This window comes from Necator americanus, chromosome V (genome assembly GCF_031761385.1).
Source record: "Necator americanus strain Aroian chromosome V, whole genome shotgun sequence".
In the NCBI taxonomy this organism is placed as follows: domain Eukaryota; kingdom Metazoa; phylum Nematoda; class Chromadorea; order Rhabditida; family Ancylostomatidae; genus Necator; species Necator americanus.
In genome coordinates, this window is record NC_087375.1 from 37,229,483 (window position 1) to 37,373,661 (window position 144,179).

Genomic DNA, 144,179 nt, shown 5'->3' on the forward strand with positions numbered 1-144,179 from the left:
TACGAAAATTCAACTTTAAGTATAAATATTTGATTTGAATATTTATCCTCCGTGCTTAGCTTTCAAGAAACAAATGAAATATAATAGTTTTGAATGTCTCTTCAGCATTATTGGAAATATTGGATGTCTTGCTGGGTTTTATTATCTGGAAATTCTGTTCTCTGCACTCACCTTCATGCAGAGGAGGACAATTTTTTTTCTTTTTCAATTAGGGAAAGAGTGCCTGGTGCGCTCATCCTCCTCTCCGAACTTTTACAACAGTCCTTTGTTTTTGTTCCGAGATTGAGAATTTTGTGTTTTTCAACGGTTGCTCCTTGTCTAACTTTCTCTCTCTCTTTATTTTCTACGCTTCAAATTTACTGCAGGAGGGTTGCTGTCGACTGCACAACGCATTTATAACCAATTTACACATGCAGATAGGTATATGTTTACTTAGACATTTAGATGGTCCTTTTTAGTTATCTATAATTTCAAAAATTTCCAGGAAGCTGAGCGATTTTACATGCATTTGTTATAAGGAAACAGTAGCTACACATGCAAATAGGTATATGTTTACTTAGACATTTAGATGGTCCTTTTTAGCCCTTGTCCCCTGTATCTATAATTTCAAAAATTTCTAGAAAGCTGAGAGATTTTACATGGATTAGTTATAAGGAAACAACAGCTACACATGCAGATAGGTATATGTTTACTTAGACATTTAGATGGTCCTTTTTAGCCCTTGTCCCCTGTATCTATAATTTCAAAAATTTCTAGAAAGCTGAGAGATTTTACATGGATTAGTTATAAGGAAACAACAGCTACACATGCAGATAGGTATATGTTTACTTAGACATTTAGATGGTCCTTTTTAGTCATCTATAATTTCAAAAATTTCTAGAAAGTTGAGAGATTTTACATGGATTTGTTATGAGGAAACAGCAGCTACAGATACAACAGAAACTTGGTAATTCTTGAAACGACAATTTTCTACTAGTTCTTTCAAGTAAACTTCGAGTGAAGACTATCATCATTCATCGCGTGCGTCAATTGCCAATTGCGTCAATCAATTGATGTAATTGCTTGCTCTCACATTCCTTCAAAAATTTATTCATATTTACCTTACTTTAACTAACGCTTCTTCTCCTTGTTTATCCATTTTATTACATCGTGTGTATCTGATGTTCTTTTTTTACTATCAGCACTCTTTCTTTAAAATTCTAACCTTTCTCACTCCGCAGTTTAATTAATTCACTTACTCCTATCTTTTCAAACTATTTTTTGCATTTCCAACCATATTTCTAACTTTTGCCAACTTCAACCCTTTTATCATGCTGTTGAGTTTCTTCTCAGTCTTTTAACACTCTAATTAGTCTTCTTTTACAATTTCTTTTTTGCTGGTGTCATTGATTGGTGGTATCGACATCCGTCTAGTATGTCAAATATAGATGGAATCATGCCGCCTAACTCCTGCTGCAGAAAGACAAACTGTCACATTTCTCGCGACAAGCCACCTCTTATATTCAGACGCGAACGGTAGAATGTTTTCAATCAAAAGAACGAACTGTAATGGATTGTTCGCATCAGACCTCGTTAGCTCTGTTGCTGTACGGAACAAAGACCCTGTTATAGGCAGAACGCTGGCAGTACTTGCTAAGAAAAGAATAAAATTGATTTTGCAGAACAGTTATAAGCTGACCAGCTGACGCAAAGCCAAGCAATTAGTAGCTTACATGAGTCTGGGAACTCCTCGTCCTCCTCAGAGAGGCTGGATGACCTTGAGGACAAAGCCAACGAGATTTTGCTTGCGCTAAACGTGAGCTGCCGGCTGGTTGACCTTTATCGGATGGGAAACCTAATCTCTCTCGACCGAGGCTAATAAAAATCGTCCTCCCATCTCAGTTTTACTTTACATGCGCTTCTATTTCGAAGTGCTGGTTTTCCAAATGTCAAATTCGCAGAAGCACAACGCCCGATAAATGGAAGCGTAACTATGAGCTGAGGCAAGAGACACGCCAGCGCGGTAAAGGCAAAAGTCAGCGAGAGTGGGCGGTCTAGCGTGGTGAGCTTTGGTGCATCTCTGACATTAAGCGAGGCCCACTGGGAAATAAGTGAAGGTGCACGATGTCCCTTCAACACTAAAGTCATATTTGTTCAACGCACGTAGTCTTGCTTCCGTTACATAATGTGATTAATCTGAAATAATTATATTGTTTTTTTTTGCCTCTTTTTCTTTGCACCATGCATTTACCATCTGCATAGACCTCTCCCATATTGTGCTCTTTATTAAAGAAATAACAAAGATATCAGACTTAGTACGAAGAAATAACAGGCTTTTCTTCAAAAACAACTCGATACGGGCTAAAAGTTTGAAAGGTGAGTCGCTTAAATTAGGGCTGGCTCGTGTGTGTATGTGCGATGAGAACTGGTCTCATTATGGCGACTCTTCCACTCACTTGCGAGTCAATTAGATGTTTTCGATCACTAGAGGCGCTCTGCAAACCAGCCTGAAGTCTGCTCCATGGTGAGTGAACTTTGAGCCATGCTTTATGTGGAGTTCAGCACTATGCTACTTGTCGTGACAAGGTCATCGGAGCGTTTCGTATGCACTTGATATATATTATATATACTAAATAATATCTTCTGAATGTCTCGCCCCATTCTTAGCTATGCTAAAGATCAATGACCAGGATCAAGCGTGCGTTAAGAATTTCTCAACAGGGGTTCGTATAAGAGGTCGGAAGAGGAGGAGGAAATGAAGAGACCAAGGAGAAAAGGAAGAAAGGGTAGTCTATGTTCAATAGCATATATTAAGGGGTGCAAGATGCTATAAAGATAGGTGTTTTTTTTTTTTAAAAGTATAATTCAAGAATCAGGCCAAATGAAACATCATTCGAGGATAATCAGGAAGAATAAGAAAAATAGTATAAGTTACACATAGCGTTCTGAACTAAGATGTACATCCTCGCTTTAGAGTGAGCTGTTTAAATATCATGAGTTTTTTCGTCCTACTGTCAAAACGAGTAACATCGACTACTTGAATAATTGAGATTATTACAAATAATCATAATCAACAATAATAATTGATACAAACTACGTGATAAAAGTTGCGAAGGCAGTGAAAGGGAAAAAAAATTTTCTCAATACACATGGCTGCCTAAAATTTTGATCCATTCAAAAATCAATTTGCTGCCAAAATCACTGGATTCAAAAATTACAGATTTTTATGTTATTATTTTATATGAAAGATAAGAATTTTATACAAATATAAGAAGATCATTTATTAGTAAGCTCTGTCCTGTTTTTTAATTTTGAGTGACGTACCGCGTTGGGGTGGTTTTTTAAAACTAGGAAAAAAATGAGAAAAGGGGAGTTAGTTGATCAATCACATCGGTAAATAACAATCTGCCAGTGAATTAGGGATTACTGAAAATAGGTTCAAGGGTTCGAATATCGACACAATTTTTTGATTGCTGTTGTAGGCTTTGTCATTGGCAGTACCTGTAGTATTTTTAACTAGTTAGCATCCAAATGTTCCATTCACATGACCCGATGTTTTCAACTACCTTTTGAAAAACCTACAGAGATCGAATCGCAGTAGGTTTAATTCAAAATATTGTCTGATTTTTTTAACTTTATTTTAATCTCAAAAAATTGTGAAACTTGTTTTTGCTGCGCATCGAAATTAGTGGGTTGGAAATTCTGTTTCTTTTTAAAAATTTTGAATGTGTTTTGTTGAAAATTAAACAGATATACCTCTATGCCGCATTAATAGGAAGAATTGGGTGTAGCGCTCTGCTTCTTTTTCTGATGAAGCTCCAACTTCTATTTTGAGTGAATAGAAGCAAGTTGACAACACATCCGAAATAACTACCTTCTGTAATAACTTCTCCTAACTTTTTTGCAAATTTTCGATTCAAAGACAGTGACTCTAGGCAAAAACCGAATAGGATGGCAAATCAATAATAATATTGTTGAACAAAGAGGGTAAAAAACCTCTTTGTTCAAACTTACCCAATATTTATCGTCAGTAAATAGTATTGTAGTAGTAAAGTAAATAGTCGTGCTTTTTGTGAGTACGTGTTTTTTTTATGAAGCAGAGTCACCTTAACGGACTAATCATGATAACCTAATTGCTCGCCCTAACATCTTTTCCTTTACCGCGTAACTGTTGCTCGAACCTCGAAAAGAACAGCTTTTCTGGTCCAAAGAGTTTAAAGAAAAGAAAGATTACATCCGTAAGAGACCTCTCGGGAAACAGTATCCACTCCTTACTTCATAAATCTCCGGAATATTTGGCGTCCTGTTTCTAACTTGTTCTGTCTATTCTAAAATCAAGCGCTTATGTCACGGCTTGTATCTATGAATTTCCTATTTTTTGTAGTAACCTAATACAAGAAAAGAAAATATGCTTACTTTTTCATCTCGTTCATCTTCACATTTCTTGTTTATGCACTACTCTAGCACAAGTTCTGGGTTCCCTGAACACTCTCTAACTTCATTACCAACGATTACCAACGTATGTTGCAAATGTGAGCGCGTATTTATGTTTTGTTGCATCGCTCATTCAGTTTTTCGTGCCTCCGGATTGATTCGCTTTGCAAAAAGTGCTTTGGATAATTAGGTTTTGCAGAGCTTTTTCCACAAAAGTACTCTACTCCTCCAACTCAGCCTAATCAACGACAACCTATATCCCGTAACGTCTAAATTCGTCGTTTGTCCAACAGATGTCATTATTTTTTTTTTTACAAAATGTGGCAGCTTTCGTTTTTCCCATTTCACTGTTCCTGTTGGTTAATCGCAAATTACTCGCCGATTTTCGTACGCACCAATACCATTAACACCGTGAAATTGCGCCCGAACCCGGTATTTGGCAGTGAATCACAGCAACTACAGTCGGATGATCCTGATTGTATGCCGTTTGTAGTTGCAGAGTTTTGGGTGCCCATAACGGCTGTCAGAAATTCTTTTCTCGCATTATTTTTCCTCATTGCTTCTTCTTTTTTCGCTGTGTTTCTTACTTTCATTTTTTTTCATCATTTTTAGCCCACCTGTCTTCTTGGTGCTTTCTTTCATGTTTCTTTCCTTGACGTGCTAGTTGTTATTTCACTCCCTTTGTTTTCTTTTCTTTCTAATCTTCTGCCACATAATATCATAATTGACCGTAGTCGACCACGATTTATACTCGTGAGAGTAATTATGTAATAAATTAATTAAAAATGCAGATATGTCCACATTTCTGAGCATTCTATATAAATGTACTTAGGTTTAAGGCTGCCGATTATTCCACATAGGGAACGAAGGAGTGATTTGGGAGAATCTCCATGCCATGTTCATTCTAAAGTTAGATTTTCTATTTAAATGACAATTTTTAAATAGTCAGGTCCACTTCAAGACTGAGATCGCTAATTTTTGATCACAATTGTTCTGTTTATTATGATATCGCTTCTCCGGGGTTTTAATATACGTAAAAAGAGATTTATTATAAAAAAAGTTTTTGTCTCCCATTTTTGAGGTTTACAGATGAGTAAGGTCTAATGTTGGAATAATTTTTCCTTCTTTACGTGCTGCTGACCAGTTATCGCGTCAACGTTTGCTACCAACTTACCCTCGGTTGTTTATTTCTCCACAATTTTTTAAACATATTCCTTGTTTTTGCACGCGATTTAATAGGACCAGAAAGTGGAGAAAGGAATCCGGCAGGAGCAATACAGGAGATGGTGCGCCGAAGTTACGAATGGCTACAGTGAGCATCAGAACTGCTCTTAGAGTTCTCCTTTACTTTTCAAAAAATGTTTCGTGCATTGTCGATTGTCAAATTGAAGCAAAAGCCAAGATTGTTAACAAATTTTATTACGGCTAACGTTTCGGCGGCATCGCCTTCGTCAGAGCCCGGAGAGTCAGATCATTTGTAATGTATCCTCTCAAACGCCTCATCCAGAACCAGTCATCATTATGTATGATTTTTGCAATTCGACTCTACTCAGTGGTTGCTTTTGTCTTCGCATGCCAATTATCCGTTTGTTGATTTTTATTATTCACCCTTCAAACCGTTTATTTCATGAAGTGGCTTCCGTTTCTGTTCACATTTCCTTCAAAAGTTTCCTTTTCTTCACCTCACTTCTCTTCTATTCTTTCATTTATTATATAAACCATTCATAAATTATCGATTTGCATCTTCAGTATTTCTGTGATTTTTTTGATTGAGGAATACAAGGAAAGATAAGAAGCATTTCAAATGTTACATTTCTTGTAACAGAACTCCTCACTCCACAAGATAGCCTACTTCTGACTCCTTAATTTTGTTAACTCTTATTTTTTAAGGATTAATAAAGCAGAATGTCAATTAGACGAATGTCAATGTCAATTTGATCGTGCATTTTCTACACCACTTGTTTTTTTTTCATTTGATTGAGACGATAGGGTCGCTGAAGCACAGAGTCGTGCACTATATAGAGAAACAGCAAACTCAAAAGGAGCCCTCTTTTTGTTATTTGACATTCTGTTGTGACCCCTGTCGACTCAGTTTTTGCGGGGTGAGTGAAACCCATTTCCTCTTTTCTGGAAAGATAGAACTACATCGAATTAATCAACAGCACGCGGCATTGTTGTTCTTCCCATCGTTTACAGCAACTTCCACCATCGACCAACTGCATTTCGATGCTTCTTATTGATTTCTATGTTTTGGTTTTTTGAATCCTTCTTTCCTCTTTTAAATTCTTCGTGGCTCATTCGATGTTCTTCTTGCACAACACAAGTCTTACAAAGAGCCTCAATACCCTTACGACCTTGAAATAATTGCAAATAATTGAACTTTTCAAAAATGTTTCGTTTTGCCGACCTGACTCGCTCAACTTCAATGATCTGTAGAAAAAAGAATGAGGAGAATTTTAAAAAAAAGCCTCTTGTAAGGTGAGAAATTCTCTATTGAGTAGTGTAAAAAATCTCAGAAATAGTTTTTGTTTCTATGCATAGTCTTCACTAATAGAAAACGCTCACACTTGAACACAATGCGATACGCTATGTATAATAGATGTGCAGTTGTTTCCGTGTGGCAGCAAACCACCTTTACTTTCAGTTTCACTTTACTTGAGCAGCTCTTGCTTTTGAGTCCATTTAATCTGTTCAAATTTAAATCCAGATTTTGCTTGGTTTAGCGATTTTCTTCCAAGACAAACGAAGCAAACTTGGATTTACAAGCTGTAACTGTAAGTGCATAGCAAAAATAAGTGAGAACGGAGGAACACTAACATCATGGCCGAAACATCGATCTCCATTGATCCCGTAGATGTTAATATCCATCATATCAAGAAATATGGCTAATCTCCCCAAATTCACGCAATCCTGGCTTTAGGCAGTCGTTTTTTTGGTTTGGCGTCTGACAGTAGACTAATCACTTTTCATATTTATTCATTTATTAATTAATTTATTTACTTATTTATAACGCTCATATCGCGAATTAAATAAGATTTTGTACTCTGTTAGCGTCAGTACTGTCATTAATCTTCTGTCTCTGGATATTTCTGTTGCACCCTCTGTCAGAATCGATTACAGCACATATCAGCAATTACAGTAATTCTAGCACCTAATGTAATTAACGGAATTTTTACTTATTTTACATGTTTCTTCGGAAGACAAAAGAAGCTGATCTTACCTTTCATATCACTTTTATTTCTTTTTATTCTTCTCCATGATTTAAAGGATCACTCCACGAATTAGGTAGTACGGTTTCAGGTGGAGTATTCGTATACATATGGGAGAATTTGGGGGGGTTCGTCATTTCTTCTAATTGCCGTAAAAAACGGGCCGGAAGAGGCTTCAGGCGTTTTGGCGCATTTTCTACAGGGAGTTGTCTGGAGCGCACCAGCCTTGTGCGGCGCCGCACTTCCGGGCCGTTTTACGGCAATTAGGAAGAAATCGCGGAATCACCCCTCTCCATAGTCCCCCTCTCCCCTATCTGATTGTGGTGATGCCTTTAAGGGAATTTAGGAAAAAAGTGATAGCGCTAAATTAATTGAACATTTCGTCGAAAGATTACAAAGAAAATCTGTTTATTTTGGAAGTCTTTTTCTTTGAAAAGTATGTCGTCACTTCGTGAAGCGTTTCATCTACTTGCTGCAGCTTTTTTCCTTTTTTTCCTCGCGTCAACAGGACCTTTAGAGTAGTGTGCCAACCGCAAAGCATTGCAAAAGTAATCTGTTGCGCTGTTTGGTTTCGCACGTGTGAAGGGGAGGTAGGGACCTTCGAAGATAGTTTGTGCGTTTTATTTGATAAAACTCATCAATTTTTTCAATTTGGATATCACGCCATCCCTTTCCAGCCATTTATTAGCCCCATAACCTTATCAGATATTGAATAACTTCAATATGAAATGGTGAAATATGGGACACTCGGTGATATGTTTGTGACGTAAGCGAGTTGATGTAGCATTCCCCATTACTTTCATTCTTTTACTCCTATACATCGTAAAGACCAAGATATTGAGTCTGCGTGGATGCGGTCGTAAAAAGTCGCCGTCACCCTCGTGATATAACTTCACTGCACAAATCGCCACGATTTCACTACTTTTCCAGACTTCGAACAGCTATGATCCGTTGATGGATAGTGCTATGTTGGCTGGTATTCTACTTGCTCTGATTCCTGTTTACACGGTCGTTGCTAATTCTGAGGATGTAAGTCGTATCGAGAAAAAACTCACAACCGATCGAGAATTTTATGATCTGTGGATGGATCTGATATCATTACAGGTAAAGCGTTCTCAACTCGACTCTTTTGCAGAGGTGAAAACCGTCCTACGTATTTGGGAATATACCTTATAATGTTTAGATCTAAACAATTGGTGAGACTACACATTTGAAGTGAAATAAAATAACGTAGCGTTGACTTTCTAATTGATAGTGGGATGGTGATTTGATAGCAGCTAATTATTGTAACTTGATCATTTTCAAATAGTCTTCGAAGGGGTTTACATTCCGGAAAAGGTGTGTTGCAGCTAGAAAACAAGAAGCGCAAAAGAGATCTTTATTCGAATCCGTAAATCATCGCCTTTCAATTTTAATGTTCTGGTCATATTTTTTGCTAGAAAATCCTTTATTCTACATTACCGTTCTTCTCTATTTTTCTCTATTTTCTTCTCTGCATTTCCGAACAAAAGTCACAACGAAGACTTTGTTCAATCGTGTCTTCGTGATGAAAAAATGGCTTTAGAGCGAATCGGCGAGAACCAACGTTGATTGAAGCAAGATAGACACCAATATTAATATATATATACATTAAAATTAAATCAATAAGAATCAAAAGCGATAGCATTTTCTTGAGCATCCACGAAATGATGGGGAATTTTGACGCTCTTTCTAAAGGAGTCGGTACTACATTTGGAGAGTTGTCAAACTTCTTTTCGTACCTCCGTACATTCATTCGATACCGCAACAATTTGGAAACTCAATCCAAACATGAATTTTTCTTCTTTTTCTCCTCAACAATTAGCGCAGAATAATGTGCTGACTTGAAATCATCAAGCAAACTGTTATCTACTATTTGAACATTATTTAAGTTTGAATTCGTGTTCCTATTTCTTAAGAAAGGATGTTATTAATGTGATGAGGCAATCGTACGGTGGAGCCACATAGGGCAACACAGCAGCTTTCACGGACTTAAGATGTTTCAAAACGTTTCCTTTACTTCTTGACAAATCCATTTCGAGTTATTACGATTGCATCGCGGCGTATCAACAATTCGACGCAGTGAGACTCGTCTCCCCGCATACAACACCGCTACTAACTTGTGTCCCAAATTCCGTCACCGACGGATTAATCCGTCGGAAACCGTCGGAATTCCTGGAATTGGGCAAAATTAAATTTTGAAAATACCATTCGAAACTAAATGAGCTGCTGACTTCAAATATACTTATATTACTTTAAATATACTTACTTTACTAATTTAGTTTTGACAAGTATGTGGTCTGAAAACGGGCAAAGTTTCTGTTTGTGTTTTCCGGCAAACCGTCACCACCTTCTTCCAGGCAGATCAACTTGAGGAGCAATCAACCGACTTTCCGCTTTCCTACGTATCTCTAAACTCCTGCACTCATGTACCTCCATCAGAAGCAGAGGACTTCTCTGACACACTAAGACCATCTTCCATATCTATCTATTCAGACATTGGACACCTTACAACTTATTGCAAATCCAATAACTCGATACTACAAGCGGGTACTATCTTCTTACATGTTAATATTTAGTTGCCATAGCTGAACTAATTTCATTTAGGTATTCTGGATTCTTGCGCTCACCGATCGTCGTCGATGGTGTTACCATCGTTGGACAAAATGCTACGTGTATTCAATCCTGGTCTTGCGGTGGTGCAAAACAACGATCGAGACGACAACCTTGTGGATCAGGCAAAGTGAATCTGCCCTTGTTCCAGATATCGATTATTTGCAGCGAAACTATGCCCAGATTGTAAACTTCGTCATTACTATTGAATTCCGCGACCTCCTGTAATACGTAAAATGATGTCATGTGAGGGCTGCGTATACAATTCTGATTGTTACCTGCAAGTGACGGCCCTGTTCCTAATAACTCAATCAGGCACCTGAGTATACGCATTGGTAACGTAAGAGCTATATAACCTGCACTCTTATATGACAAAAACTTCCCATACTTTGCAGAAAAGTTCTGTCGTCTAAGACTGTCTCAGAGCCCATGCCCTGGTGGAAAAATGCATGCAATGGTCTAATGCCCTGGGGGAAACACGGAATTTTTGGCAGCAAACATCCGTCTCGAAAAACTGAACTGCGGGTCGCTGTCAAGTGAGCTCTAGCAAGCCGCTCTATCCAGACTTCTGCGATGTCTGCATGCGCCGTTTGTTGCATAGCAGGAAACATCAGAGATCCTCAGTATCGACAATTACACCATCCATTGAAGCGATCCTGACAAAAGGAAAGTAGGAGGCTGAGCAATAGCTGTTAGGAACGACTACAACAAGCTGGCAGAGGAATTTGGCCTTTGTACGAACCGCAGGAACCTAAATCCTGGATCGTAAGTGCTCACGCCACGGATCTCCCTCACTAGGGGGATCACACACGGTTTGTCGCGAGGCTTCGTGGCGCATCCTCAGGTGGCGGATAAAGGGCTAACCACGAACCAAAAGCGGCCTTGTACCCGCCCAGAGACGCGAGTGGATTCAAGGGATGGACTGCTTGTTTCTGCCGAACCAGGACAGACTCATGACATCCTTGTATCCCACATGTCGGTCCGACCAAAAGACTGCAAATTCATATTTCGTTTGTTTGCCATCTTTTTAAACTTCTTTATAGTGGATAGGTAATTGGAAAGATCACTTTTTCACGAACTTGATGCCACCATTTTTCGGACCAACCTAGTTTTGCATTACTCTCAGACATCTAAAATAGAAATTCCATTTGACGAGGAAATTCTTTTGGGATTTCCTTTATTTCAACTTCTGTCGCAGCCAAGAAGCAGTCGAAAAGCAGCTTGGATTATTTGTACCGTCTACGGAGAGGGTGTCATAACTACAAGGACTGAGTGGGATTGGTTTGTCAAGTTCATAGATGGGAACTAAAAAGTGATATTGAAGTAAAAGAAAAATATCAAGTTCTGATATATAAATCCATAAATGACCATATTCACCGTGCCAGATTTCAAAAAGATGGAACGAGAGCAAGCGGAATATAAAAATGGCAGGAACATGTCGATTTCCGATCAGACCTATTCCAGTCTCCGAAATTTTATGAGGCTGTTAAATTCTTTATATTGCTTCATTTTTTTTTGGCTCCAGTTTTAGCAAACTTGACTTTCAAAACTTATTTTACTCATTTCATTTCACTGTTACAGGGCCATTGTTCAGTCCATACAACGAATCAAAGGCTACGAGAGTTCTTGGAAGTTGATAGTGATCGCAGCTACTATCCAAGTATGTGTTCAGGATATTTCTAAGCCCCAGTATCGTATTTTTGGAAAGATTTCCTACTTATTTGAGTTAAAAGCAGCATAAAACGAATCTGAGGTGAGGAGCTCACGGGAAATGCTAGTCATGGGGTTGTAGATTGCGGATCCGGGATGGTTCCGCTCATCTCTCCCTAATCGTCGATTTCAGTTGCAGCGCGCCACCTTTGTGCAGGCGTTGCATCCAAGTGCGAGCGGTCGAAGATCACAGATGTCTTCACGCCGCCTACTCAAGTGAAACCAATGGATATAGCGCTGGGAGGATAAGAGCGTATACATAGTAAGGGATTCTAACGCACCCTGTAGGAACTAAAGCGATTTCCAAGCCGCGTCTGTTACGACGGGTAGGGAGAGGTGAGGAGAACCGCCCCGGATCCTGCAATCTACAACTCCATCTCTAGCTTTTTCCTTCCTTCAGCTTTTCCCTTTCCTTCAACGGATTCCTTCAACATGTCAGATTCGTGGAATGCCCCGTTTAAGCACCGTTACATTTCCTGACCATAGGACGGTGAGGCCTCGGAAACCCGCCAAACAGCGATCGAAGTGCTTGGAGCCGTCGAAGAGCTGCACAAACTCCTTCCAGTACGGACTTTTCTAGTGATCCTCAGGAGTTCCGGCAGTGGGATTTGGACGGATGCAAGTCACGCCCACAAGGTATGGGTTCACATTATTTCACAGACATTTTGGAAGCACATGGATTCAAGGCTTGTCAAGACATGCTATCGATGTGGAAATCTCACAGCCAGTACAATTCAAATTCTGTGTGGGACCAGGTGAAGAGAACTATAACGTGTTCTACATGACAGTATTAGATCCGATCTTTTCAGGTAGAAATAATTGTCCAGAAGAACTTCAGGAAGCCGAATTTCACTGTAGAAGTACTACCACTGCTCCGCGAGTCGGCTCTCACAAATCTTCCAGAACAGTAAGAAATACAGGAACGTCCTTTCGAATGCTTAGGCAACGCACTTTTCGACCTAGGATGGATCTTAGCGTGCTCGGCTACGACTGCTCGCACTTTTCTGAACGAGGCTTGTCCATTCTCCACATGGCAATCTGGAATTCACTTTTCACAAAGAGCAGTGACAGGTCTGCAGTTCTTAATGTTTCAGCAAAGAAGCAACTCTGAGTACTCCAGGGTGCGACAGTACCGTCCAACACCACCACAGCTTCTTTGCCCAGATTTCCGCTGCCCGTTCTTTCGCACTGTTAGTAACAGTGGTTACTGTATATACAATAGTACTCAGGTTTGTAACTCTGCCAAGTTTGATACATGCCATTCGCTACGGAAACACAACGTGGAGCGTTGTACCGAGAGAGTAAATAGTATGGAAACTGCTGTTGGTTGTTATCTCACTGCGCCACGACTGGCACTCTTCTCCAAGCGTTAAGTCCCAGCATTCGTTGTCCCTTACCTGAGCGGAGAGCGAAGTGGGATGTAAAACGCCAACCTTCCCGGTACAACGTTTCGCATAAACAGATGTGGTGCTTGACGTCCTGAGAACTTCGTACAGAAAAGCGCCTGTGCTTCAGGACATAGAACCGTCGATCTACCCGAAGCTGATCACCGTATGCGTCCTGTTTTTATGTCTGGCTCTTATTGCAATAGTGCTGTTCTTTATGTGCCGTAAACCGCAACGAACAGAAGACATTAAAAAACCGATGAAAGCATTCGGTGCAAGCTTCAGTTCCATCAAATTCATCGACGAAGACGTAGCCTAACTCCAATTTATTTCACAGTAAAGATTTTTTCACTAAACGTTCCCACATCTGAAGTCGTTGAGTATATACAGTCCATGTAAAATATGTGTATTTCGCAGTTTTATTCCCTTGTGTCAAGTACTTCTGTATCTGAGCCGTTATGCTGCATGTTCATAAGTACGGGAGTTTTTTTTTGTTCACCGCAAATACATATTCTAGTTCGAAGATGTTTCTTTTGCTGCCGTTATTGACATGGTTTCCTTGTACCTGTGATTTTTGTTTGTCTGAAATAAAACTTCTATTTTATACTCTCTAATTTAGTAACAGCCTGAGCGTTCGGCTAACGCCGGACTTCGTATGGGTTCGAGATGGTTGTAGAGATGACAAGAATTTTCGGATTAATTATATTTCACAGAGAAGAAAAGAGAAAAATAGCAATTAGACAAAATCGAAAATTGTCCAAGAGAAATATAAGAAAAACCCACCCGTCATAACAAAAACAAAACAGCGGAATAACTCAACCAAGGAAATTTTGTTTAGATCAACATGATTGAACAAATTCCAAAAAAAAACCTTCGCAAAAGCCAGCCTTTATTCGAAAATCTCAACTAGTTCGCAAATACGTTTGAAATTTACACATACAAAATGAAACATGCAGGCACTGGTGGGGCAAGAACTTTATCAAAAATGAAATGGATGAAATCTAACTATGGAGAGATGCTAATCAAGTCAGATTTTTGCAGGTAGAACGGTTAGATGCTCACAAACTCACAGCAATTTCATGGTCCTTCAGATCAATTTTTACACGGATGTTCGTATATTCTTTGCTGAGGAGCCCAGTATCTGCGTTCAACATGAAGTCATTAGTAAAGTGCAATTTATTTAACAGCAAATCGCTAGCAACCTGCTACCTTTCTCAAGACTCGAGCGAACAACTATCAGGTGCTAGAGAGACATGAAACGTCGAAATCGTAACATTGAGGGACTGGAGAAATTCCAGAACAGAAACAGATTCAGAGAATTGTGCATCGCCTTTTCGTCTCGCCGTTGCCTCGCGTAGAACGCAGCGTATCGGTCTTTTTCTGCTCGCGTGAAGATGATGTCTCCTGAAACCGTCTCTATTATAGTGAGATTTGTGATTTGAATTAGGATGAGGCGCACGATCCACCTGTGTAGTGACCTCCTCCGCCGTTTCAGCGGCTTTCGATCGAACATTCGCCTGAAATAGTGGTATTTCTTTTCAACTCTTAACCAGCCATTTTCTAATCTTAAAGTGTCACGGCAGGCAACCAAGCCACCAGCTATCACGGCGAACTACTGGATATGGTAACATGGTGAGATTAAGAGTTTACTGTAATACATTGGGTTGTGGATTAAAAACAGCTAGTAAAGCACGAAATTTTCGATCTTGGGATCTCCCCACAAACAGCTTTGCCTTCCACATTGCTCCCGTCACAATTCATGGGAACGTGCGAAAAATGCTCTTTTTATAGACATGGACACTTCTATTTTAATCATCTGAAAGAAGAATAATTAGTAAATCAACACTAAAATGCAAAAATACTAATGGGTAGAGGAAGATTCATTCGCTTTCGGACGAAATAGAATGATTGCCAGAACGTTGTTTTTGGCAGCAATTTTGAAATCTAAAATAAATGGAGATTTATTCCTCAACCGAATACTAAGACTAATGTCGCCCTTGGCAAACAGGATGCATTTTGCAAGTCACTTTTCATAATTTGCGTTGTTTTTTGAACATAATTACAATAGGCTTGGCGCAAAGAGATGCTAAACCACAACAATTGATAATTATGACAAGGAACACTACTGCTTTCTAATTATAAACCTTTAAATCAATAATGTGATGTAATTATCAAATAATAATCTATTTTTCTTCTACCTTTCAAAGTAAAAAAAAGAGAAAAATCTAAATTCAGCCTATGTAGTGGTGCTCTACACCAACAATACCTCACGGATAGCATCATCACAGAGTTGCTGACGGAAGTGCCAGTCCACCTGGCTGCCTGCCCTTAGAAGCCATGCATGCATGTATGCTATATTGGTAAAATTCACAACATATATGGATATTTATATATATAATGCATATATTATGCAAAAAATACAAAAGTATAGAATATATTCTATACATATTCACCTTTTTTATAGTCTGTTTGTTTTCACTTTATCTTTTTGAATTTTGGCAAAGCTAATATGTCCATTTTTGAATGTGAATATAACGAAACAAAATTTTCTATTTCGGCAGCACCTTTGATTTTTTAAAAATTTAAATAACACTTTTCTAATTTCCATTTTAAAATTAGCACCTCTCGGTCAGTCTTGGTTACTGTACAAATATCCCGAGCTTTTGACTACGGCAAAACATGAATTAAAGGAAATCTCGAGAATGGTCTTCACGCCCCCCGAAATTTCCATTTCAGATTCGTAAAAAAAAAGTGTTATTAGGTTATTCGGAGAAATGGTAGCAATAAGTAAGTAGAAGAAGGAATGGACTTTTGAATAACCACATGCACTTTGTTGAAGTTCAAACATATAAAGTGGAAACAAGCGAAACATAAAAACGGCAAGAATTTATATTATCACACAATATTGCATATGAGATGCGTAAAAAGTTTGTCCTAAAATCTGTAAAATAACAAGTAATCATTTGAACAAATTAACATTTCAACAAAACCCTCCATATGCTTCAATACATCTGTGATGGTCTTCTAAGGCCGCCCGCTATCGCCATGCACCCACACACCTATCCGCCATTATTTCGTCCTAAATCCGCCTCAACCTCACTTTCAAACTTTCAGCACTCCTGTGGACTGCTCTTGAGGTTTTTTTTTTCAGTTTTTCACTACGGATCACACTGAAAACCTTATTGAATTCATATCGAAGAAGATCAGAGGTTCTTTTTTAAACTTTCCTCTGCACACTCACATAATCAGCACTACTATACGCAAAATCCAAGGATTTCGAAAAGAAAACACTTGTTAAATAAAACTAACTAAGATTTTCCCGTAAGCCATTAACATTTAGGGCAGAACTTTCTACGCATCCTGTATATATGTTACATATAAATAAATAAATGTATAAATAAACAAATAAATAAATATATATATATATATATATAAACGCGGACGAGATAATGTTGGAAGACCTCCTTCGCGGCTTCTGCTACGGCTTCGTCGGTGACTGTCCTGGCGATACCATCGGCGATAGGCTGTGCGTTTCAAACAATTAATGTAAAACGAAGTATTAGTAGAATAAAAACAAATATAGAGGAGAAACCAAAGAAGTCAAGTTTGAAGGAGTAACATTTTACAAATTAATACAGGGCACAAGGAAGCTAAAGCAACGACACTGCCCGCTGTGGAACTCTTGCTGAATTCCTTCCATTTCTTCCCAGATGTCATATATCATGTGCTCTATTTCATATCCACTCAATCCAAGGAAGCACCCTACGTTTGTTACCAGACTACTACGACAGAACCTTCGAGGGTGGCAAAAACAAACTTTAAAAACACTGTATTAGTCATTCGGAGCAGATAAATTCGTCTAAATTTTCATTTGCTTAAGTTCCTTTAAGTTTAAGCAGCAACGGTAATGCCTCCGCAGAAAACAAAAAGGGATGCATCGTTTTTTCACATAAGTTTTCATTGGAAAGCTCGACTTCGAATGTTTCGAATGAGACGTTCGAACCATTCGCTTTCGTGATCGATTAGTCAGATAACAATAATATGGCTGGATCCAAGTGTATTTTTTGTTTAGTATTTTGCGTTGGTCACTTCAACTTAATGAAAAACATTCTGTTAGTTAGTTAGGAAAGAGAAGCATTATTCCTCACCAATTATGTAATCCAGCACCAAGAAGCTGAGTGACAGATATTATCACTGGTTAGCTCGTCATACTAGATTACGAGTCTTCGTTTAAAAAAAACAAGAAAAAAGCTTGCTGAAAAGCACTGCCTGTGCTCCAGTTTAACAAGTCGTCATCAGCTGTTATTTGCGGTGCAGAAGAATTAATAAGCTTCGCCGAAAATGACTGAAAGACAAGCTCAAGGCAGCAAATCATTAATTTGATGTAGTGTGGAGCCCACAGCGAAAACGTAGTGTTCGGATAGTGTTGTGAAGTTGTCGATGCGGCGCCTGCACGAGGGTAGCGCGCTGCGACAGAAGTCGCCGTAAAAACGGCGTGGCGTATTCCGTTTTTTTTTACGATTAGGGCAAAAAGAGCGGAATCACGCTCTGTTCTGAACCTAATATCCGAATCCTACGCTTCCGTTGCGGCTCCGCACCAAAATTAAAATTAAATTGAATTATTAATTATTAATTATTATTTATAAATCAAACCATTAATTATTAATAATAATTATTGATTAATAATATTAAATTAAACTAAGAAGAGGATAAAAGTGCTTGGCATTAATCAATCTGCTTGGGATGCGCCACGGCGTTCACTTCAATTCAGAATCATTTGAGTCTTACGAGCGCGTAGCCACCTTGTACAGTGATTTGCGAGGGGCTAGCAGATGAATTTAACCAATGTTTTTTTTATCGTCCTAGGCAAGTCTGATACCAATTCATCGACCCCGGAGAGACAAAAGGCTTGGTTGACAGTAGGGCGGTTTCAAACCATCGATAGTGCGGTCACAGCGAAACCTCTCACCAACGGCACTTTACCGTTCATAAGCTGCTTTGAAGGGAAGCATACCACGTAGCTGACGATACTGGGACCAGCGATTATCGGCGCGATTGCGCTCAACTCCCTCTATTGTCTTGAAAATGGCGGGGTAATCGGCCTGTCGGATGGATTTCTCTAAGAAGCAGCTAATAACGTTACACGTACGCGAGCGCAGGCATACGCGCCTCGTCTGCTAGCGAACGGGAGAAGCAGCTGCGTGTTGTCGGGTAGCTGCGCTTTGTCGCGTCGCTCCCCGAGCGGAACAAAGAAGCGAATAGAGGTCAGTTTAAGTCCTCTGCTCGTGGATTGCGCAACTGATAGACTCAAACTTTGGAAACTCTGACAACTTCTTCCCCGATTTCGTCTCACAGCCTCACATCCCGCGACTAAGTCAACCTGAAAGAAGCTGCCGTAAAAACACAGGGTAGCACAAGATAGGATAAAAAGGATGCAGTCTTTGGCATTAATCAATCCGCTTGTTATGCGTAACTGCTGCGTAACCACCACCCGTGACCGTTCACTTAGATTCAGGATATTTTTGGAGTTTACTATTGGTTAACTAGCCTATACAGCGACTTGAGGGGACTAGCTGATGTCTCATGTCAGTGTTTTTATTCTCCCAGACATGGCTGGCACCAATTTATCGACCTCGGAGGGATGAAAGGCTTGGTTACCACTAGGGCAGAACCGACTATTCGGGAACCTCCGGTCGATCGCAGCAAGCAGAGCCCTTTACCGGCTGCTCTTCGCTGGCCCAGCGATTCTAATGAAGAAGGATTTATGGACTATGGAGCGATAATTACAAGCACAGCAGTACGAAAAAGGTTGAAAATCGCTTGAAAAAGGGCTCCGATGAGCTTATAAGGACCACCGCCCTATCGACCATCGTCCAATCGATCTGCAGTGGCGAACCAGTACTTGAACACACAATCTCGCGATCTGACCGCAACACTTTCAACAACAACTGTGTACTGACACGTAACTCCACGGCCGCAGTGGCCTATCTACGGTAAGCATGCAACTGACGAGAAAAAACAACAAAATTTTTTGCTAGTAATTTACCGCTGAAACACTCTCCTTATCGGAAGACGTGGTATCTTTGATGTCTTCCACCTTCTGTTCAACGGCTCGTGAGATCTCCGAGGATGCTGCCTTCTCATCGGCGTGCTCCGTTGATGTTATTTCTTCGGCAGATTTCTAAATGTTAGCACACATCAACTAGTTTAGGGCGTCTAGTACGAAGTCAGACGGAACAATTCCTAAGTTAAGTAAAGAGGCACACACACGTTATTTTTAGAAGTATTTTATAAAACTTTAAACTAGTTAGTCTTCTGTATCATAATATCAGGTATTGGTGAACGAAAACTCGTCCCGCATGCGTCAAAATGCAAATAACAATCATTCTGAGACCTTGTCTAGAATACAAAACGAGTACCAAGCCGGGTTTGGCACAGCCGAGGACTTCTCAAGTCCGCCTTAACATCATTTATACACTAACATGTTACGCTTTCGGTTAGTTGTAGCACTTCATTCCCACACTACATGGATCTGATCTTGGGTTCCGAGAAGGTCGAGAAGGAAAGGCCTACCTCTAATTCATTGACTTTCTTTACGGCATCAGAAGCAGCTCCTTTGAGGGACGTCTGAAATGTATCCTTATACTAATAACTCAACATTAGGAACATAGGACAATTCAACATTCATTCTTTTGTCCTTTTCAAAAGGAGTAACTCTTAACCTGAACACTCCGCGCCTTCTCGGATGCAACAGTGGGAAATTCGGAGGCTTTCTGCGAAGCAGCCGTAGAGAGCTCACCAACTTTCTCCTTGGCCTCCTCGTAAGCTTTCGAGGCACTTCCTTCAGCAGAACGAGGCTGGAATCAATCTTTTGAAAAACGGCTACTGGGATTCCTACTTATCGAATGATTACAGAACGTGAAGTCAAAGCATTTCACAGTTCGACAGTTGCTTTCAGATTGAATCTCTTCAGGACTGTAGTTGTGCACAAATAACAAGAATGTCAAGAAAATAGAGTCAGCATCTTTTATACAGAGAAGAAAGTCTGTATAACTAGGAGCTCATGTGCGTATGTCTGTTGTGAATACGAATCTTAGCGGACCAGTCTCGACCAAACTGCTCGATTGGACTGATTTCGTCAGTGCGCTTTAAGCGTACTTCTGATTTAGATGCAGCAAAACTTTGCCAAAAAATATATTAATCACAGAAATGATAATCACTTTACTCGCAATATCTACTATGGATCGCTTCTCAAATACACGCTTGACCTTGGGGTAAATGTCTTGTTTTCATAGTGAAAATAATTTCCAGTTCACAAATCCTAACGAGAGCTAACAAAACGCGTCCTTTAGGAAAAAAGACGCAAACCGTATCACACACCTTTCCAGCATCTTCACATGGCTTGCTTGCACTATCCTGAATACGTTCAAATGCATTCTTGATAGAATCAGATGCCGAGCCTGCCGCCTACAATCACGAAGTGATCACCAATGAATCGCAAAACTGTTAAGACTTAGAGAGGAAACACAACTGGTTCTTAGTAGAAGAGACTACCTTCTTTGCTTCATCCGTCTTCTCTTCCGCCTTATCTTTGGCTTTTGAAAATGTGTCTCTAATGAAAGCACTTGCTCCAGAAGTTACCTGTGAAGAAAATTGTTCTCTGCTTAGAGCTACCTTCAGATTTACTGGATGCAAACCTCTTCAACTTGATTTTTAAGCTCTCCCGTTTTTTCTTTTCCTTGAGAAAATGCGTCGTGGATGAAGTCACCCGTCGATGAGGTGGTCTGTAAGGGAACAAACTGGAATAGACGTGGTACTTATTTTAAAGGCATCACCTCACGAATCTGGGGTGGTTCAGGTTTCAGGTGGGGTATGCCTATACTCGATTGTAGATTATAGAGAGGAGGGTGATTCCGTCCATTTCTTCCTAATTGCCGTAAAAAAGAGTCCCGGAAGATGCGGCGCGTGCACAAGAATGGCGCGCTCCAGTCGAACTCGCTCGAGTCGAAGAGATGGATGGGATCACCCTCCTCCCCGATCAATTAAAAAGAACTACGCCAAGAATTCCTCCCACCGCTTACCGAAAAAAAAACAGATTGATAAAACCAATTAACCTATATTAACCTATTTCGGGATCAAGATCTCCTTTCCCGCAAAATTTCAAGACACAGGAATGAAAAGTCGTGCTGCGCCGTTGTATCCGTCGCCGAGACGCAAGAAAAATGCGAGTTAACGATACAGCGAAGCGTGCCTAATCGCTAGCTGCGCACAATACATTTCAACTGGACCAGAAGAATAAGATGTTTGATATGTTTCCTTAGAAAAAAAGAACATACAGTCTGAAGGTCACTCTTCACATCATTTGTTTTTTCTCGCACTTTGTCGGCAGCATCGCTAGCAGCCTAAAGGAGGGGAACTCAGTCAGAAATTTGCAAACTCGGGCCTCTTCTACTGGAAGTCTATTATAGAGATCACCTTCTGTACATCTTCATTCCATTCCGATGCTTTCTTCTGGGCCTCATCGAACGTATTGGAGATGGATTCCTTGGCATGAGCAGCCGCCTAAGAATTTGAACAAAATCTGAATCTATTTACAGTTATACTAGCGGTGGTACACAATCATACCTTCTCTGCGTTATTCTTCCAATCTGATACCTCTTTCTGGGCCTCATCAAAAGATTGTGAAGCCAAATTTTCGACACCGGAGGTTGTCTAAGATTGAACTTCTAAGATGTTAATAACGATCTGACCAGAACCACACGATGATACCTTCTCAGCTTCATTCTTCCATGCTGACACTTTCTGAGCCGCCTCGTCCTTCCAATCTGATGTTTGTTTCTGAACATCACTGAGAACACCTCCAGCTGATTCCTTAGTATCCGCGACGACCTACAGAGCAAAACTTTGCAATTACCGCAGTCATTCAGTGAAGGAAAATCTATTTTAAAAAAACCTAAATTCTTGCTACCACAAAAACTGCTAGTAAACAAAAAAAACACACACACATGCAAAAATAGTACAGATCACTCAAGAACAAGATGGAGAGACTCCTTCGTATCACAGTTAGAAGAAACATGGATGCGAATCGTCTCTAGTGATCTGAGAAGATGAATAAGCATGCAATATTATTACACTGTGATATCGTTCGACAAATAAATAAATTCGCAAGCACAGAAAATGGAAAAACACTCGCAATAAGATCCTTCAAAAAAAAAAAAAACAAATGTGCTAAGGAAAGTGACCTCTTCGGCTTCCTTCTTCCATTCAGATGCTTTCTTCTGTGTATCATCTAAAACTTGTGACGCACCTTCTTTCACATTTTCGGCGGCCTAAAATTTAAAAACATAATTGTCGAAGTTTGAAATTCTTCTTCAGGACCCAAATGCTCATTTAAAACATAAAGGACCTTCGTAGTCTCATCTTTCCAAGCAGACAACGTTTTTCCTGCCTCATCCTTCCATTCGGAGACTTTTTTCTGTGCGTCACCAAGAGCACCCTCAGCTGCCTTCGTGGTGTTAGACGCTACCTTCAATAAATGATTATATTACGAATCCTGACAACAAAGGATAAAAGGATAAGGTGTCTGGCGTTAATCAATCCGCTTGGGATGCGCCACCACGTTCAATTCAATTCTAGTGGCAATTTTTCGACCCCTGGGGTGAAAAGCTTGATGAGCACTCGTGCGGATTGGCACCTCCTATCGGTCGTGTAGATAGCGGAATCTCTTACGACTGCACTACAGCCCCGAAATGGTAACAATGTTGCAACAGAAACTCGAACGTATGAAACAGTAGTGAATATGAGAGTTTATGAGAGCAAGTGTTTCTTGGAACTAGTAGCATTATAGTTGGCGAAAATTTATGAAAAGCTGTTCAAAAAAGTCAAATATCTCGAAGTTTTTTTTTTTTTGGCAAAGTGACTGCCTTCACTTAAACTGTCCAGTCACCACGAGAATAACGAGAAAAAATAAAAAGGATAGAACAGTGGAGGTGTTAGAAGATGTACTGCAATAGTGCAAAATAAGGAAACAATATTCTGAAGGAGTCATCTACCAACAGAGCTAAGATTTGAAAGTTAGGGCCTGCTTGCGGAAATCCGTGGAATTTAACACATATCCAGTCGAGAGAAAATTTCCAATAAGTGAAAGATGTCTGCAAATACATCATCCGCTAAGAAATTGGAACATTATGTTGGGCGAAAAAAACAGACAGTACAGAGAATACAATGGGGATAGAGAAGAAAATTTGCTACAATACTCTATGAAAGGTGTCTTCTTACGTTGTTCTCTAAGGTGAAATAAGTGGACCTCGAAGTGGAGACGGAAACGTCGAGACTTGCGAATTTTTTGCTTCGTTTCCTATCTATTCAAAACGAACATGGAAGTCCAGTATATCAAGGAAATCTTTGGTTCACGCGCTATCAGATGGTATATACGCCCGTAACACTACTGCTAGTTGGCACTAACTTCTCCGACAAAGTCCTTCGCTTGTTCGAATGCCTTGGCAGTTTTCTCTTGAAGTGCATGTGCAGTATCTTTGACGTTCTCTCCAACGTCGCAGACTTTTTCTTGTGCAGTGGCTGACCAGTCTGACGCACCTTCTTTTGCCTGAAATGTAGCAGTTGTAAAAAAGAGTACAAAATAAAAATAGTTAGAAGAAAATACAACAGCATTAGTCAACTAGCGAAGCTTAGATAATTCGCGTCATCTTTCTATTTAAGTAAATACAACTAGTGTAACATCAGATGCAGTGAAGATGGAGAAGATACCTTGTCATATACTGATGCAGAAGCATTTTTAGTGCCTTCGAATACACCACTGACAGAGCTGGACTGAAAAATTCCAGTTAAAAAATAAATCGAAATAAGATTCAGAAACAACTACTAGCTGAGCATGAAACGTCAACAAGGGGAATAAAACAAAAACGTACTCCTGACTCGGCTGCGTGTTCAAGTTTGTCGCCAAGATCAGAGACGGCACCCTTTATGGAGCCGAAAAATCCGGAAGGATCGGACTAAAAAAATTATCAACATTTGAAACCTCAGATGATGGAACATTTCTATTTTGTACGAGGTCATGTATACGAGTTTGGTTATATCCTGTAATGCCTGTTCTTACTGAATGATATCAAGCATCTGAGCCTGTTCTTGCTGAATGCCATCGAGCATCTGAGTAAGCGCCAGGGAAGGCAAAATCTACACGATATGAACTGTTATACACGTTCGCCATATATTGCAGAAGCGTTCTGTCTGACCGAAAGACGCTTAGTTTCCTTCGCATAATTGTCACAAATGACTTGAAATTTGGATCGTACCCATGTACCTATAGAAATCGCTTAAAGCTACAGTAAATAAGACTTCTACGACATGAGCTCAACGCGACGTTATGAAAAATACCCAGCCAGCTGAAGGTCATCGGCGCGAATATGAGGATAGCTCTCCCAGCGGTGGGGTGGAAGAGGTCACATAGCGCAGGGGCGACTATCTCCACAAACAGTCGTGAAACATGGACGAAGAGAAAATGCTCTTCGCTGGTTTGACTATCTTCTTTGACCCTTCTCCGCCATATTTTCTAACAATGCTGTCGTTTTCTTCGATTTTCGTAATACTTTGTCGCAAGCGCGCATGAACTTCCAATCAGTTTGGTGGGAACGTTGTGATCCAATGTTTAACTCCGGCACAGAGCATGATCCAGAGAATGTGCACTGTGACATCCGCCTAGAAGCGACATAGTTATCCGTGCAAAGCATAGCTCCTGCGCGCAAGACTAAACCCATTCTACGAGAGGTCCGTGTTATGAAACAAAGATGTTGCTACGTTAAATGCGCTGTCGCACTTTTATTTCCAAGGTTCCAGATGATCCAACTGAAGCAGCTGCCGTAGAGCATAGCTCTGTGATATAAATCTTTTCCTTTAGTCAGTATTACATTCCACATTCACGTAAAATGAAAGGTTTTGTTATTGTTATTGTTACTATACGAGTTACTAGAAGAAAGAAATGGAAACAATAACAAATCCACTTACCTTCGCTTCTCCGCTAGCTTTATCAGCCTCATTGTCACCATGTTGCTTGGTTTCCGAAGGGACACTCTAAATAAGCAACGCTTGCGCAAATGTTATAATACTTCAGCACCCCGTGAAACCGGAGGACCATGTTATTTCCTACAAAATGCAAGAAAAAAGTATCAAAGACATGTGTAAGAGATTAATATTGGACAAGCAATCTTGGAAGTCAAGCATATTTTTAACGCTGTGCTTGGCTATCAGTCAGCGAATGAATCTCACCTCGAGTTTCTCGATCTTCTCTTCAGATTCTTTTTCTGGATCTGTCGCATCCTTTTTTGCACCGAATATGAAATCACTAACAGCTTGCACAGCTGCACCAGTGTGTTCTTTTGTCGCTTCTAACTAAAAGATCGGCAATGAATCAAGAAACAAAACCTCAAAAGAGTAGGAAATTACGATCCCCTCACAGCATCGCCAGTTGCATGTTTGGTATCGCTTAGCACTTCTCCGACGGAATGAGCTGCATCAGACGTCATCTCTCCAACGGCATGGGTTACCTAGAAAAGAGATCAATGCATACATATAGAACAGAAAGAGAAATCGGACGAAATCCCAAAACTGTGTACATTGAGTGTGCTGCTACTTAATCTTCTCCACTAGCTCATATCTTTAACATCTCAATGTTATTAAGTGAAGTTCCGGAGGTGCAGAAAAACCTCACTGTCACAGCCAAAATCCCCAGATACTAATTTGCTAAGCTGTTATCTTCTTATTACCGTAATACCAGGGCAGGGGTGAAAGTTATGGGAAAAACAATCAGGAATAAACTGTCATCTTAGCTTTAAAAAAGTTTCATCTGGTTCTCACTCAACAGCTCGGGTTTATCCCAAGAGATTCGACTTCTATTAACCTTACTGATAGTATCTATGACTGGACTCTAGCTCTTAACCAAGGTGAATCGATAGATATAAAATACGAAGACCTGTCAAAGCCTTTGATACAGCATATCACTCAAAAATAATTGCAAAACTCCAGTGCCTTGGAATGCGGTTCCATATTTCACACTAGATGATCCCTTTTCTTGACGTGAGAAGTATGACTGTCAAAGTTGACCACAAATACCCAGCCAAATTCCTCTACATAAGTGGAGTTCCACAAGGTGGAGCCCTTTTCCCTCTTCTGTTTCTTATCTACGCTATCAACCTACCAAATGTGCTCATAACTTCTTCGCACGTGAGGGTCTAGATGTACGCTGATGGCATTATGATTTACGGCATCTGTGATAATGAAAATCACAACAAAACTACGTAATGTATTTCAGACATCACTAGCAAAGACGTTTGATTGGGCTTCCAAATGGGATTTGCAAATTAACTAGGACAAGTCTCTGCTTATGCGTGTGGGTAAAGGGGATGTGGGTGAGTATGGTGTGAATGGAGTAGCTCTTTAATCTTGTAAATGTGTCAGAAACTTGACAATTTTTGTCAGTGATAATCTCAATTCCTCGGAACATATTGATAATATAATATATCATATAATATCTGTACGAAAAGCTTACTCTTCCCTTTTTCGCCTATTCCGGACTCCCCACCATTATCCCAACTACTGTCACTAGAGGATAAAGTGTCTGCCGTTGATCAGTACACTTGGGATGCGCCACCACGTTCACTTCAATCCAGAATCCTTTGAGGTGTACGAACGTGTAACTGGCCTATACAATCACTTGCGGGGGCTAGTCGGTGTGTCAAGTCAGTGTTTCTATCCTCCCAGACAAGTCTGGTACCAATTCATCGACTTGGTGAGCACTAGGGCGATTCGAACCCCCGATCGATCGTGCAGTAAGCGAAACTTCTAACCGCTACACTACACCCGCATATATATATATATTCTATATATATACATATATATATATATATATATATATATATATATATATATATATATACCGTGTGTGCTGTCCGCAAAAAACGGATGATGTTCTTGGTTTGATCTTGTCGAGATTGTGGTGGTTAGTCGTTTGAGATTCACGAAAATAGGTGAACCCTCTTGCTCAAGGTCTCCCGCCAGATTCGCTGAAGATCTTCGCAACGTGCTCCTGCCCTTGGCTAAGGCTCATGTCGACAAGGTCGACCACTAAGTAGTTTGTAGTATTTCTTTTCATGTATTGTTTGTTTGTATCATTGTTAATTATTTACATCGCTCAAGTATTGACTTCTCTTGTATCTTGTATGCAATCGGTGGTCAGCAAGTGCTCCATGTCATGCACAGAATGTTGCGGTTGCGCGGCTTATCAGATCTTCACCGCTATAAAACAATGAGGCAAATTCAAACAGACACATCGTATCGAGCATCTACACGCGCCCCATACCGTCTCCAATCTGCACTCACCAGGGATTGCTAGCAAGTTCGATCAAAGTTCAAGCTAGACGGCCCAGCGGTTCCGTTCAAGTGCAACCCAACTTCGAGTAAGCGCCACTTGTAATTGAAGTCCCGCGTGGCAATCAAATTAGGCGTCTCATATCTCACGAATCACTTCAGCTCATCCCCCGAGAAAAACAATGCGCCAGGTTCTACTGACAATACGGTTGCCGATTTCTTTTAAATGTTCTATTCAGACAAGTGTGTTTTCTTCTTTTTCTTTCTTTTAGTGCACCGTTGGGGTCTGAATGAATAAATTTAAAGAAATAAATAAAAGAAGTGCCTCTGATGCCTTCTCAGCAGTAGTATCGTATGCAGCTTTTGTGCTATCAGCAACCCAGGAAATACCCTGAAAACGCAGATTTCCCGAAAAAAAAACTCAGATAATCAATAAAAGTTTACCCACTTCTGATGTCTTCCCGGTCGTGGTATCATAAGCGCTTTTAGCGGAATCGGCAACCCAAGAAACTCCCTGAATTTGCGCGAATATTCCCGAGTATTCAATAAATCTGTCATATAACTTACTTCTGAAGTCTTCTCAGCAGCAGAATCGATGGTACCTTTAGCGCTGTCCGCGACCTTCTTAGCGCTCTGAAAAGTACAAAAATGTATCTCTCTGACCGACCGCATGTTCTCTGATTCCATTACGCAACTTTCAGATGTCTGATGCCTTTGCACAGTATATAGACTGATCATAGATTCCCACCACTGATACCTCTTAGTTCTTTCTCTCATTTCTCTTTTTCTTAGACTATTTCTCTTATACTTATCTTTTTTCAGCTACTTGCGAGGCCACTCCTCCTTCCTTTCGACCCATGAAGCCTAAGTCACCGAAACTCATTCACTAACACCTAATGATACTAATATATTTCAGTTAATCTTTTCAACTTCATGCGTCATGTTACCTTCTCTCTCAACTATTTCTGAATAACCTCGTCTTATTGGTTTACGCATCTTCTAGCTAGTTTGATCTTGTGGAGGTTGTGGTGGTTATCTTGTGGAGATTGTGGTGGTGGTAGTCGTTTGAGAATCACGAAAATAGGTGAACCCTCTTGCTCAAGGTCTCCTGCCAGATTCGCTCAAGATCTTCCCAACGTGCTAATGCCCTTGGCTAAGGCTCCCTCAAGAAAAACAGTGCGCCAGGTTCTACCGATAACAGGGTTGCCGATTTTTTAAATGTTCTACTCAGACTACTCAGGTGTGTTTTCTTGTTTTTCTCCCTTTTAGTGCACCATTGGGGTCTGAATGAATAAATTTAAATAAATAAATAAAAGAAGTGCCTCTGATGCCTTCTCAGTAGTAGTATCGTAGGCAGCTTTTGCGCTATCAGCAACCCAGGAAATACCCTGAAAACGCAGATTTCCCAAAAAAAAAACTCAGATAATCAATAAAAGTTTACCCACTTCTGATGTCTTCCCGGTCGTGGTGTCATAGGCGCTTTTAGCGGAATCTGCAACCCAAGAAACTCCCTGAAATTGCGCGAATATTCCCGAGTATTCAATAAATTTGTCATATAACTTACTTCTGAAGTCTTCTCAGCAGCAAAATCGATGGTACCTTTAGCGCTGTCTGCGACCTTCTTAGCGCTCTGAAAAGTACAAAAATGTATCTCTCTGACCGACCGCATGTTCTCCGATTCTATTACGCAACTTTCAGATGTCTGATGCCTTAGCACAGTATATAGACTGATCATAGATTCCCACCACTGATATCTCTTAGTTCTTTTTCTCATTTCTCTTTTTCTTAGGCTTTTTCTCTTATACTTATCTTTTTTCAGCTACTTGCGAGGCCACTCCTCCTTCCTTTCGACCCATGAAGCCTAAGTCACCGAAACTCCTTCACTAACAACTAACGACACTAATATCTTTCGGTTAAATCATTTCAACTTCATGCGTCATGTTACCTCCTATCTCAACTATGTCTGAATAACCTCGTCTTATTGGCTTGCGCATCTTCTAGCTGATTTGATCTTGTGGAGGTTGTGGTGGTTATCTTGTGGAGATTGTGGTGGTGGTAGTCGTTCGAGAATCACGAAAATAGGTGAACCCTCTTGCTCAAGGTCTCCCGCCAGATTCGCTCAAAATCTTCCCAATGTGCTCCTGCCCTTGGCTAAGGTTCCCTCAAGAAGCGCCAGGTTCTACTGTCAATAGAGTGGCCGATTTTTTAAATGTTCTACTCAGACAAGTGTGTTTTCTTCTTCTTCTTTCTTTTAGTGCACCGTTGGGGTCTGAATTAATAAATTTAAAGAAATAAATAAAAGAAGTGCCTCTGATGCCTTCTCAGCAGTAGTATCGTATGCAGCTTTTGTGCTATCAGCAACCCAGGAAATACCCTGAAAACGCAGATTTCCCGAAAAAAAAAACTCAGATAATCAATAAAAGTTTACCCACTTCTGATGTCTTCCCGGTCGTGGTATCATAAGCGCTTTTAGCGGAATCTGCAACCCAAGAAGCTCCCTGAAATTGCGCGAATATTCCCGAGTATTCACATAAATCTGTCATATAACTTACTTCTGAAGTCTTCTCAGCAGCAGAATCGATGGCACCTTTAGCGCTGTCCGCGATCCTCTTAGCGCTCTGAAAAGCACAAAAATGTCAACCCCACAACAATATTGTGTAAAAACGAAACTTGATGCCTACATATTCAACAATTTTCAAAATAAACACTTGCAACACATCGCAGTATGAAACCTACTTCTCTACTACAACAAATGAAAGAAAAACGCAGTTTTTTAAGCAACTATAATTAAGCAGGATTTGTAAATCATGGTCGTGATAACTCAAAAATTGGAGTCATTTCGAAGAAATGACAAATCGAACAACTGAACAAATCAAGGCTTTAATCCTCTAAGGATTGTTAAATTGGTAAAAATTGGTAATTAAAATTAAACTAGACTTGTCTGGCAAGGTAAAAACAGTGACTTGATGACGCCTAGTCCCCACAACTCATCGTACAGGCTTCGTGTGCGTCGATCAAACTTGGATTCTGAGATTCTGAATTCATGTCGAACGCATTGATGCATCCCAAAGAGATTGCCCACTGCCGTGAACTTAACCCTTTTTTCTTTGACATCCAAATGTTATAGTCAATTTTGTGAAAAAAGCTCAGAATTCCTAAAAACAAAAATACCGCTATTTCGCCAGACGAAAGACGTGTGTTGTTCCCGTTTTTGTAAAGTAGCATACTAATTTGGCCACACGCGCTGAATTTCACATTTAACAGCACTCCGCAGTGCTGCTGAATACACTAAAGGCAGCATACCACGAATCTGAGGTGGTGCAGATTTCGGGTGGAGTATCCATATACGGGGTCGTTGATTATGGAGACGGGGTAGTTCCGCTCATCTCTCACTGCATCACTGCAAACAGCCGCCTCCAGAATGCTGTTTTGTACTATGCCATCTATTGCAACGCTCCACCCCTAGCGCCGCCTCCACCCTGCGATTCGTCGAAAATCAATTCGGCCTGCCCCCATAGGCAGCAAAGGACGCTATGCGTGCAAGGGTGACGCGCTGCAATAGAAGGCATCCTACAAAACAGCATTGAGGCACTGCTTGCAGTGATTCCGGGAAAGATGAGTGGAACCACCCCGGTCTCCATAATCTACGAACCCGTATATACGGATACTCCACCTGAAATCCGTAGCGCCCCAGATTCGTGGTATGCTGCCTTTAAATAGATGAGCAACTGTTGAGTCAACATCAACATCATGCTGCCAATAGTGAATTGGAGGACAGTAACGACATAAAACTTCTGATAGGGGCTACAGACAGCTCCAAGAAAAATTGCGACAAGAGTGTTCTCAAGAACTTTGACGAAAGAAATCAGAAATCTCTTTACCAGAATTCTGAAAGCAGAAAAAGCACTTCACCTCTTCAGCCTTGTGTTCAGCTTGTTCGAGGGCGTCGCCAAGCTGCGCTGCGGTCGAGGCTACACTGTCTTTGATGCCTTTCTGAAAACACACTTATTTACCCTATCCAAAGTTCTAAAAAAAAACAAATAAATGAAACAACACTTATTCACCATAAAACTCATGGCTGCTGAATCCTCGGATATGTTAGTTAACGAGTTCTAAAATCATCCACTTTTAATAACGAAATTTAACGTGAAAATTGAGCGAATCACTGCAGCTAATAAAACGAAGGATGGAGAAAAGTAATGAGCGATAAAAAAAGACATTAATGCGATCAAGGGAAGGCAGATGGAATATGGACCAAGAAGAATAAAGTGAAGAAACGATGCTGAAAAAATAGCGCAGAAAACCAATGAAGGCGAAGTTCGGGCACAACATATTGGCTGGAGTTTGAAAAACTGCAGTCAAAAAAAGTGTTGAGTGTGGTTCCCGAAAGATTCAATGAAAGCTTCCACACTGGCACTGAAATAACCGCAATAAAATGCAGGCGTCCATAAATAAACAAGTAGGTAGCGCATGGTACGTGCTCTTGTTCGCCGTCATTGATCAATAGATGCACTCCATGACTGTTCAAAAAATTTCTATTCTGCGTTTCTTCTGCAACGGTGGCTTTGGTAGGTTCAAATGTGTACAGAAATGCAGAAATTTCCAGCAAAAAAACAGCATATTGTAAAAAAACATGGGTTTCAGATAGGATGATTCTTACTATCTCTCCAACAGTAATAGTAGTAGTAGTTTAGTCTGTTGCCAGGTTTCGGCTTGCAAAATTCGAATCCATTTTTCATTTTGCGCGAAAATTGCTCACAACAAGCGATAGAGCAAGAAGCGGAAAAGTAGCTGAGAAATGTTCAGTGTTTCAAAATAACCAACTGTTTCAGATGAGAACGCATACACTGGTAGACTGTGGGCGTACAACGCCACGAAGTCGTCTCAAGAACCTGACTACAACAAACTATGTTTGTACAGAAACCGGAGAACACGTCACATGGCGAACAAATTGTCTGACCCAAAGACAATGTCCCACAGCTCTGAAGAAATTCATGCGGCTTGTATTGTGATGCCAGTAAGAGGTTCGGCAACGACTGCACGTTCGATGTTTCGAAATCGAGGGAATCGGTAGCCAAATCACACTCCAACGTCCATAAATTAGTCACGGACTCATCCGGGAGGATAAAACACTGACTTGATACAACGGCCTGCCATGCAACTTTTTCTATGGGCTGCACACACCTACATAAACCTCAGACGATTCAGCGGAAGTGATGCTTGATTGGTGATAAATGATGTAAAGCAATTCCGTGAAGCTGAGCTCGAACACATGGGCGCATCTCAGAGGGATTGATTAACGCTGTGCACTTTATCATCCCTCATCAAAAAGAAGTAAACATGCAAAAATTCTGATTTCGGCTCGAAAGTGAAAACGTGTATGATCTTAGGTCAGGTTTAATAACTCAGGTCATACTTGATTGGTGATAACTGATGTAAGAAATATTTAGGAAATGTTTTGAAGTGTAAGTGTCCTTTAACTAGTTTACAGGCATTTTCCTTGGCTATTACGGAAGAAAATCTGGGAGCTTCGAAAATATGAACACAACAGAACAGATACTGCACTGCAGCTATGTTACTATTCAAATGTTAGATGAAAACAAATGTACTGAAGAAAATTAAGAGAAGAATACAAGTAAACCGTGCATAGAAACTGTAGTGAAGAAAAAATAATCAACCCTTCCGCGGCTAGGAACTGCTACCGGAAAATAGAAGCAGGAATTTTCCGAAAAGCACCAACAGCACGTAAAATTCACAACTTTTACAACGAATCCTCGCATTATAGTAGCTCACAGCGATTACTGTTCACAAATTCTAAGGGATAATTCCGAAACTTACTACCCTACGGTCTCTACTCTCTGAGGGATAATTAGCTGCAAAAGAACCTTTTTGCTGCCTGTTACAACGAAACCGCCCCCTAGCCTGCACTTATGCTCGCGTTCGCATACTTTGAATTAATGTACTTTCGAGTTTTCCCACACAGAGAGGACGTAGCATAGGATGACTTATAAACACAAATCTGAGTTGTTGGAAAATTTCACGCGCTGATTCGATGAATCATTGAAGGCGTTTCCAGGAATCTAACTCGAAATCACACGAAGTTTCCTAACCGTTGGTCGAGGCTTTATCAGTGTATTATGCAGTATCCAGAGCGAAGGGGCGGTGTACCGCATTCGCTTAGAGGCCCGTTGTGGCTTTGTGATCGATCGATTGACCGGAAGATCGGATCCGCCCTAGTGCCTAGCAACCCTTTCTTCCGTCCGGGGATAAATTGGTACCAGACTTGTTTGGGAGGAGAAAAACATTGACGTGAAACGTATTCCAAGCGGATTGATTAACGCAAAACACTTTATCTTTTCCAATTTTTATCTAGAGCAAGGTTGAAGACAGGTTTTCCAACCTAAATCTGTCAGTTTTTTTGGACAATGTTTAACAGAAAATAGCCTGAACAGCTACTAGATGTAGCTCGAAGATTGAGAAATGCGAATATTGCGAATGGATCTGAAAATTGCTTTGCTTACAGCTAACACGAGCGTGTACTGATTTGAACCGTTAAATTATTCCCCAATCTTGCAAGTATTTAGTTTCCCCGAACCAAATTTCGTACGATTACTATTATAATTGTTAAAGTTACTTGCTAGGCAATCATGATTCCTTAACATTCTTAATGAACCAATAGACAAAACGTGCTCTTGAATGAATGGAGTCCATTTAAAAAAAAAATTACTCTGAATTGAAAGAAAACTTCATGTCACAGAGCATACGTTTTCGCGTAGAAAAGAAAGTAAAAGATATCATCATGAGGTTTCGAATCAATATTTAAAGGAAATTTGACAAGAAAACTGAAGAAATATCGGGATCTGCATCGAAGGAAAGTATGGTGACTAATCGAAAGAAGTGCAGGTGGGTAGCACACTCGAGTACCGCTAACGGATCAATAGAAAACGCACAGAAAAGCAGGATTGCACCGTAAGTCGTGGAGGCGGAGGTGCTTCCAGCAATCGTACTTCAACAACAAGAACAGAGGCACCAAACAGATTCACTTGTGACTGGTCGGCCAGCTGTCCCGACTCGCCCCAACTAATCTGCCCCTCTGTCGCCCCTCTATCGCTCGATTTCACAATTCATGCACTTGCGACGAACAGAACACCGATCAAGTCTCATATTCTTTTAGAACTGTAGGAAATAAGGATTAAATACAGTTAAAGGCAGCGTTAGAGGAAATTTTTGGAAAATTCAAAATCTTTCTGGTAATAGACAGGGTTCTGATTGCATTTGCAAACACTAAGAAGCGAAACACTCAACAAATCCGGGTGGCATCAAGGATACCCAACGAATCAGTTCACCCAACAAATTACTCTTCACATTCATATGATTGGAGAAATGGAAGGTACGAGGTAAATTGGAACGCGCACGCGGCGCGTCCAAGGTCGACATGTCGAAGATCAACGATACCTCTTCACCACCACAGCTGCGATAGGGTGAAGCCGGACCCTCCTCAGGTGAAGGGGGTTTAGCTCATGGGGTGCAGGTCAAGTGAACGGGGTCCTTTCGCCAACCGTCCAAAAGTGAAAGGGGTAGTTTTGCCAACCGTTTAAAAGTGATGGAGGTACCTTCCCCGACCGTTCAGAAGTGAAGGGGGTCAGAACACCGGCTCCGACTATCGCGTCTATCTTCACCACCCTATTCAAGTAAAACCAGTGAATAGGCGGCTCCTAAGGGACCGTAATATGTACAAGGGAACGTGTTCTGAGATAGTTCGTAGGAAAGAACGCCGTCCTTTTTTAGAAGATTAGGGAAAGTTGAGCGCAGGCATGCTGAGTTCCGTAATCTACAATCCGAACTCTACGAGTTCCCAGAAGCGTCAATTTCGTGGTACACTGCCTTTAACGATGGATTTATAAGGATACAAATTGTAATTTAATTGAATTTATAATTCTTCAAAATATTTTCTCAGGTACGTAAGATTATCCAGTCAAATTATAAAGAACCAACTAACGAAGATGAAAAAAGATTCGACTGCTGTCAAGTTGTACAGCAGCGTAGTAGTGGAAAACAGACTGAAAGACAATTATCGGGATGGAAATGGAAGGAGAAAACATGACCAGTAAGTGAAGTAGCTCGTCAATGCTGACATTGACCGACTAGAATACATGCGTAAGCAAACTGGACTACTTGAAATAACGATGGAAACACATGCTCGAGAAGAACAAACGACGGCTTTAAAAAATGCAGCTTTAAAAAAGTTTTTGAATCACGCCACGTAATTCTACAATCAGTTGCTGAGCAGTAAATCAGATAGTAGTTACCTATTCTTATCAGAACCGAATGAGACCAGAGAGCTTCAACATAAACTGAAGCTCTTCAGAGAATTCCCTACACCTGGAGACAAAAAAAAAACTCGTTCCTAATAACAAAAACAGTAGCCAGAGCAATAGCACTATCGCTTAACTATGTCCCATGCAAATTCGAAACACCCGTTATGAAATCTTGCAATCGAATGGAGAAAAATCATAAAAGAGTCGTAGAAAGAGCAGGTCCTTCCGTAACCGAAAATCCTGTTTGAAATAGAAAAAACTTTCACCAATAAAATGCATGGAATCATCAAAACTCATCGGATCACTCCTGAAGTAATGAAATGTATTATAAGGAAGCAAAGAGATCTCGATAATTGTCTGCATCTAATCGATGATGATACGTGAGCGGCTCGGGTTCTACTGTTGCTCTTCCGCCTACGATCATTTTTTTCAATGGAAGATCAACAAGATCAACAATTAACTATGTTAAACCAGAAACATTTGTTAGTAATAATCGTGTATGAAGGCCATGTAAGATTCTGCAATAACCTGCAAGTTAACAGCCATGGAGAAACTAACTGTTAAACCAGCTGTCGATAAGAAAAATAGCGGACGAGCTCTCCAGTGAAGAAATGATCTATAAAAAAAGAGCAGCATCTGTTTGCAAAAAAGTCAGAATCCAAAACCTCGAAAAACTTGCAGAAACAAAAACATGGATTCAAGCTCTAACCGAATCTACATACGGTGGCTGTGACAACAAGAGGCCAATAACCGTCAAACTAGATCAATAACGATATTGCTGACATTCTTCTATTATGTGCAGATAGAGCGTGGCTCAAAACACAAACAAAACAACAAAACACAGCTTTGCCTAAAACATTGCAGCAAAAACAAAACAATGCCACTCAGAACTTGAACTAATGTTATGGTGGATAGATAAACGGTGAAATAGGTTTGCGGTTCATCGTAGACACCAATGTCCACCAATCTGTCTTGATCTATCACATCTTTGGCGATTCTTGATCTCGTTTAAACTATTATTCAAAGTGAAACGAATGAATGATGAACAATCATCCCGTTCGATATGCGTAGAAAACCTTGGCTATCAATGGTGAGGAACGAGTGTAACGAATTTTAACTGGAATGAATAAATCCGTTTGCTCTTCCAGACAATGTTATCGTTTTTCCTTTATTTCAACACTGCTTCGAAAATACTTTGGTGGACAGCTGATCCACCAATGTTTTGTGATTATTTTTCACTCTTGAATAGAAGGCGAGTGTAGTGTAGCGAATAGATGTTCCGCTCCCTGCACGATCGATCGAAGGTTCGAACTGAGCTCACCAAGCCTTTCATCCCTCCGTGGTCGATAAATTGCTACCAGATTGGTCTGGGAGGATGAAAACACTGACTTGACACATCGGCTAGGAAATGCAAGTCATTGTATAGGCCAGTTACACGTTCGTCAAACGATTCTGAATTGAAGTGAGCGTAGCGTGACGTAGGGAGCGCGTCCCAAGCGGATTAATTAACGCAGCAAGACACTTTATCCTTTATCTTTTATCCTAAATAGGAGAAGAATAGAGACGGTAGAAGCTTTAGAGCTAAAGTTGTTTCGAAGATTCTGGGTAACAAACATGTTTTTATTTTCACATTGGACAGCAGACGCTCTTTCATCAACCCTTGGATACTATGAAAACATCGTAAATTCGACTACGGGAACAATCAAAAATAATCGATATCGGCAATAAGCAGCGAAGAAATAGCTAACTTGGTGGCGGACTTTTTTTTTGGCCCGGGGGGGAAAGGGGCCCCCCCTGTAAAAAAACAAAAAAAAAAAAAAAAAAGGTTTTAAAAATAAAAAAAAAAATTAAAAAAAAAAAAAAAAAAAAAAAAAAAAAAAAAAAAAATTTCGTTAGACCTTTTGTGCTATCACAGGATCATGGTGATTACACGGACAACGTTAGAAAGTTTTCGAATAATTGAAGACTACAGTAAGAAAGGAACAATCTGCAAAGGCACGAAGTGCAGCAAAGTCCTGACTGAAATCTTTCTCACCCATGAGGATGCAGCGCAAAGAAAAACCTTGCTCAACACAGTTCTTGGAACAAAGTATTCAGCAGTTCAACTCGAGTGAACTAACGTCGGAACTTCTGCAGAATCTCAGAAGTCTTCGATCCTTCCAAACTATCTGAGGAAGGGAGAAATTCGACATTAATCTTTTCTCTTCCTCAATATAAAAACTCTGGATCCTCAGTGTGGGAGGGATCCTAGGAACCGATGATATCAGGACGTCAACGCGATACAATGCTATTACGAAAAGTGAGGAACAGATGCGTAGGTGGATGTAGATGGCTGCACCGGTGGAACAGATGATCATACGGGTACCTCATGACCGTTCTCCTGGGACTACCCAAAGAACCACAACGGCGAAATAAGAACTGCAAGATCAAGGAAAAAGGAAAGGAGGAAGAAAAGGCGGTATAATAAATGTCAAACCTTCTCAGGTATTTTTATAGCTACTGCTAGAATTCTGAATTCGCATGTGAATGTGAAATTATAAGACGCGATATGACCGATGCGGTTCTGCGTTGTTCCTGGCGCACATGCTAAATTGACCATGATCCACAAGTATCAGAAATTGGCATGCTGGAAAATCGGCCTACATAGTAAAGTATGAAAATTCCTTTATACTCTCAAAACTGAAGACATATCTAATTAATTAAATCCAAGCATTGTTGTTGTGGAGGACAAACCACGTTGATTCACTAATCGGATTTCTCCTTCTCTCGATCGCTTGAGACAAAAAGCTAAGTTCAACTACGAGATTATTCGTGGTTACTAGCGGCAGATATATAATAGATGGATAAAACCAGACCAAGCACACATGGATACCAATGCATTAACAGAAATACCTCTGGTACGACCGAAATGAAGGGGAGAGATGTGCTTGGAGGGTAAATCAGTGAAATGATATTTAGATCCGGAACGGGGATTTTCTTAAACCATTCTAGTTCTGATAACTTACTGGAAGAAAAATTGCAACCGTAAAAAAGCAAAACGTTGGAATTGAGAAAATGAACCTAAAATAAAAGCTAAATGGTTGCGCTGATATTTTGGGAACACCCGACAATTTCAGAGAAAGATTTATATTGCTTATACCATTTGTGACAAAACAAAAGTTCACTATACACAAGTGGAGACTAATGGAGGATATGGAGGGAGAGGATGAGAATGAAATAGAAAAGAAAGACAAGAAGTCAACCGGAATGACCATCCAAAACCAGCAAAGATGAAAAATTGACAGCTACATTCTCCAAAAAAAAGTGGTTCTTCTGGAAAAAAATCCACTGTTAGTAGAATTAGTAACTATGACATTAAAATCTCATTATATGCGCTCTCTTTACCGCTTGACAGATGCATCTTTTTTGGATATCGTTTGTTAAAAAAACAATTAACGGCTAATTTTGAAGAAGAAAAAAGACTATGAACATATTGATCAATAACTACCTGGAATAAATTTAATTAATGAATAGAAGCTGATTTCAGAGAAAATACTTATATTAAAGGCTGACGAGAAAAAAAGAAAGATCGGAGCTCACTAGGCATTACAATTGAAGGATGAAGTATCGGGCAAATCCAAAATATTTGAGTTCCCTCATTCCAACTCAGGATAATGGAGGGGGAGGGGGGGGATTGGCGCCGTCGGTTAGAGGTCCATTGTAGCCACACGGTCGACGGTTCGAAACAGCCCTGGAGCTAACCAAGCCTTTCATCCCTCCGGGGTCGATAAATTTGAACCAGGTTTGTCTGGGAGGACAAGACCTCTGACCTGATCTTCAGATGGCCCCCGCAAGTCATTGTATAGGCCAAGACGCGTTCCAAAACCTCAACGATTACGAATTGCAGTAAACGCGTTGGCGCATCCCAAGTGGATTGATACGCCAGCGACTTTTTTAAATCCAACTCAAGAAATATTGGAAACAAGGATGTAGAAGTAGAATAAATGGAAGAAGGTTTCGAAATAACCAGTTTAAAAATGACAACTGGTGAGGGGATAGAGAGCAATGATTGAAATTACAATGTTATGGAAACCGGTTGTGAAAACTCCATTAACCAGCGATATTTTCCAAGAACGATTCCTAAATAACTCAAACGATACAGGCAAAGGCAGTGAATTTCAGTATAACAACATGTTGTGTTGGAGTTGTACCACTAATGCAGTCAAGCTGGAAAACAGTGCTACTCCACTACTGGCAAAGAAGCAAAAGTAACCTACTGCTCAGCAATTATTTCCCGTGCACCACTGCGTCAAAAACGCAGAAACTACTTGGCCTTAGTAGAAATTCATTGGCGAACAACTAATGATTACGAATAATAAGCAAAGCAAAATGAAACACTTTGTACATTAGGATCATGACACAAGCAGTAGAAGTAAATCAGCAGTAAAGTAAACCAATGAGATGAACAATTCCCACATATTGTTCGCGATCCACTACTATGCTGTACTAGAAAAATCATGCAAAAACTATTTTTACTAACACCGTATCACCCAACAGCGAATAAACCAGCATTAATAATAAACTTTGTTGATTTGGTAGCAATGAAAGAGCCAATAAACAACATGCACAATAACAGACCCAGAGGAAAGACAGTTAGTGGAGGTGGAGCTGAACAGGAAGGTGGCAGAAAACAGGAAAGACGAGCAAAACACCGGGCGCGAAGATTTTCGCTCGGTGACCGCTGTTCCCTACCCCGAGGTGTGGAACAAAAAGTGTCTAAAGAACAAATCTAGGTGTTAGGAATAAGAATGTAATCATATGAAACCAGGGATGAAGAGAGCGTATCTAAAAGTATCTAAAAGAGCGTGATTCCAGCAGTTCACCAATAACGATATTAAGTTAAGAGTGGGACCGCTATCGTCCCATCACGATTACGGAGAGCATGCCCATAGTTAAGTGGGGCACGACAATCCCGAGTACTCTTCTCAATCTCGGTAGCTGACTAGAAGCGAATAAACATAAATTAATAGAAGAATCAAATTTGCTGAAATGTTGTTGAAATGAATTTTGCAATAATAAAATATTTCCATTTTTCTTCCATTCTATTTTTTTCAAAATGCATGGAATGTTCTTGAATGCTGATTAAAGTACCTAATACGACAATAAAGAGAAGAGTCAGGTGTCTAGGTCGAATTAGAGAAGAACGACGAAAAAAAGCCAAAAAAAAAACAGCATTCTGTTCTTTCAATATGAGAATGTAAGGACAACGCAAGTTCGACACTGAGTCAAACTTTTGCAAAAGATTTTCTTCACATAAGCATACTCATTACAATTAGTTTCTTAGTCACACATTGATGATTACCCGTGGATGTATTTCACCATGAGCGTCTACCACCACATCGTTCCATCTTTCCGAGAGTATTACAATTCCTTGGGACCAGAGACTCAAAAAACAAATCAACAGTGGATGTAAGGTCACTGAGAGAATAGAAAATATTTTCCTTAGGGTTAGCTTGAGGGCGTTGAACAAGTAGTAAACTGATGGAGGGAGGACTGGAAAATAAGGTGGATGGACCGTTTCCCAACCCAGGGCCTCAAGTTGGCGACGGGTGGCCGAAGCGACATTCAGTCGCGCGCATGTCACGTTTTGAGTCTCAGCTTCCCAAATTCTAGTGAATTGCAACCCTTGTAGAAAGGTGTAACTTTGTGATTGATACTCATGGAAAAAGCAAAGTAGCAAACCTGATACAAAGGAGTATTCAGAAAAAAAAAACAAAAGAGAAGAGAACAAATAAATAAATGGAAGTAAATAAATGGAAACCGTAACCTAACCCAACGCATAAAACTCACTTTTTCTTGCTTCTTCAGGTTTTCACTAGCTTCTTCTGTCTGCAGACAAATAAATAAATAAAGAGACCCTTATGATATGAACTTGGTGGTCTGGTACAAGAACTCACTGTATCCAGAGAGCTCTTAAATTCGAAGCTTTCACCAACGTCATCGACAGGTGACGGCGGTGGAGTAGGCAATTTCTCTGGCGTAGCTGCCTCGGCAAACATTTTCTTCAATGGAATCACCAGGAAAAATCAATAGGTCTAACGGAGAGTGCGATTGCAGTGTACCTGTTCGCTGGTTTTTGAAACGTCCGTCGCCCCTTCATTTCCTCTTCTTAGGTACTTGTCCATTTTCAGCTGTAATAAGAAACTTTAGATGTCTCTGTCAAAAGAGCTAAACATGAGAGTTAATATATATTATATATTATGTGCATTATTATATATACATATATATTAGCGAGGGAAAAGTTAGATTCAATATTCCAATTTCTTTTTGTATATCTTCAAAGACAAACTTCTATTTCTCGTGAGACTAGAGACAAAAATTTGAGGAGGCTTTAAAATTATCGAGTTACTTTCCACAAAATCTGTACTTACTAAACAAATGCATACTTATTTTCTTATTTTTCTTGTCATCAGTTTATTTCGAGCAATTGTAATCCTCAAAAAAAAAAAACAATTCTTCTGACCAACTTCAGCACATCAACTTTACCAACAACCTTTTTGCAAAGGAAATTTTCAATTAAAACGCTAGTTTTATATGGTTATCTAGCGAAAAGGAAGTTGGAGAACACTCAACACTACTCTAATCGAACTACACTTTATAGCGCAAAAATTATTCTCAAAGCACAGCAGCTTTTCTTATCTGTCAAATGGTTTTCCCATTTGAGAAGGCGATAACTCATCAATCTACAGTTAATAACAGTAAGTGAATAGCTGAGTAAGTCGGAGTCCTAAAACCTAAGCATTACTTGTAGGCTAAAGCTACTAGGAGAAAAAAGGAAAAATATAGCCTGGACCACTAATGCTTTGATTTTACCAAGCACTCTAAGAAGGCTTAGTGAAAACGAATAGTTATGTCATATAATGCACTTATATTTTATTTATTTTTATTTTATTGAAAACACCTGCACGTGTGCCATAAAACAAAAAACAAGATGGAACAGAGCTCAGTAGAATTTCGTCTGAATTTTACACAACAAGACTGGCCCTTCAAAGCATAAGGGGTGGTGGTTTGGCAGGTCCTTCTCCTGCCACAGTAGGTGAATATCAATGAAAAAAATAACTCAAGATGGCCAATCTTCGCAATACGCATTGGACAGTAAAGAAAGGTTTTCATGCTCTAAGAACGATCTTGGTGGCGAATAGTACAGTTCAATTAGAATGTGTTTATTACCTCCGTGCCCCTCCTCCTCCTCCATTTACTACCTTTCCACCGCTATCAAAACACAGTTTGAAGACTATATGCAAGCCATGAAGTAATCCCTTTCCAGAAAAAGGCGTATCATATGAATTTTATTATCCTAGGAAAGTTTTTCTTTTAAATTGAGGAATGCCATGTCCGGACTCGACGTAAAACAGGTGGTGATAACAACGCGAACATGAACGGTGAAGGCGTACACTGAGATCCATCTACAGTTTGCGGAATACTCCCCGAATCTTTTCTCCTTTCATAGTTCTCACTTTTTGTGAAATAGTGCAAAAATAGGCTTACGCAGTCTTAACAAATTGTACAGTTCGTTAATTTTATACATAGCTTTGGTCAATGGTGAAAAGGTAGAGTGCTCGCCTATCAGGTGAATGGCGATGGTTCGACACCTCACCGGTGCAGAGTTTTTCATCATTATGGAGTATTTTCGTGACACACAAACACACACATGGGCTAAGCGTGTTATTATATAGCACGATATATATATATATATATATATATATATATATATATAAATTGTCTGGCGGGTATATAAATTTATGCCTCGTCCTTTACCAATTTGATTTCAATACTGTGATGCTTGTATACAGAGAAAAATTCTTCAGAATAAAGTAAAAGAAGATTCCATGGAATGACCTATAATTGGGGGAACTTGCTTTGAATGGACAGCCTCAAATGTGTTGCGTCTGTGCCGGCAAAACGCTATTAAGCACGGTGCAGTTGCGTAAACGGCAATGTTCGAAGCATCGCAGTGGAGAAAGCAGTTGGAATCGAAGTGGGACCATCGCGAAGCAAAGAATGGTGCTGGCGAAGGTTCCGCGCTCGATCCTGACAGCTACGCTCCACTGCACCGCTTCGTGCGCTACCGCTTGGGCAATTGCACCGTGCTTCATGTCGTTTTGACGTTATTAATATTACCTAAAAAATAATGAGAACAATTTTGAAAAAGATCTTCAAAAAAAAAAAAGAAACGAAGAAAGAGTAATCTCCGAAGAACGGCTACGTAAAAACTAAAAGAACCCACATCCAATACTTTTTTGTCATTTTTCAAGCGCTTTTTTTACTTTTTTGTTTTTTGCTTTGGTGAAAGCAAAAGATAACCCACGCCTACCAGATCCTCCTGTACAGATGGAAGAACAGTGTCCACTATCTCCTTGCTCAAATCGTTTAATATTTGGTCATCCATTGAACTCGATTCGAGCTGAAACAAAACCAAAGTGGAATCTCTTACAAAAATGAAAAAAGTATATGATAAGAAAGCAAACGTGCGCTGCGAGTTTGACCTTATGAAATAAGAGAGAGTGAAATAAAAAAGAGATGAATATAAATAAGGTTGATTCAGAAGGAACACCTATTTACAACTACATGGAAAAACCCACTACCAAAACTAATAAAGCCAGAGGCATACATAAAAGATAACTGGTCCGCTACAACGTTCAGACAAATTGTGGACACTCTAGTGAGTATTGTTCATATCCTTGGTCACTTCAAAATACGTCTAAAACTTCCATCAACAATAAGACGCCATACTTGTAGATATCATTATTACTTCCGTCTTATCTAAAGAAACTACCAATGGCTAAGCGGATATAGTAGAGTCAAAACGACATGAAGCACGGAGCAGTTGCGTAAGGCTGCCCGTAGGGCTCACAGCCGCAAGGGCGGCTGCGCTTCGGCGGCTCTGCGCTCCGATGGTTATTGGGCGCAAGGTTGTGAACACTCAATAACCATCGAAGTGCTCAGCCGTCCACTGCTACCACCGTCCATTGCTGCCGATCCCACCTCGATCCCTTACGCTACCCATACCGCGCCGTTTCGAGTGCAACCGCTTGCGCAGCTGCACCGTAGTTTATGTCGTTTTGACCCTATTATACCAATATGAACGTCCGGTTAATGTCGGACATAAGACTTCTTCTTGGACCCTTCGTCCCCTTCACTGATCAGAAGAGAGTAACGCAAAGAAACATATGATAGCCTGGTTCCACTAGATCTCCTAGGGGTCGTGAAGCAAATAATCAACACAGATGTTCAATCTGGCGTAGAAGTTTATGAACTGAGCCTGCTCAGCGAATGTATTCAGCATTGAGCAATCCCCAGGTAGAATAGAAAACCGTCAATGATTTACAGATGTGAGTTAATACGTCGAAATTCAGAATTCAGATTCGGAGAGATTAAGAGTTAACGCTTATCTGAAGGCAGATCAATAATGAGTATGACGTTAGATAACAAATTAATTTTGGCTTCCTCACCTCGCATCATTAGTCCCCAATGTCGACATCACGACTAGCTTTAATCGACTACTGCTAGCTGTCGCGTCGATGTTGGAGTCTAGTGTTAAATTGTTAGTGTACGTTGCTTCATTAGTTTCTTATCCATTAATGTGAACCCAATAATACATCAAGATATTGAACTATTCAATAAAGATTTCTAGTTTTTCCACACAATTTCTTATTATGAGAAAGACCGCAACTTTTGTATAGATTAAAAAGCAATAGAAAATCAATAGCTATTAAAGCCGACAAAAACTAGAAGTCATGAGAATGGGCCGCCGTCGCAATAGCCTTTTGCTCGCACGATATGCCGATGTCGTAATGCGACACCGCCGAAGCGTCACCGATATTCCCAAGGAGATGTTGGGATGCTGCACGGAACTAAGTAAGTCAGAGTAACTACGACTACACTACTTTTGTGAACTTCTGCCCAAGTAGGAACATGACAGAAGGCGAAAAATGTGATCATACATAGTTACCAAGAATCGTGCATGTATTTCCAAAAACTGAACAGAAATATCCGTAGAACCGAAGCTTAGTTATAGTGAAAATAGTTAGCACTTCTGTAGTAGGAACAAAGCAGAAGGGGAAAAAAACATTACAAATGATATGTGGAGAAATCATTGAACAAAGAAGAACGAAGGAAAACCGACGACTATCCTGGGGGCTGTTGAAATACGTCACCATTCAACTAATATAGAACTGTAGGAAGCAATTTTCCTCTTTGAATCTATCAACAATCAATTTCTAACAGAATGGTACACTGAAAAGAAGTGGTTTCGAAACTTTGTTTTGAAAAAAAAATGTTCGGATGTTTCCGTTCCTGGATGTCGTACCCTAAAAAACCTATTTCGAAAAGGAGACTACATGAAATGTTAGATAAGGGATGGGCAGAGACTCCAAGAGAGGGAGTCGTGCTGAGCGCTCTTGGCGTTTATATAAAAGAAAAAAGCATCAGACACTTCTGAAGAGAAAGGAAAGGATAATGTATTTTAAAGTGATCTCTAAGCAAAGAGATCGAAAAAAGTGTTAACGAGTGTTTGAAAAGCCCCTAAAAAGAAGAATTTTCATAAAGGTGAACTGGAATAAGCACTGGAGAACGAAAGGTAATATAACTCAATTTTGAGTATTGTGTAACACATTTGACGTGCAACGTAGAATGTCTAGGACAAGGAGAAACAGCTATCAAATCATTTGAAGAAATAATAATGGGACCAGTTCTCACAAATAAGCGAGACGCATATAACATTCCAAAAAAAAAATTAACGGTCGATCAATTCGAATTGCACAGCTGCGCAATCGCTGAATGTATTGATTTGTACAGCAGCCATCAACAAGTCGCGTCAATTTCTAAATCAATCGTGGCTTCATTTTAAACCCGCTGAAAAAAACCCTTCAAAAACAGCTGAATAAATATCGGTGACTAAGCGTGTGCTCCTATTATTACATTTTGTGAAATTTCAGAAAACATCTATACCGAACTTCAATAGAAGCAATTTAAGCTGGCGACACGTGCTCTATCGGGATGGACTCACGCGATCACACTCGACGAGTAGATCAAAGATCGGAAATCAGAGTTTCCATCCTCACGAATGTGCGAAAAACAAAACGTAACGGGAAATTCTCATCATGGCTATACGAGAACAGGTCCCCAATGTTGACATTTCATCACACGGTAGACTAGGCATCTGCATTCGAGCAAACTTTCAGAAAAATCTACTACTCGAGTATACGAAAGTTCCAACATTAAAACATTTAAAACTGTAGACTCGAATATACAACAATATCTACAGGAACTCATTCAAGATTTCCACTGTGCTTGATATTACTTCTTAAAACGGTCTACTCATTTTCCTTAACATTGACATTTATTTAAGAACCAGCCTGAACGTCCGGCTAATGCCGGACTTCATCTTATTTTGGTGTTCGCTTCGCTCGCCTTCACCGATCAATAAGAAATAACAAAAAAAAACAGTAGCGACAATTTTTTGGAAAATTATAATTCCTTTTCTCTATCAACGGTTTCTTCATTTTTTTTTACCCGTCAATCAACCAATTTTAAAATTTCTTTACCCTCACTAACATATAAGAGAAACTAATTTGACTTATCCCCCAAGCCTACATACATAACTATATAGCTTTGTACAATGGTGAAAAGGTAAAGTGCTCGCCTAGCAGGTGCATGGCGATGGTTCGGCACCTCATCGGTCCAGAGTTTTGCTTCATTAAATCAGCTCGAAACCAGTCAAAATAATCATTTACATAGTAAACCGGGCAGCACAACAGCAGGTAGAAACATGAACATGATTTCCACCCTTCTGGAAGAATTTTTTTTCTCTTCGCTAGTTTCTTAAAACCATTTCTTAAAGATGCTCTGCAAGCCTGTCTGTATAAGAACAATACTAACTAATCCCAACCGACTACTCTGGAAGCGGTTGATGCTGAAATTACGACTAACGACCGCAAAAACAATTGTTTTTCTACGGCGTCTGTTTTTGTCAGCCCTCTGGATTGCAAAGCTCGCATCGCTTGATTTCTTTTTAAATTGCAGGCCCTAAATGGAAAAATAAAGGAATGAACATGGTGTCCATTAATTATGCATTAACGTCCTTGAAGTGCTCAATTTTAAAACTAACAGCAAAGATGACAACATTCAAAAAGCCTTGAATGAGATATTTGTAATTTATAGGTCTCCAGTGGAAAGTAACTGGGTTGAGCAAATTAATGAGCGGAAATGCAGGGAACTGAACAACACTACTGGAGTAGGAACTCCATTTTTAGCGCACAGCGACAAAAGAATTCGCCAAAAGATAAATTGTTGTTAATTTCTGCCATATTTTTAGCGATTACTGAAGTCACAAAAAAAAACCATGTATTTTGAGAATCATTTGAAAAGAAATCACTTCAAAATAGTCTTCAAAGCGAGTCTAGCTACATGTCAAAACGAATGTATCAAATTGAGTCACGTATTAGCGGCAATTTTCCCTCAGGAAATAATATTATGAAGTCTCATATGATGACAAGTGGGACTCGTGTCGAACTATGAAGATGAAGCCACAGCAACATCAGCGAACTACAGAAATCGCTGACTCGGCTATGAAACCAAAAATCGATCTCATCATTGCCGATCACCTGTAAAATACGGATCGATGATTCTACCAGAAGAAATTTCCAAGCCCCCAAGTGGACAATGAACTCAAAAGAGGGCATATGTAGAGGAGAAATGAGACAATAAAAAAATTATACCGACCCGTAAAAAGATAGGAAAAGAGGAGAAGAGGAAAAGAACAAAAATTACTATGTATGTGCGCATCTGGCGATCACTGTAACGTGACTTGACGTCGCTTATTATTACGCTAGACTGTGGGTGATACCAAATAAAGACTACACATTAGGTTTTTGAACGTGTGGTCACAACTCGAGCGCTGCAACGCAGTTCCCTCCTCTTCTCTGTCTGACACATATTGCCTTCCCTCTGCCTTGTCCCAATCGATCGACTATGCTACTTTCACGACCTTCTTATTCTAACGAAGTGTTATTCCTACCAAATGAAATTAAAAATGGAATCAGAAGCGGGAGCATCGCCGCAAAAAGAACAGAAAAAGCACAGCTTGATAATAAATTCAAAAAAAAGGAACGCTGACCGCTTCCCTATTTATCCGTCATTCGATCTTTCGTTCGAATGCTTTCTGTAGGGTGATGAGGCGATTGAGAGGATAAACCACTGATGGCTTTAATTTTTTCACGCTCTGACGAAGACCATAACGCCGAAACGTTAGCTGTTGTTTAATAAAGCAAGATCAAAACTCAATATCTTGACTACAACTCAAAAAAATCAATCAAAAACTACTCTGTAACTGACGAACGTCTACAGTCAGCATAGAATGGGCTTGATCGGGGTGACCCATCGTCTCCGGTGAAGCCCTGCCTTGGCCCTTTCCCAAAGAGCGCTACAATCTCCTCGGAGTTTGTTTCTCACTGTTTCTTATATTTTTCCTTTTTTACGTATAATGGTTTGTATCGGCTTCGAACCACGGATCTCCCTCACTGGAGGGACAACAGCCAGTTAGTCCTCAGATGGCGGATAGGGGGCTAATCGCGGACAAAACGTTTGTGCCTGCCTTTAGACGCAGGTGGATTTAGGGGACGGACTCCCTGTTTCTGTTGCGTCAGGACTGACTCATAACATCGTTGTAACCCGCACCTCGGTCCGGCGAAAAGCCTGCATTCACGTGACTGGGGACATTCAAGTGAGTCAGGGTGATCGGTCCGGAAGACCGTAAAGAGGCGCGGTCAATCGACAGCTTGCAGTGAGGAGTTTAATTACGTAGCTCATTAAAAGACATTATTTTTGGGTGTTCACGGGAATTTGCGTCGGGCACCCAAGCAAATTAGCACTTCATTTTACAATATGATAATATTCACGAATTCTCGTTGTTCACCTTTCCCTAGCTGACCATCTTTCCGCTTTTTGCTCTGTTTGACTATGTATCCTACTAGGTACAACACCACAATTACATTCACGTTGGGGTATTTGCGATAGTTGCAGACCGTTATTCACCGACAATACATTGATTGTGCGAAGGACTGTTTTGCGATCTGAAGTAACCTGCATGCCCAAATTAAAGGCATCACCCCACGAATCTGAGGTGGTGCAGATTTCAGGTGGAGTATTCGTATACGGGATGGGAGACTACGGAGAGGGAGGTGATTCCGTCCACTTCTTGCTAATTGCCGTAAAAAACGGCCCGGAAGATGCGGCGCCGCAGAAGACTGGCGCGCTCCAATCGAACCACTTGTACAAAATGGTGCGCCAAAACGAATGAAGCCGTATCTTCCGGGCCGTTTTTTTACGGCAATTAGGAAGAAATAGACGGAATCACCCCCCTCTTCGTAGTCTCCCATCCCATATACGAACACTCCACCTGAAATCTGCACCACCTCAGATTCGTGGGGTGATGCCTTTAAATAACGACTACCAGAAAAGGTGAGCAGATTTCGAGATGTGGAAGGTTGGAGACAATATTCCTGCACTTGATCTGCAGCTGTTGTAGACTATATCTTTCCCGCTGTCCGTCAGCATCCGCCATGTTTCTCCACCCACTTCCTTTCCCACTTACTTTATTTTATGTATTTGTTGGACCATTCCCGCCGTACTCTCTCTTTTCCGCTGCGCACTCTATTTTCCGCTGATCCACAGTATGCTATGGAAGTATAACCAGCTGTTGTCTTGGAGCGAGCTCTTGAATTAAGGATCTCTATGTTAATGTCTTGATAGGAATTATCCTCATAAATTGAATGAGAACTGACAGTTCTTTCAGTGAGTATACTTTGATCCCACGACATCAACAACCTTTGGTTCGTGCATCGGAGCAAATATTTAGCACATAACTTCTTATGTGCTTTCTCTTCGTTCTATCAAATACCCAGTAAGAACAGCTCACCCGCATAATTGGTGGTGGAGGCGTGTTGTTGTCCATCTCTCAGTGATCCGGTTTGAATTACTCGACGAGAGCGAATCACTGAAATAAATACTCTTTTACTTTTTTTGGTAGTTGAAAATAGCCATCTGAACAAAAATCAACAGAGGATCAATGGAGCTGACGATTTATGGAAACACGATGTTTAACTATAAGGAAGCGTTCATCATTTTTTTTTGGAAACTTGAGCCAAACTTGATGTTTACTAGATCCTTCTAGAATTTAGAACTAAATGAGTCAGGAAGCAGTTGGAGCTGTCCACGAATGTAATTCCCAAAGACAACGAAGAACGCAAATTCTTATCGATTATGGATAGCAGAAAAGTCGAGTAGTTTACTAGGAAGTTTCAGTCATTCCATTTGTAGGCAAATACATAAGCTTTTTGATGACACCTCTAACTATTATTACTTCTTTTTGATGACACCTCTAACTATTTTTACTTACATAGTCTCTAGTATTAGTATTCTCCACTACATGTTTTTATAACTGCTACTGTTCAGTTGTCAAAAACTGAACGATGATTTTTTCGGGACAAAAATCTCAAGAAACTGAGAAATAGGCGCATCACTGTAGTTTGAATTCGCATTAAAGACGTAAGCTTAATCATATTGAATGAATGCTGCATCGAGGCTGCATGAAAACGGCATCTCTTCCTCACCACCCTCCTCCAAGAATAGGTGGGGATGCGTTGATTCCAAGTTGAGTCCAGTAAATCGGATGTTTGAATTTCCGTTGGGACCGCGGCGTATTTACTGGACTGTTCCACTCCGAATCGCTCATCTGTGGCAAAATATCGCACTACGTAGTTTGCCTTTTTTCATTCTCGCCTACTCATCACAAAGTGGCACTCCTGCTCACGTCGACCAGACTATCTCCACTTATGAGGGAGATCTTTACGAAAGAACACATTTCATCTACGCACACCACCATGTCGCCTCAGAGTAAGAAGGTTGCGACCCAAAAAGCTTCACCTATGAGCGCAACTGAATCGAAACGACTGATAAGGAGAAGCCGACTTAAAGGCAGCATACCACGAATCTGGTGCGATACGGATTTTAGGTGGAGTATCCGCATACGGGGTCGTAGATTATGGAGACCGGGGTGCGCTCATCTCTCCCTGAATTACTGCAAGCAGCCGGCCCCTGAATGCTGTTTTGTACGATGTTTTCTGTTGCAGCGCGCCACCCTTGCACGCGTAGAGTCCCTTACTGCCTGTCGGGGCTGTCCGAAATGATTTTCGGCGAATCGCAGGGCGGAGGCGGCGTAAGGGGTGGAGCGTCTCCATAATCTACGACACCGTGTACGGATGCTCCACCTGAAATCCGCACCACCTCAGATTCGTGGTATGCTGCCTTTAACCTGCCATTATAACCAGACGGAAGCGATATCGTCGAAACATCAAATCATTACCTAGAAAGTTAAAAGTTCCAGTTCAAAAATTAGATTCCAACAATTGCTTGGATATTGTTCGTAGATGGTGGCTTCGTCGCAAATGTGAGGCACACTTCTCTGTACAGTCGCAAAGAAACACCACCAAACGCCGCTTTTTCATATTTGTACAAACATTCTTATATGAAGACCTCGTGTATTGGGGCGCTCGACTCGGCGTTCGAGATGTAAAAAAATCTTTGCACCATCATTTTGTTGAGTGTATGCACACAAAGAAAGCAGTGCGACTACTCAGAAATATTGACGAATCTGGACTGAAAGAGGCTGGTCAAACCGACAGTAAGAACTAAAGTTCATCTGAATGAAACCGGCAGCCAAAAAAATGGCCGCTGGATGGACACGTATGTATCAACGAGCATAATGAATATTCACACAGTGAAGTGACTTTGAAAGCGTTACAAAGCCAGATGCAAACAAAAATTGTATACAAGTGAAAATATTTTGCGTTTCTAAACGAATTTTTATTACGTTTAGAAAAACGTAATAAAAATTACGTTTAGAAAAACGTTTAGAAAACGTGCGGTCTCCAACATCTTAGCCGTCGTCTACTACAGGACCGCTGTCATCCCTTTGCAGTAAAGGATTATAGCACAACTAAAGCTGCAATATAACTAAAGTTTCGGAATAAACATAAAACTGCAATGTTGAGCTGCTGCTCAGACATTCAAAGTGGCAATGATGGACCTGCTTTGTTTTAACAGCTTGCCAAGTGAGTGTCGAAACGGTGGTTAGCAGCTGAGAAACGAAGAGGAACACGTGACTCAACGGAGAGAATATCCTAGCGCTCAACCCCAAAGCAGAAGCAATCACTTGGTAGAAAAAAGAGAATGTGTTCTATAGCATAAGAATTTGATAGCATCTCTCATCAAGAAAATCTTGAGCAGTTTTGAGTGTTTCGATTTTCTTTTGAAGTCAAAAATCAAAATTTGGAAGTGATATATATATATATATATATATATATATATTATAATATATTTGCAAGTTGTTGAATGCAAAATTCTGATGTAAAACATATATTATATTGTAACATAGAATTTCTCATTATTGATTGCTTTTTTTTCTACTGTTAACGCGAAAGAAATATGTATAGGCGGATTTCTTCATTGGAGCTTTAACGGGACTACAGAAAAAAAAAGAAACAATCAAGAAATCTTCAGATAAAAATGAGCTGCTCCCCTTGCAAGTCTGGGTTGCTGGATGGCAAGAAAACATGGGAAACACTTTCCGAAAATGAAGTCTGAGAAAAGCAATTGCCGCTGTGTAATGGGAAGAAAATGTGGCTATGATGAAAAGAAGAATCTTCGAAATGATGGGAGAAGAGACCTACATTGATGATTCAGAGGAAGCGTCTGCGGCGTTTTGAACGTTTTGAGCGCAGAATTTCGTTGCGAAACTCTCATCAAAGTGGTGCACGCTATCCGACGCGACTCATTCTAACAAATCTGAAGACAAGGACAAGGATGACCGATTCCTTTTGTTTGCAGTTTGTTTGTTTCTTTTGTTTGCACTAACAACCCAATTCACGTCGCAATTCTTATGGACAATCAACATGTTCAAAATAATTTTTTTCTTGATTTTTGGAATGGTCAAAACGCAATATTATATTATAACAATATTATATTATATATATATATTATATTATTATAAATATTATAACAAAACTAGTGAAATTTTCTATAGCACATGCAAGAAGTCCAAAGAAACAGGTGAAATAATCCGATATATTACTGAATCTATGAAGAAGAACTGAAGAACTGATAAATCCCTATTACTAAGATGGAGCACCGTGCAACTGCTGAGTCACATCGCAACGAAATCAAAAAACCTAAGAACGATGAGACATTCTAAACCGGCTCGAAAAAACCCAAATAGATGCTTAGAGAAAAAAAATCAACGTCGATTAGGTTGGGAACAAGATTAAAGTGCTGTTTGGAAGGGGGAGGGGGTTCCGCTCAACCGCGCTCTTGTTTCTGGGAGTAAATATCTAAGTCGGTGAGGGCCCGAAGACCTAAGCATTAATCTCAGCATCTCAGCGATCTATGGCATGTACGCTAAAGTAGCTAAGAGAAAAAAGGAAGATAGAGCTTCCAGAAAGAAGAGCGCGGTTCAGTGCCCTCATCCTAGCCACATTTTCCGCGGAAACGATGATCAATGACTATTTCTACCCTTGTCTCGATGAAAACAGCTGCGGAAGATCGCTGACAGACGATCTGCGGGGGAGCCGCTGCGGCCGCCAAGCGAGCGCTGCGTCGCGCAAATCATGTGGGCTGCTTGAGATCCCGCTGTAATTCTGAAATGCTTGCCATTCCTACGCGTCCTTAAAATATGAGTAATGTAGAGCCTTATCAGGAGTATACGGTTGGGCCATTGTGACTTTTGTCAAGGCTCTGTTACTGTTCCGACACTTCTCTCTCGACGGTACAATAATCTTGTCGTGTTTGAGAAAACGTCGAGAACTCCACACTGCTATATATCCTGGACGTTTAGAGTAAAAGACGAATTTTACATCTCCAGTGTATGCCACCATATCCCTGACGGGTCCCTGACAGATTCCTCCGTTCGACGTTAAGTTGGTCACCCAAACCCTGGTATCCCTTTATCTACCGTAGCGTTCTGGGTCTGGAAAAAGGATCTCGCGTGAGGATATCTCACCTTCTCCTGCAGGAGAATGACCTGCCAACCCACCACCTTTTATGCTTTGAAGGGCCAGTCTTGTTGTGTAAAATTCAGGCGAAATTCTAGTGAGCTCTGTTCCATCTTGTTTATTTTTTAAATAAATAATTAAATGTCAAAGAACCTTGCACAAGGGACTAAACAACACCACGAACACCGAAGCAGATTTTCACACCAAAAATGAGAAAATCTTAAGTAAACGCTGACAAAATGATGAAACTCATCATTACTGAACATTTACTACTTTTACGTATTTTGACGACGCCTTCTGATCTAACACTTCGCAGAACTGACATCCAGGATAACTAAGCCAGTGGGATCTACTAGGTTTAGAAAGAAAAATTAACGTCCAATTAATGGTAGTCTTCAGTGAAATTTCCGAGACTGAGTAGCAAAAGGATAAAGTGCACAGCACTGATCAATCCCTATGCACCTGTGCGTTCGATTCTGAATCAGAACTGTTTGAGATTTATGAACACCTGTTAGTCATACGAGGGCTTACGGGGCTAGCCGACGTGTCGAGACAGCGTTATTATCCTTCCAGACAGGACTGGTAACAATTTATTGACCTCGAAATGATGAAAGGTTCCCTCCAACCAACGATCTATCCGTACAGTCACGGCCGAACCCCTTACCGACTGCGCTACACCCGCTAAAATGCAGCATCATCTGCGAGTTTTTTTTCCTAATCAACAAAGCGACAGAAATGGCATCGAAAAGCTTAACGGATACAAATAAAAAGTCTCCGAAAATTAAAGCCTTTAAATGCAGCATACTACGAATATGACGTGATGAGAGAATTCGCGGGAAAAGCTAGAGATGAGGTTGTAGGTTGCGGGATACTGGATAGTTACGCACAACACTTCCTAATCGTTTTAAACAATTTCCGCTGCAACGCGCTATTCATGTGAAACAAATGATAGGCTGCTGAAGAGACCGGAACGTATACATAGAGGACCAATCATACTGCCTCGTTTTTATTACTGAGGGATGAACGGAACTACACCGGATCCGGAAGTCCGCAACCCTATCTTTAGGTTTTACTGGGGATTTCCTCACTACGTCCGTACGTATTTGTGGTATGCTGCCTTTAGAAGGATTCGCTTACACTTTATATCTATTTTAAAGGCACCACACAATGAATCTGACGAGGTATGGATTCTTTCATGGAAATCTTCTATATGGGGTTGTATATTGTAGAAAACCACGTGGTTCCGCTCATCTCTCCGTGATTCTCGTAAGAAATGGTTCCCCATGGAAAATCCATACCACGTCAGATTCTTGGTATGCTGCCTTTAATGAGACTAATGACTTTAATGTAGCGCAGTTGCTAAGAGGTTCGCTAACGTCTGTACGTTCGATGGTTCGGGACCGTCATACGTTAACCAATCGTTTAATTATTAAGTATCGACAAATTGGTAACGAATTAGTCAGCCTGGAACGATGAAACACTGACAAACACACTACATCGACTACCTTTCGCAATGTATAGTCGGGTCAATGATGAATGATGAGTGTAGTTGCGGTGCATTCGCGTACGCGCCCAAAACGGCACAGTGGAGCCAGCAGTTGGGACCGAGTTGCGACCGTCGCAAACTGCAACGACGAGTGGTGTCAGCAAAGGTTTCACCACGCACCTAACCACTACGCTCGAGAGAAGCCGCGTACGTAATTGCGTACGTGCTTCATGTCGTTTTGATCCTACTATATTGTGCAGAAAAGGCACGTGTCATAAATCTCGAGTGATTCTGAAGTGAGGTTGCACTCGTCAACGCATTCCAGGCAGATTGACTGCAGCCAGACGCTTTGTCCTTTATCCTTTATATGCACTTTATAAAACTGCCAAGAGAAAAAAATGCTGACACTTGCAGCAGCCGTTAGTTACGTTTGCCGGGGCGATCGAGAAGCAACTGGTAAATTATTTCATCTGCATTCCTAAGATTCTTTTTCTTAAGATCCGGAAAGGCAAAGGAAAACAGTATTGAGATAACAGCAGCTAAAAAGATGTTCTATTGAACCACTTGCTAACTTTGCCGAACAAGATTAAATGAAAAAGTAACGAAATCCACAAATGCAGTTCGTTACAATTTGTAGGTTGTCTTGATGGCGAAGCAGTTGTACAGTATATAATACTAGTTACAATAACCTTCACATAATAGATGATACAGTAAACTCGACATGAATTAATATCGAAACTTGCGACAACAGTAGAAGTTTTGATTGACAACACATTCTCTTAGAAGAAGCTGAAGTCTGTATGATTTGCGGAGCTGCTTACCAGTTGTGAATAAACGCTGCTCTAATTTCTCATTTAAAAGAACATTCATTTTTCCTTATTATGGCTATCTTTCTCGAATTGAACAATTTGATAGAATATGGTCCACCTTAGTCAACTTGGCTGCACCGGGTAGTAGAAATATAATGAAGTGAAGAAGACTATACTCACTTCAGTCATACTATTAGTGTAAGTAGTTGTCCACTAAATTATTGCGAAAAACTACTATTTTGTCGTAAATATCTTTAAAATACGAAAATTTAACGGGGAAGATTGAAACGCGATCAATCGTTATTGAGCAAATACTGCAATAATGCGAACGATAGCTGAAGATGAAAGTGAACAAACAGTGAATGACATGGATATCCTATTTTTTTCGGGATGCAACGAAGAAGTTGTTTTGTTTTGTTGGACTTTGTATGACTAATTGACGATGATTCATGTTGAAACGATTGAGCGCGATATCCCTTCGAAGATTCTGGAAATTGTAAAGTCCTTCTCACTAGTTGGGAGAGAACAGGAAGGCTGCGGAATTCGAAAATCTAGAAACGCGAGTGTTTTGGAGCACTTAGGTTCCCATCCATATGAGTGATGGAGTCCAGATTTAGATATGAATGTCGCAAGTAGAGCGAACGAGCAACCACCTACAGAACCGCCAAAATCGTTCGAATCCAACTATATGAACAAAAACACCCGCTCATATTATTTGAGTTCTTTAGATTAATCTTTGATAAAGACGTGGAGAATTACCTGTGTCAAAATGGGATCAAGTGCTGCTCGAAAAATACTTATTCGCGCTGAAGCGAAGCCACGGATCCGTTCGAGTTCGACATTGACCAAAGAAATGGAGTTTTCTGTAAGTAAACAGTAAACACTGCAAAGCGTACACCAGTAGAAGCAATAGCGGCAACCCTACGGATTAGAGGATTAACTGAGTAAATAAACAAGAGAAGCAAGAATACAAGCATTGTTTAGTGGACTCAGTGGTTTAGCGATATGCTTTTTGACTGCAACACTAATTTTACACAAATCGGATAGCTTAACTCAGTAACTCAGGTCGATGGAACCTACATCGTGCATCGCAAGTACAATGTGAGCCGCATCGTTCGTAAGCACTAACCCGTTGGGGGTGTTCAGGAACGAAGCTTGTTTTCGTGGATATTACGGCCGAAGGCAGCCTTGCGAAACCTCGATGCTATTATCCAGAAGTATGTGCTAACGAAAGGTGTTATGTGTTGTCGGTGCCGACATACTTAGAGGTTGCAACAGCCAGACGAACCTCGCTACTCCCACGAGATGGTCAACCACTCTGCAAACTTTGTCACAGGAGTACAGACGATACGTTTTGGAAGCATCTGGTCTCACTTCAGGGCTAAAATTCTCTTCCAACATGGACTGAAAGGTGACCAGTAGGGCGATCATTTCTAGGTAATCCTTTGGAAGTGACAGTTCCATAGCTAACATCTCCTCTAGGAGTTGTAGAAGCAGACAGCTGTGAATCATTCCTTTTCTTTAGGGGATTTCATAAATCAGTTTTATAAAGGTAAAAAAAAATGTAAAAATATACACTCAACCCTCCTATTCGTCTTTGAGGCCACGACTTTGTTAATACGAATCAGTGAAAATAAAAGTTATTCCACGCACTAAGTTCTAATTTTTACAAAACATTGATAATTGGCCAATTAAGGTAATTATGCTAATTAACGTATAGAAAAGTCGGAATCGAGGTGGGACCATCGCGAACTGCAGCGGGGTCCCGACACGATTCGAACACCGCTAACACAACTGTGCCGTGCTTCGTTTGGTTCTGTGCCTACTATAATTACTGAATCAACCAGCACTGTTTGGTGGCTCAGACCCCAGAAAACCTGCTCAGGCGGCCATTCTGGCCATTTTCCCCTTCCCTCCCCACTTGTCATAAGCACCACTATTGTTGCTAATAGGACGAATCTCAATTGATAAAATTTCCAGATTATTGTGATATTATGTGGGCGAATATTTGTACAAACCGCAGAGACGCCACTTCACCCGGATGCACTCCAACTTGCGGCCTGCTTGATCAATCGATATCACACTTTCGCACGAGCGCTGCTCAATCTTCTTCGTTTCTCGTTCATATTTTCGCTTCAAACTTACCATGTACTGCCATTTCGCGCTGTAATCCTGGCCTGATTAGTATTTTGTGCTCCATTTCGATGTGCTGTGAATTGTGGGAGTGGTTCACGTGCTAATTTATCGAGTTTATGTGCCACAGCGTTATGCTTGCGATATCTTAAAGGCACCATATCACAATTTTGACCTGGTGCAGAACTAACGGCGAAAGCGTAGAGTTCGAGAGGAAAATGTAGTTGGGAAGTGAGCGGGCAGTCGGTGGCGCCTTTATTTCTGGAGAGTCTATCTTACTTTTTTTTCACAGTAACTTTAGCTTACATATCATGAATCCTTCAAAAATAATGCTCAGGTCTTAGGGCCCAGAATTATTCAGTTACTTACATCCAGAAATAGAGATGCCAATGACCTTTTTCCAACTACGTTTTACCCGAGTTAGACTAGTAGTACGGAACTCCGCGTGGTTCATCTCATCTTTCTTAATTGTCATTGAAAAACACGCCGTGGGAACAGCTTTAATTCTTACGATGCACGTTAGAATACTCCTCTGTGTATAGGTTCCGAACGGGGGAACGGTAAAGAAGGTCCCGGCGGATTCTCTGCGAATGCCTCCAAGACATTACAAGCATCACTACACGAATCTGAGGTGGTACGGATTTCAGTTGGAGTATTCGTATACGGCATAGTAGATTATGGGGAGGAGAGTGATTCCGTCCATTTCTTCCTAATTACCGTAAAAAACGGCCCGAAAGATACGGCTTCGGGCGTTCTGGCGCACTATTTTCTACAAGGAGTTCAACTGGAGCGCGCAGTCGTTCACATAGACAACCGTCTTAGATGTTCTTCTGGCCATAGAGACGCAAAGAACTATACAGTTATGAGAAATATGCAAAGAAGAGTGGTGTGAGTTGTCGAAATTACCGAATAGCCCAAAGAATAATAGAGTTAGATAGAAGTAGATGGGATTTTGTATGGTGTTCTAATAAAAAAATGGAGTGAGCTTGTCTAAAAATTACCTTCAGGAAATCTAGAAATCTTGTCAAAGTTGAACTCTCTTTCTTCCTGTAAGTTCCAAGAGGTCAGAGATGCAGAAAGTCACTGTCTGGAAATAAATTAGGCTACAAAAAGGATTGGAACTTATAGGATAACGATAGTCCTCATTCCCGTTATTTTTGAAAGCTGGAATGTTCCATTTTTATCGAAAAAATTTTCATGTACGTATAGTAGAGTCGAAACGACATGAAGCGCGCATTTACGTAAGCGGTTGCGCTCGAAGCGATGCGTTCGAGCATAGCGGTTAGGATCGAGTGGGGATCCTTGCTACCACCGTTCATTGCTGCAGTTTGTGACGATCCCATCTCGATTCCCACCGCTTTTTCCATCGCGCCGCTTCGTGCGCAGCCGCTTATGGAAAACACCGTGCTTCATGTCGTTTTGACCCTACTATAATTTGAACCTATTCGATACATCATCTCATATTTCACGTAAGGATTTCTCTTGCTTCTGGTGCGATTATAAGTTCACTTCAATCACAAAAAACAGTTTAGTAGTTCATGAATTATATCCTAGCCGGTGATGCGGCGTATGATTAGCGGTGAGTAAGCAGAGCCGGCTATTTAGGTAGCAACAAAGGTTAATCTTTTTAGGATACGCACCTTCGCTAGTTGCTCTGCCGAGGTATGATCCACTGGGACCATCTTTACACGTACCCATTCCGGTGCCCTCAGCAGCATACTCATTGGTTTTACTTGAATAAGCTGGAGAGATGACATCTCTGAATCTCGACCGCTCGCATTTGGATGCGGCTAGTAAACAAAGGTGGCGCGTTGCAACTGAAATCGTCGTTTGAAAAAACGGAGTCTTTCAGGACGCTTTTTACGACGATTAGTATCAGAGAAAAATGCACGGAACCACGCTGGATCCCGCAATCTCGCAATCTACTACGCCTTCGCTGTGGGCACCGTACTACGTCAAAATCGTGATACGCTGCCTTTAAACCTACTCCAGAATTTTTGGGTGCTAGCCTTGAGGACATTTAGTTATTTTTTCAATGTGATCTTCGTTCCATTTCTGTTGAGGATGGCGTCAGTCAAACCGATTTTTTTTTTCTGATTGCAGAAGCCATTTGCACATCCTTTAATCTCTATATACCATATATGGATTTATATGAATCTCGAGATGGAGAATAGTCCGCTTGATTGCAATGTTTGCGGAAAGGTTCGTCTGGAACTCTATCTTAATTACGCAAAGTTGAATTTCTAGGTCCACCTTTTACAGATACTTTCTCTTCCCAGCTCATAAAATAGTAACCGTGAGTCATCTCTGAAACGAATGAAAAAGGACAGACAAAGACACGCTTCGAAACAGCGTGTTTTATGTATCTGCGGTGAAAAGTAAAAAATGTGCGGTGGTGAACATTTTTGTCAGTTTGGAAGGCTAAACTTTTGCAGTTGAAGAGTATATTTATAGTAAAAGAAAGGGGAAGGAGCATTAAGGTCAGTGCACTGTCACTAAGATGAAATCCCCAGACATCGCTATATGCTGAGCGAATATAGGAATAGGAATAATAACATAGGAACATAGCAGTAATAATAATAATAATTCTCGTTCAATACTAGCCTATAGAGAAATCTTCAGGAGCTCTCATCACCCCATATTTTGCCATGTTTGCATTCCGTCTGCGCCAACTGTTCGCCATGTTGTTCGAGCAGTACCAGTTGCGGTTCTCCGGACCCATTAGCAGAGTTCCTTATAGAAACCGCACATGAAACCACTGAAATGTGTGCAAATTGCGAGCAGGTCATGTTCTTTCGTTTAATAATTAACTTCTGTGTTGATTCTAGCTGTTACAGACGAAACAACCTATGTATTTTTGTGAAACTTGCCAGCAAGCGTTGTGTCACGAGTGCAGAGCAGTTACACACAAGGTGAAGTCGACTCCAGCTAACTGTAAATTATGTTTACTATCCGCATGTGTGGGGAGCCCCGACACAGATGCTGCATAGTGATTTGAAGATGACTAATTAGTACACTTGTCCTGTTGGTTAGTGAAGTTTTCCGGTTTTCTCTTTTTTTGATTTTTTCGTACATCCAGGCTAGGATGTTCGCCTGTCATCGCGTCGTGCTTGCTGAAGATTCAGCACGTGTGCGTGGTAGCGTTTCATGCCCACAACATTCCGAACCGTATATTCTTTACTGTACTGATCAGAAACGCTTGGCATGCATTCAGTGCTTCAACGATCGTCCTCCTGATGATAGGTATATTCTGCATTCTTTTTTTTATTAGTGCTAATTTATCTCTTGTTGAACGTTCAACACATAATATAACATATTACATATGTCTCGAACTTGAGCATTCTATAATAGTTAGGTGAATTAAGTTTCTTCAAGTTTCTTCTGTCAGTGTTTGCTCATTTTCAAGAAAAGAAATGGTGGTTTTAATGGCCGTTCTCTACCGTACTTTGGAGAGTGGCGGTCATGTTATTGTTTATACTTTTACGGGTATCCTTGCATTTATGTGCTTTTAATAAATGATTGTCTTCCCTAGACATTACTTCGTCTCTGTTGATGTTGGTCATAAGACCTGTATGGAGAAAATAGAGAAGTGGGCGATGAAACTAAGACTCTATCAGGCACGTTCCATTTATTCCACGTAGAAGAATAAAGGTAATCTCGTCGCTAGAGTGCCTGCAACTAATTATCTGTTTTCGTTCTACTTCTATTCCTCTTTATTGGCTTGCAGGAAGGGAAACGAGAGGAACTGGAAGTTCGGGAGCGAATGCTGGCCGAGCAAAATAAGAGTTATCGAACAGCTAAAGAAAAGTTGGTATTTGGCGCTTGTCCTAGTTGTTGTTCATGGTTATTTTGGTTATATATATATATATATATATATATATATATATAATATTATATTATATATATCCGTCTTGAAGTAACAGAGATACGTCATTGCAGCCTTTTTCAATTGTGCCAACAAATTCATGATACAGTTCTTTCTACACGTGATCGACTAGCGCAAGAGTTGGAAAGGAGTCAAGAAGATGCAGAGCGCATATGCAAAGAACAAATAAAAGAAATCGCCGCAGTTATGGTAGTGTTCCGTGGTAACCAACTTTAGCAAGGCAGAGAGCGGCGAAAGGGTGGAAGCTACCACCAATTCATGTATACCTAGAAGTTTGTTTCAATTGCAGGGACCGATAAGGCTTTGTTTGATGTCTGCTCAAATTCTTTGCTCATCAGCGTCCGCTATAGACGTTTTGCAGCTATCGAGCGAGCTCAACAAAAGAGTACAAGTATGCTGTTTTTGATTCGGTCTATCGTTAATCGTCCGCATTGTTTCCGTTCACGAATTTCAGTCCATTTTGTCACGTGCCATCAAAAAGCTTCCCACCATTCGCAGCATAGATCCTGTTGAATCACGGACGGAAATTGCCAGAGCTCTAGAGCCCTTCCTGGGTGAATAACACTTGTAGATTTGTGTAATCTCCCAGCTCTTCTTAAAGAAAAAATTTAGGTCTTTCTGCAGCTTGGTGTCCTATAGCAGTAACACGTGAAGGATCACAAGAAGGTAGCGGAAGCATGAAGTCTTTCAAAACACGATCAGGGTTTGTGTGCTGTTTTTCTGCAAATCAGACGCTTGCACAGATGGAACTGCGAACGATAACTGATTTATGATGAAATTTCAGATCGCATTCAATGCCAACAATGTTGACGAAATTTCAAACAATGATTGATCTGTCAGGAGCTTTCGGATCAATTTTTGCAAGAGTTGAAGGTTACCAATGAAATTTCTGTGCACATAATTCGTAGTAAGGATCGTTTTTGAAGAATTCACATCCAGAGCCATTGAAAGATCTATCTATCGACTTGGGTCAACTTGGCGAAAGAGTGCAAGAAGCACAGAGAGACTTAACAATGAGGCGCTGTCTGATCAGGGCGAATTCTATTAACTCGATGATAAAAGAGTAAGTAAAGTAGTATTGAACTGATCTATTTGTTACAATAGCAGCGCGGATTTCAGTTTAGAAACTGTTTGAGTTTCAGTTTGCATAAATTTCATGTGATAATTTTTCCATTCACTAACTATTCGGTAATTTCTCTTCGCTTTTCAGTTGTGCCGGTGTGGAGACACGTTTAGGCTTGCATTCTGCCGTCCTAAATGATCTACAACCTGAGCTGCAACAAATGTGGCAAGAACAGCTCGATAGGGTTAGGCGACAGCAAATCATATACAGAGAGAAGGTAGTAGAAGTTTTAACCGCAGAAGATCTTGAGGGTGAATCTGTTATTTTCAGGTCGAAGAGTGTTTGTCGATGAGGGAAACAGCTCGACATGTGCTTACCGCTGCCAAACAATTAGTACCATATGCAGCCTGCATTGAGAACATGAGCGCGCTTATTGATCCGAAGTGGGTCCCGGATATTTTCTAAGATCCCTCCATCTCACAAAGCAATTATAATTAAAAGTCTTTGAATTAGAAACATTGACCAATTATGTTGGTCCATACGAACACTCCTCGTTTGAAGAGGTTCCCAATTACCAATGAGCTGAGTGATTATTCCCCTCCTAAAAGATACTGGCAGATTTTAAAAGAAAGCGCTGAAATTTACCCTCCTTTCCATCTATATGCGTTTGACTTTAATTCAGAACAGAGGCAGTCAAGGCGTATGCAGTCCATACAATGACTTGCAGAGCCAAACGATGTGAAGAGATTTTAACCTAACTCTCTTCAAACAAAACCGTTAGCAATTAATCGGAGTGATAAAAAGGTTCGGTAGGCTTTTCATCTTCTACTACGTGCAGTTGAAACTAGTAATAAAATAGTAGTACTAGTTATAAGAGTACGAACAAATGAGTAAACAATTCTTAATTCTGACAAATTTTGTGTGATTGTTTATTGGAGAAATCAGTGAGACGAATTAGTTATGATTTAGAAGATGCCACCCTCCTGATCCAGCCCCAATGGAAAGCATTTGTATGCAAATCACTGGCATAGAGCCAAATAGTGAGAGCCGTATATTAGCGATAGAAAAGGTGCAGCTGGCAAACTTATTGGTCCTTCATAGTGCGTCTTTACGTTGCTTCTTAATGCACAATGTTTTCAGGAAGAACAAAATCGACGAGCAGTTCAGGAAGCTAAGAAGAGGGAGGAATTGGCCGAACGAGGAACACCGGTGAAGGGGTTGAAACATGCGAAGGCAAATCGAAAAGACACTACAAGGTCACATCTTTCTTCTTTCCGTTCAGCATTTATATTCAGCTACTTTTATATTATTTTCTTCCCACTTTTATTGAGAGTTTTCAACATAAAGAAGAGGTCGTTTCAGATTGCTTGTAAATACGAATCGTGAAAGAAGCCCCGGCGGGACCGACTCAACTCTCATCAGTCCATGTCTCCTGAAAAGAATGTGAAAATTTTTCCAATGCCAAAAAAAAAGTTGCTGCTATCAAATATCTTGAATTTCAGATCTTCTTCTGTTCGTGAAGAAACTGCTTCAGACCTGGAGATGGAGTCTGCTGTGTGGCGGGAACATTTTGAGTTGACTAGCGAGGAGAGACTGGAAAAGGCCGACTTGGCAATCCAAGAAGAGGTTCGCCGAGAGCTGCATGCATTTGTTGTCTCTTGTGTTTTGTGCTGCATCGCATTTAAGTATCTTTTCTTTCACATAACTTATGGAAACAATGTCCTCTAATGCACAGAGTTTGGAGGAAAGAAGAGGTGAAACAGATTTGTGAGCACTTCTGATAAGAAATCTATTGAGCTGTGACATAATTCTGCGGAGTATTTTCTGTTAAGAGTTCCCGTTGAATGTTATGCAAATGGGGTGGGCGTAGCGCAGTCGATAAAAGGTCCGGCAAAGACTGCACGATTTATGACAACACTTGAATTGACTACATCGGCTGCCCTCTGCAAGTTACCGTATAGACCGCCACATTTTCATAAAACCCCACGATTCCGAATTGCAGTCAAACGCGTTGGCCCATCCCAAGCAGGTTCATACGCTAGAGACTTTTTATAAGAAAAAATTTGTCAGTCATGTATTTCCCGTCATTGTTTGCTACTTCATCTCACCTCTCGGCTAATTTGTTGATGACACCTTGCCAAAAAATGGTCCTCGCCAGAAATAAAAATTGCGAAACGGGTAAGCGAGTGCGTACCTGTTCGTATGGGAACCTGGACAAGAGCAAACCCTAGTCGAGCTATCAGCTACTTTTTTGGGTGAAATCAATGCTATAAGAGAAAAGTTGCCAGAATGGAGTAGTGGGTAAAAGTTTAATTTTAAATTTACGGTACACAACAAAATTTCATCCGAAATAGCTTTGCTCCAGTGGGTAGCTGTTTCCTGAAAGCGAGTTTCCTTTTGTTCGCGCAAAAATGCAGCGGTTTGCCCGACTAGGCCTCGTCCCTTGCCATGCCTACCGAGTAGGCAGCTCTATACTCTTCTTGGACTTCATTTGTAAATCATTTGCGAGCAGTAATTTCACCGGCGACTTCTCTGTACACGGCTCAGACCCCTCCAGTAGCTTCGGCCTTCCTTTTTTAATGGAAAGCAAAGGGGAGTAGGTGTTTAAAATGCTGAGTTTTGGTGGAACTTTCATTGTAGGTGAGGTTTTATTGTTTAAATTTGAATTATCGAGAAAAGTCATCATAGCTGACATGTAGAGGAGAAAAAGCTTTTCATAGTGGTTCACATACGCTCTCAAATAACAAGTAAATTGTTTCTTTCTTGAACTCTACGAACCTATGTTACAGCCTTATATATAAGACTAGAAGAAACTTCACACGTGAGTAAATAAACTTCTTTGTTCTTGGGTTGTAAAGGAAAGGGTGAATGCTTAAAGTGAAAGGTTAAAGATAAAGTGTTCAAGTGTCGTGGAGCCACTTAGCTTCCTACTTTGTCGACAACAAGGAATTCGAGCGCTAATTTCCAATGCACCGGGTTAAAATTATGCAATGTTCCCATGTTTTGGTCAAAATAGTTCCAATTGACTTTTTGATCGTTGTAGACCTGGTCTCAGCCAGCTTGACAGTACTTGTGACTGTAAAAATGACCCGAATGAATTTTAGTAGGTTGCTGCAGCGTTCAAAATGGATACGTGTCCCTGCAAATCCAACAAAGAAGCAAATATTGAGAAAACAATCAAATGCAACTCCCTTCTTACTACTTTGTAAGGAAATTTGAGGACATTTTTTGCGAATTGCTGACGCTACCACAATTACTTTCTTCCTTAGATTTAAATATACAGTATCTTCTTTGTTTTGATTGTGTTCGTTTACCGAAAAGTGTGTGAAAAACAGAAGATGTTTGCGTTATCCTATATTGCAGGAACGATGTAGCTCTTCCCTTTCGCTTACTGCCCAAATTTGTAATCACTCACCTTCGCTGCCTCCACTAGAGCAACTGCTCGGTCGAATTCCTCTGGCCAACAGAGTAGTAGCCGATATTGGCAAGTTTTTCCAGATCCTTGTCTCTTTCTGTGAGAAAGATGTCGAAGACAGATTCTGAATTAACTTTATTGTTGACAGCTGTTTCTTTTTCAGGAGTGTCCCATCAATCCATGCTGCAATCGTTACATGACATGTTCGCTTGTCAACGATTGGAGAACGTAACACCAGTGAGCGAGGAACCGAACATGTTGGCCAGCGCTGTGAAATCCGCTCAGAAGATTCACGGACAGCCTGCGGCACCAACAAGAAGTGAGCAGAAGACGATTGAAGATCTCACGGAAGCTCCCAAGAAGATAAAGAAAGAGCGACGACGTCGCAAGAAACGAAACGGCGAAGCGATGGAATGCAGAGAGGAACCTACTGCGAGTAATAACATAGCGATCAGTGAAGTAGTGCCAGTTCCTGATGTCCCTTATGTTCCAAGTCGTGTGTTCGACACTAGCGACTTGCCGTTGGAGAAGTTGAGGTCGTTCGAAGCAAAAGAGAAGATGTTGCGATCGCTGAAGGAGAAGATCGCTAGATCCGATGAAAGTTCTTAATTGCTTAGCTATAATCAGTTGTTCGCACAGTTATAAGAAGAGATAAGATATAGAAATTTGGTTCTATGGGAGAACTATTCACTACGTTATGGTGTGTTAAATGAATCCTTTGAGCTTGGTTTTCTTGATTTTTTGAATTTTGCTTCTCTCACGCTACCAGCTACAAACCAGTCCATCCAAGGTTGCAGGGTTACTAGGATATACCCATGGGAATTTCTTTCATATAAAAATCATAATAAACGAGATAGTTCACAGAAACCGCTCACAGGTTCTGGGGCTCACCATTGCCAACTGGAGCAAAGGTCCATGATTTCAGATTCGCAAAGGAAGTAAACAGAATCAAGATCTGGATTAGTGGACATTGGGATAAATGACTTAAAAATAATGTGTTGTACGTGCTTAAATTAGGCCAACCTAGATACTAGTAAAAGTAGAGACATTGTATCTTCATATATCACTGGATTATATAATATATATAATGCATACTGTAAAAAAGTAGTTACTGCAGTTAGTGCTGCACTACATGCACTCACTCACTGAAATATGCTCAGTGCAGTAATTTCATACCTTCTGCCAAGGTAAAAAAAAGCAAATTTCTTAGCAACAAAAACGGGTTTGGAAAGCAGTTGTCAATTGTCAATTGGACTTGCGCGAATATGTTTACAATGCTACTGTCAGCTCCTTTTTCACGTTAATAACAATTGTCGGCTCCGAAATTCTGGCTGAGTAGCGGCGAACTGAGTTATATTGTACCTAGCGGTGATTGAGGGGCAAAACGAGTAGTTGCGACACACTCCTCCCAAGAACGACTCCTCACTTACACCCTCTTTCGGCACATTTAACTCCCTCTCATTCCTAATATAGTCGCTCATGGTGCAATTTAAAATTAAATATAATAAATAAAACCTAGAAGTAATTAAATGAAAGATTTATTAACAAGAATAAAAACAAAATAGTGGAGTAAACAATAAGTAAAATAAATGCGGAAAAATAAGGAAAGTTTACAGCATTTACACACGATTTGGAGGCGACTTTAGCAAAGAACGCCGCTCCTCAATGAGAATGAGTCTAGAACTGGTGCGGATTTTGTTCAGTTGAAACAAACTTTTGTAACTTTGTGTCAAAAAAAAAACTGAGGACAATCATCTGCCGCAGTTTAGAGTAGTATGAAAATTCTAATTCGTTTATATTTAAGATACTCCATCTATAGACTATCTCAAAGAGTACACTAGTTCCATTATCATAAGTATGAATAATATTAAACTACTTTCGCTGTACAAGCTTCGAGTCTTTCTCAATCATTTATTGGAATATTACGCGATTTTATTTCAAAGACAACTGCCGAATGTGACCCCTTACGATCCCGTTGGAAAAATTCCACGTTACGTTCCACCCTTGGTAAGGGAGTCCCTACAAAGAAGAAAAGTGCACGCGTTGGAGTCGACGCCTCGAAGCCATCCCATACTGTCTCCAATATTTTGTGCTGACTGTAAGTGCGTAGGAGATGCCACATGAGCATGTAATGCAGCGTTGAGTTAAGACTGTAAAGGAGGTTTGAATTCTTCTTCTCCACGAGTTTTAACTAAAACTAAACGCTTTTGAACGAAGATAAAATTGCGTGGCGTGCGGGAAGTCGGTACTAGTAGTCTCAGTGCGAGTACTGTCCCCCAGTAGTAAAAATTTTCCTTCACTATCTTAGTGTCTCCACAAATAGTTGGATTTTTGAGCACTGAGTGTTATAGTTAGCGCTCATACTCGTACACTACATCCCTGACTCTATCAGTTTGTGGGGAGATCCGGACACCCGCGATCCCAACATCTTTGATAAGCGTGTACTTAAAGGTATCACCCCACGAATCTGGGGTGATGCGGATTTTAGGTGGAGAGTTCCTGTACGGGGTCGTAGACTAAGGAAAGGAGGGTGATTCTGTCCATTTCTTCCTCTCTCTCTCTCTCTCTCTCTCTCTCTCTCTCTCTCTCTCTCTTTCTCTCTCTCTCTCTCTCTCTCTACGACTCCACGTTGTCGAGATTCAAGGAAGGTCGAACTTGGGATTACATGTAGTATAAACTCAACTTATAAACTTTAGTATCACAATCGCATAAAACTGCTCAAAGTTTTCACTAATAGAAAACACTGAAATTTGAATCAAAAGTTACGAATAGGTTCTAGCAGTGTATTTGGACAGACAATGAAAAAATCTTTTCGTTAACGACGCTTTGATGTAAGTGGCGGCACCTGAACTGTAAACAAAGAGGTCGGTATCGGTAGGGAGTGGAGAGTCGGCGTTGTGCTCACTCGGTAGCGCCCATGCTGACATTGACACATATGTAACCAGAGTACGGATTAAGTGCCACGGGTTATTGGTCCTCAAAGCCTAACTGCTTCAAAAGAGTTTTACCGAGCATTCGTCAAAATTTAGCTCAACTCATTAAGATCGTAAAGATTTCAATACAGATTGCTTCTGTCAGTGTTACCCTTAATCTGACAAGACAGGCCGCATTCAGCGAAGTGATGAATCAGAGCAGCTCTTCAGGCCGACATATTTTTTAATCAAATATAAACGACGAGGATTCCTAGAACTAACACTAAAGTTCGTATATCCGGTCGTTGCCAAACGTCACCGCGGAGGAACGACTGACGCACTCACTATTTACTGTTCCACAGCACAGACTTACTTTGCGAAAAAACTTACATAAGCAGAGGTTGCTTGTTTTTTCTGGAAACTCCTACGCCTACGTGAACAAATCCGCCTCAAGTGAATACACAATCGAACGCACTAATACGCCTCGTCGTGTCATAGTTTCTCCAGTCGACAGGCTCCTCAACATCAACAGTCCTATGCTTCGGTACATAACAGAGTCACTCGATGCTACATTCTGTCTCAGTTAATTCTGCGCCGAGTTATCGAGAGTTGTCCATAATGACGTTCGCTTACAGATTTACCGTGAAATCATGTTCCCGCTCATGATCGTCATAGCGCTAGCATTGCCTTCCATTGTCCCTTCTATGGAGGAGCAGCCACATACGCGTCAAAAAAGACTTTCTGTGGCCATATATCTGTGTGGATCTGGCTACTCATACTACCGTGAGTTCGCCTCAAGCATCTTCTGCACAGAAAATAAGCGAATTAAGTAAACTTGCACAGCCTCGTATATCTGCAGTCATTCGCTGCTTATATTTTCCTCTCGCACTGATACCAATATAACGTTGAAAAGGTCACAAAATTCGATCATGGTAGGATAGGTATGTCATAAATTGAAAGATGCAGCATGTTTCTGAAACTTAAGATGTCAAAGAAATCCTACGAAAAAGAAGTGGAAAATCCCAGCATCGAGGCGTGCATTTGTTTATGATCATATGCGTATTACATCTTTCTTTCTTTATCTACATCCAGGAACGGCGAACGAAATCTTTAGAGAGTCATAGCTAGGCTGGCAACCCTATCAATCCGAGGTTTCCAAGCACGTTTCTTAGTTGCATCCTTAAACACATCACCACAAGAGTGATAATGTCTTGTTGCTGTAGGCTGTGACAGTCATCTTCTGATTCGCAACATTTTGTAAGATCTTTCCGCATACTCTCTGTTCATTTTATTCCATTCTCACGGTAATATCATAAAGTTTCAGCAGTATATTTAAGTAAGAGACTTTTACTTGCAAACAAAGCAAAATTTCGATTGTCAGCTCTAGGTAACCTCCCTGCGATCACCACGTTACCATCCGATCAGTAATACGAATCACTGAACGCAACTAAACATTAAACTAAGCCTGTTTCTTAACTTACTTCTCCTTTCTTCTCCTACTTAGATATACTTCTGGAGAGAAAATTTTTTAGATTTACCAACCTCTGTTTAGTTCTGTAATTTCTTAGGCAACGAAGTAAACAGGTTCGCAAAACGGAGAGCAGGCTATTAAGGCTGACCAGCTTTCTCCGTCTGCAAGGTGATAATTCGACATAAGAGTTAAAATGTACTTTTACGAAGTTCAATTAGTATTACGACAGCTTACAAAACAGCAAATTCGACGAAACGTCACATCTCGCACTGGAATGGAGGGACAGAAAACTATAGTCGGGTCAATACGACATGAAACATCGTCGCCAACTGCAGCGATGGGTGGTGCCAGCAAGGATTTCACCACGCTCCTAGCCACTACGTTCCACCGAAGCGCCTCGAAAGAAGCCGCGTACGCAATTGCGTACGTGTTTCATTTCGTTTTGACCCTACTATAAGTATGATTGAACTGACGTGCTATTTTCTGCGTTGTGTGTACGGTAACGTAGTGGTTTGCTCTAAATGAACGCAGGAACTGCAAATAACGATTAAATTTCACGATAAGCTCAAATCACGTCCTCGAACAGAATAAAAGCTCTCGATTAGCGCCTTGCCTGAGCATGACAGTGTAGTTCTGATAGGAGCGTTGAAGTAGTGGAAATGGAACAGTGCAATACAGTTTCAGAAGAGATGGTGAAACCACGCGATCAAACTCGAAACTTGTCAAAAGCTGAGGATTTGAAGAATGACTGAGAAAAAAAAACTAATAATTTCTTTGCTAACAGCTTGTGGACCATGCGTATTCAACTGCTATCCAGGAGCACAACGATTCTTCCCTGTTGCTCAACCGTATTACTATTATCCAGCACCCACCATAATACAGCCGCCCACTGTTATTCAACCAGGAATACAATCGACTCAACAGTGCATCGGTGAGTAGAATTTCAGAAGTTTTCACATTGCGACTAGGAATTCTGTCATTTCGAAAATTAACTACTCTAAAATTAAAAAGTTGTTTTGAACGGTTCTGTATCTAGGACCGTGCGTAAATGGACAGTGCCCAGCAGGATATCAATGTAATGCGAATAACGTGTGTTGTGCAACAACAATTGGAAAATAGTGTAAGAATTGTCAACATATCCTTATTTGTTGGAATGAATCTGTTCTTTACTCGGAATGTTTTTGTTGTTGTCAACAATTAGTAGTCCTTGATTATTTCGACATCACTTCCTCAATGCTTCGTTCAACGATCGTTGTTCCGCGGCTTCTTTGCAGTACAACAGTAGTTGTACTTATTGAACTTGACGAGATTGTCGGAGGCTCTTGTGCGCACCTCTAATTTTAACATCCAAATACTCCCATAGTATGCGAGTGAAGTCCGCTGCTGCAATTCTTTTCATATGAAGGCAGCACCCAGATCCGAGTCGAGTCAGACTATTCTTTTTCTAGGACTTTTTTAAAAATTTTTCTAGGACTTACCTATTCTTCAACAAGCGTTCTTATTTAAACGGCAGCAGTGACATCGGATGCTCAAAGTCGCGGTAAATGGTCGATTATCAAATGAAACAATTCACTTAAAACAGATTCAGGTATACATGACAGTTGGTTCAGTATGATCACGTATTTAACAGCATTTGTTCGGTTTCCGGAGAAGTTCTATTGCAAGTTTTTGTCTGCTGGCCACATCGTATCGCGTATCAAATAACGCGACTACTGGGACCCTATCGGAAAGGAAGTTGGATCACAGAGTAGCATTTCTCAATAACCCTGAAAGAGGCATGATTTATCTCAGCACCATATCAATAATTCACAAACAATATGTTTATTTTACTTTAGAACTCGCCACTAAATAGAAGTCCACAGATAAGTATTTTCCTTTTCTTCTACTAAAAAACGCAATTCGCTTTGTTATATTGTCTTTTTTTCTCGCGGATATTTTTTCATCCTTTGTCAGATTTTGTTTGATTTCCATCGTCGCTTTTTTACTCACAGGTCCACACCTGAACACAGACAAGTGCAATTCGCAGTTCCCACCTGCGACAGGTCTCGTCCAACGAATACAGAATGCTTAGAGCTGTTGGACCTCAGTGTAGGTCATCCTGCGCTGACATCAACCAATGCGAATTCAGCAGAGTTGCAGCAATTGTGGGAAATTCGTCCCTATCATCTTGCCATTGTGGAAAGGATTAACATTTGTCCCTGTTGAATGGAGCTACACTACATCTGATTCTGGATCAACGCAACAGTATCTGAAGTTGAAACATGGTTTATGCAACTATGAGGCACTTGAGAAAGCGAAACTTCCGCAAAAATACGATCGTTATATAGAAATGAGTTCTATAGAAATGCATTAGGGATATCCGTAATACAGTATTTTTGAAGAACAATGGCAACTCTGGTGGGTAAATGAGAAAGGACTCTAAAATTCTACAGATTGTGTATTAGGTTCTTTCTTCTATGCTCTTACTTGTGTTTCCGAAAAATTTGATTAACAAGGTATATAACGAGACATTTCTTCTGTTCAGCTAAGCAAAATCTTCGAAGCTTTTTGAGAACGGCAAAAAACTAATCTTGCAGGACCAGTTAAGTTCCCCTACATAAACAGTTTTCCCGATCTTCTGAACAAATTAGTTTTCTTTTCCCTTTAAAACATATCCCTTAAAACATCCGAACAAAGGGATTTCTTGAGTCGATTGTGTTGGTTAAACCTGATGTTCGGTGCCTTGTCAAATATCGCTCATCGCACAGTATTTGTCAACGCCTAGCTCACAGCTCTCAGGACTATGTTTTTCTTGCAACAGCTATGTTTACTTGAAGACTACGGTCATTGAGAGATTTTTAAAAACATATCCATCAAGCCGGCCACATGAAGAAGATCGATGAGATTAAAATACAAAAAGGTCTTCGGGACCTAAAACGAGGTACAACACTTAAGCCATGAGGTTAGTGAAGACGCAAACTGTAAACTAATAGATATGTACCTAATCATGTATCTGTTCTCTGCTAAACTCCTTAGTTCGTGTTTGTCGTTTTTCGCCTGTACCAATGGTTCTGTTTCTTGGACGTAGACCTGTCCCTCACAGTACACAACTGTCAGTGCTATGTTAAAGGCATCCCCTCACGAATATGAGGTGGTACGGATTTTAGGTGGAGTATTCGTATACGGGATCGTAGATTATGGAGAGAAGGGTGATCCCGTTCATTTCTTCCTAATTGCCGTAAAAAACAACCCGGAAGATACGGCGTGTGCACATGGCTGTCGCGTTCCAACCGAACTCGTTGTAGGAAATAGCGCGCCGGATCGCTCGAAGCCGTATCGCCTTTAACAAATAACACGTATCTCATTCTGAAACGTATGGAAGATTAGCGTGTTAGGGACTGATCCCCCACTGAAAGCTTACGGTATCCACTATTCGACCAGTCGTCCTGCGTGGAGATTACAGGATACGCGTACTTAGTTACGTTATATAGGTTCCTAGAAATGAACCTCATTAGTAAGTGCTGGGTTTTACTTAAAACAACTACTAACTGCTACAATCCCCTGCGAAGAAAAGTAAATAAACCGAAAGTTCAGCAAGAGATCACCTTCGTTCGGTGACGTCACAACAGCTTAACGATGTTATAAGACTTGCACCGGTTATCTGAACATAACTATATTTTCCACCCTCTTCCTTCCTCTCTATGAGACATCACCTGCTGATATTCATGAATCAGCAGTTATAGGCAGTTTTTTGTTAAGAACTCAGTACTCATAGTACTAATATACTCGCAAACGAGCTGGTGGAAGCAAGACATAAAATGCACAAGTATAAGAGCTAACCAAATGAATTTTGCATTACTGTTGTTTACTTTAACTACTTTACCATTATCAACACTTTCTAGTGTGGTTCATTTCTAGGAACTTATATAACACAGCTAAGTACTTGTATCCTGTAATTTCCACGCAGGACGACTGGTCGAATAGGGGATATCGTAAGCTTTCAGTGTGGTGCCCAGTCACTAACACGCCAATTTTTCATACGTTCCAGAATGAGATACGTGCTATTGGTTAGCATAGCACTGGCAGTTGTGTACTGTGAAGGACCGGTCTACGTCCAAGAACTAGAAGCATTGGTACAGGCGAAGAACGATAAGCAGGAACTAAGGAGTTTAGCAGATAACAGATACATGATTAGGTACATATCTAGTTTACAGTTTGCGTGAAGCTTATGCTCGCCTACAAACTCTTCCCAAAACAGAACCCTTGCTCCTGAAATCACATAATAACTTCAGTTAACGTTCCTTCTCTGAGAAGATTTGTTCCAAAATAAATACCTTTATCGCACAATCAGCTCACGTGCCTCCGTCGTCCTTCCATCTCTCCCGAATGCGCTTCACTTTGAAGCTCAGACTAACAAAAACAATTTTTCTTAGCAGACAAGGACATAATGTCGCTTACAAGGAATAGCGATAGAGGCGGGGCTACTAATCGTATCGGCTTGCAAAGCGTACATATAATGACATCGTACGTTACCTTATAGGAACCCCTATAATCACATTACAGATCCGAAAAATTGAAACGTCTAAAAGTGATCCTTAGAAGACTATCACCTGCTATCCAGGTTAGCTCAGATAATCCGTCCACAAAGCCTTGTCCGACGCTCATCAATGTTCAGGCTAAGTACAAAAATACCATTAACGAAGAAAAAGCGAAGAAGAAAAAACTGCTTGAAATGCAAAGAGCCGATGCCAAGAAATGGGGCTACCAAACATTACTAATGAAAATAGTGGCAATTGATAGTGACATGAGTATCTCAGATGCCGAAGCAAGTAAACGCGAACAAGCGGTAAGGCCCTGATCAACCATCGTTCCTTACCGGTTTTAACCTTGTTACTGATTTGTTCCATTACATCATCATTCCAAAATGTCAAGCTTTTTTCGAACAATCAGTGTGCGGGGACTCTACTACCGGTACTGATTACCAAATATCTACTTTAATAGCGTACATTTAAATCGTCTGCAAATAGGCTTCAGAAAAGTTGAGGCTCATTCAAATACAACGGCACAAACCACAAACAATGCGAAAAGTTCCTGTTGGGCGTAGAGACAGTGTTGTTTTGTGTGCAAGGTACACACGAGTCGCATCCACTTACGACGTGCAAAATAATATTTTCTGATTAATTAATTTTTATTAATTTCTACGTCCTCTACATCTTCAGTATCCGTCAGGTAGGTTTTTTCTCTTGAGATTTCTGTGTTCACATGTTTGTCTCAAGTATGCTCATGCTGAACGTTTCTGCAGACATTTCAGCAGTTTTTCCCTAAACTTTGATTTCTTCTAGATTTCAGGTATCGACCAGGTACTTTTTGCTCAATCTAATTTATCTGGCTTATGGGTTCGCATGTTTGTCTTTTTATACTCGTGCTGAACATTTGCATACGCATCTCTATACTGTGGTTTTTTCCCCACATCTAATTCGTGCATGTGATTATATGAAATATTATCACAACGCTTTTCTTCCTTTTCATGTTCCCTTTGACATTGTTTGCTGGGCCCTCTGTCATCCTTTCCTTTCGCATGTACATGAATATGCGAACAATTGGATGTTCTGAAGGGGAAGCTTGATGTATATTTTGCCTGGTATATCTCCAGCAAGAACATGTTAGAACAAACATGTAAACCTGCAAGCAAGTCGTCATCTGAGTATTCCCTAACTATAGGAACGTCTGTAAAAACGTTCAGCACGTGTATACTAGAAACAAGCATTTATAATCAGAAAATATTATTTTGTATGTCGAGAGTGGTTGTGCGGTGTGTGTATGTGTCTGTCTGCGCACACAACAACATTACACTGACGCCTAAAAAGAACTTTAGCAATATTTGTAACTTATAATTTCCCCATCCAAACAAGTTCATTTCGAGAGCACTACGTTTTAATTAGATTCCAAATACAAAAATGAAATGCTAGTCCTGTAAACATACAATTGCTTATGTTGCTCAACGGTATAAAAATTTCTCTCATTCGAATCTGATGAACAGGCACATTTTTGTACTAATGAGTAGCTGTGTTCAAAGAAGTTCTACTTTACTTCAGCTCTTAAAAGCTCTTACACCTTCGCAAAGGAAAGACTTCGAGGCAATAAAGCAAGGAAGGAAAGCTAGAAACGGAAGTAGTACGTGGCCTATTATGATAATTCTCTGCATAGTCACTATTTATGTATTCATCTTCTATCAGGATTTAAAATGATTTTGAAATGACCATAATAAACGTGTAGAATTTATGTTGCTTGCTGAGTCAAAAGAAAACAAAATTTTATCGTAATGATATTAACAACGGGAACAGTAATTACAAGGTAGCTTTTACCACATCACCCACAGACTCATCATACATACTGCAAACAGTTGAACAGCTTCAGCACTATTCTTATTTAAAAACCTTCAAAATTCGAGTGATTTAGAAAGATTAGGTAGAGAAAAGGGAAAATATCACATAGTGGTCATTGGTAACCTAACCCCACAAGAAAAAATTATGAAATTCAAATTCGGAGACGAGCAAGGCGGTTACCCTTCATGTGCATCAGAAACTTCTACGTGCTTCTGCCACTCCAGTCTCAATCAATAAGCTTCTTCTGTTTGAAATAGTTGCGCAGAAACATGACCTATAAGTAACTTCTTTTAAATGGAGAAACAAGACTAGAAAACCAGCAAAAACAAAGATGTTCACCTGCCATGCAGCTAGTGATAGTAGGCAAAGCATCGAAAAGATGGACAAGTAAAGTACACGGCTATTCGTAGACTCTGAAACAGCACATTCAGTCTTTAACACCCCAATGTACTATTGAACAGTTCCAGCAGATTGTGGCCAAGCAATCTATCAATGCAACGAAAATTGGACTGAGAATGAAGGAACAGGTCGGGGAAAAAGTGCAGTTTACCACTATGTGGAGTAGTAGCCCTCAATTCCGCAATCCAATTAATGTAACCCAATTATGCAGCAAAAGTTGCCCCACTCGCACAATCGTAGATTCGGTGCGGATTGCTCTTATTCTATTACATGTTAGAAGTTGCAGTGTATCACATAAGTCCGTTTCACGTGACTTTTTCGTGATTACTAAGGGGAATTAAACGTAATCATGCTCGTAAACTACACCTCCACTCTTATCTATCCGTAAATAAATATCATAAACGTCGCTTCCAGGTCCCGTTTAGCTTTGACTCGTAAGCTTTTGAAGTTTTTGAAATGATCATCACTGCATGAATTAGTGCTCAACTCACGGCTGACAAACTAAACCTTTTCGAAGTCTTTTTTTTTTTTGCTTGACATTAAACGGTGCGGGAGGTACCCACGAAAATCGGTTGAGCACTGCTGACCTGCACGTAATTACTGCCGCCGCTCCACCGTCCACACAGCATCCGCGGTCGCCTTCAATCACCTAGACCCTGCCTTACATTAAAACGTGCCTCTACGACCACGCTCGGTTCCCCTTAGCATTCTACTCATAAGTTAAACTTGAATAAGCCGGTTACGAGACCTTATTAATCCTCGAAGGCTCGCTCGTTGATGCGTTACGCGTGCACAAAGGTGGCGCGTTGCAATGGAAGCCTGAAGTTGTTGTAAAAAACGGCGCCATTTGGGCCTTTTTTTACGTTGACTACGGAGAGATGAGCGCAACCACCTGGTTTTCCGCAATCTACGGCCTGTGTAGAAGCTTTCCATGGGAAATTCATACCACGTCAGATTCGTGGTGCACACCCTTGAAGCGTACTACAGAAAGACCGCCGACCGACGGTCAGATTTCTTCTCGAGTTCCTTCAAAGAAAATTTCGATGCTCTTCGGGTCCCACGCGAAAGGAGAAACCACTGGGCATCTCTGGTACACAATCAGCCAAATGGGAGGGTTACTGGCGCGCGCTCACGCAGTTCGAAAGATCAACGGGAGGTAAGGTAATCAAGGCGATTCATTTCATAATTGAACTCGAACGGAACACCTGGATATGGATGCAGTATATCAAGAAAAAGGAAGCAGTGGTTATATAGGTTCTATGTTGATCGTAAAAATAAAGTCCCGCTAAAAAAACTACTTCCTGACATTTTCTTAAAACTCCAATCTTCATATTCAATGTTGAAGTTAGGCATTGAAAATATCAGTGCAGAGAACACCAACCATTTGTATTCCTCATCTCCTCCTCGCGCTGCCGCATAAAAGCAAAGTCCTTCACGATCTGATCCGACAAATCTTCGAGGCGTCGCAGTTCAACCTATATAGAATAATTAAACAGCATAGTGATTGTTAGCTAAATAGTGTGTAAAAAATAGCGAATGGAAAGAGGTGATGACCAGAAATTTTTGAGACTGTTTTATAGCAAAATACAGAAATAATATTGGGAAAAGATTAGATTAGCAATAGTACTCTTCATCTCCACAGAGACTAACTTCAGCAATATTCTTCTGTTGTAAAAAAAAAGTTTTCCTGGTGAAGAATAAAAGCTTGAACAATGCATATGAATACCCACGAAGTACACTTTGTTAGCCTAGATCACTATTGTTAGAAATAAACAGAGAATGAATCTCAAACTCATTCTTATGCGATAGGTGGCCTATGGTAAACAACTCTTTAAAGGGAGCATTCCAAGAATCTGACGTGGTGAGGGGATCCGCGGGAAAAGCTAGAGATTCGGTTGCTGACTGCGGTATCAGGAGTGGTTCCGCTCATCTCGCCCTGATCATTGTAACAAACGGCGTGAGAATCACTTTGGCTCTTACGAGACATGTTAAAACGCCCCTCTATGTATACGTTCCAGTTCCCTTAGTAGTCTGTTCATTGGTTTCACACTAAGTGGCTGCTGAGAAGATCACCTATCCTCGACCTATCGCACGTGGATGCGGCGCGCGCATAGGGGTGGCGCGTTACAACTGAAATCTTCTTAAAAAAAAAAACGTCGTCTTTCACTTCGTTTCTTACAACGATCAGGAAGAAATGAGTAGAGCCATCCCTGATCCCGCAATGTACAACTCTGGATTTCCCTGCGGATTCCTTCAACACGTCAGATTCGTAATATGCTGATTTTAATCCAAAGCGCTAATCTGCTCATCACATGTTTTACGCGAACTCCTCTCCTTAATGATGCAACTTATGATATGTGGTAGAACAAAAGATGGGTAATAAGACAGTGATTGTGCAGGTAGAGTATTATTTGAATAATATCAGTTAGACTGCGAACTTTGGATGACGACGGTGTTGTTCGCATTCCACCCCTTAGTGAGTTGCATCGCTGTGGCGACGGAATCACACAAAGATTTTTTTACATTCCTTTCTCTAGATTACTATGGGAAACTGAGCGTTATAACGCTCATGGTCACGAGCTACAACACGAGCTCTTACGTCTATCTACTCGTGAAGAGACCACAACATTGTCAATACATGTAGCGTTCCCTTCAAATAGTTTCGGCGCATAGCTTGCTACACTACTCATTCTCTATATTCCTATCGTACATCGCATACATCGCATAGGTGCAATAACAAAATGAATTTTGCAATTAAACTTCTGTGACATGATCTGAAAGGGAGAAATCAACGTATTTCAAGTTATAAATAGCTATTAGCTAGTTAAATTAATATTTGAACGGGCGGTGTGATGAAGGGGATGATTGTCTAAGTTCAATTTTCGTAGCAGATCTACCATTCAAAATTCACGAAATGCGACGAAGACTTGCTTTTCGGAGTATTTGACGTTGCAGATCACAATCACCCAAAACCACAAAGGCCACCAGCTTCGGGATATGCCGATGCCGTTAAAATTCGGTTACAGATCTACCAATCTACGAAAGGATTTAAGGAAAACATACTGGTTATTTTCTCCTATTCGCACTGCTAAAAATTTCCTCAATTTTCACCTTTTTGTCTACCTACTTCGGAAAAGAAAGTGAAGAAGTTCAAAGAGCGAAGTTGATATCTTACCTCCAGTGGCTTCAGCTTCTCTGCCTTTGCTATATCATCGTAGTTTTTCGCTTCGACACCGTGTTTCATCTTCAATAACACCTCCCGAGCTTGAGCGTGCCCTTGGAGAAAAAAACTCAAATACACATTTTTGGACAACTGCATTCAAATTAGAAGTGAAACTGTGTATGGGAATTCTCGAGATAGTACAGATTCAATTTTGAAGTTTCTCCGCAAAACCTAAAACAATTGTTCAAACACATCGTCCGCTAAAACTTTGAATAGTAGAATCTCTGGTGGCAAGTAGAACTCAGGGTTTGCTTATAGATAACAGAGCGAGAACGAGAAACATTCCCTACTAATTCGTAAAGCACATATGGTTAAACGACGGACTGATCACTTTCCGAGAAATTCTCTCTAAACATAAATACGATGAAATAAAAGCAGGAGGTTAATTTTATCACTCGTACTGATGTAAAGACTTGCCTTGCCGGATAAACTTATAAATCGCGGTCTAAATCCGTGACCCACATCCTTCTCCTCCTCTCTCTCCGATTTCTGGATCAAGAGAGGTGTATAGCGTTTTCGTTGCTGATACAGCAAACTAAACTAAGCTAGGCCCTAAACTCTCTCCACTCCTTCAAAGAACACAATATCGGAAATCTCCCCGGAAGTCGGGTCTCTTATGTTTTGGGTGATCACCTTGATCAAGGTGATAAGGACTATAAGTTGGATTGCCGGATAAACTTATAAGCCCCGATTTATAAATTTATCCGACAAGGCAAATCTTTACATCAGTACGAGCGATAAAATTCACTGTTATGCTTTGGGTGATACCGAGAAAAAAGCAAATTTAATAACACAAGCATTATAAAGGGAGATAGGAGCCAGTAATATGCTTACTTTACAGGTTTGCTAGCTTTCTCTATTAAAGCATCTTTATTACGTATCGAGTTAACTTTGGATTAGAAGAAAAACATACCTGCGCCAACAGGAGCGTGATTGGTTATGCAAATTTCGAAAATGTCATATTCGTCGGTAGTGAAAGCGAATTTCCCCTTTGTTTCGTGGAATTTTTCGCGTTTATACAAAATGTGCCCACGGGTATCAGTTACCTAAAAAGCAAATACCTAACCTTCTAAACATGTGGAAATTTCGAAAATATCAATATTTCAAACAGTCCTCATGAAATATGAAAATATACAACATTGGTTAGTATGCAAAATGAATGGAACCGTACTCATATCAACCGTGAACAACCAGTTTCGGACAAAAGGGAGTTAGGCGGTGGGTTATCTCAAAAAAATGCTTCAACCGCTTTTTAAGCAGGTCTCTTGAGGTCTGAGCCATTAAACAGGGTTGGTTGATTCAGTAATTGTGTTAGTTACTACGATAGTTAATTAATTCTTTTTTTTTTTGTCAAGATTGTCGTAATTGCTAAGCCATGTCTGGAAACCCAACAGTTGAATAAAAAGTTCAAAATTCGTTGTGGCTTCTTATTGCTTGAAGGTTGATTCGAGATGTTTCCAAAAATCAACGCAAGTAAGGTCGAATCAACGGTTTTCGTTCATTTGCACGCCGTTCATTTGCATAGAGGCAAAAATTGTTGCTTGCGGACTATTCGTAATTTCACTGTGACTACAATGTCGTAGGAGGTTGCATCGAAGTCTACGAAGTCTAACGAAGAATATGACGATTGGCTTTTTGATCGTGGATTGCAGGCGAACACGAAAGGTGAAGATGCACTGGAAGATTGAATACTCATCTCTATCTCTCTCTGTGTGTGGTGTGTGTGTGGCGAAAACAAAATACTTCACAAAGTGTGTATGTGTCAAGGAATTGAAAAGGAAAAGGAAAAGGGGTGCGACGGGTTCCCCCGACGTCGGATTAGTGCGCTGGCACCAGAAAGCTATAAAATGGGGTACGACGGGTCCCACGGCAGTACGTAAATGAAACAAAAGCCAGTGATTCCTTTGACCTAATTTCTTGTCAGTCATTGCTCAGAAGACGTTCGACAATTAAAGAGGGACTTTCTTCTTTTGCTGGACCTTGCAAAGACCTCCATTTCCTTCTACATCAAATGTGTCCTTCACGAGAAATAGAGGAATTCTTCCCAAAATTTGAAAAAAAAAACTTGAAAGAAGAGACATACATGGACACTTCCCGCGTAACCAACACCTTCGCTGAATTCGTATTCTCCAGTGACGACGATATTCTTGTGAATTTCCTCCTTCAAACACTTTTTGGTATTAGCCGGCACGTAGAAACGAATAGCGGTAACAACATCAATCAATAACAGAAGGACCAACGAGGTGATGGTCCTCATAGCGAATTACCACTGAAATGTAAAGTGTTGAATAAGTTTTCTACAACAAAGTCAAAAACAACCATAAGAGCCACACGTTTTTGCTCTTAATCATCGGCTAACTTATTCTCCTCCGATACAAAGAAGGACGACTTCTGAAACGAGGAAGATCTGCACCATTTTACAATTCGACCAAAAAGACCTTAACTGTGGTGCAATGTGGAATAAGTAGTTGTGTTCAAAGCGAAGCGGTTTCCAGCAGCGCGCACGCGGCTGCTAGCACATCACCGCCGCATATTAGTCAGCAGCACAAAAGGACGCAGCATGGAGATCATGCATTTCTCTAGAGCTGTAGTCTTCAAACCTTCTTTGGGAGTATGTTTGGTAAATGAAGCGTCACAGATGCAAAAAAAAAATAATAAAACACCCTTAAACCCATAAGAATAGTGACCCCAAAACTATTTGTCCTCTACTTCAGAAGGGATCTAAATCTATCGAACAATAAGAGGATTTCAGGAGGAGTTTGGGTTATTCTGACGGGGAAGTCATTGCTGAGCCAGAACAAAACTAATAAATCCTTAGCAGTCGTTTGCTCAAAACAGTGTAAACAATCGCATGATTGGGAAGAGTAAGTAAGAAGTGAAACCAGAAGATTCGAGACGTTCCAAAGAGTCGTGGGTGTAGGAAACAGCAACAAACCAGCATCCTACCCACAGTTCTTCGAAAGTATCAAGAACGACCTACGTCTTCCAAGAAATTAATGAAAAACTCCAAGTGCAAAAAAAATCGGATTGCTCTCGGACAAGAACCAAGCTAAAACTAAACGCGGCATCAATGCGAGCCAAAAAGTGAGGAAAAACCTTCTCGTCAGGATCTGAAATCCCCAAAATGTTAAACATTAGCAACGTTTAAGGCCCTGCACACTACAGTGAACCATAAAACCTCTAGGTGTAATGAACCACTGCCCTAACAAACCAAGAAGGAACAACGCAACGAGCACAGGCAGAACCGAGCTGACAACTTGCGGCGCAGTTCTACAACAACGTGTGAATTCGCCGCAAAGGCTGCGCGGTTATGCGCTAGATGTTGCGATAGGCGATCACTCCTTCCAAAGTGAGGCACCGAATTCGCGAGTCGTATTGGTATTTGTTCAGAAACACCCTTAACCAACACTCACGATATCTTAAAATAATATTCTCTAGTATTGGCTTTAATGTCTTCTTTGCTTTTGAGTATGTCCATGCTAGTTTTTCCTTTTCTTCATTTAGATGTCTGCTGTATACGTGTACGTTTATGTACGTACCTTAATGTGTTTATCTCCTAAACGTGTGTTTTGCTTCCATCTTCTTTCTTTCTTCATCTTGAAGTTCCCCTTGACCTCTGTTGCTTATTCGTGGAGAGATCCAAATATCAACAGTTTCGTTATGCATTGCATTTAAAAAGACTTGCCAGATTGGAACGGTAGAACATATATCAAGCTTCCCTCCCAGCAGAGGGGGACTCAACATCGCTTTTATTTCTGGAAGTGAATAACTAAGTCAGTCGGGGCCCTGAAACCTAAGCATTAGTCTTGGAGGGTCTATGACATGCAGACTAATGCTACTAAGAGAATATAAGAAGATGGAGCTTCCAGAAATAAGAATCCGGTTGTGTACCCTCTCCCCACATACAGTTTACCCCCCAGAAAAAAAAAACGAATGGGGGTGTTTGGAATGAAAAATATAATAAAGGTACGCACATACTACAAGCAAAAAACTGTTGGTGGAAACTGTTAGACATCTAAATTAAAGAAAAAAAAACGGGAGGAAGAAAGCTAACTTGAAACTTCCTTGTAAGTAAAAAAGTCATAGAAATCAAAGTCAAAAAATATTGTTTCACATTGTCATAAGTATTTAGGTAGTCTATGTATGTTCTAGACTACTTCGCCTGCTCCATCTAGTTTAAGTTGGTACGCATTGTTTTCATTTTCTCTGCACTAGTGCGGAGAATTCGGAAGAATTATGAATCGCGTTACGAGATTCTTTGTCCAAAATACTGTTGTTGTTAACGTTTTATCTATATCTATTAAAGCTTTATCCATACTTCGAAAGTGCTCACACTAATGCTTTTTAGATTAAAAGTCCTCCTCTTCTTTCTTTCAACATTGTGTGGTGGAAATAATTATTATTGTTCCTTTAGTACTCTTGATGTTCAACTGTATTTGTTTTGTTTAGGGGAGGAACCTCGTAGATGGACACCGGATTGGGTGATGCGAGTCGATCTACTCACACAGTGATCGATCTAAGTACACCTTCGAATCTAAGTAATTTTGATTTCTATGATTCGGGTAACTACGACACACCTACGGGAACGACGCAACAACATCTTTCAGGTCAGCAAGGTCTTTTACCTCTCTCTATCTCCGTGCTTAGATTGTTAATAACCATTGTTCCTTTACTATTGAGACCACTAACTGTCATTGCAAGAAGTCCGATAGTACTTAGAATTCAAGAACAAAATGTCAAAGTGGAGTTGGGGGCTCAAAACTGTCCTAATCTACGACAGTGCACAAAGATGGTTCATAGCTGTCAAATCGGTGGAGTGTAGCGATTAGAATCGCAAAGGCCTTAACACCACCCATTGCTGCAGTCTACGATGTTCACTCTCGATCCCTACCGCTACTATAGCTTCGTCGTAATCCGAGTTTGAAATTTAAGTACGATTTCTGCATTGTAATTACTAGTTCTATTAGAGCAGTTTTGGAGGGCCACCAATTGCTTTTTTAGCCAGAAAAATTGCGCCTTAAGGGAACATTTAACGAAATTGACGATATTCTTATCTATTAACGAGTGGATTTGGGTAAAGGTGTAGTTAACGAAAATATGAGCGTGGTCACGCTCAATCGCTATAGTAGTCCAGAAGATTCTTGTGAAACAGCTTGCCTGAACCCGTCTTTTCAACAGTGATTTTATGACGCTATGGAACGTGGACACTCCCATCGTCCTGAACCAATACCCAACATATGTTACCCAGTTTCGCAGCAAAAGGTGCAAGTCCCAGTATCATAAAGCGCAGTAGAAAGTGCCCGATTTCCTGCAGATTTGACGTCAAAAACACTTTTTAGTTCGTGAAAAAAGGTGCTTTACTTTCAGAAAAGCTCAAGACATCTGCAAAACTTCTCTCCGTTCTTAGTGATTCGGGCGAAGAGAGTACTGATTTGTCTAGTTTTGAGTTTTTGTAGGATACGAGGTCAAACCTTCATTGTTACCTTCCGGTAACATCTTGTCGTCAGCCTCCTCGCGAGCTCACTTGGGGGCTGCTGGACGCTTGCTCGAGAGTCGTGGTTTTGGGTGGCTTCTGGAGGTGGACGATGAAGATGATACGCAGAGACCGTTGCTGTATGTTCATTTGTTTTTGTCAGTTTGTAAATTTTGTCTTCTTATCTGAATTGTCCTCTCTCGCTTAACCTCTGCCAGTTCTGTATGAGTTTCATCTTTAAGGGGAATGTTCAATTTTTTTCTCCTCAGCTTGATTGATTGCTCCTTGCTTTCAGCGAGGAGTTGGACATTGATCTGACGGATATCTATTACAAGATTCGCTGTGTTCTACTTCCTCTTCCGTATTTTCGAATGAAACTCAACATAGTAAGGGAGTCGCCGGACTTCTGGGGGCCACTGATTGTGGTGCTCGCCTATGCGTTGCTTTCGATTTATGGCCAGTTTAGTGTAAGTCCGGTATGACTTTTCGAAATATATAATTGTTTGTGCCCTTAAGGAATCATTCGTTTGATGACTGAAGATTCAGTGTTTTTCATAGAGATCATTGCAACTTATTTGTGCTAAAGCCGTTTAGTGTCCTTTATAGCAAACGGGTTCAGTTGAGACATCTTTCCATCTTTTTATTAGCATTGACGATATTAAATCTTTTCGAGCTTCCACTGAGAAGTGTAGGTGTTTTATAAGATGTAGGTTGTGAAAATTCAGGTGGTGTCATGGATTTTGACAATGTGGTTCTGTGGAGGATTCATAGTTTACTTCATGGCACGTGCACTTGGTGGGGACGTTGGATACTCTCAGGTAAGCTTTGTTTAATGAACCACAGTTCGGATTTCTTATCCTTTTTGGAAGACATTCTCACCGTCTTCATTTGGATGCTGGGAAAACTTCCACTTTTTTTCCCAGATTTTTCGAGTTGTACTAGTACCGATTGAAACTTTCAAAAGTTGTATTATCGTCTTGTCCGCTACCTCTTTTCCTTTCTTCTCAAAAGTTCGAGATTTTCCAGTTCCAAACTGTGTTTAGATGTTGTATGATAGATTCATAACTGCTATAGATTTTTCAGTGGAGATGATTCTTTAGGTCCTCGGCGTCGTTGGATACTGCCTGATTCCTCTTGTTGTTACTGGGGCACTTATTACGGTTGTCGCGAAGTAAGTTGTTATACGGCTCTCAACTTATTATCATGTATAAAGTAATAATGAAACCACACTTTACGATAAATTCGCGTCCTTTTACTTTCATCTTTTTGCTCATTCCGGTCGTATTCGCTCGAAATGCCGTCAACCACTCGTTTACAAGAGATTGAAAGCTTTTAAATGTATGCCGTTGTGCTATTTTGAGAACGGTCAATTAATGATAATATTTATTCGTGTTGTGAAAAGCAGCTGATATAGAATATATTAGAGGCTCCGTTGGATGTATGTGCTACTGTTAAAAGCAGCGTATTACAATTTTGAAATGGGGAACCCACAGCGAAACTGTAGAGGTCGGATAGTATTCTGCGGAAAAGCCAGCGTTGTTCCGCTCATTTTTCCGTAATCGCCGTAAAAAAACGGGAAACCTCTTAATTTTCTACGAGGTACATTAGTAAACCTAGCTTTGTACACGCTCCGGTCTCCTCAGGAGGGGCTATTCGTTGATTTTAGTTGAGTATGCTTGTGAAAAGGCATAACTAATCTTCCTCCGCTTGCACTTGGATGCCGCACTCGCACAAGGGTGACGCGTTGCAACTGAAATGGTCGTAAAAAATGGCGTCTTCCACGTCATTCTTTACGGCGATTACAGAAAGATGAGGGCAACAATGCAATCTGCTACTCGAACTCTAACCCTTCGCTGTAGGTTCCGTACCACGTCAAAATCGTGATGCGCTGCTTTTAAGATCTTACTTTTAACAGCAGCTGAAGCTGCAAGTGAAGGGGTCCTTTCGTCAACCGTTCAAAAGTGAAGGGGGTAATTTCACCAACCGTTTAAAAGTGAAGGAGGTCCCTTCCCCAGCCGTTCAAAGGTGAAGGAGGTCAGAGCACCGGATCCGACTATCGCACCTATGGTGACAGTCTGGGAGAATAAGGACACTGATTTGGTGCACACGATGACTCGAACCTGCATACAGACGGATTTCCTTTCGTTACATTCCGGTTATTTTCAGGTTCAAAACGCTCTCACTGACCCTTGGCATTTTTGGAGTCATTTGGAGTGTTTACAGCGCAGGAACTTTGTTATGCGTTGATGAACTTCAATCAAAAAAGCCTCTAGTGCTCTATCCGGTTTTCTTGTTATACGTTTACTTCTTTTCTTTGTATTCAGGAGTTTAGTTTTCATACATTTTCTTTTTTGTCATTCAGTGCCCTCACTTTGGCTTAAAACTATCAAACAGATGCATAAAGTGTATCAGTGGACAGTTGACTTTGTGCCTGTGATTGTGTTATTCCCTCCTAGTTGAGAACTCCTTACTAATATTTTCAGTGTTTCTTTGTGCTTTTTTATCCTTTTTCAATTGTACATACTCGGATGTTTCAAAACAATCATTTATCAAGTTATTCTGTTAAATATCACTGTCATGGTGTTTTCTTGCTCTGCTATTTTGGATTTGAGTACGCAGTGGTTTTCGAACAAACAGCTGTTGATCTTTGGACTATGAAGCAAAGATATTTTCACAGTGAATGTCATCTCGATTCATTGCTTTTTCAGCTCTGCTTTTCGTGATGCACAGCATTCACGTCTAGCTTGAGTCCCCTAAAAGAACGGACACTGCTCAAACTACGCAGTGATTCACTAATAAAGCGTCACTATCCACGTATATGTTATCTGTGCGAAATTTTACTTGCATATGTCGTAGGTCATTTATTGGTTCTGCATATTTGATGGAGGGATTTGTGTGTTGTACAAAGGACTGACGTAACAAAATGTTTAGGCTGACAAGTTATTGTTTGGGCATTCGTTAAGTTCTATGATTCTGAACTGGAGTGGCGAACACGGTGGCGCATCCCTATTCTATTGCGGGTATCTTTATGTAATGGAAGGTGACTCCAAGCAATTATCTGCATTATTGACATCGACCTATTTTTTGCATGCGGATGGTGGAGACGTGACAGCTAATGTTTTTTTTTAAACACGCCCAGTTAAAGGAATCACCCAACGAATCTGGGGTGGTGCGGGTTTCAGGCGGGTCATGGCTATACGTGGTCGTAGATTATGGGGAGGAGGATGATCTCGTCCATTTCTTCCTAGCTGCCGTAAAAAAACGGCCCGGAAGCTACAACAAGTGCGGTTGGAGCGTGCCAGCCACCTGAAACCCGCACCACCCCAAATTCGTGGCGTGATTCCTTTAACAATTTTTACATATGGCAAGAAATGTTCGGGCTTTCCAAGGTATCTATAGACTATAATTTATAGAAAGGCTCTTATAAATTGGAATTAAAAGGATAAAGTATCTGGCGGTAATCAATCCGCTCGAGATGCGAGATGCGCCAACGCGTTCACCTCAATTCAGGATTGTTTGAGGTTTATGAACGCGCAACTATCCTGTACAGTAATTTGTTAGTGTTAGCCGATTGTCATATCAGTGTTTTTGTTCACCAAGACAAGTCTAGTAGCAATTTATCGATCTCGGAGGAGTGAAAAGGGAAGGCGATAGAGCGGGCAACTCGTGTTGGTATAGGAATAAAAACATGTTTAAAAAAGAAACTATATGGAACAACGAATCTGAGGAACTGTAGGGTAGATTTCTCGAGTAAAGGTAGCGTGTCACGAGGTTGATGTAGCGATCTCTGCACGAGTAGATGGTAGTAAACGTGTAGTTCATGACAATGAACGTGATCACGTCATTTTAGTTATCAGAGGAGAGTAATATTTGTGATTGCGTCCCCAACCTATTGCGAGATAATGAAGGTTCTGCCTCAATTGTGGTTAGCAACTTCCTTCCAAGTTTTTGTGGACGTTGAACGATGACCAGTGACGACGAGTCATGCCTTGTCTATCAGACTTTTCTACGAGACAGCATCAACAAGCCATTGGCTGTCTTGTGTCCTTGCGTATGCTTGCGCTTGCACGTTGGAAGTCCCTCGTAGGGAAAGCCGGTCGAAAAAGACATTTCCAAAACGTTTTTCAGGGCAATCTAAGGGAATTAGGTATGATCAAGGTTTCCGATGCTATGCAGATCTCAACAACCTCCTCCTCTCTCCTTGGCAAGCATCGATATTCAATCACGCAAGAACAGCGAATAGGAAAACAAGCTGACCACTCTCAGCGACTAGTGCGCCTGGTGAACAACCGCGTTCTTATGGATTGTCACCTTAAAGGCATCACCCCATCTGAGGTGGTGCAGATTTCAGGTGAAGTATTCTTATAAGGGATAGTAGATTATGGAGAAGAGGGTGATTCCATCCATTTCTTCCTAATTGATTAAAAAACGGCCTGGAAGATGCGGCGCCGCACAAGGTTGGCTCGCTCCAGTCGAACTCCCTGTAGGAAATAGTGCGAATTGCGAAGCCGTATCTTCCGGGCCGTTTTTTACGGCAATTGGGAAGAAATGGACTACGCTCTGTGCAGCATCCTTAATTGATGTCTGGATAGTGTTAGGGAACTGCATGTGAAACAATCTAGCTCACAGTGTTACAAACGGCACAAGATCACTAGTAATTGATGAGCACTCATTTTTGTTGTTCATTGGTTGTTCGTATTTCTTTTTCACTGTTTTATTCGCGGTTCGAGATTGAGTGTTAGATTTCGATCCTAAGTAACCGTTGTTTTGATTCCTTCCGTTCTCTTTTTTTCAGAACACATTGCTATGGTTGTTTTGACCTTATTGTGAAGCGTGCCTTTCTCATGTTAATAGGATGAGCTGAGGTCCTTTATCAGTACGTTTTTTTAGCTTTTTAGCGTAGCTTTCTTCGCGATTCCATTTCACACTTGCCATACCATTGCACAGTTTTGTTTGAGCATTTAATCAGGGCAATCAACCATATCGAACACAAACGCTTGGTTGTACTCGAGTAAGTTCGATGTCATGCAACCGTCCATTGAAAATTCAAAGGCATTCATCCATTTTGGCATTTGTGTGGGAGGCGTCCCATGATTGGCTCTTTTATTCCGCTCATAAAGCAAGCAGCAAGAACTGGAGCAAGCCTTCGCCTCATAGCAAGTCTTCTGATATTGTACAGTATGTAGATCTGGTGGGAGTTTGATGGGACATGCATTGCATCAAAAACCTGAAACCATTTCCAAGTCTTTGATAAAGATGAGGTTGTCGAAAGGTTATGCAAATAAAGGTTCACCAAAACTTCGTTGGGACCATAAGAAAACATAAAACGGGTAGTTGGGAGAAAGGGGAGGGGTGCACCCAGTCACGCTCTTATTTCTGAAGTGAATAACTATTAATACTAAATCAGTCAGGCTTTTGGAGCTAAGCATTAGTGTTAGAATATCTAGACATGTAAGCAGAATAGAGCTTCCCGAAATAAGAGCGCAGTTTAGTGCCCTCCCTCAACTACATTTTCCCCCATGAATCCAGTTCACAGTGCAGAGGTTTCAAGGACTTGGAGGTCCATGGACATCCTTAACCTTATTTTGTTGTGGAAAAATCCCAACAATCGTCATTTTTGTTTTATAATAATACTGCTGTTAATTTGGGATTTCTTGAACACCCACTTTCATTTGTTTCTTCATTGCGTTTACATAGATGTTTGCGTGAAACATACACGACGATCTTTCTTTTGGTATTGTTCATATTGCTCCATTTTGCAGCAGAATTCCATGTTATTTCCACTGATATCCTCAGATCAATTCTTTTCTCCCAGTTATTCGATGAGTTTCACAGCTTGCAACGATTCGAAAGGAGAGAAGTCCCCTTTAACAGACCGTTTTTTTTTTCAACTGTGATGATCAGAGTGTGTCCATTTTCGTCGCACTTTGCGTTCATTGAAGAAGACCGCAAAGTGCACATCGTTTCTCGACGATTTATTGCTCCAACGATCATTTCTTATGGCGTGATACACAGAAAAGAAGTTCATGTTTCAAAACATGTACATTTGCAATAAGGTGGTAGTGAAACTGATTTCATTGACTGCGGGAAAAAAAAACAGAAAAAGAGAAATTGCTGCGATTACTTCCTAAGGAGTGGGGGAGCATAATACAGCAGTTTATTGAATACAATCAAATTGCGTTGTTATTAGGTAACAAATCAACGTATTCTCACCTATTTCATCTTTAGAATAAAAGGCAAAGGTAGGTAGCCGATCGTAGTCGGGTTAGAACTACCTGGAACCTGTTGCAGCCGTGTAATTGGATCGGTGAAGCTAGCGGTTGCCATCGAGGTGAGACCCTCGCTACTTCCACCGATCTCTGCAATTCGGATGGAGCTAGCAATGGTCCCATCTTGATCGCTGCAGCTGGCTTTACGACTTCGAGTTCAGCCGGTGACTTCACGACTTTGAGCGCAACTGTTTGTGTAACTGAACCGGCTTCAACTCGTTTTCATCCTACTTTGTTTCCAATCTAAAATTCAGATGAATCCTTCCCTCTACAAGACTCATTTTCCTATTACTGTTGTATTATTGTACTGTATTACTATTTTTAACGCGTTGGCGGATCCCAAGAGGTTTGGTGCGCCACACTCATTTGTAAGATCTAACCAGCTCCTCTTTTTCTTTCTAAAGCCACCAGGCCAAATTTGCACTTGAATTCCAGAAAAACCGTCAGCTGAACTAGCTAATTCTAAGAGCGCACTTTTCTCTTTGTACCACATTTATACAAATTTCGTTATAGTACAAATTGGATTGTAAATGTGAATGCGCGGTCATTGATATTGTTTAAAGCTTATTAGGGACAGGCTTTGTTCGACATTTCATGTTGAAGAACTCATTGTGCTCTCTGATCAGGAGGACAAAAGCGATGACCCAGAAAATTGTTAGTTAGGTCAAAATGATCTGAAACTCTATACAGCGGTGCAAGCGGCTGCGCTCGAAGTGGAATCGCGGTGGAGCTATAGTTACGACCATCTATTGCTGCAGTTTTCCTTCCTCTTCTCTTCCTCTCTCTTTCCTCAATTCCTTTTCCCTTTCCTCCTACGCAACTGAACCGAGCTTCATTTCGTTTTGACCCAACTGTAACAGCGGTAGAAGAGCTCAAGACTAAACTAGGGGAGGCGGTCGCTCCAAAAATGCTTCTAGGTTTTGGTGCTCTACAGAAAACTGAGATAGTGGGTGTGGCTTGATGGCCTGAGACTGATTGATGTGGCCAGCACCAACAGCTCTCTTCTTTTCTTTCCGAATATTGAGTGTCTTGGATTTTAGAGTGCACTCAACACAAGCTGTTATTGGAGTTCCAAGTATTTTCACAGGTTATCGGCGACGTTAAACATTCTTGTCTTGCATATTATGGAGTCATTTCCCTTTAGGCGTGAACATCAATTAATCTGGTAATGAGAAGGAGGGCTTCATAACCTCATAAGGTCACTGTTCACGACACACTTATCACAACTGTTAAAAGTCGTAGAAATACGAAGCATAAGTACATTTGGAAAAACCGATCAGGGTCAGTTGTTGATTTCTACTTTTAGCTGCTTTGAAGTTTCATGCATTCTGCTGCTTATAATCTTCCGTGTATCGATGATTATACTTCCCGATATCAGCTATTCATATTTGATTACTACATATGTTGTGAGTATGGGTTCTCATTTATTTTAGGGTTACCAAGCATGTGTTATATCCTTTCTATATCATTTTTTCATCGGTAGATTTTCTTGTTGATGTTTAATTCTTGATCTACTTCTACAAGTGTATTTCTCGCGATGTTACTGTTATAGTGTTGCGGGTTCGATAAATTGGTACCGGACTCCTCTGGGGTAAAATATTGAGTTGATACGTTGGTTATACGTATGATTACTTTTAGCGCCTTTTTATCCTCGAGTTTAATGTTGTTAATGTATGTGGTCAGCTTGTGTAAACCACTGGTACGAATTAAACAGACAGATGGTACACCGTTTTTAGGAGCTTTCCTTCCTGATTAAATTTTCTTAAGTGGTCTCCTTCGCAACAAAGCGATAATAATATCTAAAAAAGCGTGAATGTGATTCAATAGGTCAGTTCTGTTGAAATTCTCTGTATATGTATCTGTATACTATTCAAGCAATAGAGTAGTTTTATTTAAAGTCGCATGGTCACCGCTAAACGAAGCGAAAGTGGCAATGAGTCGATTGTAACGATGCACTTTAAAGAAATTAAAAATTCCGCAATACGGTTTGAATCCTGTTCCCGAAACGATTTTTATCCTTCTACACCGACACCGCACCATATATTCATAGGGGAGTTCTACACCGTCCGTTTATTTCAACTGTATTTTTTAAACAAATTTTATATACACATTAGTTCTCCCATAAGAAAATCATGAATAAAAATAGTTATGTGCAGATATTACAGGTGAGAACTCGTAGCTTATTATTTTTGTTCTCTTTTACTTTTCCTGTTTAGGTATTCGTTCAACTATAAAAACCGCAATTTTTGAATGGACCGTCTTCTGTAGTGTTTTTTCTGCAGTGTTTTGTGACATCACTTAATATGTAATGGGAATACAAATCTCTCCGCTAATGGCAGCGTTCGCAGAAATATCTAATAATATTTAGATATCACGTTCTTTGCGGTAGTCGATAATACTAAGATATAATTATTTTATAATATATTTTTGATGCATAAATAATGACGTCTTTTTTAAGACTTAAACTCACCCACAAAAAAAAAGGAATTCAGCGTTATGTACATAACATGCGGTTTGAAAAAGCATTTCTTTCTCTACAAGATAGTGCTGTTGGTTTTGATGGTGATTTAACTATTTTTGATTCCTAGATCAAGAATATGGGATGACTAGCCGATAAAAATGAGCGTTTTCGACCCCATCTTTGGTTTTGAATCTTTTCCCACAGATTCCAGGTGTCGAACTACCGTCGATTGACCACACCCCATTTGCTCCATTAATTCTTCCCTTTCCGCCTAAGGCGGAATTTCGTAGAAAAGTTGATTCAACTGCTTCTCGTCAAACTCGAGAGGGTACTCTTACCGAGCCACGTCTTCGAGATCACAAACGCCTTCTTTCAATCGCTTAAACCAATTCTGCGCCGTTCCTACTGGCATTGACTTTTCTCCATACACTGCACAAATCCCACAAGCAGCTTTGGCGCCCCGACTAAACGCGAAAGAAGATGGTGTCGAAAATCCTTATTTTTGACGGTTTGATATTTTATATTATTCATCTAAAAATCCACAAAAATTAGATCGACAGAAAAAACAACATGTTGCAGGGAAGGAAATGCTCGTTCAAATAAAATGTTACGCAAGGCTATACTTTTTTTTTCTGTGCTCAAGTTTAAATCTTAAAAAAATACCATTACTTACGCATAAACCCACTATTTCGCAACGTGCAGTAGTATCGCTAATTCTTCGACGGAACACGAAAAAGAGGCTGATAAGGATTCATAGCTCGCCTCAATCTGATCTCTGTTGTAAAATCACTGGACATCGATAGATTACCGATGCTCTACATTACAGAAGCTCTACCGATTGAATACGATTAGAACTTCCAAAATTACCACTAAAACACTTTTTAAAAAAATTACCTGTGACTACACATTAACAAGACTGAGTCCGAGATAATTGCCCCCTAAGGACATATGATTTTTGACATTCATATATTTTTCGAAAAGTAATATGATAGTTGTATATTCGTAATGTACATAGTATTGCGAGCAACCTGATATCTCAGCCATACTTTTGTTACTTTGAAGATGTTGAAAAATTGGGTAAAGTAACATGCTTCAACTCCAGGAACGATCGACATTAGTGGCCCAAAATCTATTTTCTTACAAAATTTCCAAAGAGAACTATTTGTTGTGGAATGACCTCTTCACTTGATTTTCTAGCTCAACAGGATTTTTTTTTTGCAGCTAGAGTTATAACTCTGGTCTTTTACATCACCTACTGTGATTTTTTGACAATTCTTAAATCGTTAACAAATATTGTGGTGTGCATTCTGTCGCCACAACACAGTAGAGGATGGTCCCCGCCCTATGAATTATTCTGATTTTTTCCATAACATGTCTTAGCTGCAGTCATTTTTGAACTTGCAAAGATGGAAACTTCTCATGTGTTTTTATAAAAAGCTTATTTCTTCCGATTTATCGAGAATTTCTTCAAGTATCCAGTGGTTTTGTTCTTTCGAGAGAAAAAGATCTATTGAAGAGTGTTGATTTCGAAAAATTCTGTATCATCACGCACTCAGCCTATGTGGAAGGTTGTTATCATCTAGGCACGCCGGCCCATTAGATACCTTAGGGCAATAGCAATAGCAATAGCTCAGCCGAGCTATCGCTCTGTTACCGCAACGATTACTGGATTTGAAAAGAGGAATAATTACAGAAAGAATTTTCTAGTTTACAAGTTTCAGAAACAAAAAGGAGGAAAATCACCTACAAAGGCGGAGGATGGATGGATTAAGAGCACCGGAGGATACAACGGATAGTCGAAGACTGGTACTTTTTTAACCGCATTTCACCGCCGTTCACGTTCACTTCAATTCAGAATCGTTTGAGGTTTACAAACGTGTATCTGGCCTATACAATGACTTGCGGAGGCCAGCTGATGATCAAGTCAGTGTTTCTATCCTCCCAGACAAGTCTGGTTCCAATTTATCGATCCCAGGAGGGGTGAAAGGCTTGAGGATGAGCACTGGGGTGGATCAGAACCTCCGATCGATCGTGCAGGGCTAATATAGTATAGCATGGAAAATTCCTTTCCGTCTTCCAACTCTCTCATACGAAAACAGAATCTGTGAATCAAAGGTGGATAATTAATCATAACTTCTTTTTTGCCCTCCGGTTATAAATGTGCTACTTATATCGTGCCAGCAAAATATTAAAATAGAGTGCAATGGAACCAGTGATACAAGATTTGCATGTTCGTGTGTCTTGTGCGATAGACGGCTTTTTCAATGTGGTGCGCGTGGAAGGTTTACTTCCAAACTTGGTTTGGTGTTCATAAAAATCAATGTTCCTGAAAGTCCTAAGCGAGGTCTTGTCACCTTAGCGCCCAGACTAAGGACAAATAGTCGCAGCTAATTGTTCTCAACCAACTGGACGCGACACGTCTTTGACTTGTGCGGTACAGAATCAATAGTATGTCCGTATCATGAACTTTCAGTTACAGCAGCAAAAAATTTTCGAAGTTTCTCTCCTTTTTCTTCTAAGAATTAATGAACTTCTTTCGTGACTGCTGCTGTTGCTCCAGTGTTGTCCAAACAAATCGTGAAAACCTGTCGGATGTCAGACACCCATGAAACATCAGCAAAAAGAAACATATGGGGGAACTCCCTCAACGACTATAAAAATAAACAAAGCCCATATCCCCTTACGAAAATGATCTTCCCTTTTGTACATTCTAAATAAGTCGATAAAGTGTTATTGTGGGATAGTAGTAGAAAGTAGCTTCTGCAGACGTATGCTTTTTTTGTACTCGTGGTGCACATCTATTTAGACATTTTGTAAGCATGGATTTTGTGGTTCTTTAATCGTTCCACGTGTATATGTTTAGTTTTTTCCACCTGATCATTTTGATTTCTGAGCCAGGGCGATCCGACCTCTTTTTCTGCTAGCACTGCGCTACACCCAGCCTATACTATAACTGAATGAGACTTTGACTACTCGGTCTGCTTTCGTTTCCCTATACTTTCTGACATGTAGAAATGAAAGCAGACAGAATATTCCAGAAAGCCAACCTTGCCAAAGATGGTTATTTATGGGAGAATTAAGCAATATTACGTGAAGTTCAAACATTCAACAGTCTGTCACCAGCAGTATATGGTGCATTCTGCGATAAAACTGCACCGGCTATGTGGGTCAATGGGAATGGAGTTTAAACAGTGACCTCTAGTGAGCAAACTCACGTAAATGCTTTTAATTCGCAGTTTACGATGTCTGCGCAAACGATTTACTTCTTAAACGCAAACACCTTCGTTCAGCACCGACGGGGCTAGAACTGATTTCCCCCGAACTGCTGAACGACTTGTTTTCCTATCTCCGTACGAGTGTATTTGCTGTGATCTTTACTTCTGTCAGGAGAAGCAATGCTTGAAAGATCATTGTGTCCTCTCGATCGTCTTAAAAAAATGCGAGACTTTGTTGTGATACTCCACAACTTGCATGAACATTTGGATGCCATTCTATGTGCTTCTGCATGTCACAACAAGACAAACTTCGAACTTTTTATGATTTTCCCGCAGCCGATAATGCTACTAGAAGAAATGTGGATGGGAAATATCAACAATATGACGTGCGAACCAAAGCAAAATCATCATTAAAGTGAAGTTTTAGGTGGTTGAAAAGACAAAAATGGCGTGTAGACTTCATGAACATCATACCTCCAATACTCTGGACCAAATTATTATTGTACAAAACGACATATACAACAAATACATATATATCGTATGTATAATATGCACTATGATCTCCTTATTACAGCCTCGACAGGAACAATTACAGACAGACAAAAACAACCCGCCGTACTGAAGGAATTCGTGATCTGATAATGATGGATGGAAGAATGGTCGTAATTAGTGAAATTGATGGGAGAGGGCTTGCTAAAATTGACGGAAAACTATACCACTTTCACGACGATAGAGCACGAAGGTACCACGTCTTCAAATGCTTCCTAAGAGAGGAGAATTGGCAGCACTACCGCGTGGAACTGCGACGCGCCGCTATCCTCCTCTGGACTATACAGATCCTAGCTATATCATCTACATAACTACTTGACAGGGAGAGCACAGAGAAATCTCGCCATACTATGTAATGTAATATAAAGCTGAAACAACAGCTCGAAAAGAAAAAGAAAACATGGAAAAGGGGATATGACCTAGAAACTATGTATAGAATGTGGCAAAGGGACGCAAGGCTAAGTTTCGAGACATGTCATCTCCACCGCTACCTTCACTATCTGCACTAGTCACCAATTCAGCAACCAATGAACAAGTACATGGCATCGTGGGACGCATCTCGGCACCAGTAGGTTCCTACGCAATTACACACCAATATATGAACATCGTAAAAGAACACGCGGCAGATATGTAACTCCAACAGGAAGCCCTCAGAAACAAGAAAAAAAGGAAACGATTCGAACGACTGAAAGAACCCCTTGGAAGGTGATAATTCCTACAATCACGTATAAACTCAATTTTGGACGGCGATCTATGCCGATCTACGGCTGCATCACCGTCGTCACATCGATGCACTCAGCAAACAGTGGGCGAACGAAGTGAAAGGAAGGCGAGAAAGAGAAGAACATAAACGAAAAGCAATGACGCTAACACTATTGAAGACGGAATTTTTTAGAGAATAACTCCAAACATTTGGAAAGAAATCAAATCTAATGCACTTGCATCCTAGATATAACTATGTACATTTACAACACGCGCTCAATGGAAAGCACGTTGTACGATTCGCTAACTTATGGAGCAAGCTTGAGTGCTTCTAAAAGAACAAAATCATAAACACGATGTCTGTATATATGTGTTTGTATAGTTGCGCTAATGCTTGACTTGGGCGGCCATAGCGAAACCGTCCTAGCTATTTCTTCCTTCTTTCAAGCATTAAGACCACCAACTGGAGTAGCCCAAATCTTCTCAAGATCCTTGAGAAGCATGGAAGAGTTGTCGTCGTCCTCGACCACCGCTGTTGTCAACGTCGTCGGCTTGTCAAACGGCGGCAGTGCCCAACCACCACATCGCGATGCCCATGGATCGGCCGGGGTGCGGGAGACAGAACCGAGAACCTTGAAAGAAATAGACAAATTGAAGGAAATACTAGGAATATTTGAATATTTGCGAATAAGTGGAGATGTTTGAGGGCTCCAAGGACCTCACCTTAGCTGGATCAAGTCCAGAAAACGACAGATCCTGGATGAATTTATCGGCATTGAAACCAGGAAGAATCTGATCAGAAAGCGGAAGCGAATCTGGTCGAGATATCGGTGCAGCGCTGTTATTGATGGCACTATTCGACGTCGTGGTGTTGACATTCGTATTCGAATTGAGTTGTCGGAATGGGCTATCGCAACCCATCGTCAGACCGCTGAACGCCGTATCAAGCCCGAACACGTCCTATAAAAACTTCCAATACGTCTGTTAACCACAGCGCAATGCAGCCTAAACGCTACAGTAAAACAAACATACTTACCTGCAAACTGGTATCTTCGCTGACCGATGAAGAAGCACTGCTGTCATCGAGCACGCAATGTGGACGCGGGATTTGACCCCGGGCTAAGGTGGCACCATAGCTAGCACGAGTTCCTACGTCATTATTAGCGGTTGCGACGGCTGCTGCTGCTGCAACTGCAGCATTCAGGCCATTCGATAGTGACTGATGCACAGGTTTATTCGGCTGACGACGTTTCCATCCGTCGACGGAAGCCATTTCGTAGAAAAATCCATCAGAATTCGCATCATAATATCTGGAAAAAAAAGGAGGATGACGGGACTTCCTGCCATTTTTGCGAAATTAACATCGCCAACGAAATTCGGGAGAAACTCACTTTAGTGCTGGTTGTGAAAAGAGTGCGCTTTGAAGCAACGCGTGTGCTTGCGCAGCGGTCTGCACATTGAGCATTGGCAGTTTGCCTCCACCAGCAAGTTGTGCCAATTCCTGTAAATTCCGAGTAAAAGATAAAGGAAAGCGATAAAGTCCCACGCGCAGATCTATCCCCTAGAGATGTGCCGCAGAATTCAACTTCAAATCGAAGCCGTAGAGTTTTATGAGCTTCATCCAGCCCATATAATCACTCGCCAATCGATGGATGGTCAACCTCTTACCTACCTACTTATTACTAAGCTATTATACATATGCCCATCGGTGCAGCCGAGTTTGTGAAATTGGTCGTCGTTAATTTGTCTACACAGTGAAAGGAAAAACTTTTTTACTCAACGAATTATTTTTACTAGTGTTTATGTGCAACTACAGCAACGCGATGCCAAGTGAATCACCAGAGCACCAGAAATCTCAACCGGAGGATCATCTCCAGAGAAGTACTCTAAGCATAGACTTTGCCCCTAAAGGTTTACCCAGCACTTTTGTAAAATCAGAAAAATATAAAATCGTAGTACTCGCTCGCCATCTTTTTTCTTCTCCAGTTCACGTCTACAACCCCTTTAAGCCAAGGAACAAGCTAAGTAATGCCACTCAGCAGTTATACGCACAAACCAACCCAGACAAAATTTATTAGGATTATGTACAATCCTATGCAACCTGTGGTACTCTTTCCAAAGAAACCTCATTTGGGAACAGTAAAGTAGATTATTCGTACTCCGATAAAAAGCAAACAGTATATAGCGGCAGATGCGCCATTTCAGACCAGTACAAATCTCAGTGCCTGCACTAATCGTTGCGGGTGTTCGTCTCTGCGAAGAACCAGACCAAACGGAACCACGCTTCTTCGATCAACCCAACTACTCCTAGCTACTGTACGAGCGCCTGCATACACAGGTACGGACGATTTTTTGGAAACAAGCGTCTATTTCCTCTGATGATTCTTACTGTGAACTGAATTAAATATGTGTTCGCATTTGTCTTCTCTGGATGTTCATTCGCGATCACTTAAAGGCAACATGTTGACATAGTACGGAAACCACAAGGAAACCGTCAAATTCGGATTGTAGGTTACGGAAACCAGTGTGGCTCCGCTAAACCTTCTCTAATGGTCGCAAAAAAATCGAGTAGAAGACGGCGCTCTTTCCTACGAAATCGGTTGCAACGCGCCGCATTCACGAGCAAGCATCAGTGATGCTTCCTCACCAGCCCACTCCGTTAAAGGCATCACCCTACGAATCTGAGGTGGTACGGATTTCAGGTGGAGTATTCGTATACGGGATCGTATATTAAGGAGAGAGGAGCGTTCTGGCGCGCTATTTTCTACGACGAGTTCGATTGGAGTGCGCCAGCCGTGTGAAGACACCGCATCTTCCTGGCCGATTTACGCCAATTAGCAAGAAATGAACGGAATCACCCCCTCTCTATAATCTACGATCCTGCATACGAATACTCCACCTGAAATCCGTACCACCTCAGATTCGTGAGTGATGCCTTTAAAAACAATGAATAGTTAGGGAATCGCAGCGTATGCAAGGGGACGTGATCTAGCGCGCCCTATTAGGGACAAACACCAATTCCACGGCGTTTTTTACGACGATAAGGGGAAGTTGTCACGCTGATTTCCGTAATCTACAACCCGAACTATACGGTTTACCTGAGGTTTTCGTAATGCGTCAATTTCGTGCTACGGTGCTTCTACTAAACATCCGCCACACATCTCTTCATTTTGTACTCCATTTCTAATAATATGATTTCAGTTCAACTCGAGCTTTTTGAGATTCATCGTATCAAGATCCTCCGATACGACAGCGAATAGTAGAACCAAAAAATCATGTGACAAAATCCTGGTCTAGAGATCTCAACAAAAATATGGTAGCCGAATAAATTAGGTCAAATTGGTAATTCCCCTATTTCTGTTATGCTATTTATGTTTTTACGAAAAAAAAAATCCTGAATGGAAAACAAAAAGACTGAAATAAATAGGCCAACTTGAAGCAGTCAAACGGAATTTTCCTTTACATGTTTTCTTATCATTAAAATGTTTTTCTCGTAATTTAACCATAAAACAGCTAGTCCTCATTTGTCGAACGCAACGGAATCCTACAGTAGGATCTCCGCTTAAGTTATCAAGGAGGTGACCTCATTTTGACTAATGGGAACAACACGGCGCAAATTGCATTCGAACGTCGCTTAATCAGACAAAACTAGCCTGTTTGTGGCGTAGTAATAAGATGAAGGGCCCAGTACTTTTTTTGAACTGTTAGAGCTGACCTCAATACTTCGTAGATTCTAATAATAACCATAAGAGTTGCTAGAAATCAGCTTTCCTCTCTTGGCAAACATCAGTTAGCTCACCATCTTATTACTTAGCCAGAAAATCTGATCCGGTTAGGAGCTCAACCTGAGCGATGTTTACGTTGATAGTGCAATAGCTCGAAGACCTTTTGCCTTTCCAGAATAACAACCCAACCACGTGAACGGCTTACGGCGAAAAGGAGGAGACGTGGACTCGACGGCCTCAACTCGTAAACAATCAAGCACACGAGAGCGAGAGCCAAGCTCACAATAACCACACATAAAACAGTGTTTAGCACTTAATCGAAGCAGACGTTTCCACTAATCTCAGATAAAAAGCATACGTTCTCATGCTGTACTCCGAACATCATAAAAATTCGATGTCATACAAGGTTGAGCTCATCTGCTTCTACAGAATTGGTAGTCGTAAACGAAAACACAGAAAACAAAATAAGAAAAATTACTGTGCACAAAAGGACCAATAGCCACTTTCAGCAATGTTCCTGAGGGGCAGGTAAAAGACAGGCTTAGATGAATAAGCGAGTTCAGGCTCCAGAAAAGACTCAAAATAATCTGCTCTATCCTAAGAGCTTAATATCATTTTTTGTCCCATTTTCAAGATAACAATGGAATACTAGAAGCGCACTTTTAATTCTAAGGATAATATAATAGCGCAAAGAGAATTGTTCTTAAAAATACCAAAAAATGAACCAAACCTGTTCCTTAATACGCTGCATAGCTGAATTCGGCATACGTCGTCTCCATCCTTTCGCCCCGTTCTGTTCATAATAATAGCCATCTGATGCCACGTCGTAATACCAGTAATCGTCACCACCGTTAAGGACTCGTTGACGATCGCAAGCAAATAGGTCTTCCAGAGCGGCAGCTAGAACGAACAAAAGACTTGAAAAGCTGAGATTTCACCATCATAACTATCACTATCATAACAACCTACAAAGAACACCAAAGCACTCTTACCGTTGGCTTCCGCTTCGGCTAACTCCAGCTGCGCCGCCTCACTTTTCTTAGCGCGTCGAAGAGCACGACGACGTTTCTTGTCTTCGGATTTACCAGCGACAGGAGCAGAGGCTTGCGGCGGAATTTTGCCATCCGTCTTCATTGAAACGTTTGCCACTGCTAAAAAAAAGATATAATCAACAGATTTACGAAATATGATAAAAAGTCCGTCTATGTTCGATTCTTCTTTCTTAAAAAAAGGTGCAAATTACCGTTGACAACAGCGCCAACGAAAGAACGATGCAAGGTTGGCGAACAAAAAAGTTATTGTGTAGTGAAAAACATGCCATTACCAAAAGTTAATGCAAGAAAAATAAAACACTAAGCAAACGGAAAAGTCAAAAACAACTAATGGCTCAAATGACTTGAAATAATTGCAATAAGGCCTCCGAAAGAGAATCAAATTGAAAAATAATACCACAAAAAGTGACACTGATGAGGCAACAAAAAGTCGTACAGTGTTGATGCGAGATAAGGGTTGCGGATAATAGGTTGCAAGAAAAGGTTTGGTGATTGAAGTTTGAGTACTTTAGCTTCGTCAGAAACATTGGAGACATCAATCAACTCGTCTTCCCTCTGCCGCAACACAAGACGAACGAAAAATCGAATTGAAAAATCACTACGAGTTGCTTACGAGACATAAAACAGAAAATCGATACAAACAATTCAAGGACGGGGTGAGAACGAAGAAGAATCCAACAACGCGAGACTCCTGATCAACTGGTTTGAAAGTCGTCGTTATGGCGTGGTGAGTGTGATTTAAGAGAGGTGTCGATGGTTGTCGACCATTAAGTTGCGCTCATCATACATATGAGAAAAGTTCACACCCAAGCGGTTGGCTGAGTGTGTATGTTGTACAGACGAACAGAAAAAAACTTCACATTTCACAACCGGATCGAAACATCTTTATCTGAGACACTCTTATGCAAATTCCTTGTGTGTGTGTGTACACGCAACCAATTCGATCGATTGGTGGAACAGTGAAAATGTCCAAAACAAGCACACAAAAGCACCAAAGTGAGGGCAGCGATAACAAACAACATGCATGTCAGACTATCCGAAGAGACGCACAAAATGCAGGAAAATGTGCACAGCTATGGATGAAAGCACAACAACGGGCCAAGAAAGTTCTGCCCTTTACATTCAACGCACATAAAAATACATGCACGAGAATGCACATGAAATCAGCTGACGCGTGGCACACGCGGTGTTAGGGCATCCTTACGAACATAAACGCAGCCGCATAGGAATCGGCATTTAGTAGCATAAATTTTGATAGATTCTGGTTCGCATCGATGATCGACAAGTGAGATAGCCGCGACAACAAGATCAGCAATCTCGTCTTCCTGTCTGAGCCCTGTGAAGGAAGCGGTGAATTCCGGTTCGTAGAAGTAGATACTGTTACTATTGACAGCGAATACATACAGATTCATGGATAGTTCGGGATTTGGATAAGAAGCGTATTGAGCGCCTTTGTACACTTACTTGGGACCACTTATCATCATCTCACAGCCTGAGAAAATCTGTCCGATTTGCTGTTTAACTCAAAACGAAATCAGAACCTCAGAAACACAATTCCATCCGCAAATCCTACATCAAGGTTACACTAACGAATAGTTACACTACACAGGTTACGAAGAAATGTATCATCGAATACAAACAGTAAGCCCCACATTATGACATGTCTCCACCACATATCTAATATATACGAAACATGTAGACCCTCAAGCAGTTGCGGCAATGCGGATGATAACAATTCTTAATAGAAATGTACCGATATATGGAACATAATCATGAGGTTTTCATGTCGAACGGTATACGTGCCCACTCGCATTTTACATGCATCTCAAAAACACGAAACGTGGGCAGATCACACAAATATGAGCATGTGAACATCCAATATCGTCACCTCGATGGATGTAGCTTATTCGGTCAACACCAAATAGCTTTTCCATGGACTGCCTGTTTATGCAGCAGCGGTTTGTTCACATGCAACGTTTACAATCGCTGTTGAAGCAAGCCAGCAGCCCACCATATATGCTTCGAAAATATATTGATCTTTTACAGAGAACGAAAAGAACGCGATGTAAGAGAGGGCATAAGACGGGACGCAAACCGCAGGAGCTCTTAAAAAATAACACCATGATAAAAGAAATGTTGAGCATCAGAGCACACGAAAACCTTTAAATACTTGATTACCAAAGCATTCACTAAGGTAGTGAGATGAAGTATACGCACATAGCCAGCCACAGACCAGCGACAAGTCACCCATCCAAAAAACCACGCCCACATATGAGCGAATGTAGTGCTTCCGAACTAGACACCAACATCACACGCGAATGAACTCATTAAAAGCATAGAGGCGAAGAAAAGTAAAAGGGAAAGATAACAAAGAAATAGAAAGAGCACTAAGAATAGAACTGTCAGTGCACTACGAACAGCTGACAGGTCCACGTGGAAACGCATTGCTCTCGCCGACAATTACATTCAATGAACATGAAAATTGCTAGTCGACCACTCACCTCCTTTCTTCTCAGCAAGAAGATCATCTGCCAAGAACCAGGCCAGTGTCTTGGAACGGGATCCTGGTGCATGTAAGGACATTGCTGGTTTCACAGCGCCACCGTAGACTCTGGAACAGATCCAAATATTCACGTAATGTCAGAATCAGTTTTTACGTTTAGTACCATTGCAACAGTCACTGAACCTGAAGATTGCTTAAACACAACTCCAAATATTTGTCATCACATATTCCTATGCCAACATTCGCCAGCTGTCATAAGAACCTTTTTCCAATTCTAGAGCTTTCAGAAAAGCCCGTTAAAGAAAAATAATGACTTCCTTATCAGTATCATTTTCGCACATCGTCGCAAGAAAAGTTTGAGTCATTGTTATGTACATATTCGCAGAAATCGCAGAAACAATAAAGATAGTGAAAGGACACGTAGCACTGCCCTGAATGTAGACTGGGCACTAGCATTAACTCTCCATGTTTTCTTCAAGTACAAATCTCTGTACCCCTCCATCGGCAGTACTTTGGCAGGCCTTTCAGAGATAACACATGTTTTATTACCAAATATCTGAACACTTTTGTGATGAGAGAACGTAGACTAATACAGATAAAACAGATCTTTAGTCATTGAGCAGAGTTCCATTTAGTTAGGACATCGAGTGAACGCCAATAGATAGATTTTTCGAGAAAATCAAGAGAAACGCACAAAAACCTCAAAATTGTCGCTGTTTGTTTTGAGCCACCAGGGTTTCATCATTTTTAATAACGTATGAAGAATGAAGTGGGTGTTTTCGTTGGTTCTTCATTGTAGCACATCATCGGAAAATCGCAGTACGTTTTCCACCGCTTATACAAGCTTACTTCATTCACTGTTCGGTATTATTTCTAGATCTACTCGAAAAAATCCCCTTCACTACAAGGCAGGAAAAATTTCCTAGGTAAATCAAGTCAAATCGACCAAGGATCACTTCGATACGTTTCATTGCGATTTCGAATTTCGAAACAATAGTGATTTCAAGGCAGATAAGATGAGAACAGCAAAGCATTCGAAGGAAAATAGGTGACTAATTGGCAAGAACGTCGCAAAAATTTCTCCAAACTTCCACGCACATTCTTTTCTACATATTCGCTGAATTTAATTATTTAATCCTTAAAGTGGAAATTTTGCGCCGCACTATTTAGACACAACATGACGTCAGCACCCGCCATGTCGTTTTAGGTGTTCTACATAGACCAATGCCTACTAATTAATAAACATCTACACGTCGGAAGCCAAAATATTTCGCTTGAAGTGCTGTGGAATGCGTAATTTTAAAAGCACTACATCGTTGTATCCTCAAAATCGAAGATCTACGACAACTGACCACGACGGTAACAAGAAATCGAATGGTTTAGTATGAGGTGTTTGCACTTTGCTATTAACTGCGTTAACAATCGCCTTGATTTCAATGAGAATAACAAGAGGGCAAAGTAATCACGAGTTCGTAGCTCCAGCGCTTGACTCTAACAAAGCGAGCACGTCAGCATTATCGGTTAAAATTAAAGACTTTCAAAGCAGACTGTAATAAATAACTTTTACTTCTTATGGACGCGGTCACTCAACAACCCTTGGCTTAGCAGATCATAGATCTTGAACCGGTGCAAAAAGTGCTAAATTTTGTTGACCCGGTAAAAAAAGTTGAAATTCACTGCCAGAGTCTATCTGTTTCTATGCTTGCAAGTCTACTAAAACACGTAGTTGCCAATTAAAGGACACGTAACAGGTTGTTTCTGGTGCAAAATTACGTAACTCCCCAAGACACAAGACCTCCAACAATCACGTGGCAAGAAAGACGGAAAGAAAAAGTAGCCAGGCTAGCTCCCGGTCCGGACCGGCTCGGCAATTCTCAGGTGTAAGAAGTAGACGTTGCGACTAATGGGAAACAATTTAGATGGACAAATAAATACCTATTCTTTATAAAAAAAAAAGCTAATCGTGTAATCACAGTGAGGTAAGCGCTGGGAACGCTTTCCTGCGCACCAACTGTACTGGGATTTGCCATCCAAGACTGTCATTTTTTGAAAATATATGGAAGTCTGATAAAGACCAAATGAAAATAGCAATTTGGAGAGCCATCCGCGGTGAAACTGTGATTGAAATTAGTCATTACCAACAAACAAAGGAAGGACATGAGACTATCATTTCTGAAAAAAAAACACAAATCTTTCACCTCGAATGTTGAGTTTTCATTACACGATCCGATTCTGAGCTACCGGTGCTAACCACGTCTGGAGCCGCCACTGCCTCTTCGGCACTAACACTTCGGTGCTTTTCACGAGCCGTTTTGTTCGCGTACGATGGAGTCGTAGCTCCACGATGTCGCTGATGACTATTCAGTAAATCAGCAGGTTTGAGAGGGCCTGAAACTTGAGGACGAATTAAGATTTCCGAAAAAAAGTAAAACAAGACTGTAAACGCGAAGACGAAGAACTGCAGCCAATTCAAGTTCCATGGAACATTAAATTGGGTGCTGTTATGAATACGAACTATCCAAACGGAGCAATACAAAGAAAAAAAGCACTTATTCCTACCACTGCCTTTTCATGTGGCGTTTAAAAAAATGCAGCGTTAATATATTTAAACCACTAGTTCAAATACTCTAAATTCTATAATATTATCCATCTTATCATAATCGTCAGTGAATGTGTTCAACTGAGTGTGCCCAACGCGCCCTCGGGACAGGGCAGAAAAGTGTACTTTGCAGCATATGCGACGCGCTCATCCGGCTGAACACATTCGTCACCAACTTATATAAGGAATGCAGAACAATAAAATGCGAAATGAATAGTATGGAAACACCTCTCGAAGAGTATGGGGGCAGAATTCGCGATATAAAATGGTGACGCACGAAATGTGCGCCGTGAAATTCACATGATTCCAGAAATACAAAAATTGTTATAGAAAGAAACAGCAAAATCGTCTAGATGTTTCCTCTGGGAAATATTAAAGCTGATCACATACAGTAACAACAGATTGGCTGCCCTTCTAGAAAAAGAGAATTGAAACTGAGAGAAAAAAACAGGAAAGAATTGACAAGAAAAATCATCCTGAACAAGCACTGCCTGGGTTCAGCAGAAAAAAACCTGCAAACTATAACTGTATTGGTAACGAGCATCGGTACCGCCTCGCGCACCTTAACAAACAACGCGCTGTATCATGCCGAATGGGGGTGGTGGAACCGTAGGCGAGAACGTCAAAGGCGACAACAAGGCGCAAAACACTGAACGCATACTGAAAACTAGTTTCTTAAGGGCCAACACTATCTATAACCACTACACGTACTACTATTATTACTAAACAGTAAATCATATGCAAGATTATATTCCTGAATAGCACCGGTGAGAGATTTGACCACTGGATACGTTATTGTGCTTTGCTTAGAAATTGATTACCTTCCCAAGATAATTGACATCACAAGAAAAGGTGGGAACGACTACTCGCTGACGTATCAAACATATCAAACACTTCTCGTCCGTCACAATACCTTCCTGTGTGAAGAGAAAAAAATCGAGGTCTCTTATACAATAGAAATAGGTAACTGCAGGAAATGCAAGACTTCTAAAAGATCAAAGAAAAAGATTGGATGAGAAAGTGCTAGGTCGCAACTCACATATAGGATTTGTACCCGAATGTGTTTTTTAATGGATTTCGCAACTTTTATTTTCGGGAATCGACTCCCTCGTCCACAACGGCGAGGTCGCGCTTCAGGACTACACATGAAGGACTCGAACGCTCTCGCCAGCACTCGTACTGGACTTTTAGGCCAGTCTTGTGTCAACAAAAAGTGCGAGTTCGTGTGTCACTGTCTGTGAGCAGTAAAGTGACTTGGAAGCGACCAACGAACCAAACATCTGGGAAGAACAAGAAGAACAAACGTCATGCAAAACGCAACAAATCATAGATTCCAAAGTTGCAAATGAACTGTGAACTAGGACTGAATCTAGTTATTATCTTCTATGCGTCTCTTAGACTTAGTCTTTAAGACCTTACTAGTGAACAGAAACACGCTAATTAAGTTAATTCAAAATCTGAAACCAAACGGACAAAACGAAGTTTTAGGCGTACGGTGCTTCCAACAGTAACAATTAATATGAATGCGTTGGCAAAACATAAAACTATGATATGATCACAGGATTCTCGTGAAAACGCAAACGGACGGCGGAACGTCCACTGAAAATCTGGGATATGAGGTCATTTGCTTGTGAAAACACTCGCGATCACTTTATAAGAGCAGAGAAAACAGCGCAGCCGAACGAGTCTGTCTAAACCATCCCATCTCAGATTGCCATAAAATCCGAACACACAGGAAGGACAGGGAAACTAGAAACTTAGAACTATGATAAAACAAAAGTGGAAACCGGCACTTGACGAGTTCTCCTGCGAGCCGGACGAGCGGCCACACTTTGAACTGTTGGTTTTCGTCAAGGTGGCGGCATCAGTCAGTGCCAGCGGTGGATGGGTGTGGCCTAGCGGGAACCCTACTGAGCAGGAATACGATGAATCGAAGTGGTGGGACCGCGCACTCAAAATGCGGGTAAGAGGGCAGGGGTACACGTGCGTGCACAAAGCGCAACAACTGGCGCGCTATGCTGGTCAGTGCGACGAGGCGTGGCAGGGGTAATTAATCACATGTTGTGGATTTCGCGCTCTTTCTGATGCGCAAAAAGCGCCACACAACAGCTGATCTGCCAACAGTAAGTGGGTCAAAGCAAGAAGAACAGTACAACAAAAGTTGGGGATAACAACAACTTACAACACATTGCGACAGAATATCTAAGGCAGACAAGTAATCTATGAGCACGGCTGTGAATACGAATGTGATCGTGGTGACCATACTTGTAATCATCGATAGTAATACTACGGGTATATGCTCAGGACATGTACGAGCTATATAACATTCACAGTTAAATGATGGGACTCGCTCGAATATTACAAAAAATAAAAAATAAAATGAAATAAATGCTGTCGTCGAACACACGTCAAAGCTCAAAACAAAGTAGTTAAGCGCCCGAAAGAAGCAAGGAATCGTTGCCCACAATCTTCGCGGTGAACTGGAGAAGATTGTCGATGCCAAAGGACATTCGGCTTCGATAGGCACTTTAGACGATACGATAAGTCTTGCAGGATTTGGAACCACGATTAACTGAATGGATTCTGTGGGAGCTCTTGCTGTGGATCGAGAAAGTTGCGCAGATCGTTTAGGGACTACGTACCTCGACGAATGAATAATTGCGTCGGGTGACAATATTAGCACGTAAGCCAAGTGAGTAAGCCATCTACAAACATACAGGGAGCCAGACAATTCGGAGAAAACCTTTTGGTTTGTCAAATGCTGCAGTATTAGCTACTGTTGAGACAAACGTAATGATCGCAATGGGAACGAAATCCAAAGTTTGGTCCTGAGAAATCCTGTTGTTATTGTTTCCATTATATCGTCGCTACCCTTCCAAACATCGCCTTCATTCAACCACATGTATGGTTCCTCAGCAAAAAAAAAAACAAACCCAGCTGGGAACAATGCAAAACGTTTGGAAAATCAAAAACAAAAACAACTTTGTAGCAGAGCAAACAGGAATATAGGGTGAAATGATGGAACCAGCACGTGTCGAGGAGTTACAACCAGTCCGTGACTGGCCTCCTATCGTGAAGCGTTAACGCAAAGAAAAGTTGCGCAATTCACGTCAAACATTACGAAACACTTCACAAGCAGTTTCGAAACGATTCGAAGCTTCTTTGCCATAGCGACAGCGCAAACAAGCGACGGAAAGATATGTTGAGCTGACTAAATACAGAGAAGAGAGTAGTCGAGCAAGAAATCATAGAAGTCTTATCGTAGAAATAGAAATCTTGATCCGATCTACTCAAGCCCAAAGTCGAAGAGCTCATCCCACTCTGTTCGTGTAGGGGCATCGAACAATGAGACTTATATACTCGAACGGAGCGACCTCATATTGGCCACGCCCAGTACCCGCTCGCCTGGAAGGGCAAGCGCTCACTGGAGCTCAGCTGATCCCGCTCACTGCCTGGCTTTCTCCGAATTAATCGTTTCCTTCGCAGAACACAGACATTTCTTAACAACGAAACGAAGGCAGAAATCCGGTACTACAACCGAAGTGCTCACGGACTTTCTGTTCTGTTTCAGAAGAAACTCTGTGAAATATTCGAGAAGTATAGAACTAAGACGTCCCTCAGAAGAGGAAATCGGTATTGAGAAACACGTTCACCATCTGTAGCACTTGCGCTTCCACCCGAACATTATCAGAACACGTCGTATGCACGCCGCGTTTTACAGTGGGATCGTTTCCATCAGCCGAGTCGGACTCACACTGTACATATTTCGCCCGCAGAAGCCACTACCTCTCATAAAATTCGCATCCTCAGAAAAGTGTATGATTGAACCGTATTTTGCTCCGTATATTTTTAGAACACACGTATTGCGCCTTTCCTGCAAAGAAGTGCAGCACTCTGATAAGTTTCGCCAGTTCCCAGTGCGAAACCACAACAGCAAAGGCGAGCGGAAACAGATGTGTTTTCGTAACTGGAAGTGCACCGATCCTTGCAGTTCTAGAAGGAAGACTTTTGCAAAGTTTTGTGAATGCCTTTCCAAACGTCAGAAGTGTATTTGAAACGGATGATTTGCCAAAGTTGGACATCTCAAGAAAAACCAGCTAAACGAAATTAAGGGTTGGAATGTCCCCCACCGTACGTCTATTTCCAGAAGAAATTCACTTCCGGTTCTACTGTTGTTTAGCTAGTATATAGCTATGAAGTATAGACCTTCATCCAAGAAAAAAATGTTACGAAGAGAAGACCACTTAACTAAACGCTTTCCGCTTTTCATTTCCATGCATCCGCAATCAAACGGAATCTCTGGAGATATACGTATCTGGGATCATTGCTTTGTTGGGATTGATTTGTATATGCGTATGTATTTATTTTTGTATACATAACATCATCATCTTTCCTTCATAATTCCTTTTTTTTTATCAAACCAAAAAGCTCTGATCCACCATAACTATAAACAAACTTTGGATAATCTTCCCTCTCAATCTCTGAAGGTTCAGCTACCACGTGCCTTCTTTCCATTAATAGAGTACCGCATCGCATTTCACCACAACAACGCGACAGAAGCAGTCGCGTAAACATCAACACATATCGCCGCCGTGGGCAACACGGAACAACAGCTCAGCGAGCTCCACGCGCTCTGCCTGGAAATGAGCAGACTAGACAGCAGAAACCGCGCCTCAAACCGCATTCACAGATGTGTGCTGCCGAGAGATTTTAGAACCTTTCGAACTAGAAAGGAAAGATTTCGGAGTAGTCAGCAGTGCGGTGGCATATATGTATATTTAAGAAGGTGAGAGAGGAATTGGACATCACGTTGTACGACAGACCTCTAATTTATAAATTACTTGTTCTGAAGATGACAAAAAGTCGATGAAAAAACTTACTGCGTTTTTTTTTTCAGCGCTAATTTCTGAACATTCGATTTTGATGGAGTGCTACATGGAAAAACTTCAAAAAGCTTCTCTATTGCTCTTCATTCTAACGAGTTTTTGCTACCGCAAAAAAAACAACAATATCGCAAATAAATGAATATGATTCCAACTTTGACGTCGTATAGGACAAGTTTTTCGCATCTCTTACCTGCAAGACGTGAAAAAAAGAAACGTGCCTTTTTAAGAAACGAAAGCGAACGACATATGAAATTTCAATGAAAAAATAGCAAAGAGCGGATGATGGGTGAAAAAGGTTATTAAGGTAAGTTATGAGAATGAACGAGCGCAACAACTTGACAGATAAGAACATGCTCAAAAATAAGCACTATTTTACTAAAACTGTACTTTAAGGTGAAAGTAGAACTCAGATATCACCTTGGTAGGTATCTTTTAACTTAATGGTTAATGATTTGACGTTGATTTTCAATAAGGTGAAACTTTATAGAAAGAAAAACATTATGTTCCTTCCTCCTTTATGCTTACAAAAAATGTGGCAGCCAAGCATAGCTGGGGAAAAAGTGACTATACTAATATGATGATATTTGAAGGTTTCGTGCGTTTACACAGATCGAAACGAAGAGGAGCATATCCGAAAACAATCCAAGCGTTTCCGAAATATGTCCTTTCAATCGAGAGTGGAGTGAAGAATTACAACCCACCGAAAAAGGCAAAGCAAAATTGCGAGATCAATAGGCACAGCCATATTGCGACCACAGAGTAACTAGGCGTGGATAGCTGTTGCTTGGTTGGTTATCCTGAAGCCACCACGGAGGCATATCGATGTCCGACCGGCCGACTAACAACGAGGACGCCAGTCACATAATTAGGCTGCCTCGGAATGTTTCCGTTGCAAGGCGCTCTATTCAGCAAATACAAATAAAGAGATCGAGATAGTTTCTCCCCACTAAAAACTCGATGTCTAAAGGACTATGGGAAAATAGCGCCTTTCATTTTGTTCATGCACGTTTTTCAGAATGGACTAATTCGACTTCTTCATTAAAAACTCATACTAGATATGTTATCTCTCAATTTGGTGAGTGATGAATAAGCCATGAAGTCATTCATGAATTGATTCGACCTGACTTGAACATGGACAACAAACAGCTTTCAGTAAACCCTACGTCACAGAATGGTTCAGTGTCACCTCTCTGTGCCATACCGGTGGTTGTTTTGAAATGAAAAAGGTCATTCCAACACATTCCCTGAAGCATATGCGATAGTAGTTATATCAGACAACGACAATACCACATAAACAATCTGGCACAGCGCGCCCCGTACTTCTAATTGATTATTACGGACCAAGCGCTTTTACATGGCAGTCGAAAAAGTGCGCCAAAAGGACGGATTGTAGCAGGATCAAAACGACGAGAAGGTTCCTGCAGTTACGTAAACGGCCGCACTTGTTGCGGCACGGTGAAGCGGGCGCTTGTGATCGTTAAGGGAGCCTCACGAGGACTGCAGCAACGAGTGGAACTAACCGCAATTCCACCTCGATTCCTGCCACATGTTCCAATCGGGCCGCTTACGCAATTGCGGAAAACTCCACCAGGACCCCACTATAGCAGCAGCTCATTAGTACTGTAAACGAAGAAGGATGGGTAGGAAGTTACGAATGGGACCTTTCTGTGCCAGCATGTGCTAATAACTCGATGAGCAATGAACAAAACTAATAAGGGTTGCATTACTCGCTTTTCACGCGTATCGACGCGCAGCATCGACGGTGAGACGCAAGCGTTGTGCCGTATGTGGACTTGGGAGCTACGCAAATTCTTCAATCTCTTTGCCATAACTGCCATAAGATATACATATAAGTAAATAAATAAATAAATGCATATGTAAATAATCCACACCAACTATAGAATATTCAGTATGCATTTGCTTGAATTCACAATTACGAGATAGTTCTGTGACGTCAATCACAGCTGTATTCCTCTTGTTGTACGGCGGATGAATGCAATGGAATGAGAATTATCGTTAATGCCGTGGTTTCTTTGTGCAATTGCACAATATTGGAGTACTGAAAGTGACACTAAAAGGGTGAAACCACGAGAAGAGCAACAATCAGGTGTACTTTACATGTTCTGAGATGAGTGTGCTCCCTCAGAATTTGTTCATATTGTGTTTGGAAACCATAGATTTCGAGCTCCATACCACCTGCGTTTCATGAGGTTTTATCCTTCGAATTTACACTAATCTTTTCCCGCTATTCGAGGTGCATAATCTTACTGCACAGTGCCGAAATCCAAAAGCACTAGGGTATTGTGTGGTTTCCGAAATTTTCAAAGAAAAAAAAACCTTTTAGCCTGTAGCTGCTTCTATGTAGATATACGGTAAAAATTTAAATATCTTTCAACAAAGACTTTGCAATTACAGGTAATTATGATTTAGTTTGTGGGCAAATTTAAGAGAATTTAATTTAAAAGATAAAGACAAGATAACAACGTAATTTGGTTAGGCTTGCCAATTTTCGTGAATAATTTTTATCTCGTGAAACTTGAAGTATTCTTATTTTAACATCACAGTCCGCATGTTTCGCTGGTTCTAACAGAGTTATATTACCTTATTACCGTCTATCGGAAATTAACCCAAGTTCTAATAGGAAAGGCAAAGTATGTCACCTGTTAAACGGGGTTTGAATCTCAAAAACCCAGACCGACAAAAAAAAATTTTAGCTAACGCTAATCTAATGCTTGATCTGGCACTTATTACAGAAGATTTCAACTGATAAAAACATTATTTACGAAAAAAAAAACCATAAAAAACACTAGCTGTCCGTTCTCGTACGACGCATGACTCATGATACCGCCCGCACCACGACACGAAGACTGCTTGGCTCACTCAAACACGAAAAAAAAAATCAAAACACACAGTTAGTAGGAGGAACGGATGTCCACAGCTGTTCTTTGTGAACTTGGACAAGATAACCTGAACTTGCTCACGTCTCTTCCTCACAACGTCACTGTTCCAATGACGCAAACACTTCTTCCAAACACTACTAAACTACTTTTACAGGATTTAATTCATATGAAAGTAAAACTTCTAGTTAGTTCCATCGTTTATCGTCATATGTAGAATTGCGTGAGCGCTATCAAACGAATCCTATTAATATGACTCAACTTCATAACATCACGTGTGTGCAGACGGGCGCGAGTGTTCGTTCGGACGCTCATAAAACGACGACACATAACCTCTTTTTATGGAGGACAACGTTGGCTTGTTTCCATCCCGTATAGCTCCAGCAAATAAATCACAAACAGATATCGACATCCTACTTGTGGTTGGCTTCTTACGAGAATTTGTACCGAAAGAAGGTGACTCACAACTGAGAGGAGGGTTTGGTGATGTCATGTGCAGGTGGGCAAACATTTTTGGGTACAGCTCTCTTACGTGGCGCGGGGACGAATAGGTCGAAAATATTGAAGTGCTTCTAAATCGACGTAGTTTACCATTTCGTATAAACTATTTCTCGCTTATTCACACCCAAACGGAAAGGTCACATCTCCAAAAATGTACAGCAATTTCATTCGGTGAAGTTTCACCCAAATAAACGAAATACTTAAGCAATCCTTTTTTTCTTGGTTACATTGACTTTGCTTCTCCACTCATGACAGCACAATGAATCCGATATTTCTTCAATTTTTCAATGACTCCATCGAGGAAGTATCAAGCGATATCTCATAAACAGCATTGGTATAGTTTTAATGGATTATAAAGAGGCTTCCATACTTTTATTCTACACGCGTCATACGCTTACGAATTAAAAACTCTTGTGGCCATAGAACAGCAATAACATGTTATGGAATACTTTTTTCAATTCCGGCTCAAACATCCTGGCTGAACTGGATGCAACAAGCCGCTGCTGAGCATGATGATGTTTGTTCAGCGTGTATGTATGATGCTTTATGCGGTTAATTCGCCTGTTCGGCGTCGCCAGCATCAAGAACGACACTACAACAACACAAACAAGCAATTCAGAATTGCCTAATGTCAGCGTGTCGTTCCAAGTAACACGGAACAACATTCCCGATCGTAAACATCACTGCTATGGAATACGTAGCACATCAGAGATCCATAGAGACTGCTCTCAAAGCGCTTCTTAGCACAACAGGAGAGAAAAACACGAAGTGGAATACGCATGAGATGAGAACCCTTCTACGAGCCGTACTTTCTACAACTCTCAGCAACTACTAAGAGGCAATAGTTAGTAACTATTCCAGGAGTGAACTCTATAAGAGAACGCAATCTAGCAAGCATACCAAGAATGAACTTAAGGATAGCGAGAATGTTTGTGTGCCTGGAATTCATTCGAGTAAGACCTGAAGTTCGTAGGGTGCAGGCACATGTGTTGCTTTGTTCTTCAGACATCGACGAACAGGCAGATGAAAGGGACAAAGCACTCACTGTTCAATGAATACAAAATAAGGTCATGCAGATAAATGATGCACTAATTCTCACGAAGTGAAAAATTTCTGGAGTCGTCATAGCCGTGGAACATCCACAAGTACCTATCCTCAAGGGATGGGGAAGCCAAGGATACCTACCTACTCGCCTTAGATGATTAAGATGATGTTGATGACTTCTTAGAACACTCTCCGAATCTACCTTATTCGACACCTGAGTGGAGAAAAGTCGATATTTTCAACCAAAACTAACATCCAGGAAATTTGCATAACGGAAAACAAACAATTATCTTATTATAAGAAATTATCTTGCTGGCAATAAATTTCTTACATATTGTTCCATACATTGATTTCCTAAACAATAAAATGGTTCATTTGTTCCAAAATGGTTAAGTTAGGGACGATGGAAGATGTCCATGTCCTTAAAGAAAGACTTATTCAAACAGGAGCAACAAGGAGTCACCTCAGCCCACCTACAGATGGAAGCTATGTAAGATCAGTGGTGCTGAATGGACACGAATGGAATCCGGAGAAAGTGCAAACGTGAATGTGAAAGAATGGAAGCAAAAAAGAACCAGTTCAAGTCCATTAAATGTTTCGAAAGTTCCAGGCACATTGTGTGGATTTCAAGGATTTCAAAGATCTCAAGGCTAATGTGCTGAGCTGATATGCGCCAAATATGATTGTTGACTTCGTCTTAGCCCTAACAGCCACTAGCCCTAACTCCATATCTGCATCAGTGTTGTTCTTTCTCTTAGAAGTAGAGTAAATTAACGAGACCACCGCTTTTTCAAGTGAATCCTAGCAAATCAGAGCACTCGATTTGCTGGACACGCATGGAAAAAAATGAAAATATCAATTCCGGTTATGTCTCAATCATCAAATTCGTGGACAAAAAAGGAAATATCTAACGAACATGATGACAGAACCAATGAAAAATTGTCCCTTTAGATTTAAAAAGAAGCAAAGTTATCCTGACAACTGATACTTCGTTTTCCGAAATCCCGAACATTTATAGGATTCGCGAGAAGATGATCAGTAGAAGTGAACGTACTCCAAAAACAATCTTGATACATCTTGTACATACTGTTACATATAAAACATGTAGTCATAATACATAGCTGTTGTTAACTACAGTTTTAATGACTTTAGAAAATCATTTTTTAAAGATATAAACCCTGTTCATTGCCAAAGTTCCAAATTCCTATGTTCAATGTTTGTAAAATCTTTCCGTAGAATTTTTTCTTCTGGACCACAGATCTGGACTGCTAACGCTTATATAATCATTGATGCAGCAGCGATTTTTGTCGCCTTCGTTGAACCTCTCTCGAGGTAGAGCGTACAAATTCAATGGAACAGAAGAACGTTAATGTGAAAACGTGGAAGACATTCTATAGGAAAGCAGCATATGCTCCTTCACTTCAAAGCTTCTGAAACTGCAAGAACGAACTGAATCCGATAAACAAAGTTTTTTTTTTTGGACGTTTCCTCATTATTTCTATAGTCTAGCTTTTAGTAATAGCACACGAGAGATTTTTATTGTGTGTTCCCTCAAAACCACCTTATGTTAATAAAAGGTCCATAAGAAACAAATGCTCAATCGTCGCCAGTGGCAAAAAGGAAAGAAAAAAAGGAGGAGTGTTGAAAAAGGACGTAGAGATTCGTTGTTACACATGAACTTCGAAATGTAAGTCAACAACAAGTTTTACCCGGGCAAGCATGCAAAAAGACAAAAGTTACGAACGCGCTCTCCGTATCAAGGACGCTAAACTGGAGTTCTTCGCAATTACTGAGAAGGTGTACCAATAAGATGAGTATTATTTTGAAGTGAAGCAAAATCCTCAAGGAACATTTAACAGTCTCGGATAAGTGTGATATGTTCCAAAAAAATAAAAAGAAACAAGTACTTGATGGAATCCAACGGGTTTTTGACAGATTACCGAATTAAGAACAATTAAGAGATGTGCAATCGTAATTAATCTAATTCGTGATTAATCTAATTTTCATGCTATATAATAATGGGCTTATTCTGTCACGTGTGTGTATTTGTGTATGTATGTGTAACGAAATCCCAGAAAGCAGTGAGACGGATCCAACGCCGTCAAATAGCTGCGCTGGCGGCGGAAAGCGGTAAAAAGGGGTGAGGCGGGTTCCATGTCGCAGAATTGGTACGGCGATGCCAATAGCCGTTATAATGGGGTGGGACGGGTCCCACGTCCTCCTCATGTACAGTTCGCATGCCTAATCGCCCTCATTTTTGCCTCATGAAGTTCATTTCTTCAGAAGTTGGAAATACGAATGCAAATAGCAGCTAACAGTTCACATAATGTTAAGTGGAACCTTATCTTTATCGGCTCGATGAAAATGTTTATGTCATTTCATTTGAGCATATCATTCTGCGCTAATTGTTGAGAAGAAAGAAAAGCTCACTCTTTGAATTATGTTTCCAAATTTTTACGGTACCGAAGAAATTTATGTAGGTGTAAAAATCAAGTCTGAATACTCTCCAAATGTAGTACTGACGCCTTTCGGAAGAGGGCCATGAAATCATCACTTCAGTTCATCATCATTTCGTTAATGCTTAAATTTCTAAAACGAATGAACGAAAGAAACGTCGTTAGAAAAAGAAAAACCAATTTAATCTTTTGGAATATACCACTACATTTAATTCCTATTGAAGGTGGACGAAGCGTGCACCAGAAGAATTCTGATAGCCGGACATTCAGACCAGTTAAATTATAAATACTTTGGGTTTTAATTAAGCAGACGAGAAATATGAATGATGCTGAAAACCCTATAATTAAATGATGAAACTGCAAGCTGAGAAGAGTACAACAAAATTCCAGGAAAAATGTTTCAGGAATGCTTGGAGCAAATTTGTAGAGCAACTCTGTGGAAGTTTATGTGATTTGAATAAGCAGAACTAATATGTCATTTGAATTCAGCAACTTATTTAATTGCAATTAAAACTGCTTTGTAGCTTTCTAAAACCAAAAAGTAACTAGCTGCAAAAGAACCAATTAGAAAAGAACTTGCAGCTTTAGCCTCTTGGTTTAATATGCAGGAAAAAGAACTCGACAAAACATCCTTGGAGATCACTACTGAAAGAAAGACCTCCAAAAGCTTGTTCTGCACGAGCTGCGGTTCAAAAAATAAATCTGGGCTAAATCTTGTGAGCCTCAGAACGGCTACGCCTGCTTGCTGTTAAGCAGCTAGCCAGGCGCCGTGGCACAGAGGGCAAAACGAGGCGAACACAGTGATACAACCTTGCAAGGGGAAGATCTGCAATCCAATATTTGATCACTTATATGCGAAGTTGAACTGCTTTCCAAACGTGAGGTAAACAACCAACAAGTAAACAAATGAGCGTCCATGATGTCCAGTGCGTCCTCGGTGTCAACCTCAGCTCGGCACCGTCCCCAGACGTGAAATCGTTTATCAGCTCTGCGATTTCGGTCCACGCGACACTTTGGCTGACACGCACGGAACAAAAGACGGCGACAACAACACCGCCATCGCTTTAAACAATACACGCCCATGGCAGTTGACGAATGGACACTGGTTTTTGCACCTGTTCCGCTGATAATTTTGCTGATAACAACAAAACATACAGTCCGCAAGTGGCTTGATGACACATGAAAAGCTATGTCAATAAATTGCGACCAGACCTAAGCGTAAACACGCAGTCATTGGTCGAAGGTTGTCGGAATGGGTCATCCTACATGACGATCTAGTTATTATTCCTTTTTGAAAAATAAATCTAGAGGGATGGGAGGGAATCATGCGAATAGGCATCGACGTCAAAATAACAGCAAGTACCTTAAAACTTGACTTATATTGTGATCAAAATCATTTTCTTTGAAAGTATCTAATTTTCAGTGATGAGTTGGTGATAGCGGATGGCAATAAATTGATCCTTTTTATGTTTGATCTCCTTACATGGTCGATGAGATCGAAATTCCGACCTATATTTTCACGAATGAGAATGGGATGAAGTTTTGTTAAGCAAGATGGGTTATAAAACCCAGATATTCCACAAAGTTTGCGTGTAAAAAAGATGAGAATAAAATCAACGAAGTCCGCCAGGAATTCCACCGTACGCGTCAGGCACTGGTAAACAAAAAAGTTCTATCCTTTCGCATTTTTGTTTGCTCGTATTTCGCAGAACTGACCATACAAAAGCTATACGAGTTCGGTTACGGAATCCTGCTCCATCAAACATACTCAGAGGACTTCCTATTTACCGACGACCCCCTCTTGAGGCAATAAGGTAACTAGTTGTGGTGAAAATGCTTCAAAAAACTGAGGTCACATAGAAGCGAGGATCAACCAGTTCATGGCCTCCAGAACTCCCGACTTTTACCCAACCGGTGAAAACAATCCGGCTTTTCGCTAGCACATATGTATTGATTATAATGAATTTCACTTCGATTAATAAAGCTTCGCTTGAATGGAGATATATCCGTTAAAGCCTACGTTTGGAAGCCGCAATATATTTCTGCGCAACCTCTTAAATACTATGGATTTCATAAATGCCGACATTTTACCGAGGAGAACAATTACATGCAAAATAACAATAACGAGAAAGTAAGCAACCTTCTATTATGTAGTGGAAATTGGAAACTACCACGAGTTGAAAAAAGCAAATTTTCTCTGGGGACAGATTTCTCTTTTTACAAACTGAAGAAAAGTGAGTTGTCCCAGTTAGAAAAAACTACGAAAAAAAAAATGGAAAACAGATACTGCTGCTGGGTCTAATATAGCATATTATAAGACAATATGAGTAAAAGGAGCAGTTATTTCACGCAGAAGCCCTATTCGTGCTGAAATGCAGAAATATAAATACTGCTCAAAATAAAACTCAATGAACGAAGTGACGAAGAAGCAGAAATCTCCCGAACCGCGCCGAGGACGAACACTTCTAGAGCAACGGCCACACTTATCAAACCAGGTGATCTTCGTACGCTCAATACTCTCGCCGACGTCAACTAGCACAGCAAACAGCAGCAGCAATGAACTAGGTATGCAGTCAACAACTCCACAAACAACAACAATGAACCGGGTGACACTGTGCGACGTCGCCAGCAGCGCCGCTGGATCCAGACTGAATGTTGGCGCTCGAACGAGAATACGACGGTCACGAGAATGCCATACCAGGCAGCACGCGGCACCGCAGCGCTCATGACAACAACCTACGAATAATAGCTAGATAGTTGTTGACTGGCAGTGAGCCAAAAGTGAACGAACGCCGACGATGACACAACGGAGTCATTCGATTTGTATCTGCAATAGAGATAGAAGAGTCGAAAACAAGGACTACGCGAGACCGCATACAGAACACAAATTTCACGGCTAGGTGAGGAACGCTGGAAATGGAAAAATACAGGATCAGATATCTTGCATCGATTGTTGAAGACGGTAGTTCCAATTTCAAAAGTGTTCTTACGTCAACACAAGACTGTACTCACTAAAAGTTCTGACAATGGTGATGCAAGCTAGGACAGAATAGGACAGAAACGATAGCTGAAACAGCAACATAACTTGGAACGAATGTAGTAGCGAAGAAATAATTCCATCACACAGAAAAACCTGTGCACAGAAGAAGAAAGTCAATGATTTAAAAACGTGACAACAACTGAAGTTTCACAACAGTTGAAACTTTGGTCGGATGGGAAAGAGAACGAACTCAAACTATCGAAGAGGAATATCAAATTGCAAAATCATGGATTATGGTCTATCTACAGTTGCAGTCAACTGGTTACACCAGGCTTTTCTGCATACCTGTCAATAGGAGGAGGAATTTTTGTGCCATACACTGAACAGATGTAGGCTATTGCAAAGAAGTTCCGATAGCTACTGGTGATGAAGGAGACTAACACGTGAATCAGATCTCTGCATCAGGAACAAGTCTACGTGCCAGCGGTGTCACAGATGTCAGCCCCTTCATGGACAAGCAAAGAACAATGCTAAGAAGTCTCCATGCTTAGAAGACACCAATTTTTGCGCCGGGAAACACGAACAAACATTAACTCTTGAGTCATGGCGAGTACATGATGTATATATAATGTGTCATCATCGAGTGTTTTTCCCGCAAACACAACGTCATCAACAATTTCATATTAATAGCCACCTTGTGTTACGAGAATGGTGTGATGACAATTCTTTCAGGACTCACTTTGACACCAAAGAAAGGGAAGATACGGCATACCTCCAGCATTAACGCCGAAGGTTAATTTCTCATCAATTTTGTTAGGTGAACGTCGTAGACTGGTCGAAAAAATCTAAGACCAAAGTGTTCACTCTTCCAAGGAGTACATACTGAACTCTCCACTGATTGCATTCGAAATCCAGTTTAAATCATGGAGTAGCTGAGACAAGTGATTGTCCGTTAAAACAAATATATTTCCGCAGAATCACGACAGTGAGCTTGGAAGCTGTGGCGAGCGCAGCGACTGTACTGGACTTAATCAATACGCACTAAAAAAGAAGGGATAGTGCAGCTGCATTGCAAGAAAATTACGATAAGAATAGGTAGGTGCAAGATGTTGTATGCGCAGAAATAGAACGCATCTTATTACTTATCAATGCGCAATTACAACTCGACGATAGCAAAGATGCATGCGCTAAGATTTCGCTCAAGTTTCGCATTAAAGGCAGCGTATCACGAAGTTGGCGTAGCACGAAAACCACAGGAAAAAACGTAGAGTTAGGCTTCTGGATTACGAGAACCAGGCTGGCTCCGCTCAACTTCCCCTAATCGTCGTTGAAAAACTGTGGGAGCGGGGTTAGTTCCTACGAGGAACGTTAGGAACGTGCATTCTTGTAAACACTCCCGGTCTCCTCAGGAGTCCACGCGCGGAGCTACGCCCGTTTCCGTAATCTACAACCTGAACTCTACGTCTTACCTTGCGTTTCCGTGCTACGTCAATTTCGCGATATGCTGCATTTAAAGTATTTCTTGTAAATCAAATAGCAATGAAGAATTAGCAATTAAGGATTTTAAATCTATTTTTCCCCGTGATTTTCCTGGTGTTTCCATGAGTAAGTGATGCGGAGACTTCTAAGATGAAAGACACACACACATATCAATCTTTCGAGTGAAATGTTATGCATAATGACGGATGAAACACAACGAATCGCAACAATGACTAAACATCCTGCGATTTCTGAATCGGAAGGGTAACTCCTTGGCAGCGAGTGATGGCAAATCATTCCGAAATTACTGAGATGACCAAATACAAGTGAAAGACATAAGGAGCAAACTGAATAGAAGAGTAGAAATGGAAGTCAGTAGAATAGAAGAACCACCAGGATGGTTTATGACGTGATGTGGTCGTTCTTGTAGAAAAGTTTCAATAATTTGTTGATGGAGCACTGATCAAGCAGTAATTGCAATCAGACTTAGTTCCTAATTTTGAAAATCAACAAGATCATCAAACAGAAAGATGTATCACAACAAAACGAAATTAGTAGTTTTTCAATTGAACTTGGCTTTTCGAGGAATTCCCAGAGACATATCAAATCTTGTCCGCTATTTTTTAGCAGGTAGATTCGCCCAGCAGACTGGTCATTCTCGTTTCTCACATGACTTGCGCAAACACCGTGCAAACCTGACATACCCGCATCCATGAAGTTTGTGAATAAAGCGTGAAGTACAGAAAACTGGTAGCGATGTGGTGAAGGATATATTTGCTGAAGTACTCCCGAAAATATATCGATTTGGCACCAACATGCATCTTCTTAGGACAGGTGTTACAAAAAGAAATTTACAGCAGTTAAAAGCGAAGTATAAATTAAATAATACTAATATAATAAAATCATATAAATTGACGATGTTGAGGTCTCTCATTGACTTGGGCTTGGGAAATAGATTGCGAATATGAGTGCGACGACGCTCAATTCTCCCTAATCGTCCTGAAAAAAGACGTGAGGAACCTCTACGGCACCGCTAGCCGTTTTTCGGGACAGCTAGGAAGGATTGAGTGCAGTTATGCTCATTATCTTAAAAGCATCCCACGAATCTGGAGTGGTCCGGGTTTCAGGAGGGTAATGCTTATACGGAGTCGTAGATTATGGAGAGAAGGGTGATTCCGTCCATATCTTTCTAATTGCCGTAAAAAACAGCTTGGAAGATGCGGCGCGCACAGAGGTGGCGCGCTCCAATCGAACTTCTTGCAGAAAATAGCGCCACGGAACGCTCGAAGCCGCATCCTCCAGGCCGTCGTTTTTTTGCGGCAATTAGGAAGAAATGGACGGAATCACCCTCTTCACCGCAATCTACGACTGTAGGCGTAACCCACCAGAAACCTGCAGCACCCCAGATTCCCCACATTATCCATGAATGACCTCAATATCGTGGCTTGCCGCCTTTGAACGAAGAAGTGTAACCTTACTACATGATCAATGGATTGAAACAAGATGAATTCACCAGAGCAAGTAGGAACTTATTTTAGGAACAATCATTGTGTCAAAAAAGGAATATCCTAGGAAAAAAATCCTCTTAGTCGATGTGCCTTCTCCATAAAAGTGCATGATAATCAGCGGAGAAGCATAAGTTTGGATGCAGGTGTCACAATAGATGTAGGCAAACTGTACTGTATTCAAAGTGCACTTCCTTTTCATGAGCAAAATTCCAAGGAGTATCGAATAACTAGCACCTTGTCACACAAAAAGTAGATAACAGCAAGGATGGGTCTAACACTGTCGCAATTTAAACAGCAGCAACGCGTCTTGGAGCAGATCTATGTAACCTAATCACTTCTGTGAACTCATTTCGACACCCTCCGCCTTGAAACGAATTTGAAGGGTACATTTGGCAGTTGTTTTGTAGCTTTAAAATGAATGTTCACTGAACAGACTCGCCATGACTAAGCGAAAGTCGACGTGCTCATGGAAAATCACGTAGGTGACAAAATGGTGTGTTCGTCTGAAAGCGATGCTGATTCATGCCAAGGAAACTTCCAGTGCAAACTTTGTTGAATGCATGCTGTAGGAAAATTAGAGCAAAAAGCACTTTCAAGTCACATTTGGAGAATGGAAAGCCAAACGAAAGCAAGAGTGAGCGGAAGAGAAGTTGATATCAAAGCAGACTGAAGCTAAAAACTTTGGAGAGAAATAAAAGTGATGAAGCAATGTGGGGATTCTAACAGAATCTCGTACGAAACTTCTTGAACAGCACAGAAACGAACAACTGTAACCAGTACAGTTGTACGAATACAGGAAAACATTTAACAGTATACTTTTTTCTTTCTTTTTTTCTCTTCCAACCAGACGAGATGCTAACACTGTCATTATTTGAGCGACTCACAGAACCTTTTCCTAAACTCAATTTGGGATGGTTATCTAGAATTCAGATAACTAAGGTAAATGAGAACTCGAACTAGCTACTCATCACTACAAACAATCCATCTACCTAACCGTTTATTACCTAAACAATTCGCCCTTCTCAATTAAAGGCGCTCAATATTCGATCCTCCGCATCAGAAGACGAGAGTAGTTTGCAGGTATCACAGCGGAAACACGAAACACTAAACACAAATTTAGGGATAAAAAGAAATCTCAGAAACACTTTAACCCTCTGTTTAACTCTTTGCAGCTACGGGAATTGAGAAAGAATTGACGAAATGAGACAGAATGAAGTTGGTTTCATTTCTCCATCAGTTGTAAGGGGTTGTTTTATCCAATAACTTCTGTTCTATAAATTTGAGGTTGCCTGGATTTCTCGAACCATACCTACTAGCGGGAAGAACTCGACATATCGAAAATTACAGCCAAAGCGACAAGTAATTTGAATCAATCAGACAGAATAGATTTCACTTCCGATAAGATGGTTTTGCCCTCTAAAAAGAGGATTTAATTTCAACGCTTAGCAAACTTGCTTAACTCTACCACTATATTTCATCAGAAAGCTCATAGGGTAAAGTCTCTAGGAAAAATATAACAACAACATTTATGTTCAACGTTTAACATTTATGTTCTGGTAGGGGTGAGCATAGCGCAGTTAGTAAGAACTTCCACGGTGACTGCAAGATCGGCAGATAGTTTGAAACGTCCCTAGAGCCAACCAAACCTCTCATCTCTCCGAGGACGATAAATTGGTACCAGATGTGTCTGCGAGGAGCCCACGCTAGTCACTGTATGGGCTGGACACGCGTTCGTACACCTCAAATGATTCCGAATTGAAGTGAACGCTTTGACGCATCCCGAGCGGATTTTTAACGTCAAACCCTTATGTTTTGGTGTGGAACGAGCCAACGCCCTTCCAAGAGTTCTATTACAAAGGCTGCAAACGAATGATTTAAGAAGAGAAAAGATGAAAAGTGTGTTGTGGCATCCCTGTAATTATTCACGTTTTCCACCAACCTAACTGAGTGGGTAATGGATTGAAACGAGATGAATTCAGCAGAGCAATTAAAAACTTATTTTAAGAACAATCATCACGTCAAAAAAGGAACACCCTGAGAAGAAATTCCCTTTAGTTAAGAATATGCCTTTTCCACACAAGTGCATTATAATCCTGTTCAACTGGTTGTTGACTGCTATGTAAACGAATTTCGTGACGAGCCATGCGACAAAGAATGTACTCGTCACATTTAATGCGGTTTAAATTAAATTTCATAATTAAAAAAAAATAATAATACGAAAGTAAGACTTCTTCGCCACATTTGCAAGAAAAACGATATCGTGATATCTTTTCACGATATTCAATACTTTTGATGTTACCCTGTTTTTTCCATTGATAGAAGTAGGTGGTAGCTGAGGTCATCACAAACGACGGTCACAAATTTCACGTACACCAAGAAATATGAAATTTTGGAGATAATCTATGAACTTGTATAATGTGGTATGATAGTTAATTGTTTTTTTTTTAAATTTACACTGCTCTTTCACATCAGTATTATAATTTGTGTTGAAAATAGAGTAACCAGCGCGTAGGATCGGCAGTTCGCAGTGTATAAACTATGCCGCTGCTGCTTGTTTCAAGCGCTTTGTGAGACAAAAATGGGGTGTGCTTAAGCCGATCATCAAATCAATCATGTTTTTATCCTTCCAGAGAAGTCTGCTACCAATTCATCGACCCCGAGGGATGAAAAGGGTATGCAGTAGAGTACAGCATGTAGTAGTACTCATGACGTTTGGAAAATGGGAAGATATGGCTTCTCTGGAAGGACATGGGAAGAAGAGTGATGCAAAAAAAAAAAACAATGTTTATAAACAGAACAAACAAGAAAATGGCGTAAATCTATAACTGGAAAAATGTACTAGAAATGAAGGATTGAAATCACGTCATAAGAGATGATTATACTAATCCTGGAAGATTCTCCACATTATTCACTCAATTGAAATGGGTAAACAGATAAAAATCCTCTTTCCACACTTCTTCTGTGTCTCTGCCCTGATCCGACCGAATACAACAGGCAGATTTCAAAGATTACGCACAACCTCACCATTCTAACCTATCAAAACATCCTAATAAATTGATGAACCCTCAAAACCAGAGGGTCGATGAGGCCTGATAGAAAATATCAGGACGATAATAGTAACTTGAAAACTTTTTCTTAATCTCTCTTCCATTTGCCCAGGCAAACCAGCAGGTTTGGCACAACACTGTGCAAAATTTCCTGCCTTCACCATAGAGGAAGATTGTTTTCAAGATAGTGCAAAAATTCATGGAAATTGTAACGAAATAGGAAAGCAGGTGACAAGGAGGATAACACAGCTCTGTTCGAAAATACTGGAAACGAGCTATGAGCACAATTGCGTTACACTGCATTTATTAATAGATAGCGCTGTATGTCGCGATAAAGTAAAGTAGCACGGAGCGCGTGTGTGTATATCATCACGACAAAAATATCTGCAGTGCCTTCGAGTCCAAGCATTCTCTTTAGTGTGCAAAACTGACAAACGAGTAACTTTTCTGTGTAATACCTATAGAGCCGAATAACACTGCGCAGTGTCGCATAACCTTCGCGTAAGAAGTAAATGCGAAGAATTTCGGACGAACACCAATGTTGCAGTGTCTGTGTCTCTAACTCACTCATAAGCGAACTTAACACCTCACTACTGTCTGACGACAAATCTATATGATAACTCATTTCGTTCATAATATACGTTGGGAAGAAAATCAAATGTAGCTGTACCAAACCCTCCAACAAACTTTAAATATCTGCAGCTAATTCCCCGTAAGTGATATCCTTTCTACGTTGTCCTGCAGAAATTTTCTCGATTCACTGTTTAACGTGGGACAGGTATAATGCAGGAATAATGCGACTGGACGGTCCACGGTTCAAAATGTCCTGCAACCTACTAACCGATTCGTCCTTCCGGGTGTACCAGACTTGTTTGAGAGGATAAAAGTATTGGTTCGATACATCAACTTGCCCCTACAAGCCATTGTATGAGCCGAGTAAATGGGTACGCATTCAAGAACGTGGGACGATTTCGAATAGAAATCGGATGCACCTCTAATAACTGATCCATGTAGTGCACTTTTGCCTGCTTTTAAATATGTAACATATCTCGAACGATAATCGGTTTCTGTAGGATGAAATGGCTGACATTCACGCTTTCACCAAACATAATCGACAATAAATCATCTTCAGTGTTAAACAACAACAACGTTAGATGAATGCATTAAAAACAAAAAGCGCATCAACGGATAGGAATTAACCGGTACGTGCAGGGTTTAGTGCCAACTAGGTTCGTGCCGTACACACGTCCGCAGCATACATCACAGCAACATCACATCATGTGCTTGAAGTGGCGCATCAAGCGTATAACAAAACCGTAAATACGGATATTAGCAGCGAAAAGATATAGATCTGTTGGCGTGCAATAACAGGCCATGGCGATACACCCCGTGCAAGCCCACATCTTTAAAAAACAAAGTTATCTCCAACGATGGTATACGCAAAATAGGACAGAACCTTTATTCGTTGGTGACTTAAAAGCAGCATACCACAAATTTGATGTGGTGAAGGAATCCACGGGAAAAACTAGAGATTGGATTGTAGATTGCTGAAAAAAAAACGTGGAGGACTCTGACGATTTCAGTTGCAACGCACTGCATCCATGAGCTGTCGAAAGCCAGTGACTTCTCCTCGGCTGTATATTCACGTAAGACCATTGGACAGGCAGCTAAGGGAAACGGAGCGTGAATAAGGCGACACGTTTTAACGTACCTCGTAGGAACAAACGCCGTTCTCACGCCGTTTTTCACCTTTAAAGGCAGCGTACCATGAATCTAACGTGGTACGGACTTCTCATGGAAAACTTCTCTACGATGTCGTAGATAGCAGAAAACCACGTAGTTCCGCTCCTCTCTCCGTGATCGTCGTAAGAAACGGCACGCGGATCGCTTTATTTCCTACGAGGTGTGTTGGAACGCGTCCCTATGTGCACGTTCTGTTCCCCCCAGCAGTCTATCGTTTCGCAAAGGTGGCGCGTTGCAGTGAAAGTCGTGAAAAAAAAACGGCAGCTTTCGGGCTGTTTTTTACAGTAGGTACAGGGAGATGAGCGAAACTACCTGATTCTCCACGGTCTACGACCCTGTATAGCTTCCCATGGGAAATTCATAGCACATCAGATTCATGGATTCACTCATCTTTAGCTTTTCCATTTTCTTTTTTCTCGAATTCCCTCACCACGACAGATGACGTATGCTGCCTTCTATTAGCCGCATAAGGACAGACTTTCAGTCAGGAAGACTCGTATGTACGATACATGTAAGTTGTAAACAGATCACATTAACATGAGTATGTGAGAGTTGCTCTTATGATTAGAGCTCAATCTGTCTTAAAAGATACAAACCATGATATTAATCGGTTCATTGTCCCAGAGTGATCTGAGCTGACACTCACAAAATGGTGTGTTAAGCACGAAAATTATACAGGTGAATGGAAGAGACCACCAAATGGTCAAAATTACAACAGCTGAAGGAGATGGAGACGAAAATCAGCCAACAGATAAACTATTAGCTCATGGCTGTTTACACTTTCATGATCCGAGCCCATGATTCTGGTCAGCAAAACTAATCGGAAGGGGAGGCTCTTAAATGTAAAGCAAAGTAAGAAAAGCTATTCCATACAATTTCCGTAATTCGGAGGGATTCTTCAGGGGATCTCGATGAACAGTTTGAAATAATGTGATGGAAACAGAGTTACAGATGGAATCAATGAATTTAACTATTCTTTGTTAACCGAGAACACTGTGGAAATCACAACCGTAGAAGGAACGCTAATTAAGCATTGAATGAGCGCGTCTTAAACGCAGAAAGTGAAATTCCAGCACGTCCTGCAATGTCGACCATGAGGCCAGCCAGCAACCTCATCATGAAGAGGAGGCTCAGCGAACGAATCGGACATAATTACATATGTATGGTGATTAGTATGCGGTGCACCAAATCAGTTGACAATTTCTGGATATATGACTGGCGAAAGAGTCAATCGGGGGCGAAATGTATCAAGAACAAAAACGAATGTGTTGAGCATAAAATAAAAAGTCAGAAGTCATCCTAGACAAAAGCCAAATAGATTTAAAAAGAGAAGTAAACGCTTTTTTCGGCTCCGTCAGTCGCAAGTCATCAACCACTAGTCCAACCATCTCGTTAGCACTGCGAGAGACTAATAATGGAAGTCTCTCGCACTGTTAACGAGGTGGCCACGATATTAATGGGAACACCAATGTGAGACCAACACGAGGAAGAGAAAGGAGTAGAGAACACCAAGTTCAAGGTAGACGCGTTCAAGGAAGGCAATGGGTGGACCATACCGAAAATTCGAAACCACCTCAGCGACAGACAAGAGCAACATTCAAGAACACCACTTTCGACGAATTCTTTATACGGACCGACGAGGGCGGTAAACCATTGCGTGCTCTGTTTGCGCAGTGAGCCATTTTCGCCCTCTCCAGCTTTCGTTCGTTTACATTTCTCTCCCACATAAACAGTGCCATTGCGATTTTGTCTCCATAGAACGCACGATCCAAACGAGAACAATATGCGTACTATACATATTTATTTAGAAGAGCTACGCAAATAAAATCAAACGATTATTTTGAACTTTTCGTTTGAAAGGCAAATTCAGAAATGAGCTATCAGATGACGAAGACTACGATTTTTGAGGTCGTTTAATGATAGAACAAAAGTTAAATTCGTAGAATACAAAAAAGCTTATGTAACGGAATGCATCTTAGCTGGGCGCATTCTTCGAACATACCACTACTTACTTGGAAAGGCTGAACAGATACGTGGAACAGAACAGTCGATGCCCAACAATTGGAAAAAGAAAGATGTCTTGGCCAATTTGAACTGCTATTGCTTGCAACTGTTGTCTGTAATAAAACCAGCTTGAGCCGATTGTTCAGCGCGAATTACCGCCACAGCGGTTGATTATTTGCCGAGTTATACTTAAGTGAACATCTTGAACATTAAAGTTTTCTACTCGAAACTTTATGACCGCCTCCCAAATGCCCACAAATCCACAGGATAACTCTATTTCTAAATAAATCAAGTAGTTTGTGATTCAAACCCCTCCACATAAATGTTCTAGAAGCCACTTGAAAGTGTCAAAACACGCATATATTTGTTGATAGAGAAATCATTGGAAAAGAACGGTGAAATATAACCTAGGTAATTCTCAGAAAATCTAACAAATGTAACCAGTGTAAAAAAAACCATACAGAAACCTGCGCCAAACCTTCGAAACGAATTTAGAATAACATAGTAGCAATAGCTTTCAAGTGCACGCTGAAACTAGGTGCAGTAAAGCAACATTCCGAGCAGCAAAAAGATCTTGACAAAGAAACACTCTTTGGGAAGAGATTTTGCCTGAGAACGACAACTAGTCAGGACATTGTGCGTCAAGTACTTCTCCAACGTAAAAACACCACTTTCATTCAATCGTGCATTGGCTATAATAAATGAAAAATCTGAAAATTGTGGAGCCTTTCCCTAAGCAATTAGTCAATTGTACTAATGCTGCAGTGCGGAATTACTAAAACTGCAGCTGACATAAGCAAAAAAAGGTACGATGGAAAATTTTTATAAGCTCTTAGAGATAAAACTGCATACCTGAAACGGACTGGGTTTCCGATGTGAGCAAACTCACATTCTCCTTAAAAGAATTTCCCTTCAGTCTCGAAGATAAAGGACGAAACAGGTGGAAAGGGAAGTCGAAAGATCCTTGTTTAAGGTAGATTGGAACTTTTCATTCGTTACAGGAGAGAACAATGTTCATAGAGCTGAGTAATAATGGGTCAAACGAGGACCCAATTCGCGACAGTTCCTCAACCCGAATGCTTCACGTTATGAAACTTGATGTCAACAGGAGTGATCAGCAGTTAGTCCAAAAAAAAAGTTTCAGACAGAGTAGAAGTCATTAAAATTAAAACGAAATAAACACGTTTCTATGTCTATGTTTTACAAAATCTAAATTTCTAAAGCATTGCTGTGCACCAATTCTTTGTGAGTTTTGCAATTTTGAAGCACAAAAGAAAAAACTAATAAACCTAAAAGTTCATTTCTAAATGAACTATTCTTTTCAGAAGATATGATTTTCACCCCCAAAACCCAAGCTTCATCTTCAAATTTTGTACACCAATTTGTCAGAGATATAAAAGAGTACGAAAGCAAATAAATGTGTAGGCAAAAACTGGACGTATGTACACATTAAGTGGTAACTGGAATAACTAACTGAAACAACTTATATTTATGTACTGCGATTATTTCCACTGTGTGTGATCATCACCTAACATCACCTAACCTAACACTGTTCTCCCACGCTAACATAGCCTCAGCCTATTTCTGGGACGTAATCAAACAGATACAGAAACAGTGAGACAAAAATAGAAACGAACCATCCAAAGAGAAAGAAAATCAGAGTGTCAGCGTGTTTCTGTGGAATGAGAACCAAACCAGATTGAGAGAACTTTAAAACTCTGTGGATAGATTTCTTTTCATTTTGTTGCAGCGACATGCCTCTACTGGAATTTTTCACAGTCACGGAGTGTCCGCACCTCAACAACTTAAAACTGCATGAATCCAGCATATAGATGCAAACTTGGGGAGGCCAAAAACTGATACGCAGTGCTTTATTCTTTGTTTTTGCGACAAAATGTAGCGAATAAACATAAACGACGAAAAAGCTCAGTTGATTGAACAATTCTGTTACGATTAGAATCACTACAACACCTTTATCAAGCGTTGCTCTAATAAAAGCAATCGTTTTTGCTGGAGACATTGTACTCGGACAATAGGTTCAATTCTAAGCAGTAAACATTAGTAGCGACAATTATCAATAAACCTGGACACAAAACATTTCCTTTGGCTGGACTTCCTATCCAAACCACTTCTAACGGATAAAAATTCATAAAATTTCTCCTGGTCGGCAATTTTCATGCAAGCGGGATAAGCTACGATGAAAAATACGCCATCACACACGCGATAGTTGGAGCCGGTGTTCCGACCCCCTTCATTTTGGATGGTTGGCAAATGAACCCCATTCCTCCGGCTCCTCTCTATCGCACCTATGGTGGAAATGTGAACTCAATGCCAGTAAAACAAGACCAGGAATGGAGAAATTTCTTGATGAACATTCCCATCCATATTCTTAAAAGAAGACTTCTATTTAGAGCACGCAGTCACATTTATATAGGAAATGGGGAAAATCAGGAAACAGTCTGCAAAATTACGCTGTAATAATGAAGTCAAACGCAACGAAACCAGGGCAGCGAAGAAATCACGTCCCCTCGGTGGCGCCATCAAACGAGCAGCCATTCGGCGTTGTCACTACCCCGAGTTGCTACCAAGGCCATATGTTACGCATTCAAACGTAATAAATGTAGAGTTGATGATGAGATACGAAATGTTTGAGCCGGATCAACAGTCAACTTTTACGCAATTTCAAGTGAGTTGGATCCAGTGCATCTTCTAATAGAGAGCTATTATGATGGTTTCATTGAAGAGTGGAGAGAAGGAAAATTTGGGGAATATTAACTGCGAAACCCTTATTTTAATATATAATAAAATTATTATTAAATTTTATTCTAATATAAATCACGTAAATTTAAACTTCCACCGCTAATTTGGTACCGTTAATCTAATCTAAATCTTGCTTCCCGTTGAATTTTTGGTCATAGTTGGAATTTTGCAGCTATTCTTATTGGAATCGGCAACGGGATCGCTATCACAATGCTGCTTATTGTCACAATACTTATGGAAGGGCTATAACGACATTCAATAACATCGCTGTCACTTTGGCAAATCACTTATGGGGAGAGTTAGCTGTGAATGCTTTGCTTCAAAGATAACAATCATTTTCAAAAGAAATTTTCAAACTTTCTTTCAACATAGTGAAAAACAAAACACCTACGCTTTCCACCTTCAATGTCCTATTTCTTCAGAAAATGCTTGAGAATTTCGTGTGAGGTATCTATCAATACGAAACAATAACCACAAGAGTGCAACCTAGCAACTAATTTCAGTATTTGTTGGTACGTTGAAGAGGTCATGTTCGTGAACTCTGCCTAGTTAATAAGTGCCCTATATTCACAGTAAACAGACATATTAATAGGTTTCTGAGAATTGAGTCTAAAGAAGTTACTATCTTCTCACGCTATCAACAAGCCGAAGAAAAGCACCAAAACTGGAGTGCTCTGAACGCACAAACATTGCTGGAAGAGCCACCTCCAATATTCCTCTTTTTTACAATCTCTAGTACAATTTGTAGAAAACATTTTGTAAAAGTTGAAGAAAGATTGTTAAGGAAAACACGTTCTCTTCTTCACCTCAAATAGACAAAACCTTAAACTATTATATAAGTGGTTGTAAGTCTGGTTTCCAGCGTTTGCATCTTCCATTTCGTCAGGTGATGACAAAGTTCGAGAAACTGCGTCGTGTATCGCATTTACACTGAACTAGACTTTTGAAAGCAAACAAGCAAAAGAGTGAAATCGCATATTTTGAAGGGTACTTTACGCATCAGTGATCTTCTACTGAGTAACAGGTCAGCATAACATTTGGTTGTGATTCGCTATCCCGCGACGAAGGATCTACACAAATTTTCCAGAGAACAGATGATGTAAGAAGATGCCAACAATAGCTGTGAAAACTCAGTATGCCACATGTTGTAAACCAGGACCCGCATGATGCGTTTAGCAAAACTCTACGCTAACAATGCGCTCACTCTCCAGGATCTGTAGCAAGTGGTCGACCTCGTTTTAATCCGGTAGGAACATGCGTCCGCTTACGTGGCACGAACGGGGTCACTTTGGAGGATGACTCTTTTTTAGCCCTTGCGATTACACGACGATGAATTAGGTGTGGGAGTTGAAGGTGCGTCCTCTTCCACGAACATCTGGTCAAGGACTACTATGGATTTACACTGGCAGTGGCTGGTAGCGAACATAAAGCTGATAATAGTTATGTCGATAGGTATTGAGTGTCAAACATGGCGAGAAGGAAAGAAATGGTGGCACAGCAAAACTGAGAAGAACGGTATGGCGAAAACGTCCAGGATGATGTGAGGGGAACAGACCCAACATCGTCGTCAGTGTCCAAGCACACACTAAACAGGTAGGGGTTTATGAGAGGAGGAATCCATGGTGTTGAGTGGTTTGACGACATTTCAGTCACCCGTTCGGGTCCACAAGGAGGTACGACATGGATCATTGTTAAAGGCATCACTCCACGAATCTGAGGTGGTACGGATTTCAGGTGGAGTATTCGTATACGGGATGGGAGACTACGGAGAGGGGGTGATTCCGTCCATTTCATCCTAATTGCCGTAAAAAAACGGCCCGGAAGATGTGGCGCCGCACAAAGCTGGCGCGCCCCAGTCGAACTCCCTGTAGAAAATAGTGTGCCAGAACGCCTGAAGCCGTATCTATGGTATCCGTACAACCTCAGATTCGTGGAGTGATGCCTTTAATTGTTTCTTTCCTCTTCATATGGAAGATGTATAAAAAAAATCTGGAAAAAGATAACAGTAGTATTTTGCGAGTTTAAAAAACCATCTTCCACCAAAAAATGCGAGAAGTTTTGATATTTATGCCCCTAACTTGAAGATTTTTTTATTTTTCCACAGTTCAATCCTAATTCGAAAATAACCTAAAAGATCTCCGTGTAGGAAGAAGACAAACACACAGAAGGAAGGGGGCATTTTTTCTTCTTTCAACACTTTGCTCGTCAAAGAACATATCGGAAATATCGGCAGAATATATGGCATACCTTCACCTTATTTTCTCCCCCTCTGCATATGAAGTTTGTGAAATCTCGAGAGCACTGGAATCTTCAAATAAAAAAAGTAGAGGAGACGAAAGATTTAAAAGATATCAGAACACCGTGTCATGACTTCAATCAAACCCGCTAATGTATTTGGGAGAAGACATTACCCTCTTTCCAAAACATGGACCTCTAAAATGTACTGATTTAATGGCGCAATGATCGGGAAAACACCAAAGATTGTAAAAAAAAAACAGGCTAATTGTCCGGACAGCAATACCGGTTGCAAATCAACTCAAAAATTTTCACAGACGGACGACATTTGACAAGTGGATAGTCTCCTCGGAAAAAGGAGAAAAATGAAGTTATCATAGGTTTAGCATTCGTTGCATTGCACAGAAATGTTTCCTACAATACAACGAATGCCGAGTCACTTCTTCACCTTATTTTCGCACCAATACCAATCTTCTTTTCTTTGATGCTTAGAAATAGTTCCATTTCTAATTGATTTCACATAGATTTTTCAATCCTACTGATCCCAAAAAGATTTAAAATAAATATGAAACGAATAAGAATACCCTCATAAATAACCTCTAGAGGAGAACCACAATACAAGCACACTATCCGAATGACATTCCTGCAAGTTCAAGTCAATTGTGAAAAAAGACTTGCCCTGAGAAGAGATGGAGAGCATGTAGCCTTGTACCATGTAGCCCGATTTATGTCGAAACTGTTTAAGCATGTCTTCAACTATTCGATAGTCACAGTCTGACAAGCATTTGCCCTACGTCAGCAAGATGTCAACTAATGTTAAAAGAATGGAAGGATAAATCAAATTTCAGTTTTCGCGCTAATACGCATCCGGAAAACTGAAGATACCCATTAGATTCCATCGAAGATACTAATTTCATTGTTCTCGAAGTCCGGTAACCGGCAATTTCCATGTATTATACCTGGTTTCGAGGGCAAATTTTTGTATCTTTGAAATTTTGGTCTGTCCCAACTTCACCAATGTTCATTGGATAGATACAGCAGTGGACTAAATGGCTGCGAACGTAGCAGTGATTATTAGTTTTTGAATACATTTCGTTGTACAGCTGTACGGTACACAATATGGACTACTTTAGTACAACAATTTGGACTTTAATTATGTGAGAATTAAGCTACAAAATGCAAAGGATCAACTAAAAATAGGACTACAGATGGACTCGGAGATCACCTTCCTTCTTCATTAACGCTACGCGAAGAGTGCAATCGATCCTCTCCCCTTCTATGTCGACTTCAACTATCACTGACCCCCAGTTGGAACTCAGGTAACATAAGCTTTCCTTTTCGGACGTAGAAGTGTAAAGTTCCACAAACATGCTGGATATCACGGATAGCTTGCCACTACGACATACTTGTACAACACTCAATAAACAACGGCAACAAGAGGCTATAATAATGAATCAAGTCGAGAATGCGAAGTAACCGCACACAACGCTGAACCCGCAATAATTAACATAAGATGGGCGACCAAATTTGCCTGGAGATGAGCGTGGGGGGAAATTACATCGGCGATCGGATGCAGGAAACCGGACACAATAGTGGTTACGAAACACTGAGCTGGGCATGTAGCGAGCGGCAGAGAACCGCTCTACTGTCAAAGCGCTGGCTCTTCGCAGTCCGATCGACCTGCGCACAGGGATATGCTCATGGAATTTCCGAAGAGAATCTAACTGGAACTAGAATACAAGAAGATAGATGTAGTTGTAGGAGTAGGACTCGCAGCATAAGTATAGCAAGGCATGAGCATGCACGAGCAATGGATTCGCAGGAAGTGAATGAAAGTGCATTTCAGAATAAAGTATCAAGTAGAAGTAGAACGGAAGCGGTGAAAATGTGGAACATGACCTAGGAAATGAATAGGACGCACGAACAATAAAGAAAACAACACTTAACGCGAATGAGTGACTGGGCGAATTAGTGAAATATTAGTGTCCCACTGGATTCACTGGCGAATTAGATAACTGATTATCTTTTGAGAAGCACATTAATTAGTAAGATAATAACGAACTGGTATAGTAGTGAGTAGGAAGTAGATGAATAGATACAAATTGATTGTTTGAAGCGTTCAGAATTAGAATTTATACGCGTTCCCTTAAGCGCTTCCCCGTAAATCTACAATATCACCAACAGTCGGCGTCACAAGTTCAGGCGCCAACTCATTGTTAGCGGAGAATCAGTGGGGCGTCGTTAATACGTGGAGTATTAAAAAAATTCTGAGAACATGTTGAATGTGCCGCAATTCAGGAACACTCAGCAAGCTTAGCAATTGGTTCATACCTACGTACCAATAACGGCAACATGATGAAAACGAGCAAAATTCGACAGGCTGCTGAGGTGATTTAAGGATTTTACGCTCGCGGTTTGAGCTAGGAGCAACGAAATAAATATCATGATATTTGCACTACCTGTACCAATCTCACCGCAGCACTACCAACCACCGACACAATGCAGCATTCACCGAACCCACTCCGCAAAAACTAGCCGTCAACTGGTCTTCCAGTGGCTCTGCTACGTGGTGCTGGTCACTTAAGAACACACCTAAATAGCTGCGCGAGAAAAAGTGAACGATGTAAACAACTGGCACTGGATCGCAATGTGTATGCGTCATTTTTCTTCATTGAGAAGCGCTAGCATTGACCCAGAATAAATACATACGACCTTCGAAACCAGGCGAGATGTTAAATTTGTTTTGAGTTCAACTTTATTCGGCTAGCAATTTATTAAGGGAGAAGAATTCGCGAACCAAAACGGGATTTCAACACTTTCCAAAACATTTACCGTCTGCAGCGCTCACAAAAACTTACGATCTAATCAAGAAAACACTACTCAGTCAGCTCAACTCACTACATCACCCACTTCTGCCAGTTAGCAAAAGGATAGAGGAGACCAAGAAAGAAGTGAGCTTTCATTCTCGAAAGGAAGTTCACTTCTTTCGAATGAAATCGAGTCTAATGAAATTCCGCAAAAGTAGCCGTTGATTTCATTAACATTTACATTAATAAATTGTCAATTTTAAGAAATTTAGGTCCTCTAAAACAAATCCAAATAAGTTGCAAGTAATAGAGCTCTCTTAGAGTATGTACTTTCCAATGTTACAAAGCTAATTTCATCAGCAAAAGAGCGACGGGAAGCATGATTGCGAATAAAATATTATATGAGATTTTCAGAAACTTCGACTTATGAAAATATAGGGAAGATAAACTCTCCTTGATTAAACTGTGAGCAAACTAAAGTCCGTTTTCCATGCATCCCCTAAAAGGACTAACGTGGTTAAATACATTAGTGTCTTGTTTCGAAAATCATTGCTCCGTGAGTGAAGTAATATGCAATTCCTAATTTAGAACATGGACAAAACGCAAATTCTGATCAGCACCATATAACAGGCCATCGTGACTCGCTCCAGCAAATGCAAAGGATTAACGGTGAATTTGAAAACGAGCGCGGCGCAAAGTCGATGTTACGCTCCGTTAACTTGCTATGGATTTCGCAGTACCACGACCACAGCAGGTGAACATAACATCTGTGAAGAAATCAGGATGTGAACTACGTACAACCAACGTCAGCACAAAAAAAACTGATTGTAATAAGCTGCTCAAACCATTTTATGAACGCTTACGTTGCACTTTTGAGGGGAACTTCCGCAATTACGCATTAAATGTCCTCGAATGGTCCTTCGCGTGGTAGTGCCAGTGCATTACATCAGCAGCGATTTCGAAGGGAAGTCGACCAACAGAAATTACCCAAG

General features: G+C 40.7%; 10 protein-coding genes across 20 annotated transcripts; 7 read left to right on the forward strand and 3 right to left on the reverse strand.

Annotated features, from left to right (window-relative positions):
* Positions 1–806: 806 nt before the first annotated feature.
* On the forward strand, positions 807–13,667 carry RB195_016348 (uncharacterized protein; the record flags this gene model as incomplete). 2 transcript variants are annotated; one of them, XM_064207464.1, is made up of 12 exons in its annotated part: positions 807–816; positions 915–946; positions 8,553–8,726; positions 10,001–10,190; positions 10,248–10,383; positions 11,835–11,913; positions 12,450–12,599; positions 12,650–12,718; positions 12,773–12,870; positions 12,927–13,034; positions 13,084–13,192; positions 13,479–13,667. In XM_064207464.1, 12 exons carry the CDS (start codon positions 807–809, stop codon positions 13,665–13,667), a joined length of 1,344 nt encoding a protein of 447 aa, XP_064063344.1. The 2 variants fall into 2 exon arrangements, with proteins under 2 accessions (XP_064063344.1, XP_064063345.1); XM_064207463.1 differs by lacking the exons at positions 807–816; positions 915–946 and adding an exon at positions 2,649–2,702.
* A 780-nt stretch (positions 13,668–14,447) lies between these two features.
* RB195_016349 (uncharacterized protein) lies at positions 14,448–51,037 on the reverse strand (the record flags this gene model as incomplete). Of its 3 annotated transcripts, XM_064207466.1 has the most annotated exons (39): positions 14,448–14,489; positions 14,558–14,568; positions 14,710–14,752; positions 14,815–14,865; positions 16,810–16,872; positions 19,395–19,529; positions 19,922–19,975; positions 20,071–20,205; positions 20,729–20,815; positions 20,903–20,989; positions 21,046–21,132; positions 21,685–21,750; positions 21,824–21,910; positions 21,974–22,060; positions 22,118–22,237; positions 22,591–22,677; positions 22,755–22,874; positions 23,814–23,954; positions 24,116–24,178; positions 24,277–24,360; positions 25,370–25,435; positions 25,631–25,753; positions 25,819–25,908; positions 28,053–28,118; positions 28,176–28,241; positions 28,295–28,360; positions 29,050–29,115; positions 29,173–29,238; positions 29,292–29,357; positions 30,036–30,101; positions 30,160–30,225; positions 30,280–30,345; positions 31,640–31,720; positions 31,792–31,839; positions 41,875–41,913; positions 41,982–42,086; positions 42,147–42,215; positions 44,399–44,488; positions 51,002–51,037. In XM_064207466.1, 39 exons carry the CDS (start codon positions 51,035–51,037, stop codon positions 14,448–14,450), a joined length of 2,991 nt encoding a protein of 996 aa, XP_064063347.1. The 3 variants fall into 3 exon arrangements, with proteins under 3 accessions (XP_064063347.1, XP_064063346.1, XP_064063348.1); XM_064207467.1 differs by lacking the exon at positions 16,810–16,872; XM_064207465.1 differs by lacking the exons at positions 14,448–14,489; positions 14,558–14,568 and having other exon boundaries at positions 14,660–14,752.
* Positions 51,038–61,342: 10,305 nt separating this feature from the next.
* Positions 61,343–68,531, forward strand: RB195_016350 (uncharacterized protein; the record flags this gene model as incomplete). Of its 2 annotated transcripts, XM_064207469.1 has the most annotated exons (22): positions 61,343–61,361; positions 61,411–61,496; positions 61,662–61,760; positions 62,181–62,342; positions 62,396–62,470; positions 62,638–62,801; positions 63,091–63,179; positions 63,290–63,365; positions 63,498–63,633; positions 63,734–63,835; positions 63,899–63,998; positions 64,057–64,147; positions 64,229–64,317; positions 64,384–64,507; positions 64,655–64,784; positions 64,838–64,950; positions 65,477–65,576; positions 65,648–65,763; positions 65,870–65,950; positions 66,010–66,133; positions 67,871–67,991; positions 68,086–68,531. In XM_064207469.1, the coding sequence occupies 22 exons, from the start codon at positions 61,343–61,345 to the stop codon at positions 68,529–68,531; spliced, it is 2,643 nt and encodes an 880-aa protein (XP_064063349.1). The 2 variants fall into 2 exon arrangements, with proteins under 2 accessions (XP_064063349.1, XP_064063350.1); XM_064207468.1 differs by lacking the exons at positions 61,343–61,361; positions 61,411–61,496 and having other exon boundaries at positions 61,710–61,760.
* A 65-nt stretch (positions 68,532–68,596) lies between these two features.
* RB195_016351 (uncharacterized protein) lies at positions 68,597–78,532 on the forward strand (the record flags this gene model as incomplete). 5 transcript variants are annotated; one of them, XM_064207473.1, is made up of 10 exons in its annotated part: positions 68,597–68,622; positions 71,342–71,378; positions 71,470–71,617; positions 73,090–73,236; positions 73,342–73,394; positions 76,269–76,276; positions 76,333–76,479; positions 76,848–76,905; positions 76,960–77,130; positions 78,380–78,532. In XM_064207473.1, the coding sequence occupies 10 exons, from the start codon at positions 68,597–68,599 to the stop codon at positions 78,530–78,532; spliced, it is 948 nt and encodes a 315-aa protein (XP_064063351.1). The 5 variants fall into 5 exon arrangements, with proteins under 5 accessions (XP_064063351.1, XP_064063352.1, XP_064063353.1 ...); XM_064207472.1 differs by having other exon boundaries at positions 73,123–73,236; XM_064207474.1 differs by lacking the exons at positions 68,597–68,622; positions 71,342–71,378 and adding an exon at positions 71,399–71,416.
* Positions 78,533–78,896: 364 nt separating this feature from the next.
* On the reverse strand, positions 78,897–84,549 carry RB195_016352 (uncharacterized protein; the record flags this gene model as incomplete). The annotated part of the gene is made up of 6 exons (XM_013446355.2): positions 78,897–78,944; positions 79,010–79,083; positions 80,451–80,544; positions 82,245–82,345; positions 83,206–83,338; positions 84,376–84,549. 6 exons carry the CDS (start codon positions 84,547–84,549, stop codon positions 78,897–78,899), a joined length of 624 nt encoding a protein of 207 aa, XP_013301809.2.
* Positions 84,550–86,757: 2,208 nt separating this feature from the next.
* Positions 86,758–95,195, forward strand: RB195_016353 (uncharacterized protein; the record flags this gene model as incomplete). 2 transcript variants are annotated; one of them, XM_064207476.1, is made up of 8 exons in its annotated part: positions 86,758–86,899; positions 87,749–87,905; positions 88,061–88,232; positions 88,491–88,583; positions 88,866–88,936; positions 89,932–90,057; positions 95,075–95,121; positions 95,179–95,195. In XM_064207476.1, 8 exons carry the CDS (start codon positions 86,758–86,760, stop codon positions 95,193–95,195), a joined length of 825 nt encoding a protein of 274 aa, XP_064063356.1. The 2 variants fall into 2 exon arrangements, with proteins under 2 accessions (XP_064063356.1, XP_064063357.1); XM_064207475.1 differs by lacking the exons at positions 95,075–95,121; positions 95,179–95,195 and having other exon boundaries at positions 89,932–90,097.
* Positions 95,196–98,253: 3,058 nt separating this feature from the next.
* RB195_016354 (uncharacterized protein) lies at positions 98,254–98,538 on the forward strand (the record flags this gene model as incomplete). The annotated part of the gene is made up of 2 exons (XM_064207477.1): positions 98,254–98,301; positions 98,362–98,538. 2 exons carry the CDS (start codon positions 98,254–98,256, stop codon positions 98,536–98,538), a joined length of 225 nt encoding a protein of 74 aa, XP_064063358.1.
* Positions 98,539–99,890: 1,352 nt separating this feature from the next.
* RB195_016355 (uncharacterized protein) lies at positions 99,891–100,124 on the forward strand (the record flags this gene model as incomplete). Its single annotated transcript, XM_064207478.1, has 1 exon — positions 99,891–100,124. The coding sequence occupies one exon, from the start codon at positions 99,891–99,893 to the stop codon at positions 100,122–100,124; it is 234 nt and encodes a 77-aa protein (XP_064063359.1).
* A 1,280-nt stretch (positions 100,125–101,404) lies between these two features.
* RB195_016356 (uncharacterized protein) lies at positions 101,405–116,967 on the reverse strand (the record flags this gene model as incomplete). 2 transcript variants are annotated; one of them, XM_013446357.2, is made up of 9 exons in its annotated part: positions 101,405–101,593; positions 101,685–101,921; positions 101,998–102,271; positions 102,353–102,462; positions 105,417–105,586; positions 105,679–105,837; positions 108,240–108,349; positions 110,440–110,629; positions 116,913–116,967. In XM_013446357.2, the coding sequence occupies 9 exons, from the start codon at positions 116,965–116,967 to the stop codon at positions 101,405–101,407; spliced, it is 1,494 nt and encodes a 497-aa protein (XP_013301811.2). The 2 variants fall into 2 exon arrangements, with proteins under 2 accessions (XP_013301811.2, XP_064063360.1); XM_064207479.1 differs by lacking the exon at positions 116,913–116,967 and adding an exon at positions 110,679–110,721.
* RB195_016357 (uncharacterized protein) lies at positions 112,606–113,416 on the forward strand (the record flags this gene model as incomplete). Its single annotated transcript, XM_064207480.1, has 2 exons — positions 112,606–112,886; positions 113,275–113,416. The coding sequence occupies 2 exons, from the start codon at positions 112,606–112,608 to the stop codon at positions 113,414–113,416; spliced, it is 423 nt and encodes a 140-aa protein (XP_064063361.1).
* Positions 116,968–144,179: the final 27,212 nt, after the last annotated feature.